At 48.3% G+C, this 107587-nt stretch overlaps 3 protein-coding genes and 1 long non-coding RNA gene across 4 annotated transcripts; 1 reads left to right on the forward strand and 3 right to left on the reverse strand.

The window, feature by feature from the left end:
* Positions 1-17030: 17030 nt before the first annotated feature.
* Positions 17031-38053, reverse strand: LOC132501638 (tyrosine-protein kinase ZAP-70). The gene is made up of 12 exons (XM_060117300.1): positions 37646-38053; positions 36785-36945; positions 23908-24046; positions 23727-23808; positions 23602-23648; positions 23313-23364; positions 22036-22228; positions 21313-21519; positions 19245-19437; positions 19013-19153; positions 18800-18912; positions 17031-17504 (listed from the first exon to the last, which is right to left on the reverse strand). Exons 1-12 carry the CDS (start codon positions 38045-38047, stop codon positions 17381-17383), a joined length of 1854 nt encoding a protein of 617 aa, XP_059973283.1. The 5' UTR covers positions 38048-38053; the 3' UTR covers positions 17031-17380.
* Positions 38054-50509: 12456 nt separating this feature from the next.
* Positions 50510-89108, reverse strand: LOC132501170 (uncharacterized). Its single transcript, XR_009534182.1, has 3 exons — positions 88977-89108; positions 70269-70346; positions 50510-50692 (listed from the first exon to the last, which is right to left on the reverse strand). It is a non-coding gene; the product is annotated as an uncharacterized LOC132501170 (long non-coding RNA).
* ACTR1B (actin related protein 1B) lies at positions 88096-96800 on the forward strand. Its single transcript, XM_060116604.1, has 11 exons — positions 88096-88268; positions 90130-90194; positions 91407-91482; positions 92540-92665; positions 93017-93141; positions 93384-93600; positions 93722-93814; positions 93911-94085; positions 95178-95239; positions 95493-95533; positions 95728-96800. The coding sequence occupies exons 1-11, from the start codon at positions 88221-88223 to the stop codon at positions 95828-95830; spliced, it is 1131 nt and encodes a 376-aa protein (XP_059972587.1). The 5' UTR covers positions 88096-88220; the 3' UTR covers positions 95831-96800.
* An 8514-nt stretch (positions 96801-105314) lies between these two features.
* On the reverse strand, positions 105315-107133 carry LOC132501725 (cytochrome c oxidase subunit 5B, mitochondrial). Its single transcript, XM_060117439.1, has 4 exons — positions 106991-107133; positions 106352-106425; positions 106084-106183; positions 105315-105513 (listed from the first exon to the last, which is right to left on the reverse strand). The coding sequence occupies exons 1-4, from the start codon at positions 107094-107096 to the stop codon at positions 105401-105403; spliced, it is 393 nt and encodes a 130-aa protein (XP_059973422.1). The 5' UTR covers positions 107097-107133; the 3' UTR covers positions 105315-105400.
* Between the last annotated feature and the right edge of the window lie 454 nt (positions 107134-107587).

The following is a 107587-nucleotide window of genomic DNA, read 5'->3' on the forward strand; positions in this document are numbered from 1 at the left end:
CCCCCTACCCCTGGAGGGCAGGAGGAAGGGGAGGCCTTTCTCTCTTTACATCCCAGGACACTCCCCTGCAGGTTTTCTAACTCCTTGACCTGGATTTACCTTCTCTTCTGGACAAACCACCCAAAGAACCTGAGGCACAGAGAGATTAAGAAACTTCCGCCAGTAACTTACTCATACTTTAAGGATAAGTTTTCCTTGTGGACATTAGTCAAATGGGGATGAAAATAATTCCAGGCAGAGGGAACAGTAGATGCAAAAGCCCAGAGGTGAGAGTCAGCATGAATATATTTGGGGAACCCTGGAAGAGGATGGAGGGTATTGGTCAGAGCTGCTAGTAGAAAAGACCCTTCAAGCGGTTCTGGAGGGAACGGATTGCAGGGGACGGGACTAGGGGCCTGTGAGACCAGGGAAGAGCCTGGGGTCCTGCTCCAGGCAGAAGATGGCCAAAGTGGGGCAGGAGGCCAGAGCCAGGTTGGAGCAGCTGAGCGGTCTTGACTTAGGGAACACCGCCACCAGGTGGTACCTATGGAGAACTACACCCTCCTTCATTGGTTCATTCAACAGTTATTTTTTGCAAGCACATAGCGTTCTCAATGTATTTGACCCCCAGAACGGATCACTTATAACACCTCCTCCCCATAAAATAACGTTATCTTTGGCAATAATCATAACATGAAACAAATAATAATGATGACCACAAAAGAAATGCAGACACCGAAAATGTATTTCCCTTCTGACATCATACTTTATGTAACAATGTAAATAATTATCCAGTAACTAACACGTGGATTTAATTAAACTGAAATATCTGCAAACAGCACAATTTCGGAAGCCACGAAATTGTACCATTGATGTAATTTTTCTTGGTTTGATCATTAGTTTTAAAACAATTAGTTAAAAAACAATTTTTGCCTTTTAATGGTGCTATTCAACGTCAGTAATACAGTTAGCTTATGAACTAATATGTGCATTTACCAACTCAAAATATATAGCATGGCTTGCAAACTTCACTGTTTTACATTTTAAACACAGAATCTTCCAGTGGCTGCAGAGAATGACAAAATGGAAGGAACTGAGTTTGTGTCTTAATCTTTACAATCGCTGTGCTCTGCTTGTCTGTTTCGAATCTAAATGCAGGAAGATATCGTCTGGCAGGGCTTGGAGACCCTCAAACAATTCCAAATCATTACAGCTTTAGTCTCCAAACAAACACAGAGCTGAGAGTCTTCTTGTGTCTGGAGTTGACTCTATAACTGGGGGCTCTCTGAACTACTTTCCAGGTAGAATACAAAGTTCATTAAAGAATACGCTAACATGAAACCTACACATGAACTATTAAAATCCGTAAGCGGTAAAATCAGAGCGAGGTCCATACCTAGGTTAATAACCCCAATGTCAATTTCCTGGTTTCGACAACGCACTCACATCACCAAGGTTCTGGGGTCTCCTCTCGGGCGTCACCAGCCTGGGCCTCAAGCCCCAGTCCCCACACCCCACCCCACAGTGCCACAGAACAGCCCCAGGCTTTCTAGAGCTCCACAAACAAAAAGAAAGAAAATCTACCTTCTCAGAAGCCGCAGAAAATCTCCTTGCCTCTCATTGGCGCTGAGTGCGTTGCATGGCCGCCCTGGAGCCCGCGGCTCTTCGGGGCCGGGCCCAGAGGAGGAGGCATTGCAGGGCATGGGGGTCAACTGCAGCCGAACACGGGGGAGCAAGTCCGGAAAAGAAATGCAGGGGCCTGGCTCCACTTCACCCGACCTGTGCTCCAACACCCCAGTTCTTCATGTGGGGACACTGACGCGGAACACGCTTGGAGCCGGGTCTTCTCCTGAGCGGGACTGAGCCGGCTCTCGGGGCATCAGGGGATAAGGATTCCCAGCTGAGACTGTCTGGTCCCAGGGAGGAAGGGGAGGCAGCTGAGAAGGGCCCGAATGATAGAATCTCCTGAAGAGACTGTAAAATGCACGGGCTGCGGCTGAAAACACGCCGCGAACACGGGCAGCACCTGTCTCACGCCGGCCGTGAGGCTCCAGGAGCTGAGTGGCCAGCAGGCACGCGGCCCCTAAGTCCCCACGCTCACCTGCTGCAGCCCCTCACGCTGGTAAAGATGTCCCCAGGGCACAAGGGCGGGAAAGCCAGGCACCAGGCCCACATGAGAAAAGCTGTATCAAATATTGGAACGCTCGTGTGCGTTGCACCATCAGGCACTTCTCGTGGACCCCTTCCGATGACCCAGCCCCTTTCCTGGTCCCCCCGCCCTCACCCCGGAAAGATGAGGGATCTCACACGAGAGAGAAGATGCGTTTATTCCAATGATTGGGGACTTGCCACCTGAGAACTCTGAGAGTCCGCCCTTCTGGGCCCAGAGGAAGGAGGTCCTTGCTGTAAGCAATGCTCCCTCAGCTCAGGGCCTCCCAGTAGATTCCAGCCCAGGACCACCTTGCCTGGGTCTCAGCCTCCACCCCAGCCAGAGGGGCCAGGTGACCAGGCAGGGAATACTTGACCAGTGTGCACCGGAGGCCTGAGCTGTCCCAGTTCTCACAGCCCAGCAGGTGGGGGAGAGAAACTGAGCTTGGCCCAGCCAGACCGGAGGTCCTGGGAGGGAGCTGAGGACACAGGAGGAAAAGCTGGGGCGTAGGGGCCGGCAGGCTGGAGCTCAGACACACACAGCCTCAGCCCCCTTTCCGCACACAGCAGGGTCCGCGGCCTTGCTTGCCAAGCCGTAGTAGTAGGTGCGAATGTGCAGCTCCATGGTCAGGAACTCTGAACGGTCCTCCCACCTGTGAGGGGTCGGGGAGATCTAGACTGCTGACCACACCCCCGGAACCCAACTTCAGCTGGTGGGTGGACATGCATGGGGCTCAGAAAGCAGTGGGGCTGGGGTGGGGGGCGGGTATCGGGTAATGGAGGGGTCTCCTGGGTGCGAGAGGACTGCAATTCCGGGGTTGCCGTATCGCCTAGTTGAAGAGCTGACATCCAGGATGGAGGGGAACCATATACTGAGTGCTGACTGGCCAAGACTTAGGGAAGGGTGCTCCCTGAGTGTAGGGGTGACAGCTGTTGACCACGGGGAGCTGGGATGTTGAACGCTGATGTACTGAGCATGTGTATTTGGCCAGGGTATTTGGGTGCTGGGTGCGGGCTCACAAGGATGCAAGTATGCTGCCCGCCAAGGAGAGGAACACTGTCGTGTGGGGGATGGGTGTAGCTAGTGGAGAGTCAGGGTATTAATGGGATGCGTGTGGAATATCCATGTACTGCATTGGGGTGTTAGATGCTAGCCTGTTTGGGTATTGGGGTGTTGGTGTATTGTTTCTTGATAGAGGTTGAGTTAATACATGGTGGAGAAGGGATGGGCTGATCATTTCTTATTCATTTATCATAAGTAGGGTGTGTATTTATTGGAGTGCTTGTGTGTTTGTGCGTCCGTGCGAAAGGTGTTGGCCAGTGGAATAATGGATGCTGGGGCAGGAAAGTTATCAAGTATTGGAATGCCCGTGCATTGCAGGATTAGTGTAGGGTAATAGCTTGTTTGGGTGCAGGTTGCCTGTTGTGTGATGGGAAGGGGAGATATTGATGGTGTTAGGAGTTGGCGTGTTCAAGCACCGGGCTTCGAGCAGACAGAGGTGGTGGGCATTGAGTATCTGGGTGCTTTGGTGTTGGCCTGAATGGGTAATTAGGTGTTGAATGTTGGCTGATGGGAAACAGGAATTATATAGTGGAGTATTATCGCATGTCCTGAGTATTGGTATCATAGTTTGGGTAACAGTACTGACTTGTCTGGCTGTTGCAGGATTATTTGAGTATTGGCTGGTGGGAGACTGAGGTTTTAGATGCTGGAGCAGTGGGTGTCCGCAGGTAGGGTGCTGGGGTGCTGGACCAGTGGAGCATTGTGGGGTCAGTCTGTTGGAGGGTTGAGCATAGATGCAGGGGGAATAAAGGTATGGAGGGTTGGAAAGACCATGAATTGGGTGAGTCTTTGGGTGGGATGCGTTAGTCTTTGCACACAAAAGAGGGAAATTTAAAACTGCAAAGGGATATAAAACAAGAAGAAAAAAATATGAATCAAAAGAGAGCAGGGAGACGGCCACATCATTTCCCCACCCACTTGGCCAGAGCACGGAGCTTTTCTTTCGCTCCTGAGATGATGCACATTTTCTGGTGGTATGAGGCCTCACAATACTCACAGGCATATCTGAAAGCATTGTCTGACCATGCCACTTACAAAAGAAATGTTAATTTGTCTTCATTTACACAATAAGACATAATCTTCCCAACCTGAAGTTTGAAAAGGTTTTAAAATTATAAAACCCATGCTAGGAAGGATGCAGCCATGGGAAGAAGAAGGGGTGGGGGGTGGTGGGGAAGGGGATAAGTTGCTTCCTGGAAGAGCAACCAGAAATACAAAAGGCCACTTGTGTCACAGGAGGGTCACTGCTGCAAGGATCTCATTATCGGTTTTGCTAAAAAGCTTTTGCATAGCAAAGGAAACCATTGACAAAAAGAAAAGACAACCCACTGAATGGAAGACAATATTTGCAAACTCTATGACCAATAAGGGATTAATATCCAACATATATAAATAGCTCAAACAACTCAACATCAAAAAAAGAACCTGATTTTAAAATGGGCAAAAGAGCTGAATAAATATTTTTCTAAAGAAGAAATACAGATGGCCAATGGGCACGTGAAAATCTGCTCAACATTGCTAATCATCAGGGAAATACAAATCGAAACCACAATGAGATATCACCTCACACCTGTCAGAATGGTATCATCAAAAGAACACAAATAACAAACACTGGTGAAGATGTGCAGAAACGAAACTCTCCAAACACATACACGGTTGATGAAATGTAAATTGGTGCCATCACTATGGAGAACAGTATGGAGGTTTCTCAGAAAACTAAAAATAGAACTACCATATGACCCAGCAATTCCACTCCTGGGCATATATCTGAAAAACAAAAACAAAAACACCATTTCAAAAAGATAATGTACCCCAATGTTCATAGCAGCATTATTTATAATTACCAAGATATGGAATGGAATCAACCTAAGTATCCATCAACAGATGAATGGATAAAGAAGATGGAATATATACATATACACACACAATGGAATCCCATTAAGTCACAGAAAAAAAGAATGAAATCTTGCCATTTGCAGCAACATGGATGGACCTGGCGGGCATTATGCTAAGTGAACTGTCAGGCAGAGAAAGACAAATAGTGTACAATGTCATTTATATGTGGAAATTAAAAAATACAACAAACTAGTGAATATAAGAAAAAAGAAGCAGACTCACAGATATAGAGAACAAGTTAGAGGTTACCAGTGGGGAGAGGGGAGAGGGGAGGGGCAGGATGGGGGTGGGAGTAAGAGGTACAAATACTATATATAAAATAAGCTATACAGACTCCCTCTTGCAAGAACACCAGAATCACAACTAACTGCTGAACAATCATCGGCAGGAAGACACTGGAACTCACCAAAAAAGATACCCCACATCCAAAGACATAGGAGAAGCCACAAGGAGATGGTAGGAGGGGCGCAATCACAGTAAAATCAAATCCCATAACTGCTGGGTGGGTGACTCACAGACTGGCGAACACTCATACCACAGAAGTCCTCCAACTGGAGTGAAGGTTCTGAGCCCCACGTCAGGCTTCCCAACCTGGGGGTCCAGCAACGGGAGGAGGAATTCCTAGAGAATCAGATTTTGAAGGCTAGCGGGATTTGATTGCAGGACTTCAACAGGACTGGGGGAAACAGAGACTCCACACTTGGAGGGCACACACAAAGTAGTGTGCACATCAGGACCCAGGGGGAAGGAGCAGTGACCCCATAGAAGACTCAAGCAGACCTACCTGCTAGTGTTGGAGTGTCTCCTGCAGAGGCGGGGGGTGGCTGTGGCTCACCAAGGGAGAAGGACAATGGCAGCGGAAGTTCTGGGAAGTATTCCTTGGCGTGAGCCCTCCCGGAGTCTGCCATGAGCCCCACCACACAGCCCGGGTAGGCTCCAGTGTTGGGATTCCTCAGGCCAAACAACCAACAGGGAGGGAACCCAGCCCCACCAATCAGCAGTCAAGCAGATTAAAGTTTTACTGAGCTCTGCCCACCAGAGCAACACCCAACTCTACCCACCACCAGTCCCTCCCATCAGGAAGCTTGCACAAGCCTCTTAGAGGCCTCATCCACCAGAGGGCAGACAGGAGAAGCAAGAAAAACTACAATTGTGCAGCCAGTGAAACAAAAACCACATTCACAGAAACATAGACAAGATGAAAAGGCAGAGGGCTATGTACCAGATGACGGAACAAGATAAAATCCTAGAAAAACAATTAAATGAAAGGGAGATAGGCAACTTTCCAGAAAAAGAATTCAGAATAAGGATAGTGAAGATGATCCAGGACTTCGGAAAACGAATGGACACAGAGATCGAGAAGATGGAAGAAATGTTTAACAAAGACCTAGAAGAATTAAAGAACAAGCAAACAGAGATGAACAATACAATAACTGAAAAGACAACTACACTAGAAGGAATCAATATCAGAATAACTGAGGCAGAAGAACGGAGAAGGGACCTGGAAGACAGAATGGTGGAATTCACTGCTGCGGAACAGAATAAAGAAAAAAGAATGAAAAGAAGTGAAGACAGCCTGAGACCTCTGGCACAACATTAAACGCAACAACATTCGCATTATAGGGGTCCCAGAAGGAGAAGAGAGGGAGAAAGGACCCGAAAAAATATTTGAAGAGATTATAGTTGAAAACCTCCCTAATATGGGAAAGGAAATAGCCACCCAAGTCCAGGAAGCACAGAGAGTCCCATGCAGGATTAACCTAAGGAGAAACAGGGTGAGACACATAGTACTCAAGTTGGCAAAAATTAAAGACAAAGAAAAATTATTGAAAGCAGCAAGGAAAAAATGACAAATAACATAAAAGGGAACTCCCATAAAGTTAACAGCTGATTTCTCAGCAGAAACTCTACAGGCCAGAAGGGAGTGGCATGATATACTGAAAGTGATGAAAGGGAAGAACCTACAACCATGATTACTCTACCCAGCAAGGATCTCATTCAGATACTACAAAGAAATCAAAAGCTTTACGAACAAGCAAAAGCTAAGAGAATTCAGCACCACCAAAACAGCTCTACAACAAAGGCTAAAGGAACTTCTCTAAGTGGGAAACACAAGAGAAGAAAAGGACCTACAAAAACAAACCCAAAACAATTAAGAAAATGGTCATAGGAACATACATATCGATAATTACCTTAAACGGGAATGGATTAAATGCTCCATGTAAAAGACACAGCCTTGCTGAATGGATACAGAAACAAGACCCAGTATATATGCTCTCTACAAGAGACCCACTTCAGACCTAGGGACACATACAGACTGAAAGTGAGGGGATGGAAAAAGATATTGCATGCACATGGAAATCAAAAGAAAGCTGGAGTAGCAATACTCATATCAGATAAAATAGACTTTAAAATAAAGAATGTTACAAGAGACAAGGAAGGACACTACATAATGATCAAGGAAGTAATCCAAGAAGAAGATAGAACAATTAAAAATATATATGCACCCAACATAGGAGCACCTCCATACATAAGGCAACTGCTAACAGCTATAAAAGAGGAAATTGACAGTAACACAATAATAGTGGGGGACTTCAACACCTCACTTATGCCAATGGACAAATGACCCAACATGAAAATAAATAAGGAAACAGCAGCTTTAAATGACACAACAGACCAGATAGATTTAACTGATATTTATAGGACATTCCATCTAAAAACAGCAGATTACGCTTTATTCTCAAGTGCACACAGAACATTCTCCAGGATAGATCACATCTTGGGTCACAAATCAAGCCTCAGTAAATTTAAGAAAATTGAAATCATATCAAGCAGCTTTTCTGACCACAACACTATGAGATTACAAATGAATTACAGGGAAAAATATGTAAAAAACACAAACACATGGAGGCTAAACAATACGTTACTAAATAACCAAGAGATCACTGAAGAAATCAAAGAGGAAATCAAAAAACACCTTAATACAAATGACAATGAAAACAAGCTATCCAAAACCTATGGGATACAACAAAAGCAGTTCTAAGAGCGAAGTTTATACCTGTACAAGCCTACCTCAAGAAACAAGAAAAATCTGAAGTAAACAATCTAACCATACACCTGAAGGAACTGGAGAAGGAAGAACAAACAAAACCCAAAGGTAGCAGAAGGAAAGAAATCATAAAGACCAGAGCAGAAATAAATGCAATAGAAACAAAGAAAACAATAGCAAAGATCAATAAAGCTAAAAGCTGGTTCTTTGAGAAGATAAACAAAATTGATAAACCATTAGCCAGATTCATCAAGAAAAAGAGGGAGAGGACTCAAACCAATAAAATTAGAAATGAAAAAGGAGAAGTTACAACAGACATCGCAGAAATACAAAGCATCCTAAGAGACGACTACAAGAAACTCTATGCCAATAAAATGGACAACCTGGAAGAAATGGACAAATTCTTAAAAAGGTGTAACCTTCCAAGACTGAAGAAGGAAGAAATAGAAAATATGAACACACCAATAACAAGTAATGAAATTCAAACTGTGATTAAAAATCTTCCAGCAAACAAAAGTCCAGGACCAGATGGCTTCACAGGTGAACTCTATCAAACATTTACAGAAGAGCTAACACCCATCCTTCTCAAACTCTTCCAAAAAATTGCAGAGGAAGGAACACTCTCAGGCTCATTCTATGAGGCCACCATCACTCTGATACCAAAACCAGACAAAGATACTACAAGAAAAGAAAATAACAGACCAATATCCCTGATGAATATAGAGGCAAAAATCCTCAACAAAATACTAGCAAACACAATCCAACAACACATTAAAAGGATCACACATAATGATCAAGTGGGATTTATACCAGGGATGCAAGAATTCTTCAATATACGCAAATCAATCAATGTGATATATGTCATATTAACAAACTGAATGTCATATTATGTCATATTAACAAACTGAAGAAGAAAAACCATATGATCATCTCAATAGATGCAGAAAAAGCTTTTGACAAAATTCAACACCATTTATGATAAAAACTCTCCAGAAAGTGGGCATAGAGGGAACTGACCTCAACATAATAAAGGCCGTATACAACAAACCCACAGCAAACATCATTCTCAATGGTGAAAAACTGAAAGCATTTCCACTAAGATCAGGAACAACACAAGGATGGCCACTCTCGCCACTCCCATTCAACATAATTCTGGAAAGCCTAACCACGGCAATCAGAAAAGAAAAAGAAATAAAAGGAATACAAATTGGAAAAGAAGAAGTAAAACTGTCACTGTTTGCAGATGGCATGATACTATATGTAGAAAATCCTAAAGATGCCACCAGAAATCTACTAGAGCTAATCAATGAATTTGGTAAAGTTGCAGGATACAAAATTAATGCACAGAAAACTCTTGCATTCCTACACACTAATGATGAAAAATATGAAAGAGAAATGAAGGAAACACTCCCATTTACCATGGCAACAAAAAGAATAAAATACCTAGAAATAAAACTACCTAGGGAGACAAAAGACCTGTATGCAGAAAACTCTAAGACACTGATGAAAGAAAGTAAAGATGATACCAATGGATGGAGAGATATACCATGTTCTTGGATTGGAAGAATCAATATTGTGAAAATGACTATAGTACCTAAAGCAATCTACAGATTCAATGCAACCCCTATCAAATTACCAATGGCATTTTTTATGGAACTAGAAAAAAAATCTTAATATATATATGGAGACACAAAAGACCCTGAATACCCAAAGCAGTCTTGAGGGAAAAAAACGGAGCTGGAGGAATCACACTCCCTGACTTCAGAAAATACTACAAAGCTACAGTAATCAAAACAATATGGTGCTGGCACAAAAACAGAAATATAGACCAATGGAACAGGATATAAAGCCCAGAGATAAACCCATGCACCTATGGTCAACTAATCTATGACAAAGGAGGCAAGTATATACAATGATGAAAAGACAGTCTCTTCAATAAGTGGTGCTGGGAAAACTGGACAGCTACATGTAAAAGAATGAAATCAGAACACTCCCTAACACCATACACAAAAATAAACTCAAAATGGATTAGAGACCTAAATGGAAAACCGGACACTATAAAACTCTTAGAGGAAAACATAGGAAGAACACTGTTTGACATAAATCACAGCAAGATTTTTTTGATCCACCTCCTAGAGTAATGGAAATTAAAACAAAAATAAACAAATGGGACCTAAGGAAAGTTCAAAGCTTTTGCACAGCAAAGGGAACCATAAACAAGACAAAAAGATAACCCTCAAAATGGGAGAAAATATTTGCAAACAAATGAATGGACAAAGGATTAATCTCCAAAATATACAAACAGCTCATGCAGCTCAATATTAAAAAACAAACAACCCAATCCAAAAACAGGCAGAAGACCAAAACAGACACTTCTCCAAAGAAGACATACAGATGGCCAAGAAGCACATGAAAAGCTGCTCAACATCGCTAATTATTAGAGAAATGCATATGAAAACTACAATGAGGTATCACCTCACACCAGTTAGAATGGGCATCATCAGAAAATCTACAAACAACAAATGCTGGAGAGGGTGTGGAGAAAAGGGAACCCTCTTGCACTGTTGGTGGGAATATAAAGTGATACAGCCACTATGGAGAACAGTATGGAGGTTCCTTAAAAAATTAAAAATAGAATTACCATATGACCCAGGAATCCCACTGCTGGGCTTATACCCAGAGAAAACCATAATTCAAAAAAGACACATGCACTCCAGTGTTCATTGCAGCACTAGTTACAATAGCCAGGTCACGGAAGCAACTAAATGCCCATTGACAGACGAAAGGATAAAGAAGATGTGGTACATATACACAATGGAATATTACTCAGCCATGAAAAGGAACGAAATTGGGTCATTTGTTGAGACGTGGATGAATGTAGAGACTGTCATACAGAGTGAAGTGAGTCAGAAAGCGGAAAACAAATATCGTATATTAACGCATATATGTGGAACCTAGAGAAATGATGAACCAGTTTGCAGGGCAGAAATAGAGACACAGATGTAGAGGACAAACATATGGACACCAAGGGGGGAAAGCAGCAGGGGGGTCGGGGGGGTGTGAAGAATTGAGAGATGGGAATTGATATGTATACACTGATGTGTATAAAATTGATGACTAACAAGAACCTGATGTATAAAAAAATAAATATAATTCAAAGAAAAACCTACAAGGATATATTGTACAACACAGGGAATATAGCCAATATTTTATAAATGGAGTATAACCTTTAAAAATTGTGAATCACTATATTGTACACCTGTAACTTGTATAATATTGTACATCAACTACACTTCAATTTTAAAGTAGAGGAAAAAGTTATAAAACCCATGCTAGGAAGACTGCAGCCATGGGAGGGTGGGGGAATAAGCTGCGTCCTTGTAGAGCAACCAGGAAATACAAAAGAAAAGGCAACTTTTCTCCCACAGGGTCACTGCTCCGGGGTTCCTGTGATCCCTTTGCTGGCCTCAGCAGCACCCCGCAAACACAGTGTTCCAGCCACTCAAAACCTCTTTTGGTTTCCAAAAGGATATTCTCTCCCCTCCGTGTGCTGCTGCTTGGGCCTGGAACACTCTTTCCTCACCTCTTCCATGGCCAAATCTCACTCATCCTACGGGGGACTCAGCTTAGATGTTACTTCTGAGAGGAAGACCACCAGATTGACCCCCTCTCAGCTAGGTCAGGAGCCACTTCTGGACCACCAGGGTCCCATGGCCTTCCACCATCACCACAGCAATTACTCGGGGTCTGTGTACCCATGACACACATCTCCAGATGAGGCACATGATAAATATTGGAGGAGTGAAATATGTGGAGAAAGACGTGAGTTCTGGGTGGCCTTGGGACCATGGAGAGAGCAGTGGAGGTCCAGATTGTGGTCAGCATTTGAAAGAACATTCTACGAATTCTAGTTCACGAACCAGCCTGGGCTGCCTTGGTAGGTAATGAGCTGCTCATCGCAGGAAGTTATGCAAGGAGATGTCAGAAACTGCTTCCCTCAGCCCCTGTGCTTCATACCCAGGGAGCCTAGACCAAAGCCAGTCCTCCTTCCAGGCCTTTGTCCAGCGCCCTCTGCCCCGAGATACTCCGAGTGCCTTGTGTTCCCTCCTCTTGTACAGAAGGCTGCCCAGGGGGAGATTGGGGGTGGGTGGGGCCACAGGGGCTGTTCCCACAGCTTTGGGTAGCCCAGTCCATTCCTCAGAAGCCCTCGGGGGCCGTGACTCTCACTATGAAAAGGCTCCTGGTACAGGAAAGCCTTAGAATGAGTCCCACCAGGGCTCAACCAATAGTACATGCACCAGGACAGCAGGCCTCACACAGGGGCCATGTGTGGAGCCTGGGCTAGTCTGTGCTCAGAGACTTGTGTGTGCCCAGACCCAGAGGTGCACACGTCACTTGGACTGAAGCCAAAACCCTGCACACTCTGGCCTCACCCCACCCGCCTGACCCTTGCTCACTCTGCCCAGCAGCACTGGCCTCCTTGTTGTGCCTCAGGGCCTTTGCACGAGCTCTTCCCGCCACCTGGAACACTCTCCCCACCAGGTATCAGCATGCCTGTTTTCTCTCCTGATGCCCACAACTCTTCTGTCCCTAGGGGGAAATCCCTGCACCTGCCGAAAGTCTGTGGCTCAGACGCCCCTGACCCCAGAAATCCAAGGCCTCTCCAAGCCCACTCAGACTGGGGCTTACAGTTCAAGGGAAGGAGCCTGATCAAGGGGCCTCTGACACAGCATCCAACCCTTTTGACCCATTTGAACCAACGATTCCAGCCCCAGGACCAGTCTTCTGGGGAGGGGGTCCCACCTCTTCCCCTGTGAGCAGGGCCCAGAGCCCCCAGAGACCTGCTACAACAGATACACACATACAGTAAGTGCTCAACACGTGTGTGTGTAAGTGAGAAGTGCAGATGGAGAGAGCGAGATGGAAACAGAGAGATGTGGACAGAGGACAAAAGACACAGGAAGAAGGAAAGAGGCCGGGAGCTGATCTCCACTAACCACACCCCCAAGACACGCCCCACACGACACCCAGACTCCTGCACACAACTGCCCGAGGCCTGTCAGCACTGACCACCTGCAACACATACTCACCACTAAGTCAGCAGCTGGAACTCCCCAGCAGGTGTCCCACACCTCGCCTGTCAACTGTGGGGAACAAGGCACCCCAGCAGTCAGACTCCCCAAGCCAAGGATAACCACTGACCCCCCAACAGCCCAGCTCAGGAACAACACATGGCACCAGGGCATGGAACACCCCACACAGGCCCAGCAGCCAGAGCCTTGTACCAGCGCAGCTACCCCAGATCTTTACAGCAACTGCTTACCCACGACAGTCAGACCCCCACGGCAAAGCCCGACTCCCCGGTAACAAGCCTCACCCACTTCTACTGACAAGACCAAGAACACCTACCCCTAGAGCCACACAGAGGCCAGACACTCCCTGGCGCCCGAAGCGCTGTCTTCCGAGTCCCCAAGCGCACCCCCTGCCCAGACAAAAATAATATAAGGACCAAAGATAACACAGCCTTTGCGGAGGTGCACGTGGCCTAGGATTGGCGCTCAATTAGCATCAAGAAGGCCATGGCTGGCGAACAACAGGCACAACCAGCAGCTGCAGCATGTAGGCAGCAGGGCCATGGGCCAGAGGACTGGCAGGTGGGAGTGGGGGGAGGGCGGTGACACCCACAGAAGAAACAAAGAAACAGGAAGGAGGTCAGAGTCTGGTGATGAGAAAGGGCAAGAGGGGAAGAGGTGGCCCACGGGGAGCAGGTGGCCATGAGGACCAGATGGCTGTGAGAGAGACCCTTCCAAACTGGAGCTCAGCACTGGGGTCTGATGCTCCACGGGGCAGCTGTGCTGGGCACCTGGCCCTGGCCTGTCCCCTGCCCCTTCCCGGGGCAGCAGCCTCCTTCTCCCTCTCGGGGCACTGGGGTCAGAAGAAGCAGAACCCAGGGAGCAGGAGAGGGGAGGGACCCTCAGGCCCAAGGATGGGGTCAAAAGGGGCAACAGAGACAACAGTGGATAGAGAGATAGGGGCAGAGACAAGGAGACACAGAGAGACATAGAAGGAGGCAGAGGGGAGAAGGCGCTTTCTTCTTAAGGGACTTAAGACTATCACAGAGAAATAGAGACGGAGCAGAGAGGGAGACCGAGGGGGGTTGACAGAGCCGGGAAGAGAGGCTGAAACGGGCGCGGGAAGTAATGCTGGACGCCACCCCAAGGACCCCCGCAGCCCCCTGAGCGCTAGTGGGCTCAGCCAGGCCCCCACCTGCACACAAGCCTTCCCTCCCGGCTGTGTCGCAGTGAGTCCCGTGAGACGCATGCGGCCTCCAAGCTCCTCAGTGTGGGAGAAAGTCACCAGCACTTCCATAAAGGTGACACCCAGGCCCCACCTGCAGCTCGCAGCTACCCGACCGGAACTGACCCCCTGATACACACACCTGGTGTCTTCCCAGGGACCAGAGGCTGGCTCAGGGGGTCAGCAGAGTGCAAACAGCCCCACCAGGGAGGGCGCGGAGAGCAGAAGTCCCTGTGGTCCAGCCACTGGGGACCCATCAAGGAGGCTTCGGGTGGCCAAAGCCACAGCCCCCTACCCCTGGAGGGCAGGAGGAAGGGGAGGCCTTTCTCTCTTTACATCCCAGGACACTCCCCTGCAGGTTTTCTAACTCCTTGACCTGGATTTACCTTCTCTTTCTGGACAAACCACCTAAAGAAACTGAGGCACAGAGAGATTAAGAAACTTCCGCCAGTAACTTACTCATACTTTAAGGATAAGTTTTCCTTGTGGACATTAGTCAAATGGGGATGAAAATAATTCCAGGCAGAGGGAACAGTAGATGCAAAAGCCCAGAGGTGAGAGTCAGCATGAATATATTTGGGGAACCCTGGAAGAGGATGGAGGGTATTGGTCAGAGCTGCTAGTAGAAAAGACCCTTCAAGCGGTTCTGGAGGGAACGGATTGCAGGGGACGGGACTAGGGGCCTGTGAGACCAGGGAAGAGCCTGGGGTCCTGCTCCAGGCAGAAGATGGCCAAAGTGGGGCAGGAGGCCAGAGCCAGGTTGGAGCAGCTGAGCGGTCTTGACTTAGGGAACACCGCCACCAGGTGGTACCTATGGAGAACTACACCCTCCTTCATTGGTTCATTCAACAGTTATTTTTTGCAAGCACATAGCGTTCTCAATGTATTTGACCCCCAGAACGGATCACTTATAACACCTCCTCCCCATAAAATAACGTTATCTTTGGCAATAATCATAACATGAAACAAATAATAATGATGACCACAAAAGAAATGCAGACACCGAAAATGTATTTCCCTTCTGACATAATACTTTATGTAACAATGTAAATAATTATCCAGTAACTAACACGTGGATTTAATTAAACTGAAATATCTGCAAACAGCACAATTTCGGAAGCCACGAAATTGTACCATTGATGTAATTTTTCTTGGTTTGATCATTAGTTTTAAAACAATTAGTTAAAAAACAATTTTTGCCTTTTAATGGTGCTATTCAACGTCAGTAATACAGTTAGCTTATGAACTAATATGTGCATTTACCAACTCAAAATATATCGCATAGCTTGCAAACTTCACTGTTTTACATTTTAAACACAGAATCTTCAACTGGCTGCAGAGAATGACAAAATGGAAGAAACTGAGTTTGTGTCTTAATCTTTACAATCGCTGTGCTCTGCTTGTCTGTTTCGAATCTAAATGCAGGAAGATATCGTCTGGCAGGGCTTGGAGACCCTCAAACAATTCCAAATCATTACAGCTTTAGTCTCCAAACAAACACAGAGCTGAGAGTCTTCTTGTGTCTGGAGTTGACTCTATAACTGGGGGCTCTCTGAACTACTTTCCAGGTAGAATACAAAGTTCATTAAAGAATACGCTAACATGAAACCTACACATGAACTATTAAAATCCGTAAGCGGTAAAATCAGAGCGAGGTCCATACCTAGGTTAATAACCCCAATGTCAATTTCCTGGTTTCGACAACGCACTCACATCACCAAGGTTCTGGGGTCTCCTCTCGGGCGTCACCAGCCTGGGCCTCAAGCCCCCGTCCCCACACCCCACCCCACAGTGCCACAGAACAGCCCCAGGCTTTCTAGAGCTCCACAAAGAAAAAGAAAGAAAATCTACCTTCTCAGAAGCCGCAGAAAATCTCCTTGCCTCTCCCTGGCGCTGAGTCGGATGCATGGCCGCCCTGGAGCCCGCGGCTCTTCGGGGCCGGGCCCAGAGGAGGAGGCATTGCAGGGCATGGGGGCCAACTGCAGCCGAGCACGGGGGAGCAAGTCCGGAAAAGAAATGCAGGGGCCTGGCTCCACTTCACCCGACCTGTGCTCCAACACCCCAGTTCTTCATGTGGGGACACTGACGCGGAACACGCTTGGAGCCGGGTCTTCTCCTGAGCGGGACTGAGCCGGCTCTCGGGGCATCAGGGGATAAGGATTCCCAGCTGAGACTGTCTGGGCCCAGGGAGGAAGGGGAGGCAGCTGAGAAGGGCCCGAATGATAGAATCTCCTGAAGAGACTGTAAAATGCACGGGCTGCGGCTGAAAACACGCCGCGAACACGGGCAGCACCTGTCTCACGCCGGCCGTGAGGCTCCAGGAGCTGAGTGGCCAGCAGGCACGCGGCCCCTAAGTCCCCACGCTCACCTGCTGCAGCCCCTCACGCTGGTAAAGATGTCCCCAGGGCACAAGGGCGGGAAAGCCAGGCACCAGGCCCACATGAGAAAAGCTGTATCAAATATTGGAACGCCCGTGTGCGTTGCACCATCAGGCACTTCTCGTGGACCCCTTCCGATGACCCAGCCCCTTTCCTGGTCCCCCCGCCCTCACCCCGGAAAGATGAGGGATCTCACACGAGAGAGAAGATGCGTTTATTCCAATGATTGGGGACTTGCCACCTGAGAACTCTGAGAGTCCGCCCTTCTGGGCCCAGAGGAAGAAGGTTCCTTGCTGTAAGCAACACCACCTCAGCTCAGGGCCTCCCAGTAGATTCCAGCCCAGGATCACCTTGCCTGGGTCTCGGCCTCCTACCCCAGCCAGAGGGGCCAGGTGACCGGGCAGGGAATACTGGACCAGTGTGGGCCGGAGGCCTGAGCTGTCCCCGTTCTCACAGCCCAGCTGGTGGTGGGGAGAGAAACTGAGCTGGGCTCAGCCAGAATGGAGGTCCTGGAAGGGAGCTGAGGACACAGGAAGAAAAGCTGGGGCGTAGGGGCCGGCAGGCTGGAGCTCAGACACACACAGCCTCGGCCCCCTTTCCGCACGCGGCAGCGTCCGTGGGCTTGCTTGCCAAGCTGTAGTAGTAGGTGCGCATGCGCTGCTCCACGGTCAGGAAGTCTGGACGGTCCTCCCACCTGTGAGGGGTCGGGGAGATCCAGACTGCTGACCACACCCCCAGAACCCAACTTCAGCTGGTGGGTGGACATGCATGGGGCTCAGAAAGCAGTGGGGCTGGGGGGGGCGGGTATCGGGTAATAGAGGGGTCTCCTGTGTGAGAGGACTACAATTCCGGGGTTGCCGTATCGCCTAGTTGAAGAGCTGACATCCAGGATGGAGGGGAACCATATACTGAGTGCTGACTGGCCAAGACTTAGGGAAGGGAGCTCCCTGAGTGTAGGGGTGACAGCTGTTGACCACAGGGAGCTGGGATGTTGAACGTTGATGTACTGAGCATGTGTATTTGGTCAGGGTATTTGGGTGCTGGGTGCGGACTCACACGGATGCAAGTATGCTGCCCGCGAAGGAGAGGAACACTGCTGTGTGGGGGATGGGTTCAGCTTGTGGAGAGTCAGGGTATTAATGGGATGCGTGTGGAATATTCATGTATTGCGTTGGGGTGTTAGATGCTAGCCTCTTTGGGTATTGGGGTGTTGGTGTATGGTTTCCTGATAGAGGTTGAGTTAATACATGGTGGAGAAGGGATGGGCTGATCATTTCTTATTCATTTATCATAAGTAGGGTGTGTATTTATTGGAGTGCTTGGGTGTTTGGGTGTCAGTGTGAAAGGTGTTGGCCAGTGGAATAATGGATGCTGGGGCAGGAAAGGTATCAAGTATTGGAATGCCCGTGCATTGCAGGATTAGTGTAGGGTAATAGCTTGTTTGGGTGCAGGTTGCCTGTTGTGTGATGGGAAGGGGAGGTATTGATGGTGTTAGGAGTTGGCGTGTTCAAGCACCGGGCTTCGAGCAGACAGAGGTGGGAGGGCATTGAGTATCTGGGTGCTTTGGTGTTGGCCTGAATGGGTAATTAGGTGTTGAATGTTGGCTGATGGGAAACAGGAATTATATAATGGAGTATTATCGCATGCCCTGAGTATTGGTATCATAGTTTGGGTAACAGTACTGACTTGTCTGAGTGTTGCAGGATCATTTGAGTATTGGCTTGTGGGAGACTGAGGTTTTAGATGCTGAAGCAGTGGGTGTCCACAGGTAGGGTGCTGGGGTGCTGGACCAGTGGAGCTTTGTAGGGTCAGTCTTTTGGAGAGTTGAGCATAGATGCAGGGGGAATAAAGGTACCGAGGGTTGGAAAGGCCATGAATTGGGTGAGTCTTTGGGTGGGATGAGTTAGTTGAACTACTGGGCACCAAGACCTCCTGCCCCAGGCCTGGGTGTCAGTTCAGCCCAGTACCCTCCTGCCCGCTGGCACTTACTTGTAGGTCCAGCAGTCGCTCATGAGTTTGTACATTTCGGGTGGACACTCTGGTGGGCACTCCATCCGCTTGCCCTGCTCGATGAAGGCCATGACCTCGGGGCCCTTCATCTTCTGCTCAAGCCAGAGCCAAGTACACATGTGAGTAACCAGGGCCCCCTCCCCCCGGCCCGTCTTCCCACCCAGCTGTCCGCCCGCCTCTGCCCACACCTGCCTTGTAGGGCTTCTGGCCATAGGAGAAGGCTTCCCACATGGTGACCCCGTAGCCCCAGACGTCACTGCGGCTGGAGAACTTGCGGAAGTTGATGCACTCAGGCGCGTACCACTTGAGCGGCCACTTCCCCGCCGAGCGAGCCTGGAGGGTGGGAGATGCTGCCGGGACAGGGCTCGGGGACCCTCCACACCACCGCCTCCTCCACCTGGGCACCCCAGGGCTGGGGGCTCACGGTGTAGTAGCTGTCGTCAGCACCCAGTGCCTTGGAGAGACCAAAGTCGCTGATCTTGGCGTAGTGCCGGTTGACCAGGAGGACGTTGCGGGCCGCCAGGTCACGGTGCACAAAGTTCTTCTCCTCCAGGTACTTCATCCCCATGGACACCTGGTGCAGCAGCTCCGCCACGTTGCTGACGGGGATCTCCTCCCTGGGGTGCAGGGGAAGGCAGGGACAGCTGGGAGGGGACAGCCCAAGTCCCCAAGGGGGCAAAGCCCACTTCTCTGACCCAGCTGAGCCTCTGTTCAACAGGTGCTTACTGGGCACCTGCTGTGTGCCAGGCATGGGAGGGGGGACACGGCGTGAGCAAAACAGGCACAAACCTCTGCCCTCATCCAGGCTCGAGGCCTTAAATTTCATCCATATACTGGGATTCCCAGACTTAACACATTTACCTGCATCCTCTGTGTGCCCTCAGGGGGTCTCACAGGCATCTCAAAGATAATAAATAAAGACAAAGCCACGTTCCTGACTGTACAAACACACGCACGCACGCAACACACACACACGCACACACACACGCTCCTCTCTCTCCATCTTTTCATTTACTCAGAAGCACTGGTCTTGCCCTCAGCTCCTCTTCCTCACACCCAGTATCCAATCTATCCGCAAACCCTGGCAGCCCTGACTTCAAAATCCCTCCAGGATCCCCCTACTTCTCTCCACGTCTGCTTCTGCCACCCTGACCCAGCCATCATCATGGCCAGCCTGGACCAGAACAGCCACCTCTGCCCTCACCCGGCACGGTCTGTCCTTCCCACACTGGAGTCAGGTCCTGCCCCTCCTCGGCTCACAGCGTCCAGGGCTCCTACCTCACTCAGGGTAAATGTCCAAGTCCTCCCCACGGCCCACAAGGCCCTGCACCATCTGCCCCATCACCTCCCTGCCCACGTCAGCTCCCCGCTCCCCTGCACTCACTCTGCTTCAGCCTCAGGGCCCTACTCACAGTTCCTCTACCACACCAGGCGCCTCAGGACCTTTGCACCGGCTCTGCCCTCTGTCTGGACCACTCTTCCCCCAGAGATGCACTTGGCTGCCTCACCTTCTCACTTCTCACCTCCTACCCTGACACTCCCAACCCCCCTTTCCATAGTACTTACCTTCCAACATACTCTATACTTTATGGTATTATAATGATTATTTAAAGCCTCTCTTTCCCAACCAAAATACAGGGCAGAGAACTTTGTCTCTTTGTTTGCTGATAATCCCAAGTGCTGGTAATGGTCCCTGTCACAGAGAAATTGCCCAGTAAACACCCATGGGATAACTGAGTACATGAGCTGGGACCCGTGAAGGCACGCACTCCAGCAAGAGCTTGGGTTCAAGGTCATGTGCCTCTGAGAGTGTAAAATATTGTGTCGTGAGGGTAAGGGTTTGAGGCACGAGGGAACACAAATGAAACCAATTTCTTTGGATTCGAAATGGGCCAATTTTTTCTCTATAGGGCCTGAGAGTAAATATTTCAGCCTTTGCAGGACACATATGGTCTCCGCCACATAGTCCTCTTTGTTTTTTTCATAGACCTTTAAAAATGCGAAACCAGGCTGTACAAAACAAGCCTGGCTGCAGTTTTCCAACCCTGCTTTACGTCAAAGACCATCAACCATCGGCAACTTCCCGTGCGTCATGAATTGACCGAGAGAACAGAGGGGTCAGTTGTGACAGAGGGTAACACTTACAAAGCTCCTATAAGCAACGCCAGGCACCGTTCTGAGCACTTTCTATTGATAGACATCAACTCACTTGACCCTCACAAGAGCCCCTGGACATAAATACTGTGCATCGCTGTGGTACAAATGAGGAAACTGAGGCACAGATGAATTAAGAAACCCACCTGGGGTCACACCAGTTAGTGGCAGAGCCGAAAGTCAAACCTGGGGTCAGATCTGTCATGGGCGTGAGTGTGGGCAGCAGCTGTAAGTGTGTCTATAAACGCGGGGAAATGAGTGTGGAACACACCCGTGGGTGGACAGGATCATTCCCCCCCGCCCCCAGCCCCAAACACCTGGCCGGCCCAGAGGCTCACTTCTTCCCAAGCAGGAACTTGTGCAGCGGCCCGCCGCCCGCCATCTCCATCACCAGCATGAGGGCCTCGGCCTGGCAGACGCCGATGAGCCGCACGATGTAGGGGTTGTCCAGCTGGTGCATGATCTGTGCCTCCTGCATCATCTCGTCCTTGTCCGCCTTCTCCGTGCTCTGTTTCAACACCTTGATGGCCACGTCGATCTGCTTCCTGCCGTGACGCACGGAGGGACACGCGTGAGCTGGCACGGGCCTGGCCTGGCCCCCTCACCCCCACCCGACCTGCCTCTCCTCTCCCTGGACTTGTGTAGCAGATGCTGTGGTTTGCCGCCCAGTCCTCCCTGTAGCTCACAGCTCACAGCCAAGACCCTCCCAGGAACTGCCCCTCGCTGAAAAGAACCGGCTCAAAGTGTCACCCTGCCCAGGGGCAGCCTGCAAGTGACCAGCCTGTATCCAATGACCAGCCGATGGAGTGGACAAGGGGGACTCTGTTGCATCTGCAGCTCAGCCCAACTTCTCCCTGCCCCAGACCTGCCCCTCTCACTCCCTCTCGGGTGCTGCCCTGGGCTCCCCCAGGTAACTCCGCCTAGCAGGCAATTTCCAGTCCCAGCGTCTGTTTCCCAGGCAACCTGAAGTCACATCCTGGCTCCAACCCCCAAGGCCTTGGGAGGCAGCGCCCCCTCTGCCCCTCCCACAGTGGTTCCCCAGCCAAGGCTGGGCAGCCTACTTGCGCATGCGGTAGACGCCCTGGCGAACGGAGCCAAAGTTGCCGCAGCCAAGTTCTATGTCAGCCATGAGGAGGTTCTCGCGCTTCAGGAAGAGCTTCTTGTTTTTGAGCTCCTCGGGGTCGCTGTAGGGGCTCTCGTAAACGCTGGTGTCCATGGGCATCGATCGCGGCTTCTCTGAGGACGCTAGGCATGCTGGGCACACACACAGGCATGTGCTCCCAAGTCAGGAGCGGGGAGAGGGATGGGGGCTGAGCAGGGCAGGGCAGCCTCAGTGCCCCCCAGGCACGTGTGCCGCAAGGCACATGGTACACCATCCAGAGCATGCATGGGCACACGGGCACACGTGTGTGTTCATGTGCATGTGTGCATTTGTGTGCGCTCCTGGTCCCATCTGTGGGTGAGCTGGGAAGCCATGTCCAAGAGGAGTCTAATGTGCACATGTAACCATGTGTGCACTGGCTAGAGTGTGCACACACATGTGCCCCTGTGTGTTCACACATAACACCCACATACACTCTCACCCATGTCTCGGTGTGTGATGGAGGTCCAAAGGTGTGTCTGCACAGGTAACCAATATAGTGCCAGCTGAAGCGTGCACACCTGTGGGTGTGCGTGCACTGACACGTATGCACCCGTGTCACGCCTGCCCAGGTCTACGTATGCACCACGCAGCCATGTGTACAAGGGCTCCAGATGAGCCTCTCTGTGCACAGGCAACCGTGTATGTTCTCTGCACACACGTGCACAGGCTTACATCCACACATGAAACACACGAGCATCTGCGACAGTGCGTTTTAGGGACCTGGGCTCTGGAGCCTGCCTCCTTGGGTTCAAACCCCAGCTCCACCACTGCCTAGCTGCGGGGCATGACAGTTCCCGGCCCTCCTTCCTCTTCTGTAAAATGAGAATAATTACCATGACCGCCTCATGTGGCTTGTCGGGAGGATTCAGCAAAGCTCATACACCCAGTGAGCTTGGAGCACGACTAGCAGATAGTAGGTGCTTAACAGATGTGTGTCTGTACCCGGGGTGGCCCAGGCACGGCCAGGTCTACTCCCCTGCATGTCAGCATGCCCCCGGGCACATGCTCACAGCGGGCATGATGCATGTGCCCACGTGGACACCTGCAGGCACAGTGCATGCACAGGGCAACCAGGCCCACCGCCACAGGTCAGGCCTGGCCCACGTCCCTCCCCTGACACACCCCAGGGCCCAGCCAGGACCCTGCTCTTGGTCTGACATGAACCCCTACATACCTCCATCTCTGCCGACTCACCTGGCTCGGGGGTGTATCCATCTGAGTTGAGCGTGTCGATCCGTCTCTGAGGCTAAAGGTTATGGGGGCAGCAAGGGTCAGCAGGGCCAGAGCTGGGGGCACCCAGCCCCTCTCATGAGACCCACATCCTCTGAGGACTCCCAGAGATGGTGCTGGGGGTACCCTCTTCTGGTCCACGGCAGCCCCACTCTCCCCCCATCTCCTGCCCAGAGCCCCACCCTGGGAACAGGACCCATTGCCCACCCAGCTCCATCCCCAAGGCCCCAAGTCTACAGTGCTGCTGACTTACCTGGGTGAACGTGGATGGGTGGGCGGGGAGTGTGGGAGCAGCGGCCTCTGGGGGAGCAGAAGGGACAGTGAGGGGGTGGGGGCTGGGGTCTCCCGCTCACCCCTGCCCCCTGCTGCCCCGCTCACCTGAGCTGGCGCTGTTGTTGGGACAGGCCTCCTTTAGGCAGTAGATGAGCCCGTCAGCCTTCAGCTTCAGGTACTCCACCAGCTGCAGGGAGGAGCGTCAGGGCCGGGGCTCCCCTCCTCCCCAGGAGCCTGAGCACCCCGCCGCAGCCTCTCCCCACAACAGGGTGTGTGGGCGGCCTACCTGCCAGAGCGTGTCAAACTTGGTCCCCTCGGGAATGCAGTACTTGCCCGCCTTGTCCTGGCTGATGAGGTAGTGGTACACAGTCTTGCCGTAGATCAGAGACAGCGCGTAGGTGCCCTGCTCCTTCCGGGGTCTCAGCCTGGCGGGGGAAGGAGGGGGTGTCACCCCTACAACCACATGGGCCCCCTCCCCCGTGGTGCCCTCCTACTTAGGCCCCAGTTCCCACACACACGCCCTATGGGCTCTGTACCCCAGAGCCTCATGGAGAAGTGGCAGGGGCTGCGGGAGCTGAAGTCAGGCCCCACTCAACCTCCAGACCTACTGGTAACAGGCCGTGCTTGGGGCTGGCGGAGGGGGCGCTGGGGTGAGCAGAGAGGAGAATGGCCATGTTCACAGTCGTCCAAGGGCAGGCATGTGGCCATCCACAGGGGAATACTGGGCCACCCACGGTGGACATTCAGCCCTGCATGGCCTGATACTCAGCCACCCACAGCTGCACACTTGGCCATTCAGGGGGGAACACCTGGCCGTACACTGGGGGATACCTGGTCCTCCATGGCTGAATACCAGGCCACCCATGGCTGGACACTTTGCCACAGGTGTGGGGCGGGGAGACACTTGGCGATTCATGGAGGGATATTTTTTCATCTATGGTGGGCACAGAGCCACTCACGGGGGACACACAGACTTAAGACCATTCTCTTGGGGAGACAAAGCTGTTTCTATACGTAGAGTAATAAAGGTAAGTACAAGTCCATGGCTAGATCACAGGGCACCTTCGTACGCATCAGAACAAGTCACCTTGCCATCACAAGAGACCCACCAGTTATCAAAACAGATGACCTTTAACAGAATGAAACCCTTGATTGTCCTCTTCTGGAAATTTGCCAAAACAAATAAATCTTCCATGTCTATCAATCAGAATTAAGCCCCTAAAAGATGGTGCCTTCATGCAGTAAGAACCTGTCCAACCACACACACACATGCACACACACACATACACACACACAGACACACACAGACCAATTTAGGGCCACCTGCACCCTCCCATCCCATTGTAAAACTAGTCAGCAACTCCCACAAAATAGTTTTGTCTTGAGTTCCCGGCACAAGTTTCTATTCCAGGGTTAAGTGTAGATTTTTAATGGAGGAGGGAGGGGCAGCTGTTTCTGGAGGTGGTCTCAGGCTCTGTGGACACTGTAGACAACAGACCAATAATCTAGGGGATTGAACTAAGTTACACAAGAGCTGGCTGGGAGCGCACAGCAGGAAATAGCCATGGGATGACCCACAGGTAGGCACCATCAGAGTGTAAACTCTCAGGGCTTGGGCCCTGCCCATGGATATTAATTCACTGGACAAATATTTACTAAGTGTTGACCATATGCCGGGCACTATTCTAAGGGCAGGAGTACAGTGGTGAACAAGACAGACATGAGCCCACCTTGCAGCCCTTCCTTAGGCCAAAGAGACACAGAAATGTCCCCTAAATCTCCATGGCAAAACATGAGTGAGGGATGGAGGGGTGGCTGTGAATATCCCATCCATTGTCAGACAGCAAGTTCCCCAAAGAACAATGCAGTGAAGGCTGACATAGTGACCAGGGCAGCCTACCTGGACACGTGGAGAGAGAGGAAACAGGGTGGGGAGCAACAGGGGAGCACCAAAGGCAAGGAAGAGAATCCCACAACAAACTAAGAAATGCAAATGTCCCACAGAAAGGAAGGAGCTTCCATAACTAGACTGGTGGGCTGGCCTGGAGGTGATTGTCTCTAACTACTAGTTCTCTTCTTTTGAGAAGTGAAAATACTTCGTAAGGTCAAAACCTTAAGTTTTGAACTGACAACAAAAACTCAGTGCCCAGAGGGCAGACAGCAGAAGCAAGAAGAACTACAATTCTGCAGCCTGTGGAAAGAAAACCACATTTACAGAAAGATAGGGAAAATGAAAAGGCAGAGGACTTTATACCAGATGAAGGAACAAGACAAAACACCAAAAACAACTAAATGAAGTGGAGATAGGCAACCTTTCAGAAAAAGAATTCAGAATAATGATAGTAAAGGTGATCCAGAACCTCAGAAAAAGAATGGAGGCAGGGCTTCCCTATTGGCGCAGTGGTTGAGAGTCCGCCTGCCAATGCAGGGGACATGGGTTCATGCCCCGGTCCTGGAGGATTCCACATGCCATGGAGCGGCTGGGCCCGTGAGCCATGGCCACTGAGCCAGCACGTCTGAAGGCTCTGCTCCACAATGGGAGAGGCCACGGCAGTGAGAGGCCCGTGTACCGCAAAAAAAAAAAAAAAAAAAAAGAATGGAGGCAAAGATCGAGAAGATGCAAGAAATGTTTAACAAAGACCTAGAAGAATTAAAGAACAAACAAACAGAGATGAACAATACAATAACTGAAAAGAAAACTATACTAGAAGGAATCAATAGCAGAATAACTGAGGCAGAAGAATGGATAAGTGACCTGGAAGGCAGAATGGTGGAATTCACTGCCATGGAACAGAATAAAGAAAAAAGAATAAAAAGAAATAAAGATAGCCTAAGAGACCTCTGAGACAACATTAAATGCAACAACATTTGCATTATAGGGGTCCCAGAAGGAGAAGAGAGAGAGAAAGGACCCGAGAAAATATTTGAAGAGATTATAGTCAAAAACTTTCCTAACATGGGAAACGAAATAGCCACCCAAGTCCAGGAAGTGCAGAGAGTCCCAGGCAGGATAAACCCAAGGAGAAACATAACGAGACAGATAGCAATCAAACTGACAAAAATTAAAGACAAAGAAAAATTATTGAAAGCAACAAGGGAAAAATAACAAATAACATACAAGGGAACTCCCATAAGGTTAACAGCTCATTTCTCAGCAGAAACTCTACAAGCCAGAAGAGGGTGGCACAATACATTTAAAGTGATGAAAGGCAAGAACCTACAACCAAGATTACTCTAACTGGCAAGGATCTCCTTCAGATTTGACGGAGAAATCAAAACCTTTACAGACAAGCAAAAACTAAGAGAATTGAGCACCACCAAACCAGCGCCACAACAAATGCTAAAGGAACTTCTCTAAGTGGGAAACACAAGAGAAGAAAAGGACCTACAAAAACAAACCCATAACAATTAAGAAAATGGTAACAGAAACATACATATCAATAATTACCTTATATGTGAATGGATTAAATGCTCCAACCAAAAGACACAGGCTCACTGAATGGATACAAAAAACAAGATCCATATATATGCTGTCTACAAGTGACCCACTTCAGACCCAGGAACACATACAGACTGAAAGTGAGGGGGTGGAAAAAGATATTCCATGCAAATGGAAATCAAAAGAAAGCTGGAGTACCAATACTCATATAGAAAAAATAACCCTTAAAATAAAGAATGTTATAAGAGACAAGGAAAGACACTACATAATGATCAAGGGATCAATCCAGGAAGAAGATATAACAATTATAAATATATATGCACCCAAATAGGAGCACCTCAATACATAAGGCAACTGTTAAGAGCTATGAAAGAGGAAATCGACAGTAACATAATAATAGTGGGGTATTTTAACACCTCACTTACATCAATGGACAGATCATCCAGACAGAAAATTAATAAGGAAACAAAAGCTTTAAATGACATAACAGACGAGATAGATTTAATTGATATTTATAGGACATTCCATCCAAAAACAGCAGATTACACTTTCTTCTCAAGTGCACACGGAACATTCTCCAGGATAGATCACATCTTGGGTCACAAACCAAGCCTCGGTAAATTTAAGAAAATTGAAATCACATCAAGCATCTTTTCTGACCACAACACGATGAGATTAGAAATCAATGACAGGGAAAAAAACGCAAAAAACACAAACACATAGAGGCGAAATAATACGTTACTAAATAACCAAGAGATAACTCAAGATATCAAAGAGGAAATTAAAAAATACCTAGACACAAATTACAATGAAAACACGATGATCCAAAACCTATGGGATGCAGCAAAAGCAATTCTAAGAGGGAAGTTTATTGCAATACAAGCCTATCTCAAGAAACAAGAACGATCTCAAATAAACAATCTAACCTTACACCTAAAGGAACTAGAGAAAGGAGAACAAACAAAACCCAAAGTTAGCAGAAGGAAAGAAATCATAAATATCAGAGCAGAAATAATGAAATAGAAACAAAGAAAACAATAGCAAAGATCAATAAAACTAAAAGATGGTTCTTTGAGAAGATAAACAAAATTGATAAACCTTTAGCCAGACTCATCAAGAAAAAGAGGGAGAGGACTCAAATCAATAAAATTAGAAATGAAAAAGGAGAAGTTACAACAGACACTGCAGAAATACAAAGCATCCTAAGAGACTACTACAAGCAATTCTATGCCAATAAAATGGACAACCTGGAAGAAATGGACAAATTCTTAGAAAGGTGTAAACTTCCAAAACTGAAGCAGGAAGAAATAGAAAATATGAACAGACCAATCAAGTAATGAAATTCAAACTGTGATTAAAAATCTTCCAATAAAAAAAAAATCCAAGACCAGATGACTTCACAGGTGAATTCTATCAAACCTTTAGAGAAGAGCTAACCCCCATCCTTCTCAAACTCTTCCAAAAAATTGCAGAGGAAGAAACACTCCCAAATTCATTCTATGAAGTCACCATCACCTTGATACCAAAACCAGACAAAGTACTACAAAAAAAGAAAATTAAAGACCAATATAACTGATGAATACAGATACAAAAACCCTGAACAAAATACTAGCAAACAGAATGCACCAACACTTTAAAAGAATCGTATACCATGATCAAGTGGGATTTATCCCAGGGATGCAAGGATTCTTCAATACATGCAAATCAATCAATGTGATACACCATATTAACAAATAGAAGAATAAAAACCATATGATCATCTCAATAGATGCAGAAAAAGCTTTTGACAAAATTCAACACCCATTTATGATAAAAACTCTCCAGAAAGTGGGCATAGAGGGAACATATCTCAACATAATGAAAGCCATATATGACAAACCCACAGCAAACATCATTCTCAAAGGTGAAAAACTGAAAGCATTTCTGCTAAGATCAGGAACAGGTCAAGGATGTCCACTCTCACCGCTATTATTCAATATAGTTTTGGAAGTCCTAGCCACAGTAATCAGAGAAGAAAAAGAAATAAAAGGAATACAAATTGGAAAAGAAGAAGTAAAACTGTCACTGTTTGCAGATGACATGATACTATACATAGAGAATCCTAAAGATGCCACCAGGAAACTACTAGAGCTAAACAATGAATTTGGTAAGGTTGCAGGATACAAAATTAATGCACAGAAATCTCTTGCATTCCTATACACTAACAACGAAAGATCAGAAAGAGAATTTAAGGAAACAATCCCATTCACCATTGCAACAAAAAGAATAAAATACCTAGGAATAAACCTACCTAAGGAGGTAAAAGACCTGTACTCAGAAAGCTATAAGACACTGATGAAAGAAATCAAAGATGACACAAACAGATGGCGAGATATACCATGTTCTTGGATTGGAAGAATCAATATTGTGAAAATGACTATACTACCCAAAGCAATCTACAGATTCAATGCAATCCCTATCAAATTACCAGTGGCATTTTTTACAGAACTAGAAGAAAAAATCTTAAAATCTGTATGGAGACACAAAAGACCCCGAATAGCCAAAGCAGTCTTGAGGGGAAAAAGCGGAGCTGGAGGAATCAGACTCCCTGACTTCTGACTATACTACAAAGCTACAGTAATCAAGACAATATGGTACTGGCACAAAACCGGAAATATACATCAATGGAACAGGATAGAAAGCCCAGAGATAAAGCCACGCACCTATGGTCAACTAATCTATGACAAAGGAGACAAGGATATACAATGGCAAAAAGGCTGTCTCTTCAATAAGTGGTGCTGGGAAAACTGGTCAGCTACATGGAAAAGAATGAAATTAGAACACCCCCTAACACCATACACAAAAATAAACTCAAAATTGATTGGAGACCTAAATGTAAGACTGGACACCATAAAACTCTTAGAGGAAAACATAGGAAGAACACTCTTTGACATAAATCACAGCAAGATTTTTTTTGATCCACCTCCTAGAGTAATAGAAATGAAAATGAAAATAAACAAATGGGACCTAATGAAACTTAAAAGCTTTTGCAAAGCAAAGGAAACTACAAACAAGACAAAAAGACAACCCTCAGAATGGGAGAAAATATTTTCAAATGAATCAATAGCAAAGGATTAATCTCCAAAATATATAAACAGCTCATGCGGCTCAATATTAAAAAAAACAAACAACCTAATCACAAAATGGTCAGAAGACCTAAATAGACAGTTCTCCAAAGAAGACATACAGATGGCCAAGAAGCACATGAAAAGCTGCTCAACATCACTAATTATTAGAGAAATGCAAATCAAAACTACAATAAGGTAACACCTCACACCAGTTAGAATGGGCATCATCAGAAAAGCTACTAACAACAAATGCTGGAGAGGGTGTGGAGAAAAGGGAACCCTCTTGCACTGTTGGTGGGAATGTAAATTGATACAGCCACTATGGAGAACAGTATGGAGTTTCCTTAAAAAACTAAAAATAGAATTACCATATGACCCAGCAATCCCACTCCTGGGCATATACCCAGAGAAAACCATAATTCAAAAAGACACATGCGGGCCTCCCTGGTGGCGCAAGTGGTTGGGAGTCCGCCTGCCGATGCAGGGGATACGGGTTCGCGCCCCGGTCTGGGAGGATCCCATATGCCGCGGGGCGGCTGGGCCCGTGAGCCATGGCCGCTGAGCCTGCGCGTCCGGAGCCTGCGCGTCCGGAGCCTGTGCTCCGCAACGGGGGAGGCCACAACAGTGAGAGGCCCGCATACCGCAAAAAAAAAAAAAAAAGACACATGCACCCCAATGCTCAATGCAGCACTATTTCTAACAGCCAAGTCATGGAAGCAACCTAAATGCCCATCGACAGACGAATGCATAAAGAAGATGTGGTACATATATACAGTGGAATATTACTCAGCCATAAAAAAGAACGAACTTGGGTCATTTATAGAGACGTGGATGGACCTAGAGACTGTCATACAGAGTGAAGTAAGTCAGAAAGAGAAAAACAAATATCATGTATTAACACATATATGTGGAACCTAGAAAAATCGTACAGATGAACCGGTTTGCAGGGCAGAAATAGAGACACAGATGTAGAGGACAAACGTATGGACACCAAGGGGGGAAAGTGGGGGTGGGGGTGGGGGTGGGATGAATTGGGAGATTGGGATTGACATGTATACACTAATATGTATAAAATAGATAACTAATAAGAAGCTGCTGTATAAAAAATAAATAAATAAAATTCAAAAATTCAAGAAAACAAAAAATAAAAAAACTCAATGCTCAGCCGCTCACCAGCAAACGTGTGTGGAATACTGAAAAAAAACAGCACAATATTAGACCTTTCTTCCCATCAATAAGTGGAATCTAGTTCTATATCTCCTGAATCAGGGATTGACCATGTGACTTGCTTTGGTCAATAAGACATTAGCAGGACTTCCCTGGTGGCGCAGTGGTTGAGAGTCGGCCTGCCGATGCAGGGGACACAGGTTCGTTCCCCAGTCCGGGAGGATTCCCACATGCCGTGGAGCGGCTGGGCCCGTGAGCCATGGCCGCTGAGCCTGCACATCCGGAGCCTGTGCTCTGCAACGGGAGAGGCCACAACAGTGAGAGGCCCGTGTACCACAAAAAAAAAAAAAAAAAAAAAAAAAAAGACATTAGCAAACAGGACACAAGGAGAGGCTGGAAAAGTGGTTGACACTGGGGCTTGCCTGCCCTTTCTTGCTTCTCCTAGCAGCCCTGCAACGACCACACTAGCCTGCTGGAGAAGCCCTATGAAGGAGAACCAAGGCATCCCAGGCTGCCATTTGCCAGACATGTGAGTGAGGCCATCCCAGACCATCAAGACCCAGTCAATCCTTCAGCTGACTGCGGCCACACGAGTGAGCTCAAAAGAAACCAGCTGAATAACCACCCAGCTGAACTAAGCCCAAATAGCCAAACCATTGAATCAAGGGTGAATAAATGAATGTTATTTTAAGATACAACAGTTTAGGGTGGTTTGTTACACAGCAAAGGCTAACTGATACACTGTCTTTGGAAAGAGACATGTGAGTTCACAAAAAAGCAGCCACCAACCCCACGTAGGCAAAGACTACTATACTGGTGTGGTCATCATATATATTTCAATGTCACAAATTCTACTTTATTTACCAAAAAACCACCAGGTGGTGGCAGTTCTTCATCCTTGGAGTTCAAGCCTGAACTTAAACTAGAGGTACAGGCTAAGAAATCAACTTGTATCTCCACTTTTTTTTTTTTTTTTTTTTGGCTATGCCATGAGACTTGTGGGATCTTAATTCCCCAACCAGGGATCAAACCTGTGCCCCCTGCAATGGAAGCATGCAGTCCTAACCACTGGACTGCCAGGGAATTCCCTCCACTTTAAAAATAATATATAGAACCTGATAACAGTGAAAAAAATAAGAGCTACCATTTATTAAGATACTGCTTCTAAATTCTCCACATATTTGTCATTTAATCTTCACAGCATTCTCCACAAGATACCTACCTTGTCCTATTATTATCCACATTTTGCAGAGGAGGAAGCTGAGGCTCAAGAACGCTACACCTCTTGCCTAAACTGCACAGTTGATTATGGGTAAAGCCAGGATGCAAATCCATTTCTGACTCTCCAGTTAATTGCTACATGGGACTGACACCCAGCCCAGCCACAGCAAGTTGCTTCTTCTCCGTGTGCCTCAGTTTCCTCACATGTAAAATGAAAAAACAGAACTAACCCAGACTTTAGGGCTCCAAAGATGAGGTTCAGGATCAACCATGATCTCATATAACTGTAGGCATAATCTTTGGGGTAAAAATGTTTTGGGGATTGTGAGAAGGGTTCAGCTTCACTAAAATTCCCAAAGGGGTCAGTGATCCATTAAGAAACAATTAACAATATGTTCTTGAAGGCCCTTTCCAGGGTTCAAGTGTCTTTTCAAGTTGAATCAACCAGTCCCACAGATGCTACAATTATGCAGAAAGGAAGCGAGCTTTGACAGCAAACAGCATTAGGTATAATTCCATCCATTCATCAGCAGCTCTGAGCAGTGGTCACTGGTAAGCATTCCAGGCCACGGTGGTGTGTCTTTCTATCACACCCGCACCCTTACCACAGAACTAGACAAGTCCTGGGCTTGTCCCAGGCATCATGATGCATCAGGGATGTTCCTTCACCCCTGCCCCATGAGAGGTTCTGCGCCTACAGCTTTGACCTTCAGCCCCTAACTACCCACAGACTGAGAAAGCAGTTATTGACAACAGGAACCACAAGAAAAATCTACTTCTGTCAGAAGCATGCCCTGCCTAATTTTCCAGGAGTCTGGTTCATGGTGGTGGCTTCTGGTCTCTTGACATTTTCCTGCATGAGCCACTGTCTCTCATATAATGTCACTGCTCCAACTGCTTCTGAACCCCAGCATCAGCCCCAGTCTCTACACTGTACCCAGATCCTAGCTCCCTCAGCCTCAGCCTTCTGTGGCCAATGCTGTTCCTACCCACCTCTGAGACTTCAAGCCACCTCGATATCCAAAGCACCTACAGCCGCTGGCCCTGCTTCTCCAGAGATTCCTCTTATCCCAACAGACTGGTTAACTCCAAGCCTGTTATAAACTCTGCTGTGTTAATGGAGAAAGTTTGCCAACTTTTCCTTTGGGCAGTGGAATTCTTTGTCAAGCAACATCTTCCATAGACACTTAAGATATGAAACACGTCAAAGCTGAGCTGGGGGGACTTCCCTGGTGGCGCAGTGATTAAGAATTCTCCTGCCAATGCAGGGGACATGGGTTCGAGCCCTGGTCCAGGAAGATCCCACATGCTGCAGAGCAACTAAGCCCATGCTCCACAACTACTGAGCCTGCGCTCTAGAGCCCGTACGCCACAACTACTGGAGCCCGTGTGCCACAACTACTGAAGCCCACGCACCTAGAGCCCATGCTCCACAACCAGAGAAGCCACCACAATGAGAAGCCCGTGCACCACAAGGAAGAGTAGCCCCTGCTCGCCACAACTAGAGAAGCCCACATGCAGCAATAAAGACCCAACACAGCCAAAAATTAATTAATTAATTAATTTAAAAAAAAAGCTGAGTTGGGATGGGGCTCAGAATCCCCCCCCCTGCTCCACCCTCTACTCACTTTTTCCACCCCCTCCCCCCAGAATCTTTTGATACTGTCGGGGGCCTTAGGGAATCTGGGAGAAAGTTTTAAACCATTGGAATGGTGGAATCATTATCTCTATGAGTATGTGTGTTTGTGTGAGGTAGGAAGGAGAGATGGGGGAAGGGAGGGGTGGGGAGGAAAGAAAAACCAAGACAAAAGAGAGGCAAAGACTGTGAGGTGATGAAAGGCTGAATTGGGGACATGAGATGAAACCAGAGAAGGGAACCTAGATTGTAAAAAGAAAGAAAAATGAAATTACATGTTACAAAGGAGAAAGCAGCTACAAGGAGAAAGAATTGGCTGCACCAACAGGAAAGTTGGAGGACACTCCTTCGTTGTGTCCAGCTTGGGGAGAGCCCCTGGACACTCAGGTACCTGGGGTAACTTGTGCAAGAGCAAGTGAGATGTGAACGTGGGGAGATGTGTGACCAATGGTCGAAAAGGTCTTGGTGAGCATCACGCTTGATGGGGGGAGCGTGCAGCATCCTGATGAAGCAGGTAACAAACATCTGGACAAGTACCAGCCATCACTAGGTTCTAGAAGGTGGAGCCCTCTAGAAGGACCAGATGCAGGCTCTGCCTTCAAGTTCCTAGTCCAAAAGGAAAGATGCCCCAAATGCCCACATTTGAGATGCGCATCACCCTCATTATGGCCTCCTTGTTCTAATCCTCTGATAGACTGTTTGTAAAACTGGCTGCCTCAATTCCTCTCCCTTGGGTAGTCCCTGCCCCACAGTGACTCTGGTCTGAGCCAAGTGGCTTGCTTTGGCCAAGAGGACATCAGTAACGTTACACAAGCAGAGGCTTGAAAAGTGCTTGTGTATTGTAACTTGCCTTCTCTGACTGTCCTTGGGAACCCTGCAACCACCACCATGTGAACAAGTCCAGGCTAGCCTGCTCGATGATGACAGCACTGCAGCCTACTCATCCCTATCGCCCAGGTGATGCTGAGCCAATAGCCAGAGCCATGGTTATCCCAATCTATTCAGTCCCGGCCCAGCTGACCTAAACCAGAAGGACTACTCAGCTGACTCACAGAATCATGAGAAGTAACAAACTGTTGTTTTGAGTCAGTAAGTCTTGGGACAGCTTGTTACACAGCAAAAGCTAACTGATACAAATGCAAAGTTGAGTTTCCCTCTTAGAGAAAACAGACCTATCTTAATTTGTTCATAAGCCGTCCTTGCAGCTGAGTATTATCTGTAACATGCAATTACAGCCTAAATTTACAGCCTAAATCTGTTAGGCAGGGTGAAAAAAAAATTATTTTATCAGCTGACAGTAGAGCCTTGTAGAGGGACCTGCATCTTGTGGGAGACCTGCAGGTAATCTGGTACACATGCTCAAACCTCACATGGGTGGGAGAAGTCAAGGGAAAGGGGTCAGTTCCTCCAAGTGGGATGGCCCCAGGAGAGGGAACAGCCCGGCAGGGAGGTGGGTGAGAGCAAGGATTCAGCCAGGCAGGATCTCAGGCCAAGAAGCAACCATGAGAAGGGAGACCCTTGAGAATTAACATCTCAAGGGGAGGATGCTAGACTTCCTGAGGTCACAGGAAAGAGACAGGCACCAAGTTTCTCCATATCTCAAGGCCTGAGTGGCCTCAGCTGACATCTGGATAACATCTGCTATACAACGAACCCATGTCCAGACCAGAAAGCAGCAGCCCCAGCAGGGGGCTTTAGACGGACCCTTTCATAATAACAAACTCACGAACAGCCACATGGTTCAGCTGTGGCTCATGCTCAGGCAGAGATACACACATTCACCCACTTAGAATAACACTTAGTGCATTTTTACTATATGCCAGGTACTATACTATTGCTTTACACATATTAATTCCTGCGATCCCATAAGAGACCCTTGGGTAGGTACTACCACCATCCACAGTGCAGTTAGAGGGAGTTGCTTCAACGCTCTCCCAGCGCTCCTACCTCACTCAGGGTCAAAGCCAAAGTCACCTCCCTGCCTTCTCCCCCTCCCACTCCAGTCCTCACTTACTAAGCTCCAAGCACACTGGCCTCCTTGCTGCTTCTGGAACGTGCCAAGAACCTCCTCCTGGTCTGTGTTCTTGCCAGGAACACCTTCTCCCAGAGAGCTCACAGCCCACTTCTCACCTCCTTCGGTTCTTTACGCAGAAGCCACCCGATCGGAGAGGCCTTTTCTGGCCACCTAAGCTCAACGTGGAGGCCTCCTCCCCAGCTCCACATACAGCACTTGCCACCGTCTGACATACTCTATGTTTTAGCGATTCATCTGTCCTCAACGCCCGGAACAGTGCATGTGGTAACTGTTCAACAAATATTTGGTGAATGCAGGAGAGGAAATCCAAGTAGGCAGCTCCGATACCTGCCCAGCGTTCCCAGCTGGTAAGTAGCAGACGCTGGATTCCAACCCAAGCCGCCCAACTCTGAAGTCCTCACCACTGCTGCCCCTTTCGCATATCACGTCCCTGCGCACATTCAGAAAACCACTACCCACTCACACTTGTGAGCGCAGCCACACCCCTCACCGCCCACCTGCACAGAGATCTGCCCCAGCCTCACCGCCCCACAGCCCCAGGTTCCAAGCCCCACATACAGGAACTTGCCGTCTGTCTGTGAGCCTGAGTAGAGTTTGCGCTCCGCCTCCTCGCGCGTCAGGCTGCTGTGGTACCAGGGCATCCGCTCGTGAGCCGTCGTGGCAATGAGCTTCTCCACCTGAGGGGCCTGGCTGATGATGGCCTGCTCCAGGGCCTCGCCCTAGGGAAGAACGGGAGAGTGGAGACTTGTGTCTCGCGGCCACAGGACACCTCTTCCGTCTCCTGGACCCTCCCAATTGCCTCTTCCACATGAGACACGCCACCCACCCAAGGGCACCTAGGGGGTGAGTCATTTAGGCTGTTAAGGAAAGCCACGCCCCCTCATCTCTATGGTCCCGCCCCGAGCCATCCAGGCCCCGCCCATCCAGGGCCACGGCCCAGGCCCCGCCTTCTAGCCGGCCCCAAGCTCATCTCCAGCTTGAAGATCTGACACACTGGTAATCGTGCCCCGTGGTGGACTGCATGTTGTCGAAGACCACAACCCACCGCCCCTGCCGGCCAACCTACCCCAGAGCACCGCCCCCACCATCCTCTCAGGCCCCTCTCCCAGCCCAAGCCTCGCCTCCTCTGGACTCAGCGTGACCTCCACCTAGCCATCTGCCTCGGACAAGCACCATAGCATCGCTCAGGCCCCTGCCTCCGAGGCATCCTCCCAGGCCCGCCCCCAGTCAGGCCCCAACCCTCCAGCATCTAAAACGGGCGCAGCACAGCATAATACAGGCTGGCGAAGACCACCACTCTCCCCCAGTTCCATTGCTCCCTCGGCCCCAAGAGCCCGCCCTTCCCGGCTCCGCCTTCCCAAGGCCCGCCCCTCCGGCCCCGCCCTCCCAAGACCCGCCCCTTCGGCCCCGCGCTCTCACCTCTAGTTTCCAAGTCTGGCGCACGTAGTCGCGCACCATGGCATCGCGTAGGCTGTCGAAGACCCCGGGCTGCGGCTCGAACCCCGACGGCCGGTTGCACGGCTTGCGCAGGTTGCAGGGCAGCCCGTCGGGGTCGCGCGAATAGAACTCGCAGAGCTCAGCGGGGCCGCAGTGCGCTTTTCCGCCCGCAATAGCGTAGGTGCCGTTGAGCTGGCGCTCGATGGGGAAGTGGTGGAAGCGCACGTCGTGCACGAGCGAGAGCACATAGCCGCCCAGAGAGCGCAGGCACTGGCGCAGCAGGAAGAGCCCGTCGGCCATGCCCGCCAGCTTCAGGTGCTCCTCGGCCTCGGCGCGCGAGATGCTGCCGTAGAAGAAGGGCAGGTGCGCCGCGGGGTCCGGCATCGCCGCCGCTGCCCTGAGCAGGGTGCGGGCCCCTGCGCCTCTTCAGACTCTGCGGGTTCAGAGCGGGATTGGGGGCACGTCAGGGCCTCGGTTTCCCTTCCTGAACCCGTCCATTGTACCCAGAGATAGTAGGAGAGAGCCCGCATTAAAGGGCATCCGTGCGGCACAGCTGAGTGTGCTGATCGTGCAGAGCCTGATGTGTGCCGGAGCCAACTTGGAAAGGAGGCTCAGCCTAGGGGACTCAGACTGGGGAGTCCCAAACCAGCCTTTGACTTCTCAGACCTAGTACGGAGCGCCCCACTCGCCACCACACAAAAGCACCTGTAACCAGTCATCCACCTCCCAAACACGTGTTGAATTCTTACTGTGTTTCAGGCTGGAGATATGGGTGAATAAGAGACATGGTCCCTGCCCTCCTGAAGATAACAGTCTGAGGGAGAGGGGATGCAATAAACAAGGATAGACAAAAATAATTACAGATTGAGGTCAGTGTTCTAAAGGAAATAAATAGAGTGAGATCAAGAGGGAAGAAGCCACTGTAGCTGGGATGGTCACATTCTTTGCGGAGGTAGCATTTGAGCTGAGATCCGAAGGAAAAGGAGGAGCCCACTTCTCAAAAAGCATGGAGGGGGGCTTCCCTGGTGGCGCAGTGGTTGAGGGTCCGTCTGCCGATGTGGGGGTCGCGGGTTCGTGCCCCGGTCCAGGAGGATCCCACGTGCCGCGGGGCGGCTGGGCCCGTGGGCCGTGGCCACTGGGCCTGCACGTCCGGGGCCTGTGCTCCGCAGCGGGAGGGGCCGCAGCGGTGAGGGGCCCGCGTACCACACACACAAAAAAAAAGCATGGAGAGGAGCACATCAGGCAGAAGGAACAGCAAGTGCCAGGGCCCGGAAGCTGGAACAACTTTGCTCATTAAAGGACCTTGACTCCATTAGCCTTCCCGACTCTTTCCTCTGACCCTTTCCCAGCAACCTTAGAAATTCCCCTTAGCCCTGCCCCCTCTGCCTCCATGAACGAGTGTCTAGAAAGCATAAACTAATCTGAATATCCATTAATAGGGGACTGGTTAAATACATTAGGATTTAACTCCAATGTGAACTGTGATACAGTCATTAAACAAAATGAGGTTTGGAAAGTATGACCCTATATGGGGGGGAAGATATCTAACCTGAAATTATCCACCTTCAACTTTCTAGGGTGATGGTGATGTCCAATATCTTGAGAAGTGTTGTGTTACACAGGTGTCTGAATTGCTCAAAATTCAGAGAATGTAAAAGTAAATTAATGTGAAAATGAAAAAAAAAATTCAGAGAATGTACCAACTTGAGTTGTTCATTTTATTGTATTTGGGCCCCTCAGTAAAAAAAAAAAGAACCATAAAATATTGAACCCTGGGGCTTCCCTGGTGGCGCAGTGGTTGAGAGTCTGCCTGCCGATGCAGGGGACGCAGGTTCGTGCCCCGGTCTGGGAGGATCCCACATGCCGCGGAGCGGCTGGGCCCGTGAGCCATGGCTGCTGAGCCTGAGCATCCGGAGCCTGTGCTCCGCAACGGGAGAGGCCACAATGGTGAGAGGCCCGTGTACCGCAAAAAAAAAAAAAAAAAAAAATATTGAACCCTGGTCAACGATCTGCGTGCAGAAATATCTAGGTGTGATGGGTAGTGATGACTGTAATTCACTTTGAAAGGCATCCAAAAAATAATGTTGATGGATGGCTGGATAAGCAGATTGATAAAGCTGAGTCTTGCTATTCGCAGTATTTCTATAAAGTATTGAATTAGGAAGTACTGAGCCATTGCTTCTAGAAGAAATCCAGTGTTAGGTTCCTTGAAGCCTCTGGTCACAATATTTTCATCAACCGATCAGTACATAACCTTGTTTTATGTACTTCTGTTTAAAGACAACTTAACATAATTATATTGTTGATTCATTAACATTGAGCTCTTGGCCAGCAGCTCTATAACTATGAGCTTAGCCAACACATACTTTTTCTGTGAGGCACAGCCCAGCCTTCTTGCACTTAGGAACACTAGACAGCACCTCAGCACTGTCCTTGGGGGCCATTTAAACTGAAATCACCGACGAAAAGCACAAAAACGTGGCACTAAATAGACTGTGAGAAAGAGACTTATTTACAGTATGAGCTGAATGGAGAAAGCAAAGCATCACCTTGCTCAGCCTCGCAGAACCAGCACGTCGGTTGACTCAAATTTCACACCACTCTGCACACGCCCTCCAATGACTGCAAAAGCGCAGCGAGCATTGGTTTGGGGGGTTACAAATAAATTTTAGCAAGTAGGCGAACTGGCAGATATGGAATCCAATAATAATGAGGATTAACTGTATGTGATAAAGCAAATATAGCAAAATGTCCATTGTAGAATCTAGGGGGTGGATAATTTGTACAACTAATTGTTCCCGTTTTCTGTATATTTGTAAGTTTTTAGATAATGTTGAAAAAAAATATTTCCCCTTAACAGTTTCTGGTCATTTCTCTACTGAGATGGGCCCACTTAAGGCCACCCAGGCATAGTTTTGCATTCAAGGAAGGGTCCTTGGGTACCCTTCTTACTTAAGCAATTGTAAGCAGGGGGTGCAAAGCAAGCTTTTGTGGATTGAGAAAGGCTGCCTTTCCCTGGGCGTTCAGGAACATGCAAGGATGGGCACTGGGGCCAAGAGGAAGATACTAGAGCAGGAATCAGGTGAGGTCTGAATCAGCGCAGCTGGAGGAGGGGCCGTAATCTGCGTTCTAACCAGATAGCGTCTGATGCTGGGGTTGGGAGAGCCAGGGCTGTGGGGGTCTTGGATGTCACGATAGTTACAGGCAGGTGATTAATCGGGGACCTGGAGATGCAGGTCACCATCCCAGAAGAGTGTTTTAAAAGAGTCAGAAGGGCTCCTAGGTATTCATCCTAGAGAAATGGAAACTTACGTTCACACAAACACCTGCACAGGAATGTTTATAGCAGCTCTATTCATGGCTGCCCAAATGTAGGAACAACTCAAATGTTTCCCAACAGATGAATAGATAAAGTGTGGTATATCCCCGCAGTGGGACACTACTCAGCCTGAAATGGAAGGAAATGCTGATACACACATTAATGACTCTCATAGGCGTCAGGTTAAGTGAAAGGGGCCAGACTCAGAAGTCTACAAACCATATGATTCCATTCAAAACTGTAGAACAGGGTGTGGAGAAGAGGGAACCTTCTTGCACTGTTGGTGGGAATGTAAATTGATACAGCCACTATGGAGAACAGTATGGAGGTTCCTTAAAAAAATGAAAAACAGAACTACCATATAACCCAGCAATCCCACTGCTGGGCATATACCCAGAGAAAACTATAATTCAAAAAGACACATGCACCCCAATGTTCACTGCAGCACTATTTACAATAGCCAGGTCATGGAAGCAACCTAAATGGCCATCGACAGACAAGTGGATAAAGAAGATGCAATGGAATATTACTCAGCCATAAAAAGGAACGAAATTGGGTCATTTGTAGAGATGTGGATTGTCCTAGAGACTGTCATACAGAGTGAAGTAAGTCAGAAAGAGAAAAGCAAATACCGTATATTAACACATATATGTGGAATCTAGAAAAATGGTACAGATGAACCAGTTTGCAGGGCAGAAATAGAGACACAGATGTAGAGAATGAACGTATGGACACCAAGGGGGGAAAGCGGGGGAGGGGGCAGTGGTGGTGGGATGAACCGGGAGATTGGGATTGACATGTATACACTAATATGTATAAAATAGATAATAAGAACCTGCTGTATACATAAATAAATAACTAACGTAAAAGGGATAAAAACAAAACGAAACAAAAAACTGCAGGGCCATGCAGTGGCTGCCGGAGGCGGCAGGCCCGGTGGGGAGCAGGGGTGACGGGATGTGGATACACTGCAAAGGGGTATGAGGGAATTCAGGGCAATAGCCTATACCCTGACTGAGATCGCAGTGTCTCAGCTGTATGCATGTGTCAAATCTCACAGAAGTTTTCACTAAAAGGGGTGAATTTTACTGTATGTAAATGATACCTTAATTTACTCCTGCCTCACTTCCTTGATTCCCTCTGTCTCATCCAGCCTCACAGGCTGCTCCCCTCACCTCCACCAGGTTGCCCTCCAGCTGCAGGGAGCACGATATCACCACCTGATGGGCACCAGGCAAGCACTTCATGCCCTCTTCCAGGCTGGGTCCCCTGCGTGATGGACACTGTGACCCACCCCCACACTCTTGGGTCCTTTGCCAACCCCCTGGCTTGCCGCCTTCCCCTCTGACGGTTCCTGCTCTCTCTCCTTCTCCAACCCCCGTCCACTACTTGGGCCATCCCGTCTGTGGCTACCCATGTTGCCACTCCCACTTGTCTCATCCAGATCTCTCCCCTGAGGTCGGTTTGTGCTGCCATCCCCTCCTTTGATCTCCACCTGCCGTGTCTATTAATAAAACCTGAGATCCAGATCTAACTCACAAGGTGACTGTGGTCGGCTGAACCCCACAGTCTGTTTCCCACATGAGCTGAAGCTCCGGGATCTGCAAGTTGCTTTTAGGCGATTCTTCCCCAAGGCCCCCCTTGCTCAAGAACCTGCTGTGGCTCCCTCCTGTCTACATTATTGAATCAAACTAAATTCCTCGGCCCTCCCTCTGCTCCAGCCAGGCTGCACTATCAGCCTTCCTTCAAATTCACTTCCATGCTTTAATCCATGCAGTGTGCTCCACCGGATATACCCTCCCCACTTCTCTCCGCTCCCCAAGTCCAGCCAGCCCTGCCTGGCAGACTCACGGCCCTGCTCCCCACAGGGTATCAGGACCTAAGACAAGGCAGCGAAGAGAGGGTTTGTCCAGGGACCACGGGGAGGGGTGGGGGTAGTGAAGCTGGTCTCTGGGGCAGGAAGCTGTGGCAGGAAACTGTCAACAACACGGTTTGAGAAGCTCCACCCTGTGGTGGCCACAGGTGCAGCCTGGGTAGCCGGAGGCAGATTAGTGCAGAAGCGGGAGTCGGGAGAGGCTGGCCCTTGAGACCCAGTCCAGGGCCAGAAGCCATGATTGGCCATCTCGGACCTGAGTCCAAGGTGTCCCAGAGGCAGAAGCCTTCCCCGTGCATTCTCAGCTTTATCCCCACTTCCCTGTCCCTTTGCCAATAACAACGACAACAGTAAGAGCAACAGCTTTCAGAGGAGCCTGGCCGGTCTGCAGCCTCCTGGAGGATCAGATGTTTCTGTCCTGAGCCATGTCCCTGCAGGATGCACGGCTTTCCTCAGAGACATGCCCACCATGAGACTTCCCCACCCCACTCCTGCCTGGGCTGACCCCCTCCACCCTCCCCTTGAGCTTGCGAGGTCCTCGTGAGTTCAGAGATACTCATTTGGCCTTCCCATGGTTTACAGCTCCACAAAGAGACCACGGGACCCCAGCCTCGTTCTCACAGCCCAGGCCCTGGGGAAAGGGGAGGAAAGTTTGATCCTTGGCTAGAGGGATCTGCCTGAAATTCCACCCTTCAAGCATCCTTTTTGGGGACAGGCAGGGTTAAATTATACTGTTCCAGACACAGAGGACGCCCCAAACATACTTTGAAGGAAAAAATGGGTCAAGAGATCAACTACATTTACAAAAGCTGTGGAAAGCATATTTGCATATTAAAGGCTCTGAGAAGACCTGCCACGAAAGGACAACGCTTTTTAGCTTTGTTTAAGCCCCACGCCTAAGTAGCAGGGCCTGGAAGTGCCGCTGTTCCACAGAACAGACTCAGCATCCAAAGCCCCAGTGAAATGTCTACCATGAGACACCAGAGGGAAGACTGAGGCAGTCAGGCTGCCAACAGAATGAGACGATCCAACTGGACTTGGCAGGTCTGGAGGCCCCAGGTGCCACCCACAGCCAGACATCGTGTCCCCACCCAAGGAATGGGGGTGCAGCCCCTCACTGCCCATGCCTCCTCTCGAGACCCCAAGTCCCCGCTAAAGCCACCCTTCCTGCTCCCCAGTCCGCAGGCCACCAACAGAGGCAGCGCAGACATTTGTCAGCTAACAAAATGCCATCTTGGTTACGTTCCAAGTCACAAAGACAGCAGTTAGCACTGTGCCATGGATGGCAACAGGCTCCTTATCTTGTTCCTGACACCAGGGCGTCAGATCTGATCATGGAATCATGGATCTACTGGGTAGTAGCAGTGTGGTCCTGGGCAGGGAGTCATGCTCGCCAGACCCACCTGGAACACAGCACCAGTGAAGGTACCCAGCGCTGCGGGGCTGCGGGGATTCCGTGAGATAAGGCTCACCAAGCGCTGAGCATGGGGCCTGGCCCGCCCTTGTCCTAGCCCATCCTTCTCTGCTCGCAGCCCTCCGGGACTCCCACGTCACTCAAGGTTAAAGCCCAGGTTCTTACAGCGGCCTTGCCCAGTCTGCCCCATCACCTCCTTGCCTTCAGTTACTCCCCACCAGCCACACGGGCCTCCTTATGTTACTTGTTCAGAGCACTGGAACAAATCAGGCCTGGTCCAACCTCAGGGCCTTTGCACTGGCTGTTCCCTGTGCCTGAACACACTTCCCCCAACACCCCTCACTTCATTCGGGTCTCTGTGTAAATGTCACCTCCTCCTCCAAGAGGCCTTCCCTGACCTCCCTCTCTAAAATCGCCTCCCCTTCTCTATCCCTGACCCAGCGTTACTGTTCTTTACCACTGAAACTGTGATGTACTGTCAACTTGTTGCCACAGGATATTTGTCCCCTGCTAGAATGTAAGCACGGTGAGAATGGATATGGTCTCGTTCCCCTGCCTATAGCAGCCAGGCACATCGTAGGTGCCCCATAAATGTCCGTGGTGGGCAGAGGCTACTGATACTGGGTACCTGGGAAGGTATGCAGCCCGCTGTGGTGGGTGGAGACCCCTCCGCAGGTCCTTGGAATTTGGCAGCCTGATGAGGGATGAGGGGCTGTGGGGGCCTCTGTAGGAGAGAAGAGTGAATGGAGGACCTAGCGGCTTCCTCCACTAACCAGTGGTGGGAGAGGAGAGGACCAATCGGACCAATCGGAGGAGATTTCGCACAGGCTGTTCCCTCTGCCTGGAACAGCGCACACACCCTTCTCCAGGCCACATGCATCAGGCCCCCCTCAGCTGTCCCTTCCACCCAGAGTGTTCCATGATTTCCCCCCTCCCTCCCCAGCTGAGTCAGGCACCTCCTCTGTTCTCCCAGGGCCCCGTCCTCCCGCATCACAGCCCTGGTGGCTGGTGACCACGTATGATCACTGGCTGTTTGCTCCACCGTCTCTGACCAGCATGAGCTCCCCAAGGCAGGGCCTATGCCTGGCTTGTTTTCACGATAGCCCCTGTTTCCTCCCGACAAATATTTGTCAAGCGGGCAACAATAACAATAGCCTCTGTACCGAAGACTTTACGACACCTCTTCCGAGCATTATCCATTTAATCTAATCCTCACTGCAACTCCATCAAGTGGGAACTGTTATCCCCATTCCTCAGCTAAAGAAACTGAGGCTCAGAGAGGTTAATGTCATGTTCAGAATCATGTAGCCTGTGAGTGGCAGTCAGGATTTGAACTCAGGTCTCTCTGACCAGCAGCCAGCACTAGCCACTCTAGTGCGTGGCCATTAGGAGAATGGAATCCACGGCTCTGACCTGGGTCCCCAAGGGCTCCCACGCCTGCCTGGTCCAGGTGTCGCTGCACTTTGAGCTGCCTTCAACTGTCAGGGCAAAGAGTGCTGGCCTGTTGGGGGTTGGAAGCAGGTCCTCAGGCCTCAAACAGACTCTATCTGTTGACCAACTGACTGAATAATGCCACGAGATCAGTCCCCACTGCCACCACTCCCCAGCGATTTCAATCTCTGCTGCTGGGGTTCTAAGGGTTGTGTAACCTCTGCAAGGAGCTATCCCTCTCTGGGTGCCTCTCTGTGTAAAAGGAGATGGGAAAAGACTTAGGGGACAGAAAACGTGGGATGAGTCAGGAGGACAGAGCCCGACAGTGGGGACCGCATGGTGCTATCCGTGCATTGTAGGGTGTTTAGCAGCATCCCTGGCCTCTGTCTTACTAGAGGCCAGTAACACCCTCTGAGTCACAAGCAAAAATGTCCCCAGATGGCACTGAATGTCCCCAGCAGGCATGGGGGAGGCAAAACTGGCTCCAGTTAAGAAGCACGTCCTTAACGCTATGCTTTGGGGTCCGGCGGGGAGCAGCCAGCATGGAGAGGTCTGGTTGCTGCAGCTCCCAGGAGAGTCTCCAGGCGCTATAAGGCCGCCCAGAGCTAGTGATCATAATTAGGACTTTAGCAATACGCTTATACAGCACCTATTGTGTGCCAGGCACTCTAGAGAAATTCACTCACCCAATCCTCGAGAAAAGGCTGTGTGTAGAGGTTTTGTGGATTTGGCACCTGAAGACACAGAGAAGGAGGAAATTGCCCAAGGTCACACGGCACACACAGTAGGTGGCAGAGCCAGGCCTCAAATCGGTCTCCTGGCTCCAGAGTGTACACGAAACACCATCCAGCTGGGCCGCCTGCCTGCCCAGCATCCCTGCCAGGGCTGTGTGGCGAGGCTGGAGGACAGGCGACAACAGGAAAAAGCAGCTCTGCACTGGCAGGGGAAGAGCCCTCGCAGGTGACACCCAAGGACCTTCCATCACAGGAGTCCTCGACCCTAATCTCTCAGCAAAGCTTTATTAAGCACCTACTGTGTGCTTGCTGCCCTGGCTAAGACAAGAGTAACAAAGCTCATCTTGAGCCGTTCACCACATGAACCCCTGTTCCTTCCTGCCAAGACCCTTTCCTGCTTGGGACACCTTTCCCAACCTCTCACCCAACAGTCAGGAGCCAAGCACCTACTAGTTGCCAACATTTGTATCTGCATTTAACAGATGGGCAAAGTGAGATTCAGAGAGGCCAAGCAACTTGCCAAGAACACACAGCGGTTGAGCAGGATTCGAGCTGTTTCCTTCTTCACATCTCTGTTTCCCCTTTAACCTGAGCTCCCCCTACAAATGGCTGGAGCCTGTCCTGGGTCCCCTCATGGGAATCATCCGGCATTTTGATGTTCAAGTTCATAGCCCTGTTGAGCCACCCTCATATTCACGGGCCTGGGGGACAGAGCCCATGTTTGCTTTCTCTGGAGTTTTCTCTGCTTCCTGGAGTCAAGGTTGCTGCACTGACGGGGCCCTGCAGGAGGCTAGGGACTGAGCAGGCACCTCTGTGGGCCCTGGATATAGGCGTCCACTACCACTCGGCGGGCCCTCTGGAGGGAGACCTCCTTCCTTCAGAGTGGCCACAGGTCGTGTCTGCTTCCTTTCCCAGCTGGATGTCACCCACCACGGTCCTACAGCCCTTCTGGTACCCGTGTCCTCCTGACTCTGTCATCCTTCACCAGACCCAGGCCACCCCTGGGTGCTGCTCCATCCGGGATGACTTACCTGGGGATGTGCTGACGGGTGTGGAGGCACAGGCCACCTGCAAGGTATCTGGTCCCAAAGCCGACAGACAGCTGGTTCTAGATGAAGAACTGGGGTCCGAGAAACTAACTTGGGCTTCTCTGCAGCCCGAGCCCCCAGCCTGAAGCCACCACCGGCTAACCACCCACTCACACACCCTGGCAAGGGGTAAGGAGATCATACCCCACCAGGGTCTCTCACTCGGGGTGGAGGGGGTGGGGAATCTGAGTCACCCTCTGCCGGCTGCCCCGGAAGCCCCTGCGGTGGCCGTGCTGGCAAGAAAGAGGCAGGAGGCCGGAGGCCAGCCACTCACCTGGACACCCCAGCGGAGCACAGCAGCCAAGCTGGGCAGGGACTGGCCCGGAAGGCCTGATGTGCTCTTGGAGGCGCCTTTCTCTGAAACTCAGCTTATTTCCTTGATGCGAAGACAGGAAAGGGGGCTGTGTTTGAAGTTTACGTCAAAGTCACAAAGTGCTGTGTTCAAGGAAAATCGCAGGCCATGTGCTCCAGGGAGGGCAGAGGGCACTTCCGGGGCCAAGCAGAGCCTGCCCAGCAGTGGGGGGGGGGGGGGAGGCGAGCTGCAGGTAGGGGTTATGCTAGAATGATGATCCCAACAGCATCCCCCAAACCTGGAGAGGGTAAGGGAGGGGAGCTGTGTGCTGGAATTGGGGGGGGGGCGGTAGTGGCCGTGGGAGGGGGATCCCCAGGACTCACTGGAAACTGGAATGCCCCCACTTGCCCTTCCCAAGGGGGCATGGACCCGGGGCCTGTCCCTGGCTGAATTGCTCATATGAGTGATTTATTTATTCCACAGACAGATTAAAGCCGGAGAGATGAGAAACCTCCTAAGCAGGTCCACACCGCAAAGGTCAGAGCACCTCCTGTGTGCCAGACATCAGGTCAACAACGACAGTCCTGACCCTGCCCTCAGATGGTTCACAGTCTAGACGAGGGGCCAGCTGGGTCACCAGGGAGACCAGGGCTGGGAAGGCAGAAGCCTGGACACTGTGTATACACAGAGGAGCCCGACGCAGCCTGGGGGTGTCAGGGACGGCTTCTAAGAAGGATCGGTCGTGTTGTCAAGACACAGAGATGTGTCCCCCAGCACGCACCCGATCCCAGCTCGGCCCCGTGCACTGCACCTGGCTGCAGCACACACTGCACCTGACCACCTCCTGCGCTGCTCACAGCCTCTTCTTCAGCCTCTTCCCCTCCTCACTCACCCACCCTCTGACCACTTGGCCACGTCTCACATCTGCTCCCTCAGCGGCCCACGGAGCTGTCGGGCTGCAAGGCCGGGCCTGTCCTGGCATCCACTCCGCCCCATCTACCCCCGGTGCCCTGAGGCTTTGGGGGCTCTCTCACCCATACTTCCTTGCCCTCTTGGACACGTGGGGACCTCTTCAGTGGCTCGTCACCCGTGGGGCCTTGGGGACCTACATGGGCTATCCTAGGCCCACTGTTGAGACCCCAAAAATCTTTCTTCTCTTGCACCTGCGCCCTGGGGGAAGTGGGTTCAGCTCCCCAACTGGCCTGGCGTTTCCTTCATGCTTTACCTCAGGGCTCCTTTCCTGGGGCCCTCTCCCCCAGCCTCTACTACCCCCCAGTTCCCTAAATCCCCCCTCCTACTCAGGAAATCTTTTTTCTAAGCTGCAGGCTGGGTACTTTCCCCCTACCTAGATTTCTCCCAAAACTGTTCTCGTTAGAAGACTTCCCTTTCCCCACAGACATCGTGAAATTCAGGATGCAGAATAAAATCTTTGTTTCCATACTGGATGCTCCTTTCCTGGGGTAATGAGAGAAGAATGCCCCAGCAAACCGAAGAGGAGAGAAATCACAGCATCAGAACCACATAATCTACAATTATAATAGCAGCACTTACTGAGCACTTACTACGTGCCACACAATGTTGTAAGCGGTTTACAGTTTAACCCATTGAATCCATTTTCCAGATAAGGTAAGTGAAGCCCAGAGAGATTAAACAACCGACTCCAAGTGGGCAGGCATGATGGGAGCAGGGCAGTCTGGCCCCATAGCCCAGGCCATGGTGGACATGGGAGGAGGAAAGCTTGATTGCAAAATAGCTCCCTGTGGGGCCGGCCTCCCAGAGAGCTGGAAGCTGAGCAGGCCGCCTGTGGGGTGCCCGAGCGGCAGCAGCATTTGGGGCTTGCTGTCTCTGGGGTCTTCAGGCCTGAGAAAGGGGCTCCCAGCCTCTGCAAGGCACTGGCTCAGCAACACTCTAACCCACTTCCACCTCAGAGACCACGTCCTCAGGGGCCCAGGCCAGCTGGGTGCTCAGACAGTTCTGAGATTGGCCTGCAGATAACGCCATGTGTTTTGCCAAAGTGGAGGGTGGTGGATGCGTCTTTTGAATGTGCAAACGAAAGACAGCGGATGGAACTGTGGTCTGGGAAAGTTGCGGTGCGTTTGCCCAGCGTGGGTCTGGGTAAATATTCACTCTAGACATGCAAAAAGCCTCGGAAGAATTTGATCACTCACACTCACACCCCCGGGCCCTTGCCCAGCTGGTCCCCGCCTGAACTCTCTTTCTCCACCTCTTCTCCTCCATTTGACTCTTCTTCCTCCTCCAGGTCTCTGATTAAATGCAGCTTCCTCCGGGAAGCCTTCCCCCTCCTCAGACTGGGTGGGGTGGGACTCTGTGCTGGTTTCACCTGCCCTTGAGCCGGCCAGATTTGGTTCCACAGCCAAAAAGACGCCAGGCCACTGCAGGGGTAACACCCGGCAGGTGGGCCCTGGGGTGGAGGTTTCAGGCTGCCAGAGAAGACTCACATCTCAGCACAGTGATGCCCCCAGGGCCCCTACTGAATTCCCTCCCACCTGGGTGTCTTCAACCATGCAGCACCTGCCTTTCCTCTGGGTGGTCAGACAACGTGACATTTATCTCCTTGCTGTTCTTGTCTGGTTCTTCCACTTAGAGCTAAGGGACCTTGAGCAAGTTACTTGACCTCTCTGTGCCTTAGTTTCCTCATTCAGGAAATGAGGATGACAATGGTACCCACCTCATGAGCATTAAAGCAGATGCTCCATTATCGCCATCATCATCATCATCACCACCACCATCATCTCTCCATTTCCCCGATTTCAATAGTGTGCTACTGACTGCACGTCCAAGGGCAGGAACAGGATTTCTTTGCGCCCTCCAGGGCTAGCTCTTGAGTACAGCATCCTTCCAAGAGCAATTTAGGATTCTAAGGGTAGAAAGTGACACCCCCCCCCACCACACAAAAAAGAAAATTAATCCAACCTGGCTTAAGTCAGAAGAGAGTCAATTTGCTATAGCAGCCATATGCTGTGCCCTCCTCTGAGGGTCACCAAATGGACTGCTCTTCTTAAACACCCAAACCGCCATGACAATGTCATCTCTTCAGATAGGCCTTGGGGGGCTCCCCATTTATTCAACACTGAGTACCTACTCTATGCCACACTCTGTTCTAGGCACTATGGAGCTGCTGTCAACAACACAGATGAAAATCCCTTCTCTTGTGGAGCTGACATTCTAGTGGGGGAGACAGAGAAGTAACAAAATAATCAAGTATTCTATAGAGTATATCAGGCGGCTCCAAGTCTGAGTGAAATAAATCAGGAAAGTGTAGAAGAGGTTCATAGGTGTGTGAATTTGAACAGAGGGGTCAGGGCAGGCCTCACTGAGGGGATAACCTGTGAGTCGAGACTTGAAGGAGGTACAGGAGGGAGCCATGGAGATATTGGGGGAACAGCATTTCAAGCAGAGGGGTCAGCAGGTACAAAGGCCCTGGGGCAAGACTGGACCTCTGTGAGGTGGGGATTGTTTTGTTCCTGGCTGCATCCCCAGCAACTAGAGTGGCGATTGGCACACAATGGAGTTTAACAAATATAGCATGATGGATGAAAAGCTCAGGTATGGGCTTCAGGAACAACTTACTCAAGGCTCAAATGATGGCCTCAGGGTTGTTACCTCCTCTATCTGTTGACTTTATTCTCAGATAACTTTTCTCCCCGGGGTCCAAGATAACAACACAGCTTCAAATCCCACTCGGGAGAAAACATCTATTTCTCAGTATTCCCAGCAAAAGCTCCATCACAGCTCATTGGCTGAGTGGATCACATGTCCATCCCTTACCAAGTCCCTGAAACCAGTGGATTGGATGTGAGAGTGGCCTAGGACCCAGTCACAAAGCCCATCCACACCACACTGAGACCGGGGAGAAGAACCCAAAGGGAAGTTGGAGGCTATGGCTGGAAGGATGCTGGACAGGTAAAAAGCCACAGTTGTGCAGAACAATCATAACAGCTAAGATTTATTTATTCACTTATATTGAGCACTCCTGTGTGTTGACCCCAGCTAATGTGCATTTAGTGCTCACAACAGCCACATGAAGCAGGTTAGCCCCGTTTTACAGATACAGAAACTGAGGCCAAGAGGAAACTGAAGCTTGAGATTTCACAGCTAGTCAGTGGCAGAGCCTGAGGTCTGCTGGCTCAAAGGGAGCCCAGAGCCTCCACAAGGCTCAGCCCTGAAATCTCCTGTGCTGTGTGGTGGCCACCCTTCACCACGCCAGGGCCAGGCTGGCTGGACCAACCACTGAGCTGGAGGTGGAAGCCCTGAGCAAACTGGGAACACAAAGGAAGCCACCTCTTTGATAGAGAAAGAGGGAGAGACCCACTCAGGGCAGGCTCCCAGTGGGCCCACGGGGCTGGGGAGGCCGCTGGTGGAGGCTAGAGGCACATGACCCCAACTTGTTTCTCAAATGGAAGCTGAGGTAGGGGTAGGAGGCCAGTGGGAGGGTGGGCTGCCTCTCAGGTCTGGGGTCCTGAGAGGTCTGGATGAGGATGGAATGAGGACAGGCGTACAACCTGTCAGGAACTCAAGGAAGAACCTGGTATTTATGGTGTGCCTGCTGTATACCCGAGCCCTGACAGCCACACCTCCTTCCAAGCTCAGGAGGACACCAGCAGCCTGCTGTCGGGAAGCTGATCCACGTACTCTCCTCGGCATCCCCAGCACCCAGCCCAGCACAGTGCCTGGCACACAGCAAGAGCTCAAAAAATGTTTGCTGAACGAACCACCCAACAGCCCCGCAAAGGAGGTAAATTCTTACCCCCATTGCCAAGATGAGGAAACTGAGGCTCAGACAAGTATTGGGGTCCAGCTGGGCCCAGCTTCCCTGGGGAGCATGCCTGGGAAATGCTGTAGCGGTGAAGTCTGAAGCAGATGGATCTCAGGTGGAAATGGCTGGCCAGGCACTCGGAGACCCATGGGGCAGCTGCTCCCCTAGGGTAACCAGGGCCCTGCTTTCACAGAACCTTTGCTCTTCCCCTCTCTAGCCTCAGTTTCCTTGTCTATGAAAGGGGAATGATCGTGCCCACCCCATGACTGAAGCGGGTAGATCAGATCACAGAGGCCAAGGGCAGGGCCATGCTATCTCCCAGCAGAGCTCTGGGAGGGCGTGTGAGTCGGGATGTATTTGCCCCCAGGGCACTGTGTCTGGGACAGGGAGGTGCCCACTAAACGCTTGCTTGAGTGGGGACCAGTGCTCAATAAATAACACTGCTGTTGGTGCTGCCGATGCTGACTAGGGAGAGCCCCTCCCCCACCCCTCTGCCACGTTCGCTGTCTCCCCGCTCTTCTTTCCCAGTCCCCTCCTTCTTTTTCTTTTTCTTTTTTTTTTTTTTTTTTTTTGCGGTATGGGGGCCTCTCACTGTTGTGGCCTCTCCCGTTGCGGAGCACAGGCTCCGGACGCGCAGGCTCAGCGGCCATGGCTCACGGGCCCAGCCACTCCGCGGCATGTGGGATCCTCCCAGACCGGGGCATGAACCCGTGTCCCCTGCATCGGCAGGCGGACTCTCAACCACTGCGCCACCAGGGAAGCCCCCCCTCCTTCTTTATTCCTTCCCCCTCCTTGCTCCCACCCCCTCCTCCATCCCAGTCTTCCCCCTCCATCACCCCATTTCTCTACTCTCCCTCCTACACCCCCTTATTGCTTTTTCCTCCCCCACCCACCCCCCTCTTTATTTTTCCCCCCTTCCCCACCCACCTGCTTTATTCCTCCTGAGCCCTCCTCTTTCCCAACACATCGTGTCAGCCCCCCCTTCCTCTCTCATCCCTGCCCTCCACCTTATTCCACCCCTTCCCCCTCCAGCACCTTATTCTCTCACCCCCTCCCACCCAATTCTTCTCCTCTCCACCCCCAACCCCACCCCCTGGGCGCTAGGCCTGGCTGGCAGGGGGTTTTGACAGAAGGCTCTCAGGAAGTGCCTTCCCCTCACCTCCTTCCATGGTCCCTCCCTCCCTGGTGGTGAGGGCTTCTGGGGGGCTGCTGAGTGATACTGCCCAGACCAGCATACGACGGGCCCAGGGCTCCCCATCAGCTGTCCCCAGGAAACTGCAAACCTGCCAGCCACAAACCACAGGGTCTGCCCCACCACTGTGCACTTCCCTTGATGCCCTAAACACAATCCCCCACTCTTCACCTCCCCAATCTCCAGCGCCCCTCCAGCCGAATCCTACGTGCCCTCAAGACTCAAGTGTCAGAGACAGTTCATATGGCCATGTATTTGTTTCCTAGGACTGCCACAATAAATTACCACCAACTGGGTGGTTTAAAACAACAAAAATTTACCATCACATTCTGGAGGCCACACGTCTGAAATCAAGGTGTTATCAGGGCCCCAGGAGGTCTGGAGGCTCTAGGGGAAAAATACTTTACCTCTTCCAGCTTCTGGGGGCTGTCAGCAATCCTTGGCTTCCTCAGCTGTGCCCACATGACTCCAATCTCTACCTCTGTCTTCTCTGCGTGTCTATTCCTCTTCTGTCTCTTATGACACTTGTCCTTGGATTTAGGACCCATCCAGGTGATCCAGATTACCTCATTTTAATATCCTTAATAACATCTGTAAAGACCCTTTTTCCAAAGAAGGTAACAGGGTCTAGGGATTTGGATGTGGACATATCTTTTTAGGGGCCACCATTCAAATGTACTCAGGCTATGTCCAAGCTAGAGCTATGTTAACTCAAAGGGAGATAGAGCAGCTATTAAAATTTCAGTTCAAAAGATATAGAGAACAAACTAATGTTTACCAATGGGAAGAGGGGGGAGGGGCAATATAGAGGTGTGGGTGTGGCACGTACAGTGGGCACTGAACTACATTGAATTCAGTCTTTCTTTTCTTTCTTTTTTTTTCCTGAAGAAACATCTTCCATCCCTAAAAGCAAAGGCGGAAATGATTTACTCTCTGTAAATTGGTTAATATATGTAAAGTGCTGGGCCTAGTGTCTGATCCACAGAGATGTAGTCATTATTACCCCGTGACAGGGCATTTTATGCAAGTCCTTTCAGGTTGACTCTGTTACTTGCCCTTTACAACTCTGCAATGTAGGCAAGGCAAACCTTAGGCTGCCCATCTTGTAGAAGAGGAAACTGAGGCCCACAGAGGGGAGATGAGTTGAGGTCTCCCAAGAGTGGCCCAAGGTTCATCCAGTTACATTACAATGCCTCTCTGTGGAGAGGAAGCCCAAGGCAGGGCTGGGATAAGACAGATTTCTGAAAGAGGTGTCACAAGTGGGATTTGGGGGTAGACTAGCTTTTTAGAAATGCTAGGCAAAACATTCTCTGACGTAAATCATACCAATGTTTTCTTAGGTCAGTCTCCAAAAGCAATAGAAATAAAAACAAAATAAACAAATAGGACCTAATCAAATTTACCAGCTTTTGCACAGCAAAGGAAGCCAAAAACACAATGAAAAGACAACCTACAGAATGGGAGAAAATATTTGCAAATGATGTGACCGACAAGGGCTTAATTTCCAAAATATATAAGCAGCTCATACAACTCAACAACAAAAAAAACAAACAACCCAATCAAAAAATAGGCAGAAGGGGCTTCCCTGGTGGCACAGTGGTTGAGAGTCCGCCTGCCGATGCTGGGGACGCAGGTTCGTGCCCCGGTCTGGGAAGATCCCACATGCCGCGAAGCGGCTGGGCCCGTGGGCCATGGCCGCTGAGCCTGCGCGTCCGGAGCCTGTGCTCCGCAACGGGAGAGGCCACAACAGTGAGAGGCCCGCATACCGGAAAAAAAAAAAAATAGACAGAAGACCTAAACAGACATTTCTCCAAAGAAGAAATACAGGTGGCCAATAGGCACATGAAAAGATGCTCAACATTGCTGATTATTAGAGAAATGCAAATCAAAACTATAATGAGGTACCACCTCACACCAGTCAGAATGGCCATCATGAAAAAGTCTACAAATAACAAATGCTGGAATGGGTATGGAGAACAGGGAACCCTCCTACACTGTTGGTGGGGATGTAAGTTGGTGTAGCCACTATGGAAAACAGCATGGAGGTTCCTCAGAAAACTAAAAATAGAATTACCATATGATCTAGTAATCCCACTCCTGAGCATATAACCAGACAAAACTACCATTCAAAATGATACATGTACCCCTATGTTCATAGCAGCACTATTCACAATAGCCAAGACATGGAAATAATCTAAATGTCCATAGACAGATGAATGGATAAAGAAGATGTGGTACATATATACAATGGAATACTGCTGAGCCATAAAAAAGAACAAAATAATGCCATTTGCTGCAACATGGATGGACCTAGAGATTATCATACTAAGTGAAGTAAGTCAGAAAGAGAAAGACAAATACCATATGATATCACTTATATGTGGAATCTAAAATATGACACAAATGAACATATCCATGAAACAGAAACAGACTTACCGACATAGAGAACAGTCTGGTGGTTGCCAAGGGGGAGGGGGTTGGGGGAGGGATGCAATGGGAGGCTGGGGTTAGCAGATGTAAGCTTTTATATATAGAATGGATAAACAACAAGGTTCTACTGTAGAGCACAGAGAACTATATTCAATATCCTATGATAAACCATACTGGAAAAGAATATTAAAATATATATATATGTATAACTGAATCACTTTGCTGTACAGCAGAAATTAACATAACATTGTAAATTAACTATACTTCAATGAAAAATATGGATCGAGAGTTTACACACATAACAGGGTCTCAGTAAGTGTAGCTTATTAAGGTGGAGGATGGGTCCCAGGCTGAAGCCGGGAAGGTGACCCAAGAGACTTGTTGAGACCCAGGAAAGGAGTGTGGAGGCCGGCAGCTAGCAGGAGGCCTGGGTCCTCTCCAGCAATGGGGAGTACGAGCCTGGGCGGGCGTCTTGGCCTGCAAGAGGTCTACCCCTGGGGAAACTGTAGATGTTTCCTATAACAAGAGCAAGAGCCCCCAACAACATCCCTGCGCCAGAGGACATTCTCCCTCAGGGAGGGGTGGACACCAGCCATGCCCTTACGTCCCGGCCACGCCTCTGGTCCCTGGACCATGCCCTCCCTGACGCACCCATCCTGGGTTCTCCATCTGCGCTCCAGTCCACCCGTTGTTGGCAGGTCCAGCACGGTGTGCCCTCGGCCCTCGCGAGGCCACCTCCTCCCTAGAGCCCCGTTCCCTCCCCAGCTAACACGCCCCACCCAGAACCCCTTCAAGTCAAGCCCTCGCTTGGGCCCTCAGGCCATGCCCCTCACGGGTGTCTTCGGCCAGGTCCCCCCACCCCTTGATTCGGACCCTTTGCTTAGGCCACACCCCTTCTTTGAATCTCTGACCTCAGATCTCGCTCTCATCCTCGCCCTTCCTAGTGTGGCTGAGACGCCCCTGCCAGCGTGCTCGTGACTGGGCTCCCCCACTGCCCCTTCTGCATCCCCTGACTGGCACCACAAGAGAGTGTGCATCCTCTTCAGGTCGAGGCGAGAAGGCATGAATCAGACCTGGAGCACGTGGACCTGAGGGGCCGCTGTGGCCACATGTGTGGTGGAACACATCCTCCCCCACCCTTAGGACCCTCCCTCCCAGGGGGCGGGGCAGCGTCCTTCTCTCTGGACCCTGCCTTCCAGGGTAGGGGCGAGAGTTGCCTGAGCTGCAATGGCTACTCTCTTGGGCCTGCAACACCAACATGAGTCCCCCCCTTCTCCCCTTTCTCCTCTGGACCCCAGCCCTCAGACCCTTGGCCCCTTTAGCCATGGGGACAGAGAGGCATAAACCGACTACCAAAGGGCCTCAGCCAGCTGCCTGCCATGTCCTCAGAAACCTGCGAGGGCCATGCCTGCTGATTCGAGTATCTTTGGTTGCCTCATGTATTTTGATATTGTCTGTATATTGGGGGTTCAATTCATATCTGTTCAATGAATGGCTGAAAAAACAAAGCACTGCTTTAATAAATGAATCCATTGTGTGTCAGGTCAGTCTTTGGGGAAATGTGCTAAGTCTCCTGTACTAGTCATTAATGCCATTACCATTATGAGCATTCTGTGGTCAAAATTTTCTTGATCCATTCAAAGTTGAGAGGAAAAGGTAAACATTTTGCAGGGTGCACCTCACAGCCAGAAATCCAACTGCCTCTCCATGGAGTCCGGATGGAGAATCGCCTCGCATCACAGCTTTGGGTGCTGGTTGGCTGGCCCTATCAACTGGCTTAGACACTGGAATGTAACTTCAACTGTTCCTGTTTTCCTGCATGTTTTCTGGTCTTCTTTTCTTGAGACTTTTGCCACCAAGTCTTTCCATTCATTATAAAAATATTGTAGGTCATGTTTGCTGGAGGAGATCTAAAACAAAACACACAGGAACTGTACTGCACAACTAAATGTGTAGCAATTCCTACCGGCTACTCCGTGGGAGGAAATAGAGGCTGATGTTTCTGAGGGGTGAGGACTCTATGTACTTCCCATCAGGAAGGCTTGTCATGTGTGAAATTCATTTTGCCTCGGGGCACCACAGAGTCTCTGGGAAAATCCTTTCCCGCCACATTCTCATAACAATGTAGGTTCTCCACAGCTTTGATTCATCTCTGTGGGATGGAGCCAGTCTTCACCACTTCACCCCGCCCCGCTGCACCACACAGCTTGCAGGATCTTAGTTCCCTGACCAGGGGTCGAACCCGGGCCGTGCGCAGTGAGAGTGCGGAGTCCTAACCACTGGACCGCCAGGGAATTCCCCTTCACCACTTCTTTTGATACCTCTGAGAGACACGGAAGGGAAATGGTGGATCCAATGGATAAGCCCCAGTCAGAACTGTGAAGCGGGTCAAACTTATTTCCAAGAGGTCTTTAAATCTTCTCTAACTTCTGCCATATTCAGGGTTCCCCTTTTGCTTCAGGGGACCCACTTCTCTCTCCCTGCTCTCCCAGAAAGCTGGGTGGGAGGCGATGGTGGCTGGCCAGAATGGGTTACCTGTCCCGGGAGCCTGGCATTTCCAAGGACACTTTTAGGGAAAGCAATACAACTCTTGTGGGGAAATTTAAATCTGCAGAGTTTGGCGGGGATGGGCTGGGGGGGTGGACACTTCACCTCTCATCACACACCATGGCCTCCTTTCTCTGTGGACAGGCTGAGGACCCAACACAGTGCTGGGCAGGACGTGAGGGGCCTTGGAGAGCTGCTTTTCCCCGTGATCAGGAATGTGGGTCCCAAGGGATACAGACCAAGGCACATAATTTCGAGGTGCAATTACTGCAAATGCATAATCTTGTAAACCCTTTGCTTTCTAGTGCCTGCTCCTGGTTAGAGCCACTGTGCTTGAGCCCTCTCACCAGGGGGAGAGTTGAAGTACTTAACAAGTGGTACAGACATACACTGACTATTGAAAATGGCCACTGCTGGAGCAGGGCCCTGGAGGCCCTCTCACCACACCCCTCCGCCCCTCCGCACTAGCCATGAACCCTTCACTTGCTGGGTCACGGGGAAGACTGGGAAGTCTGGGGAGGTCCTGGGAAGGGGCTGTTCACCAACCAACAGAGGCATCTTTCAATATTCTAACCATCGGCGCAGCTGTAGCAGTGTGAACGAGCTAAACATCGGCCTCCTCTCCTCTCCTCCACAGCCTCATCCCGCCCCACACACTTGGAGCTATATTTTGCCTTTCTTTTTGACATCCATATTCCTGTTTTCCAATCTTCCAGCCAGAGACTGTACCACCTCCTCTTTCAGCGGCCCTCAGTATGGGAAGAGGTATGGCCTCACCTACGGTGGCCTTCAGAGGCAAGGATGGCCCAAACCAGGAAACCCCGAACCCAGCTGCGCATCACAACCACAAGGCAGTGTCTGAAAACCAATGGCCTGGGTGATCTGCACGTCTAGGAAGCACGTCAGCTGATGCTGACGCACAACCAGGCTCAGAGGTCCCCACTGTCCTCCTCAATCCAGGGTCAGAGGAAATTCTGGGGCAACGTTGGTACAAAAACCTGTGAGTTCTTGGAAGGAAGGCGGGCGCTAAGAGCTACTCACAACGGCTGTTTCTTCCTGATGTACGTGACCAACGCCAGCAGCAGCAACACTGTGGCCGTGAGGATTCCTGCCACCGAGACAGCTGCGATGCTGATGTCCCTCTGCAGAAAGTGCAGAAGCTGTGCGCGTGGCATACTCCTGCTTGGAACATCTAAATGAGAAGACGCACGGCCGAGTAAACAGAGCGACGACCCTGTATGCCTTTGTAGGGACAACTGGTTGGTTCTGCTTGGAGCCAGAATGAAAACCTTAGCATCTTAGCTGCTGGTTCCACAAGTCCTCTTGGGGAATAAACTGGCTGTGTTTAGGAAAAGATATTCATAACCTTTGATGGTGGAGGTGAGACGCTGAGGGTATGAGCTGGCAAACAGCAAAGCAACCAGTTTGGAGGAGGTGAGGAGAGGAATAGAGGAGAGTGAAGATGGAGGGGGAGACGGGGCCACTACAGGAGGTGAAAAGTCCCGCTACAATGGCTTTTAAGAAAAATGGAATTACCCAACACAGCCATAAATAAATCTAAAAAAAGAAAAATGGAGTCAACAGCCATAAAAAAGAGTGAAATAATGCCATTTGCAGCAACACAGATGGACCTAGAGATTGTCATACTAAGTGAAGTAGGTCAGACAAAGACAAATATCATATGATATCGCTTATACATGGAATCTAAAAAAACGATGCAAATGAACTTATTTACAAAACAGAAACAGACTCACATAGAAAACACATTTATGGTTACCAAAGGGGAAATGGGGGAAGGGAAAAATCAGGAGTTTGGAATTAGCAGATACAAACTACCATATATAAAACAGATAAACAACAAGGTGCTACTGTATAGCACAGGGAACTATATTCAATATCCTGTAATAAACCATAATGAAAAAGAAGCTGAAAAAGAATGTATATGTATGTGTGTGTGTGTGTGTGTGTGTGTGTATGTATAGGTATATTCTGAATCACTTTACTGTATACCAGAAACTAACACAATATTGTAAATCAACTATACTTCAATAAAAAAAAAATGGAGTCAAGTATTCAGTCTGAAGCTTTCACAGGGCAGTGACACAAACCTCTTCTCTGCTGTCCCTCATCCCTCCTCCCGCCCCCCAGCTCCAGGTAATTCTGCCATATACATTATCTGCCTCGGGTGTGTAGGTTTGGGGGAATTTCAAGACATAAGGCAAACATGATGCCAAGATGATCCCAAGCTTTTTCAACCCTTTAGGGACTTGTAGAAACCTTGAGGGTAGATTTGGAATGCCACTACATGTGGGCTTGGGAATACTGTACAAGGCAATCTTAGCTAGATCTCAAAGGAAGGAGTCCTCAGCTGACACTGGGGACTCAGAGCTTCTGTTACCCTATTTGTAATGTGACCCAAAAAAGATAAAGGAATCAGGGAAATGGGGCACAGAGGTACAATGATAGGAATCAGATGTGGAGAGCTGCTGAGGGGAGCCTAGTGATGCAGGCGGGACATACTGGCCAAGGGCCTTCTTGGGTCATGGGGAGAAAACTGAGGCATGTCCAACTTCCTACCTTCATCGATGCTATGTCAAGAGGCAGCAGAATCAAGCAACTTTAAGGGCTCTGTTGGAATAATTCAGCATTTAATTTCTTAGAGTTAGGAAGTGACAACCAGGCATAATTCTGTTAGTGGGTAGCTACATGGAGGGAGTGTCCTGGACTTGGTACCAGCACGTTCCCATGATGGCAAGTTTTTACTCACTCTGAATGGGCCCAGCCTCAAGTAATCCAAGGATGAAGATCAAGGACTAGGTTAACCTTTGGCATTTAATCCCTCCTGTTTGATAGAAAAGCATCAGTGCTCAGTAATGTCAAGGCCTGTGATGATGCTGCCCATGTTATGGATGACCCTGGCTTGTAGAAACAACATCAAAGCAGCATCTTTGGGCTTCCCTGGTGGCGCAGTGGTTGAGAGTCCGCCTGCCGATGCAGGGGACGTGGATTCGTGCCCCGGTCCGGGAAGATCCCACATGCCGCGGAGCAACTAGGCCCGTGAGCCATGGTCGCTGAGTCTGCGCATCCGGAGCCTGTGCTCCACAACGGGAGAGGCCACAACAGTGAGAGGCCCGCGTACCGCAAAAAAAATAAATAAATAAAATAAAATAAAAATAAAAACACCCAGCAGCTGTGATTAGTTCTGTTTTCATGATGAAAGTAACTGCCTCTAGAGTCAAAGTGAGGAGTTAGGATTTTGGAGAAAGGTCCCAATGGACATCAGTGTTTTGTTTTCGTTTCTTTTTTTAACCTAACAAATTCCTGGGTAGACTGAGGCTGTGGTTCTCACCCTGGAGTGTGCTTCAGAATCACCAGGAGGCCTTGTTAAAACACAGACCGCTGGGCTCCACCGCAGAGTTTCTGATTCAGGAAGTCTAGGGTGTGGGGTCTGAGAATGTGCATTTCTCATTTTCCCTGAGTGATGCTTCCGCTGATAATCAGGGAGCACCCTTACACGGCTCAGCCAGAACCTTTCAAATAGTTGCTGAGCCTCTCCGACCCCAGTCTCAACTAGTATAAAATAGAAATAATAAGACCTACCTCACTGATAATATAATGTTCATGAAAACAATTCAGAAACCACAAAATACTATTAAAAAATGTTTCTTGAGGTATGTGGCCAAGATGGCAGAGTGGGAAGACCCTGAGCTCATCTCCTCCCAGGGTCACACCAAAGTCACGACTGTTTCCAGGACAACTGTCTATGAGAATGACCTGAAGACTAGTAGAAAAGACTTCCCACAACTAAAGCTATAAAGAAGGAACCACAGCGAGACAGGGTATAGCCAGTACCCACTCCCCAGGCAAGGTGACCCACACACAGGAGGATAATCACAACTGGTTCTCCCCAAGGAGCAAGGGGTCCAAACCCCACATCAGGATCCCCAGCCCCGGGCTCCTGCACTGGAAGGACGAGCCACCAGAATGCCTGGCTTTGAAGGCCAGCAGGGTTTGCCTACGGAAGACCTAAAGAGCTGTAGGAAACAGACTCTCTTCTTAAAGGACACATGCAAAATCTCACACACTCCGAGCCCCAGCACAGAGGCAATAATTTGAAAGGACACTGGTCATACCCACTTGCTGATCTTGGAGAGGCTCCCAGAGAGGAAGGAGGCAACTGGGAACACAGATGCTGGCAGCAGCCATTTTGGGGATCTTGTCCTACCACAACGACTCTGGGGCTGGCAAGCACCATTTTGGAGTCCTCCCTCTAGTCTGTTAGCGCTGGGGGCCTGCCTGCCCACCAACGGGCTGGCAACAGTCCCAGGACCCCCCCAGTCTGTGCAGCCAGCCACACCAGGCCCCAGCCCCCCAACACCAGCAGGCACCAGGCAGGGCCTGGCAGCCAACCAAGTCAGGGGCCAACTTCACCTACCAGCACATCCACAGCAGCCAGCCCTGCCACAACAAAAGAGCCCACCTGGGCACATAGCTCAAGTGACCAGAGAGGAGTGTGCTGCTGGGCCCCATGGGAAGTCTCATACACAAGGCCACATCTCTAAGATGGGGAAACATAACTGACCTACTTAATACTTAGAAATAAACAGAGAGAATTAGGTAGAACGCGGAGACAAATGAGTATGTTTCAAATGAAGGAATAAGACAAAACCCCCAAAGAAGAACTAACTGAAGTATAGATAAGCAACCTACCTCATAAAGAGTTCAAGGTAATGATCATAAAGATGCTCAACAAACTCAGGAGAAAAATGGAGGAATACAATGAGAAGTTTAAGAAAGAGTTTAAAAATATAAAGAAGAACCAAACAGAGCTGAAGAATGCAATAACTGAAATAAAAAATACGCTAGAAGGAATCAACAGTAAATTAGGTGACACACAGGAATGGATCCACAAACTGGAAGACAGAGGAGTGGAAATCACCCAAGCTGAACATAAAAAAGGAAAAAGAATTTTTTTAAATGAGGATAGTTTAAGAGACCTCTGGGACAACATCAAGCATACTAACATTCACATTGCAGAGGTCCCAGAAAGAGAAGAGTGAAATAAAGGGTCAGAGAACTTATTTGAAGAAATAATAGTTGAAACTTCGCTAACCTGGGAAAGGAAACAGACATCCAGATACAGAAAGCACAGAGTCCCAAACAAGATGAACCCAAAAAGGTCTACACCGAGACATAATTAAAATGGCAAAAATTAAAGATAAAGACTATACTCCAGGGACTTACCTGGTGGTCCAGTGGTTAAGAATCTGCCTCCCAATGCAGGGGATGTGGGTTTGATCCCTGGTCGGGGAACTAAGATCCCACATGCCATGGGGCAACTAAGCCCATGCGCCATAACTACTGAGCACATGGGCCACAACTAGAGAGCCTGTGCACCGCAACTACTGAGCCCATGCGCTCTGGAGCCTGCACGCTCTGGAGCCTGCACACTGCAACTAGAGAGAAGCCCACCTGGCGCAGTGAGGAGCCCACACGCCGCAATGGAAGATCCCGCATGCTGCAACTAAGACCCGATGCAGCCAAAAATAAAATTTAAATAAATATTTTTTTAAAAGACTCCAATAAAAATTTAAAGAAAAAGAAAAAGAAAAAAATAATAAAGATCAAGAGAGGATCCTAAAAGCAGCAAGGGAAAAGCAACTTGCTATGCACAAGGAAACTCCCATAAGACTATCAGCTGACATTTCAGCAGAAACTTTGCAGACCAGAGGGAGTGGGCATGATATGTTCAAAGTGGTGAAAGGAAAAAACCTACAACCATGAATACTCTACCCCGCAAAGCTATCATTCAGATTTGAGGGAGAGATAAAGAGTTTTACAGACACGCAAAAGCTAAAAGAGTTACCACTGAACCAGCTTTACAAGAAAATTTAAAAGGACATCTCTAAGTGGAAAAAAAAAGACCACAACTGGAAATATGAAAATTACAAAAGGAAAAAGCTCATTGGTAAAAGCAAATATACAGTAAGGTAGTGGACCAAAAGACAAAAGCAGTAAAATCATCTACCTCCACGATAAGTAGTTGAGGGATACACAAAACAAAAAGATATAAAATATGATGTTAACAACAGTAAATATGGTGGGGGTGCAGGAGTGGAAATGCAGGATTATTAGAATGCATTCGAACTTAAGAGACCATCAACTTAAAATAATCATATATAGGGAATTCCCTGGCGGTCCAGTGGTTAGGACTCAGCGTTTCCACTGCAGGGGGCACGGGTTTGATCCCTGGTCGGGGAACTAAGATCCTACAAGCCACACAGCATGGCCAAAAAAAATCATATATATATTACATAATATATGTTACAATAAATTTAAGAAGATTGAAATCATATCAAACATCTTTTCTGACCATAATGATAGGAAAAATCAACTACAAGAAAAAAACTGTCAAAAACATAAACATAAAAATTGCCAAAAATACACCCAACATGCACATAAACAACAAATAAGTCACTTTAGAAATTAAAGAGGAAATTAAAAAATACCCAGAGACAAATGAAAATGGAAACACAATGATCCAAAATCAATGGGATGCAGCAAAAGCAGTTCTAAGAGGGAAGTTTATAGCAACATTAGCCTACCTCAGTAAACAAGAAAAATCTCAAATAAACAATCTAAACTTACACCTAAAGGAATTAGAAGAAGAACAAAAAATACCCAAAGTTAGTAGAATAAAAGAAATAATAAAGATCAGAACAGAAATAAATGAAATAGAGACTTAAAAAGCAATAAAAAAAGATTAATGAAATTAAGAGCTCATTCTTTGAAAACATAAACAAAATCGATAAACCATTAGCCAGACTCATCAAGAGAAAAAGAGAGGGCCCAAATAAATAAAATCAGAAACGAATTAGAAGTTACACTTGACACCACAGAAACACAAAGGATTATAAGAGATTACTATGAATAATTATATGCCAATAAAATGGACAACCTAGAAGAAATGGATAAATTCCTAGAAACATATAATCTCCCAAGACTGAATCAGGAAGAAAAAGAAAATCTGAACAGAACAGTTACCAGTAATAAAATTGAATAAGTAATTAAAAAAAAAAACAACTCCCAACAAGCAAAAGTTCAGGACCAGATGGCTTCACAGGTGAATTTGACCAAATATTTAAAGAAGAGCTAATCCTATCCTCAAATTTTGCCAAAAAATTGCAGAGGAAGGAATGCTTCTGAACCCATCTATGATGCCAGTATCACCCTGATACGAAAACCAGATAGAGACACCACAAAAAAGGAAATTCAGTGATGAACATAGATGCGAAAATCCTCAACAAAATTAGCAAGCTGAATACAACAATATATTAAATGGATCATACACCATGATCGAGTGGGATTTGTTCCAGAGATACAACAATGGTTCAATATCTGCATAAATCAATCAATGTGATACAGCACATTAACAAATTGAAGAATAAATACCATATGATCCTCTCAATAGATGCAGAAATACCTTTTGACAAAATTCAACATCTCAACAAAGTGGGTGTAGAGGGAACATACCTCAACATAATAAAAGCCATATATGACAAGCCCACAGTTAACATAATACTCCATGGTGAAAAGCTGAAAGAGTTTCCTCAAAGATCAGGAACAAGACAAGGATGCCTACTCTGTCCATTTTTATTCAACACAGTATTGGAAGTCCTAGCCAGAGAAATCAGACAAGAAAAAGAAATAAGAGGAATTCAAATTGGAAAGGAAGAAGTAAAACTGTCACTGTTTGCAGATGACATGATACTATACATAGAAAATCCTACACACACACACACCCAAAACTATTAAAATTAATAAATGAATTCAATAAAGTTGCAGAATACAAAATTAATATACAGAAATCTGTTGCATTTTGTACAGTAACAAAGAACTATCAGAAAGTGAATTACAAAAACAACCCCATTTACAAATGCTTTAAAAAGAATAAAATACCTAGAAACAAATCTTACCAAGGAGGTAAAAGACTATACTTGGACAACTACAAGACTTTGATGAAAGAAACTGAAGACAACATAAACAAATGGAAAGATATACCATGCAGTCTACAGATTCACTGCAATCCCTATCAAAATACCAATGGCATTTTTCACAGAACTAGAACAAATAATTCTAAAATTTGTATGGAAAAAAAGAATGAAATATTGCCATTTGCAGCAAATGGATGGACCTAGAGATTATCATAATGAATGAAGTAAGCCAGACAGAGAAAGACAAATATTATATTATATCACTTCGATGTGGAATAGAAAAAACAATACAAATGAGCTTATTTACAAAACAGAAACAGACTCACAGACATAGAAAACAAACTTATGGTTACCAAAGGGGAAAAAGGTGGAGGAGGGATAAATTAGGAGTATGGGATTAATAGATACACACCACTATATGTAAAACAGATAAACAACAAGGATTTACTGTATAGTACATGGAACTATATTCAATACCTTGTAATAACCTATAATGTAAAAGAACCAAGAAAAAAAGTATATATATATATATAAAACTGTATCACTTTGCTGTACACCTGAAACTAATACAATATTGTAAATCAACTATACTTCAATCAATCAATCAATCAATGAAATGAGGAAAAAATAAAATAAAATTTGTATGAAAACACAAAAGACCCTGAACAGCCAAAACAATCTTGAGAAAGAAGAACAAAGCTGGAGTATCATGCTCCCTCATTTCAAACTATACTACAAAGCTACAGTACTGGCATAAAAACAGACACAAAGACAAATGGAACAGAACAGAGAACCCCTAAATAAACCTATGCACTTATGGTCAATCTATGACAAAGGAGGCAAAAATATACAATGGAGAAAAAACAGCCTCTTTTTTTAAATAAATTCATTTATTTTATTTATTTTTGGCTGCTTTGGGTCTTCATTGCTGTGCACAGGCTTTCTCTAGTTGTGGTGAGCGGGGGCTACTCTTCGTTGCGGTGCAGGGGTTTCTCCTTGCAGTGGCTTCTCTTGTTGTGGAACATGGGCTCTAAGAGCACGGGTTTCAGTAGTTGTGGCACGCAGGCTCAGTAGTTGTGGCTCGCGGGCTCTAGAGTGCAGGCTCAGTAGTTGTGGTGCATGGGCTTAGTTGCTCTGCGGCATGTGGGATCTTCCCAGACTGGGGCTCAAACCCGTGTCCCCTGCATTGGCAGGCGGATTCTTAACCACTGCGCCACCAGGGAAGCCCAAGACAGCCTCTTTAATAAATTGTGTTGGAAAAACTGGACAGTGACACATGCAAAAGAATCAAACTGGAGTACTTTCTCACTCCATGAACAAAAATAAACTCAAAACAGATTAAAGACTTAAATATAAGACCTAAAACCATAAAACTCCTAGAAGAAAAAATAGGCAGTTAGCTCTTTGACACCAGTCTCAGCTATATGCCTCCTCAGGCAAGGGAAACAAAAGCAAAAGCAAACAAATGAGACCTAATCAAACTAAAAAGCTTTTGCAGGGCTTTCCTGGTGGCGCAGTGGTTGAGAGTCCACCTGCCAATGCAGGGGACACGGGTTCGTGCCCAAGTCTGGGAAGATCCCGCATGCTGCGGAGTGGCTGGGCCCGTGAGCCATGGATGCTGAGCCTGTGTGTCCGGAGCCTGTGCTCTGCAGTGGGAGAGGCCACAGCAGTGGGAGGCCCACGTATTGCAAAAAAAAAAAAAAAGCTTTTGCACAGCAAAATGAAAAAGCCACTTACTGAATGGGAGAAGACATTTTCAAATAACATATCTGATAAGGGGTTAATATCCAAAATATACAAAGAACATATACACCTCAATATCAAACAAACAACCTGATTTTAAAATAAGCAGAAGACCTGGATAAACATTTTTTCCAAAGAGGACAGGCAGATGGCCAACAGACACAAGAAAGGATCCTCAACAGCACTAAACATCAGGGAAATGAAAATCAAAACCATGATATCACCTCACATCTGTCAGAATGGCTATTACCAAAAAGACAAGAGATAACAACTGTTGGCAGGGATATGGAGAAAAGGGAACACTTGAACACTGTTGGTGGAAATGTAAATTGGTGCAGCCACTATGGAAACAGTATGGAGGTTCCTCAAAAAATTTAAAATGGAACTATCATATGATACAGCAATTCCACTTCTGGATATTTTTCCAAATAAAACAGCAACACTAATTTGAAAAGATATATGCACCCCTATGTTCACCGCAGCATTATTTACAATAGCCAAGATATGGAAGCAACAGAAATGTCCATCAATAGAGGAATGGGACTTCCCTGATGGTCCAGTGATTAAGACCCTGTGCTTCCAATGCAGGAGGTGCAGGTTTGGTCCCTGGTCGGAGAACTAAGATCCCACATGCTGTGGGGTGCGGCCAAAATCAAAAACAAGAACAAAATAGAGGAATGGATAAAGAAGATGTCATATATATATTTTATACACACACACACACACACACACACACACAATGGAGTCTTACTCAGCCATAAAAAAGAATGAAGTCTTGCCATTTGTGATTACATGGATGGACCTAGAGAGTATTAGGCTAAGTGAAATAAGTCAGACAGAGAAAGACAAATACTGTATGATTTTACTTACATGTGGAATCTAAAAAATGAAGCAAATGAAGAAACATAACAAAACAGAAACAGACTCATAAATACAGAGAACAAATTGGTGGTTGCCTGAGGGGAGGAGGCGTGGGAGGATGAGTGAAATAGATGAGGGAGATTAAGAGGAACAAACTTCTAGTTATAAAATAAATATGTCACAAAATAAATATGTCACGGATATGTAATGTACTGCATAGGGAATATAGTCAATAATATTGTAATAATTTTGTATGGTGACAGATAGTAACTAAACTTACTAGGGTGATCATTTTGTAATGTATAAAAATATTGAACCACTATGTTGTACACCTGAAACTAATATAATATTTTAAGTCAATTATACTTCAATTTTAAAAAGAATGTTTCTTGAATTGCAAGGGCAATACAGAAGATTAAATACACTGAAATATTCATTTATGGGTAGAGGGACCACAGAATGGCTTAGTAGAAACAGACAGGGTTGAAAAACTGCAGCTAATTCTGCAGCTTTGGGGTGAGTTTGGTGAATCTGTCTAGGAAGTATGTGATAACAGCCTCACATTTCTGGAAAAAGAAATAAATTTATTTTTTATTCAACTTGTCTTAGAAAAAGAGAGAAAACTCTCAGCTTAAAATGGCTCATAATTACTTGACTTTGGAAGTGCCAGCTTGTCAAATCAGGGTCAAGGAATTAACAACCACAGACAGAAAACTCTGGATAACATAGAGTTAATCTACTAAGGGGTTGTGTTTGCCTTGCTCTTTCATAGAGTTTTTTTAAAAAAAGATAGACTTCCCACTTGAACGCAAATTTTTACATTCCTTGTCTCTGTAGCGCAAAAACAAAAACTAGAATCAGGAGTCACTGTATATACTTATCATCAATATGGTCATAAGTTCTCATTTACCTAAAGATCTTTGGAGAGTTTGGAAGATGTTTTTCACAGGTGGTGGGTTGTGATTTTGGTCCTTTGTTGGATTATTTTCTGTGGGGAAAAAAATAACACAATTACCAAGTTTTGCCAAATACAGTCAATCTCCAAACTTTATTTCAACTTTAGAAAGCCACTAACTATGAGAAAGTAGCAGTCTGTTACAAGAGCAAGTACAAGGAGCAAATCCCCCATGCATTTCCATGATGTGGACTCAATCTAAGCTGTCAACCAGTAACACCTTGGGCCTGGTAAAGTCATCTTAAATGAGCCCAGAACCAAGAACTTTTGGCTTTGTGCTCAAGGAGAAGTTGAAGTTTTACATCTTCATAATTTCTTTGGGTGTTGTTTGTTTGTTTTGCTCTCAGGAGACTCTAGCGTTGAGATGCGCCTTTGGTTATATGTTAACAGCACTTTATTGCTACACTGTTAACTGAGGGCTAGATTCCCTTCAGTGGAGCTATGATCATTATGACCTTGAACTCTCCGCAGGCCTGGGCACACTTTTTCCAAGACACTTCATTTCCAAAAAGGATAATTTCCTCACCCCTCTTCCTAGCCGGCCCTCTGCCTTCTAACCATTAATTCTGGTTTTTTGAAAGGTCACTATTGCTAAGGAAGAGGTACAGACAGGGTAGTCTGGGATTTCCTGGTCCCCACAGAGTAGCCTCAGAGCAGCTCCTGGTCTCTGAAGAGGGGCCTGGTCGGCCTCCTTTTCTTGTGGGGTGTCACCTTCACCACGGTATGCAGGGCCTCCTCAGGCCCCGTCTTTGTTCACCTACTCAAAACACCTTATCAAGCAGACCTACCTCTCTTTGAATCTCCCAAAGCTCCATGAAAGTATAACCTAAAGCACTTTTAACATACTTTCAATTTTAGCATGTTTATGTCCAATGATTATTAATGAGACTGACTCTCTTACTAGCTGTGAGCTCTTGGAAGACAAGAATGCCCCGTTTAGCTCTCCAGTTCCTGGCACAGTGCCTACCACAGGGAAGGAGAGCAACAGCTGGTCTTGAGTAAGGGAAGGAATCTTTTTTTTTTTTTGCCATACGCGGGCCTCTCACTGTTGTGGCCTCTCCCGTTGTGGAGCACAGGCTCCGGACGCGCAGGCTCAGTGGCCATCGCTCACAGGCCCAGCCACTCCGCAGCATGTGGGATCTTCCCGGACCGGGGCACGAACCCGTGTCCCCAGCATCGGCAGGCGGACTCTCAACCACTGTGCCACCAGGGAAGCCCAAGGGAAGGAATCTTAAAGAACCTTGACTGCAACCTCATGAAAGACTGAGCCAGAACCACCAGCTAGGCCTGTCTGGGTGGCCAAGATTGCAGTAGTTTGAAGGCTGAAAGGCACTGGAGGGTCTGCTTCCTAGCTGGCTCACAAGCTGTTGGCAGAAGGCCTCACCTCCTCATTGGCTGTAGGCAGGAGGGCTCAGTTCCCCATTACAGGGGCCTCCCCTTAGGACGGCTGGAGTGTCCTCACATGGCAGCTGACTTTCCTCTGAGTGAGCAATTAACCGAAGAGACAGCCAGCCGGAAACCATAAGGTCTTTTACGACCTAATCTATGAAGTGGTACATCATCACTTCTGCCATATTCTATTTATTAGAAGCAAATCACCAAGTCCAGCCCACAGTCAAGGGCACAAGGATGAAGCTCCATCTTTCAAAGAGAGGGGTATCAAAGAATTTGTGGAGATATTTTAAAACCACAGTAGGAATGAAATTCCAAGGAAGACAGTTGAACAAAAAGGAAACATTCACTTGTGTCCATGTGAACATGAGGATTTTAATCAGCTACCTCTGCTTTGGTGCAAGAATTGTGGATGGAGAGAAGTGATACCCTTACAGAGGCATCTACGCTCTGAAGGAAGCCTGGACCTGGGTATGCAACCTGTACCATTAAGCAGAGACCCCTGAAGGACTTCCAAGATATAAGTTTAGCCATATGAAATTGGAGATCTTTGACCATTTTTGACCTACAAAAACAGTAAGATCAAATGAGTCAACCTAACAGTATAGTCCCAAGGGAGGATTTCTAGTCTACATATTTCTTCTAATTTTGAGGCTCCTAGAAACCCAACATCATGGATTATCAAGATAAGTGTGATGATCAATTTGTAATGTGATCCTTTGTTAACAAAGAAAAAATGGAATTGGCCTCAAGCCACATTTAGATCGCTCACTGCATACCTTAAAGATCTGGGAAGACAGAGGAAAATAAATCCGTTTTGTGCTTAGGAAGTGGTCAAGCATCGAGTAAAGCTCCGAGAAGGGAGAAAAAGCCATAAGGCTGATGACCGAAGGACACTTTTCGAGAAGGTGATGTCATTTTTGGGAACATGCAAAAGTCCTAGAGAAATCTACCAACATGGCCAGTTGGGACATGCCACAAAGTCAGAGAGGGAATGGTACACTTTTTCCAGGGGACCAAGCTCAGTGGGGTACCAGGGACTCCAGGCCCCCTCCAGTGTCATAACCAGGGTGGGGAGGGGGACAGGAGTGCTCACTGTCAGCATCTGTATTTGACAGTTCTTTCATACAGCAACTACTTGAAAGGAAAATGCTACCCTCCCTGTTCTCCACTGGCAACGTTTCGAGCACATCAGCAGCACAGGTGGAGCCCACTCAGCAGAAGACAGAAGGAGGTCTTGCCCTGGGCGCACTGGGCATCTGGTCTAGTGAGAAAATCTAAGGACCAGTCATAAGCAACTGCAAATTATTGTTCAATGTGGTGTCTGTGAAACTCTTTCTGCCTAAAAGTTCTTTCAGGTGTCCTTAAAAGGGATACAAATTATGCAAGTGTAACTGGTGTGTCTTACAGGCATCCTGCATTCAAACAGCGGCACTGTCTCCTACTAGCTGCTTGACCTCCGGCAAGTTACTTAACTTCAGTATCTACATATGGAAAATGGGGGCATAATAATAATGGTGCTACACACATAGGACTGCTGTGGGCATTAAATAATGTAGTTGGTACTCAGTGCTCAGTGTACATTAATTTTATCATTATAACAGTGATCATTATTTTTTCAGAATGTACCATTCACTCCTTCATTCACACATTTATTCCTTTAGAAAATCTTATTCAGCTCCTACCTTTATCAGACCCTAACTCCTCAGCCCTGGGGAAAGACAGTCTAGTGAATGCAACAGTTATTTTTATGATTTGTCTTATGGTCATTTCAGCATATGTACCAGAAGGATGATTACCCATAAATTTAAAGGGGGAAATAGACAGTCCTAAATACAATAAGGCATTAAGTAGAATATAATGTATGCAAAGAAAAGATGGAGGTTATAAATTAATTCTGACGTTAAAAGAACAAACATTTTGTCCTGGTTCCTATGAAGGAAAATAGCAGTTCCTTATTTGAAAGCAATTAACAGAAGGAATTGCTTTACAAATCAAAAGACCAAGCTAGAGAGTAAGCTGTGTGTCCCCCAAGTAGATCATTAAATTACATTTAATGAACAATTGTATTTATTATTCAGGGTGTCCTAGCACTATAATGTGCACTCCTGGACAGGCCACAGCTAACATTTGCAGGGACTAGCGCAAGAGTACAAATGGAGACACACCCATCATATGTATCAATATTTAAAGGTTCTAGGGCTTCCCTGGTGGCGCAGTGGTTGAGAGGCCGCCTGCCTATGCAGGGGACGCGGGTTCGTGCCCCGGTCCGGGAAGATGCCACATGCTGAGGAGCGGCTGGGCCCGTGAGCCATGGCCGCTGAGCCTGCGCGTCCAGAGCCTGTGCTCCGCAACGGGAGAGGCCACAACAGTGAGAGGCCCGCATACCGCCAAAAAAAATAATAAAATAAAATAAAATAAAAGTTCTAAACTGTGACTTGGTCTGCATTCCCACACAAGGACTTGCAGCCCACTGCTTCCTTGGTGGCTAAAGGAACCCCACTTCCCAGGATACACTGAAGCAGGACAGAAGCTGGAACCAGGCCCAAGACTCCTGAATAGTGACTGGACACACCAAATCTCCCTATGATCAAGTGGGATTTATTCTAGGAATGCAAGGTTTGTTCAATATTAGGAAATCCATTAATATCATATACAATACTAGTAGACTTAAGGGAAAAATTAAATAATATGAATAGTTACAAAGATCCTGACAAAATTCAACACCCATACCTGTTTTTAAAAACACACAAGCAGGGGCTTCCCTGGTGGCGCAGTGGTTGAGAGTCCGCCTGCCGATGCAGGAGACATGGGTTCGTGCCCCGGTCTGGGAGGATCCCGCATGCTGCGGAGCGGCTGGGCCCACGAGCCATGGCCGCTGGGTCTGCGCGTCTGGAGCCTGTGCTCCTCAACGGGAGAGGCCGCGGCGGTGAGAGGCCTGCGTACCGCCAAAAAAAAAAAAAAAAAAAAAAAAAACACAAGCAGGGTTTCCCTGGTGGCGCAGTGGTTAAGAATCTGCCTGCCAATGCAGGGGACACCGGTTTGAGCCCTGGTCCAGGAAGATCCCACATGCCACGGAGCAGCTAAGCCCGTGCACCACAACTACTGAGCCTGCGCTCTAGAGCCTGCGAGCCACAACTACTGAGCCCATGTGCCACAACTACTGAGCCCATGTGCCACAACTACTGAAGCCCGCGCACCTAGAGCCTGTGCTCTGCAACAAGAGAAGCTACCGCAATGAGAAGCCCGTGCACCACAACAAAGAGTAGCCCCCGCTCACCACAACTAGAGAAAGCCCACGCACAGCAACAAACACCCAACGCAGCCAAAAATAAATTAATTAAATAAATTATTTTTTTAATGCAAGCAAAGAGAAATTGACAGATACATTCTCAAAATGTGAATATATGTACTCATATGTATATATGTATGTATGTATGCATTTATGTGTGTGTATATGTATGTACCTTAGTCATCTTAGTTCTATAACCAGCATCTAAATCAGGAAACACTAAAGGCACTTCCTCTAAGAGCAGGAACAAGGCAGGATGCCTGCTGCATCTCCACCAGTACTCAAGATTGTCCTAGAGGTATTAGCATAGACGATTAGACATGATAAAGAAATCAGAAGCACAATAATTGGTAAAGTAAAACTATTTCTATTTTCAGATGATATAATGGCATAACCTAGAATTGCATGAGGTGGTTGAATGTAAAATTAATATACAGAAGTCAATTGCCTTTCTATACCAAAACACTAATTAGGTAGAGGATATAATGGTAGGGAAACCCCCCTTTACAATGACACAGAAGATTAAATTACTTAGGAATAAACCTAAGATATGTGCAAAATCTACATGAGGAAAACTTAAACACACTGAAAGAGCTCAAAGTAAACTTAAAGAAATTGGAAAGACCTCCCCTTTTCTAGGATAGGTTTGACTTACTATCCATTTCCCCAAAGTGAAATTGCATTATAAATTGAAAGCAGTGCCAATAAAAACACCAACAGGCTTCTAATCAAGTTAGACAAGTTAATACTAAAGTTCATGGGGAAAACAAACATGCAAAAATAACCAGGAAAACACTGAAAAAACAAAAACTGCCAAAAGGGGACTAGTCCTGCAAGACATGAAAGCATACTGTCTCAGCCTCTGTAATTAAAACAGTGTAGTACTGTCATGTTCAGAGACCAATAGACCAGTGTTTAGGCTAGAAAGCCCAGAAGTAGACCCAGTACTTATGGGAATTTAGTATATGATAAAGGGGGCTTCCCGGGTCACTGGAGCAAAGATGGACTTTTTAATAAATGGTGTTGGGACAAATGGGTAGCTATTTCACAGAAAAATGGGATGACGTGGACTGTGTTGATGAAGCCATTCTAGCCCATGTGTGGTCCTCAGCACAAAAGCATCCTCTCACTTCTCCCAGCGGAGACCCAGGCACCAAAAAGATGCCCAACTATATTTAATTTATGATTATCATGCAATTTACAGAAGGAAATGTGTAGTGTAAATTCAGGGATACTAGAAGTATTCATTTTAAAGAGACTTCTGTGGTAAATTGATCTCCGAAAACCATCTCAGCCAGTGGCTCCAAACACCAGGGGCTGGTATCTGGCCGACTCTATCCAAGTCACTCAGAGAATATGCAAAGATGTGCAGAACCTGGACTCCGCTTCTAGAGATTCTTGGTGGGTTCCGAGAATAAGGATTTTTAATAAGCTGTTTCCATTCCACATCCTCTTCCCCGTGGCTGATGCACAGTTGGGCTTGGGAACCACTGACCTAGTTCCTATTCCTGCACCCAGGAAAGACCACATATTCGCCAACTCAGACAGTGACATATTTGGCCTTTCTGTTTTGTTTTGTTTTTTGGCCATACCGCACGGCTTTCAGGATCTTAGTTCCCCTACCAGGGATCAAACTCGTGCCCCCTGCAGTGGAAGCACTGAGTCCTAACCACTGGACAGCCAGGGAATTCCCTATTTTTCTTTTTAAATTTTTACATCTGTCTAGGGAAGAAATGATGCATGGGATTCTAGTGCCTTATCCTGAGGAAGTAGTTCCTCTTCAGAAGCCCATTTGCTTCCATCATAATCGGATCTGAGATGAGCCTTTGCTTTGATGGAGAGAGTGCCTCTGGGGTACCACTTCCAGAAAGTGCTCACTAGCCCCGTCCCCCAGGGGTTGGGGAGAGACTTCACTGTTCAGTTTGGGAGACGGATTCAGGTGCCTCTTACTGGCTCCTTTCTCCTTGCCTCTGTCTCTCTGTCTCTATCCCTCTGCAGAGAGCAAACGTTTTGATCTGCTCCTCTATGCTGTGAATTTTACAAAAGCAAACTCTCACGGAGGGGGTTTGGAGAAGGCAAGGGTATCCTAAACCTTACCAGTGACTGGAGCACTCTTCCTAATTGCAGGTGAAGCACCCACGTTAGCCAGCCAAGTATTCCTGGAGAGAATGGTCTGAGCTCCATCTGCTGGACCCTCAGCTCAGTCTCACATTTGGTTCTGAACTCAGGCAAGAGGAAGAAGAGGTATCACTTATTGACCCCTAGCTCCAATTTTATCTATTTGCATTTACTATTATTGGAAATTCTGTCCATGCTGCCAAGGAAAAATTCGGATTCAGAATTCCCATTAACATTGGCTCCTGTGATGATAAAACACATGAAAACAAATTGAAAATTTTTTATCAGTACACCCTTACAAGCCCCTTGGGCCCATATTTTCAGTGTTTTTAAAATTCTTTTTCATTATGGTTTATCCCAGGATATTGAGTAGAGTTCCCTGTGCTCTACAGTAGGACCTTGTTGTTTATCCATCCTATATATACTAGTTTGCATCTGCTAATCCCAAACTCCCAATCCAGTGTTGAAATGCTAAAATAGAATTCAACTTGTACTTGGAAATGTGTGTTTGAAAGTTTATATGTTATTGTAGAGAGAAGCACCAGCTGATTGCTGATTGCAGAGGCTGGAGCCCAGGCAGATGCTGTGGGAAAGGAACCTCAGGAATTGGAATTCACATCTGTATGCAATAGTCCAACAAGTTCTCACTCCTCTGCTACCCAGGCACTAAGGTGCACTGCTGGCAATTTCTGATTCCCATTTCTATCCTTATGACCTGTGATCGAATACCTGCCTTAATTCTCAAAGTGTTACTTAAAACATAATAATGATATGAAGCTGCTTTAAAGGGAAGAGTGTGTTCATCACTTTTGTTATTTCTACGGCTGGGCCTAGGGCAAGTGATTTTTTTTGTCCTTGGTCGTATCCGTGGAATGAGGTACTAAAGACTGCACCAGCTCTCACCCAGGGCTGAGATTAGCCTCAAAGCAGGTCACGCACGTGGAAGTATAAAGCGTGTTGGGCGGAAAGTTATTACACCACTCAGGGCTCCCGGTGTAAGGAACAGTAAACACCATTTGCAATTCCAGTCCCTGTCCTCTGAATAGCCTCCAGAGAGTAAGAACCTGTCGGACACATGAAGTTAAGGGACTTCCCTAAAATAGAAGGATAGTTACACTTTCATCTTGGAGGTTATAGAGAGGATTTCAGACAACTCTTTCCTTCATATCTCTATTTGTCTTTGCTGCACAAGTAGCTGTTTTAAAGAACGGTAAAATGATAGCTTAGTACCTACAATACAGTACATAGGCCTATAGAAAAATGTGCACTGAAAGAGTTTTAAACACATATACTTGCTTTCTTTTGTGTCTCTCTTTGTAATTGATTTGCCTGCTGTTCTTCTTGTTTCTTCTAGAATTTCATCTCAAGTGAAGTAAATAAAGGCATATTAATACCAGCAGTGGAGATCTGATGTTTTTCCCTGTAAAGCAGTCTATAAATACAGTGAATAAATGATACAAACTCAATGAATATGTGAAATTACACTCTAAAATTCCTTCTCTTGGGAAGGGAAATTCTAATAACATAAATCATTTCTGAAAATTTTTGATTCCACTAGATGTCCGGGGCAGTAAACATTGCCCACTAAAGATATGTAGCTAGAAACTTTGTCCCAAATCTCATGATATGTAGTGTCATCATTTTCCTTCTTATTCGTGCTGTCATTCTGACCCATCTCTGAGACTTTCCCCAGGATGGCCCATAAATATGGGTGAAGGCCGGAGGGTAAAAATAAAGCAAAACAGAGTTTTAGTCAGAAAGCTCTTTGTTTATAAACTGTTCCTAATTTTTCATGTTACATTTTTTGAACTATATTAATTTCTCCTTCCCTTTTAAAGTTTTCAGTCTTCTACTGTTCCCTGGGGACAGTAGTTTTGTTTGTGCTTCTAGGTTTACTTTGAAAAGCAACAGAAAGTCATCATCACAAATTCCATTCATTTTGTGTATATTCTGAGTCCTTTTTCAAAGGTTGTTGGTATTTGGTGGGTGGTCTACTCACCTGATGGAATAAATGCTGAACAATAAGGACACAAAAAGCTTAACCATTACCTCACTCATTCAAGATGATGAGTTCTCACATCCCCTTCCTTGATGAATGCATTGACCTACAAGTTCCTGAACTGCTGCTCAGAGAGAACTTGGCAAGTTTATCAGTGGCCCACCAATGCCAAGGCCAACACTGGCCCGGCACTGGGTGGGTCAGTAGGCCTAGGGGGGTGATGGGATCCTTCTAAACCCTGCACCAGCCACGCAACTTCAGATGCAGCCACTCCCCTTCCACACATGTGGGGCTGGATTCAGAGACACAGGGCACCTACCAAGAAGAGAAAGGTGTTCTCATTCCTAGATGGGAATTCCTGAAAGCGTGGATAGTGGGACTGCAAGAGCTATCTGCATCCATTCATTCATTCAGCTATGGTCACTGACCACCAATCAATCAGCCAGACAGTACCGATTTATTGAAGCCTCTTTTTTTTTTTTGCGGTACGCGGGTCTCTCACTGCTGTGGCCCCTCCCGTTGCGGAGCATAGGCTCCGGATGCGCAGGCTCAGCGGCCATGGCTCACGGGCCCAGCCGCTCCGCAGCATGTGGGATCTTCCCAGACCAGGGCACAAACCCCTGTCCCCTGCATTGTCAGGCGGACTCTCAACCACTGCACCACCAGGGAAGCCCTCCAGTACACATTTGAACACTGCATGATCTTGGGCAGTGAAGTTCTGTGGGATTTGGTTTTCTCATCTGAAACTGGAGGGAAAGATGCCGACCACAGGAGGGCTATGAGGAGGGGGGACAGAATTCGCTGATGTGACATGGAGACTGAAAGTGCTCTCCCCTCATCCTGTCTCAGTGCTACTATCTATGATGAATGACAGTAAACAGCGCTGGTTCCAAGCAAGGTCATGTTCAGCCCTCAGCTGGGGAAGGAACAGAGACAGACGGACACACGGCTCAGGGGCTTTTCAACAAAAACTCTCCTCTCCACAGGCAATGAGGCCAATGAGCAGTGACTGACCATTCTGGAAATGTGATGCTTTCTTGTTTGGGAAGAAAGGAAACAATACTGCATACTCTGCACTAATCCCCACTGTGGGTCTGTATTTGGGAGGGGCTCGGGGACCTGAGGTCATCCCGACATGACTGGTTTGATAAGCACAAGGAATTCCTGATGTTGTCATTGAGGAATGAGATGGAAAAAAATGAAGGTGCAAACACAGGTGAACCGGCTTCGCAATCTCCCCTAGGACGGCATGGATGGATGTTAAGACTTCTGCTGACCTGCATGTGGTTACATCAAGGATATGGATTAATTGTGCTAAAAGATGGTAGTGACCTGTGGAGATTTTGAGTTATTATCAGGCTTTTCTTTTTGGAGGTCATGATGTCTGTGACACATTTTCCTAATTCAAGGTCAAGGCCAGGCCTTTTCTCTGGCCCCTGGGGAGTGGGCAAACCCATCAGGGAGGAGAAACTTGTCCCTTAAAGAAGGTGTTTCAGGCCACAGCACCCACCTATTCTGAGTTCCACAGAGTATTCATTGTCTCCAAGGATCTGAACTTTTAACTCAAAACCAAGACAACACTAGTTTCCTCAGTCTGCATAGACATTGAGTAATCTGTGCACATGGCAGGTTTCAATTCTACAGGAAAATCGCTAATTAGGTGGTTAATGGTGCATGGATATGATGGCTTTTTTGGTAAATGCAAGAAACAAGTTCTCTCTTGCTGAGATGTTAGTGAATCATTAAGAATCAATACAGTGGAAGTGTATGTAAGCCCATGCAGTAAAATACTTGTTCACGAAAATCCTTTGGTTTTTAAAGTGCCCTGACAAGAGGAGTTACTGTCTCCCCTTTTCTTGATGTCACCCCTGACTGACTGCAAATGTACCTACTGTCCTTCATGACACATGACACTGTTTTGTGATATTGGTCTGCTTAATTTTGGGAAAATAGTACTGTAGCTTTTCTCCACAGACCCAATTTCTTTACATTGAGAGAATGTTCCAGAATGTGGTCAACCAGTTAGTTTAGTAAATAGCAAAAGCGTTTCCAAATGCAGTAAGATCCTAAAAAGTAGAGCATGGAAATCTAATGTTCACTTTGAAAAAGTTATGTTCATAAGATGTGCATAACAGCGTTATTCAGATAGCCAAACGGTGGAAACAACCCAAATGCCCATCAACTGATAAATGGATTGACAAAATGTGGTAAATCCACACAATGGAATATCATTCAGCCATAAAAAGGAATGAATTCCTGAGGCATGCTACAACGTGGATGAACCCTGTTAGACGTGTTAAATGAAAGAAACCTGTCACAAAAGACCATAGAGTGTGTGATTCCATATATGAAACATCCAGAATAGACAAATCCATAGAACAGACAGTAGGTTAGTGGTTGCCAGGGGCTGTGGGAAAAGGTGGATGGGGAGTGACAGGAAGTGAGTGTGACATTACTTTTGGGGGTGATGAAAATGTTCTAAAATTAGATAGTGGTGGCTCACAACGCTGTGAATGTACACTTTTAAAGGGTGTATTTTATGTTATGTGACTAATATATCAAACTGTTATTTAAAATATAGTGTGTGGGGCTTCCCTAGTGGCACAGTGGTTGAGAGTCTGCCTGCCAATGCAGGGGACGCGGGTTCGTGCCCCGGTCCGTGAAGATCCCACATGCCGCGGAGCGGCTGGGCCCGTGAGCCATGGCCGCTGAGCCTGCGCGTCCGGAGCCTGTGCTCCGCAGCAGGAGAGGCCACAACAGTGAGAGGCCCACGTACCACAAAAAAAAAAAAATATATATATATATATATATATATATATATATATATATATATATATATATATAGTGTGTGTATATGAGAGAGTAGATTAAACATGATTGGCCTGATTAACACACAGAGGTTCATTATACTAGTCTCTCTCTTTTTGTATATGTTTGAAAATTTTTATAATGAAAAGTGAAAATGTGCATGTGTGCTACCCAACCATGGAGCTCTGGATTTTGAGAAAGGTGTAAAGTTGGGGAAAACGTTAAACTTCTTCCTTCTCCTGAGCAAGGAATCCCTAGAGTAATCTGGGGAGGTAAAGCAGGAGTTCCTGTGAACACAGGAGTTCTTTGGGGGTCTGCTACCAACGAGATTTCAAACAATGCTGACGGATAATAAAACCAAAGCAATGGCAGTTAAGCTAGCTTCAAACTCAAGATGCACAAGCACCTGTCTTTTGATCCCCGCTGCCCACGCCTCTACTTTCCCCCCATCTCAGCAACAAATCAATCCTTCTACTTGTTCAGGCCAAAATCCAGACTACATAACAGACTCCTGTCTTTCTCTCTCACCACACATCCAGTCCACAAGCAAATCCTCTCAGGTCAACTTTCACACACATCCCAAAACCTGGCTAAGCTTGCCCACCTCTACTGCCCCAACAGAAAACAACCAGCACCATCCTTATTTCACTGCTGCTGAAATAAGAGGCCACTGTTGAATGGCAATGAGTCCCCTTACCAAAATCTTCACCACCTCCTCTCCCACTTACCCCTCTTTTCCCTTCTATCTGCTCACATCACCAGAGGAAGAGAATATGGGATGCTTTGCAACCTGAGTATACCATAGGGCTCTTATGTAATCTACCAAGTGCCTTTAAGTGATCATCAGACTTTCTCTACTGTGATTCTCTTATTTCTAGGCAGATTTGTTGAGGTATGGCAGGAAAACATTGTAAAAAGTTAATAAACAGAAATCTCAATTAAATAACGTTGAGAGACCAGAAGGGGGAGCTCCTACTCCCAGAGCCCAACAGGAAGAAGAAACACTCCTCTTCATTCCTGGCAAGGGCTCAGCCAATGAAAAGCCATGGACTCTTTGTTTACTATAGCCTCCCCCAACTTCCTTTTCCCCTCTATAAAAGAGTTCTCCCTCCCTTGCTATGTGGGGACTTGCACATAGACACAATGGTTGCAGATCCCAAATTGCAATTCTCTGCAGACCCCAAATAAACCTTTTTTTTTTTCCTGGAAAAATAACTGACAGTCTACTTGTTTTAGGTCAACAATATCTATATTTACACAGTCATCCAAGTATGGAGGGGGAATCAATAAACTTTTTCTGAAAAGAGCCAGATAGAAAATACTTTAGGCTTTGCAGGCTAGGTATGTCTCTGTCACATATTTTTCTTTGTTTGTTGTTGTTTTTACAACCTTTAAAAAATATAAAAAACACTGAAAAAAATCAGTGAAACCAATAGTTCTTTGAGAAAATCAATAAAATATATAAACATCTAGCCAGACTGGTCAGGATAAAAAGACTGAGGACACATATTAACAATATCAGGAATGAGAACACAGACATTACTAGAGATAGTAGAGGTTAAAAGGAAAATAAGTGTATATTATTAACAACTTTTTTCCATAGGTTCAACAAATTAGATAAAATGGACAGATTCCTTGACACAAACTAACAGAGTTTACTAAAGAAGAAATAAATAACCCGAATAGCTCTATAAAAAATAAATTGCTTTTCTTTTAAAAAGAAATCAGCTCCATATTAAAGGAATTGAATTTTTGGACAAAAACCTTCCCACAGAGAAAACTCAAAGCCCAGATGGCTTCACTTGTTAACTCTATCAATAAGGAAGAAACATCATCAATTCTACACAAACTCTTCTGAAAAACTGAAATTGAGAGAGTACTTTCCAATTCATTCTATGAGACCAGCATTATCCTGATAACAAGCCAGACAAAGATATTACAGGAAAAGAAAAGTATAGGCCAGTATCTTTCATAAACATAGACGTAAGAATTCTTAACAAACTTTTAGCAAATTGAATCCAACAATATTTTTAAAGGATAATATATCATAACTAAATGACATTTATTCCAGGAATGTAAAACTGATTGAACATTCAAAAATAAATCAGTGTAATTCATCATGTTAATACAAAAATCATATGCTCATCACAACAAATGATCAGAAAAAGCATTTGACAAAATCAAACATCGATTCAGGATAAAACTCCCATTAACTAGAAAACAAAGGGAATTTTCTCAATTTGATAAAGAGTAGTTATACTCTTTATTGGGGGCTTACCTGCTGGCGCAGTGGTTAAGAATCTGCCTGCCACTGCAAGGGACACAGGTTCGAGTCCTGGCCCAGGAAGATCCCACATGCCATGGAGCAACTAAGCCCATGCACCACAACTACTGAGCCTGAGCTCTAGAGCCAGCAAGTCACAACTACTGAGCCCACGTGCCACAACTACTGAAGCCCGCACGCCTAGAGCCCGTGCTCCACAACAAGAGAAGTCATGAGAATGAGAAGCCCGCGCACCGCAATAAAGAATAACCCCTGCTCACCTCAACTAGAGAAAGCCCGTGCACAGCAATGAAGACCCAACACAACCAAAAATAAATAAATAAATAAATTTGTTTTTTTATTATTTATTTATTTATTGTTTTGCTGTACGCGGGCCTCTCACTGATGTGGCCTCTCCCGTTCTGGAGCACAGGCTCCGGACGCGCAGGCTCAGCGGCCATGACTCACGGGCCCAGCCACTCCGCGGCATGTGGGATCTTCCCAGACCAGGGCATGAAACCGTGTCCCCTACATCAGCAGGGGGACTCTCAACCACTGCGCCACCAGGGAAGCCCTAAATTTATTATTTTTTTAAAGTAATATATCGGGACATCCCTGGTGGTCCAATGGTTAGGACTCTGCACTTCCACTGCAGTGGGCATGGGTTCCATCCCTGGTTGAGGAACAAAGATCCCACAAGCTGCCCAGCGCAGCCAAAAAAAAAAAGAGAGATATCATAAAGACAGACATATAGACCAATGGAATAGAATAGACAGCCCAGAAATAAGGCCCCACATATATGGTCAAGTGATTTTTGTCAAGGATGTTGAAACCTTTCAGCAGGGAAAGGTAAATCCTTTCAACAAATTGTGCTGGGAAACTGGACATCCACATGCAAAAGAATGAAATTGGACTCTTATCCAACCTCATACACAAAAATTAACTCAAATGGGTCAAAGACTTAAATATAAGAGCTAAAACTACAAAACTCTTAAAATAAAACATAGGGCAAAGCTTCAGGACATTGAATTTGGCAATGATATCTCAGATACGACATCAAAGGCACAGGGAAATTAGATTTCATGAAAATTTTTAACTTGTGTATCAAAAGACATTATTAACAGAGTAAAAAGGCAACCCATAGAAAATATTTGCAAACCACATATTTGATAAGGGATTAATATCCAAAATATAGAGAACTCCTAAAACACACCAAAAAACCCAATTCAAAAATGGGTAAAGGGGACTTCCCTGGTGGCGCAGTGGTTAAGAATCCGCCTGCCAATGCAGGGGACACGGGTTCGAGCCCTGGTCCGGGAAGATCCCACATGCCATGGAGCAACTAAGCCCGTGCACCACAAGTACTGAGCCTGCGCTCTAGAGCCCGCGAAGCCACAACTACTGAGCCTGCGAGCCACAACTACTGAAGCCCGTGTGCCTAAAGCCCGTGCTCCTCAACAAGAGAAACCACGGCAATGAGAAGCCTGCGCACCACAATAAAGAGCAGACTCTGCTCACTGCAACTAGAGAAAGCCCACGCGCAGCAACGAAGACCCAACACAGCCAAAAATTTTTTTAAAAGGGGGTAAAGGACTTGAATAGACATTTACCCAAAGAAGATATACAAACAGCCAACAAGCAAATGAAAAGATACACAACATCATGAATCATTAGAGAAATGCAAATCAAACCTATGATGAGCTACCACCTCATACCAATGAGGATGGCTACAATCCAAAACAAAAACAAAAACAAAAACTAACCAGTGTGGTGAGACTGTGGAGAAACTGGAACCCTTGTGCACTGTTGTTGGGAATGAAAAATGATGCATCCACTATGGAAAACAGTATGGCTGTTCTTCAAACAATCAAAAATAGAATTATAATATGATCCAGCAATCCCATATCTGATTATATATCCCAGAGAACTGAAAGCAGAGTCTCAAAGAGGTATTTATACACCAATGTTCACAGCAGTGTTATTTACAATAGCTAAAATGTGGAAGCAACCCAAGAATTTATCAGTAGATGAATGGATAAGCAAAATGTGGTATATACATACAATGGGGTATAATTCAGCTGTAAAAAGGAAGGAAATTCTGTCACATGGGGAATGGGAAGTTTAATGAGTATAGAGTTTCAGTTTTATAAGGTGAAAAAACTTCTGGAGATGGATGGTGGTAATGGTTGCACAACATTATGAATGTATTTAATACCATTGAACTGTACACTTAAAAATGGGTTAAGAAAAAGAATCTAAAAAAGAGTGGATATACATATGACCCAGCAATCCCAATACTGGGCATATACCCGGAGAAAACCATAATTCAAAAAGACACATGCACCCCAATGTTCATAGCAGCACTATTTACAATAGCCAGGACATGGAAACAACGTAAGTGTCCGTCAACAGAGGAATGGATAAAGAAGATGTGGTACATATATAGAATGGAATATTATTCAGCCATTAAAAGGAACAAAATTGGGTCATTTGTAGAGATGTGGATGGACCTAGAGAGTGTCATACAGAGTGAAGTAAGTCAGAAAGAAAAACAAATATCGTATATTAACACATATATGTGGAATCTAGAAAAAATGGTATAGATGATCTTATTTGCAAAGCAGAGAGACAGAACAAGTTAAAAACAACAAAATTTAGAAGTTTACATTGTAAAAAGAATTTGCCCTTCATTTCCCCACATTTACGGTGGCCCCTTTCCCAAATTAAAGAGTCTTGAAGGTGCCTCATACACTGTTCAGAGCCATTCACACAGAACATTCTGGACACTGTGACTGGCTTTCTTTGCTTTGACTTAGCCATATGTCCTGATGTATTTCATATCAGATTATATAGAACTCCTTCATTATCTTAAACAATTGCACGTTGACCCATTTTATGAATGCATAGACACCAAATACAAATGAACACCTACCTATGATTCTATTTGCATAAAATTCCAAAATAGTCAAAACTAACCTGTGGTGACTGGTAGAATGCAGGATAGTGGTCACCTCGGAGGAGGAATAGGGCAGTGAACGAGAGGGGTGGGAGGCTTCCAGGGAGCTGGTCATACTCTGATTCTTAAACTCAGTGATGGTTATACGGGCGTGTCCACATGTTAATAATTCATTGAAATGTACACTTATGATTTCTGCACTCTTCTGTACGATGTCGTGCTTCAATTTTACCGAATTTAATCTCATAGTCTAGTGGGAAAGTTATACAGAGCGGCAAATAACTATGGCTCAGTTTGGTCAATGAATTGACCCCAACGCGGCTGGAGGCTACCGCAAGCTAATCCCAGCTGCTGCCAGCTGGATAACCTTGGGCAAGTTACACACGCGTGAGCCTCCTCGGTTCCCAAATCTGTAAAATGGGAATAATAATACCTGATACAGTTATTGCAAGGGTGTAATATAGTAATCTATGTAAAGTGGGTAGGAGTGCTCCGCAAGCACATAGCAGGTGTCCCATTCACTCCAGCTACCGTTACCACGAAACTGTAATTTTTACAAGGAAAAGGATCTTCCTCAGTGTTCAATAAAGAAATGCTTTGGGTGAAATATCCACCGCCGGTCTCCTCGGGGACGGCGAGCTCACGAAGAAGCGGGTCGGAGGTGCTGGAGCTAGGGAAAGCAGTCTCCCTGGACAGGCGAACTCGCAGCCCACCGTTCTCTGACCGCGTCCTCCTTAAGCGCGGGGCAATGACGTCATCCCCCGCGCGGTGCAGCCTACCTTGGAAGCTCCCCAGAGGTTCCTCCGGGCCGTCTCCATTGGCTGGCCAGGACCGGCGGCCCCGCCCCTTTGCCCGCCGCGGGACCAGGGGGCCCGCCGTCAATCTGCCCAGATGGGAGCGGTGATTGGCCGCGGGGCCCGCCCCCCAGAAAACTCTGCCGGGCTCGCGTAGGCTGCGCACTCGGGGGTGGGAGGGGTGCGGTACCGCGTCAGGAGACGCTGCCGTCCGGGTCAGCGCGCCAGGCCGCTGTTGGTCACTCCTGCAGCCCGCCTGCTGGGCAGGGCCGGCCCGGCCCGGCCATGGAATCCTACGACATCATCGCCAACCAGCCCGTGGTCATCGACAACGTGAGGCTCGGCAGCTGGGGGGAGGGCGCACGCGGCAGTGCACGCGGGGACCCCCGACAGACTCGGCTGGTCCCTCTAGCTCACTGCCCGCCCGCCACCCCTGCCGGCCGTCCCCGCCTGGCCCTATAGTTGGGGCCACGGGGCCAGCCCCCCGCTGGCGCGGCGGAACCCCAGCCCGAGCCCTCCCTGAGCCGGGCGGGGAGGTCCGGAGAAGAAGGGGGTCCCATCGTTCTGGCGGCCCTTGGTCAGCATCCGGAGAGGTGGGGTGACAGTGTCGGGCGGCCCGGCCGAGGCACCCCGGACCTTTCTCAGTTGAGAGTGGGGTTACTGGGCAGGTTTCGACCCCAGCCCCTTTACCTCTTCTCAGGCTGTGGCTCTGGCTGCCCTCTTGCACACTGCTGGCCCCATCTTCTGGAGAGGCTTGGCCTGGGGACCTCTACAACAGCTCTTTCCAAGTGCTGCACCCCCAGGCAGCACTACCAGAGTGGGCAGGCCCTACTGCGCCCTTTTCCTGGGACTGGGGAAAATGCAAGTTAAGCTGTGCCCACCCCATAGCCGCCACCACCTGGCTGGCCACTTGGCTACTTTGACCCTCTCTTTAAGTGCTCCCCGAGCCAAGCAGAAGTTCCACAGCCGGCAGGGCAGTGGAGAGAATTCAGGACTACTCTTCCCAGGACCCATAGAAGTTTGGGAACATTGTTTGCAAACCTCAGAGGAAAGTTGCCTGGCTTCATTGTGGTTTGTCCTTCAGCACTGGGGCTCAGCATGTTTTCTGGTCCACGGGAAGAAAATGAAGGGCGGGAATCTGTGGATCTGCCCCGAGCTGGGTATCTGCCTCTGGTGTGTGGGCCTTGGAGTTTTTGATAATGACTCACTTCTCTTTCTGGGATCTGTCTCCCTGTAATCCCTGAACGGCTGTCTTTTTTGGAGTACCCATGTAAGTGCCCTGAGTCACAGCAGGGGCTAGAGCTGGGCTTGGAGGATGCTCTCCATCAGGCTACAGGAAAGATCAGGCCAGTTCCTTGCTGGGCGGGCTAATCCACAAGTTAATGAGCTTAGAGGGCAACCTGTTTGGTCCCTCTGGGCTTCCAGCCCCTCCTCTGTAACTTGGGGATGTTTATTTCTGCTCTGCAGACCCCAAGGGTTGTGATGGAGATCTATGGGAAGAGGGGTTGAGAGGCTCATTCCTGCAGTGAGTGGGAGGTTTCTAGATGCCACGTTCCCTTTAAGATATTCTAAGTCCAGCTTCCTTGCTGGAGCAGTGGCAAGACCAAGCTGTCCTCCTGTAGTCTCCGGAGAAGCCACTTGAGGAGAGGTGCCAGTTGTCCCAGTGAACCCAGGGATCTTCCCCAGCGGGTCCTGTATGTGGCCCGTGGTTGCTGAGGGGAGGGGGCCAGGGAGTGTTGAAAAAAGCTTATGGGTTGCTTCTAGCTGGGTTTTGGGAGTAGCTTGTGCTGCTATGGAGTCCTCCTGCCTGGAGCTGACCTTGGAGTGTGCAGATGAGGATGTACTTCGTGTTTTCTCTATCTCCACACTAGTGACATTTTGGCCTGGATAATTCTTGGTTATGTGGGGCTGTCCTGTGCCTTTTAAGATGTATAACAGCATCCCTGGCCTCTACCTAGAAGCCAGTGGCAGCCCCCGCTCCCCAGTCTCCAAACATTGTCAAATTTGGGGGAGGGGATGCAAAATCGCTCCCGGTTTTGAACCACTGGTATACCTGTAAACGGCCTTGCCCTCTTGGCAGGATCTCAGGCTGCCACCCCGGGCTGCCATGGTGGAGCAGCAGCCCTCTCCATGGCAGGGCACTGCCTTCATCTGGAGGTGAATGTTGGGAGCTAAACATTGTTTTTCTTTGCAGGGTTCGGGGGTGATCAAGGCTGGCTTTGCAGGAGACCAGATTCCCAAATACTGTTTCCCAAACTAGTAAGTGTTGCTCAGGCGGCATCCCTAACCCTTCGGTTTGCTTCCGCAGAGAACGGGGTCCTGTGTCACAGCTCTCTTTGAGGCCAACTCTTGTCCCCACCTGTAGGGAAAACTCCAGATTTGTGAAGCTGTTGCTCTTAAGGGCGCTGGAAGGAGAAGACATGTGCTCTGGGCTTCCCCCTCCTCTCTGGAGGCTGATTTTGGTCCCTCCTTTAGCCAGGAAGGAGGAGAAGCCATCAGCACTCCCCTCGGGACAGGGTGTGGTAGCAGCAGCAAGAATAAAAGAGAGACATCTCCAGGGGAGAGACCTAGACTCAGAGGAAACAGCGGGCGGTGAATGCCACCCTTCCTCCCGGGAAATGCTTTCTTCAGGGCCCATTTATTTTCACACTCTAGAAAATAGTTTGTTCAGTCAAGGAGGGCCTTTGCCTGAATGGTACCAGTGGTGGCAGAGGTAAGGGGGAGGTGAAACCTGGAGAAAGCCTGGAGTGCTCCAGCCACTAGCCCATCGGGAAGTTTTCCCTCTGCCGTGTCTCGTCTCAAATCCTGGAGGTTTTAGGGTTTAGTGGCCCAAGCCGGGATGGGGGAGTCCTAAGGCCCCTGAAGTGGCTGGCTGTATCAAGACAGAGCCAGCCTAGAGCATCCAGTGGGGCCTCAGCTTTCCTTTCTGAACTCTACATTGAACGTAATTAAAGGTTCCTCTTGATGTGCAGGGAACTTGGGTCCGATTTTGGAATGGTAGCCCATCCACTCTGCCAAGAACTGCGTGTCTGTTCTGGAAGCCCTGGCAGCGGGAAGGGGCAGGACCGACGGCGTGAGAGAGGGGTGTATGAGGGAGCCACAGCCCCGTTTCCTGGGGCCACCCCCACCTTGGCCTGCCCTCCTGAAATCAAGAGCGTGGGCTGAGTCATCGTGGCTACAGAAGCTGACCCTCTGCCAGGGCTGACATGACAGAGCTCTCGGCCGTCTCTGGGAGGGCTGGTGGGAAATGGAAGTAACACCTCGCCTTCTGACCCTGAGTCTTCTGTCCTGCCAAGACCTGCTCTGTAGTCCCGTGGCCCGTAGGCCTAGGTTCTGACCTTTGCCCCGTGGCCACCTCCTGATGCTTTGAGTACAGTTACCCTCTTGACCATTGGAGTTGGACTTTGGTCTTCCTGGACTGGGCTCAGCTGTGCCCCCTGCCCACCTCCCTGACCTCTCCTGTCTTCGCAGTGTCGGGCGCCCCAAACACATGCGGGTGATGGCTGGAGCCCTGGAAGGGGACCTCTTCATTGGACCAAAAGCAGAGGTAATACCTATGGAGCCTGCCTTTTTCTGGGTTTGGGGTCCTCATTGTCCCAGGAGCCTTGACTGGTGATCAGAGCTGTACCGCCAGAGAGGGCCCTGGGAGTCTGTTCTCTGAGGCCATCTGCTGGGTGCCCTCCTGGCTCCAGGATCCAGGCTGCAGCTCAGCGGTCCTGCACCATGGTCCCTTTGCTCTGTGCGATGGGGCCATGGTTCCCGTATAGAGCAGCAGAATTAGACCTCTTCAAGCCCTGTCTTTTCGAAACTACAAAGGAAAGAACTGGTTAAAAAGTGACTTAAAAGTCTGAATCACTGGGACTTGATGACCTAAGTGAGAGGGCCAGCTCTTGTGCTCCAGCCGGGGAGACACCTAGAGGCTGCACGGCCAGATGAGGCCCTTGGGAGGAGGAGTGAATGGGGGTGAGGGTGGCAGGGATAACAGGCAAGTGCAGTTTAGGCACCTGGGGTGTCTACGGTGCGGGGTGCCGAGGGCTCGGGGTGCAGATAACGGGGCTCTCCCGAGGTGGGGTCAGGAGGAGCCGCGGCTGTGGGTGAGAGGCCGAGTGGTGCTGGGCAGGAAGGGGCACGTTCGGGGGGAAGTTGAAGGGCAGGTCCGTGCGAGAGGCGTGAGCACTGGCTGAAGAGCCGGGAGGAGAGGTAGCTCACGGCATCCAGCTGTGCCCGGGAGGCGCAGTGGCAGCACGTGACCACAGGAGGGGACCAAGTAGGATCGGCCTGCGTGGAGGCTCCTGGCGCTGAAGTGGTGGGGATGGAGGTCAGGCTGTGCTGGCAGTGAGTGTAGAGGACAAAGGGCTGTGGAGGGAGCGGGGGGACTGCAGGGTGGGAGGGAGCACACTGCCACCCTCTCTGGTCCTGGCCCTGGAGACTGGCTGGGCTCTGAGAGCCTGAGAAGCAGTTGGACAGATGAACCTGTGCTGGGTTCAGGACCTGTCACGGGGCATGGGGACGCCCGGCGAGCGGATGGAGGGGCAGCTCCAGGCGCGCGGGGAGCAGTTGCTGGGTGAATGTCTGGTGCCACAGCTGGCCTCCCCCCTCCGCAGGAGCACCGGGGGCTGCTGGCCATCCGCTACCCCATGGAGCACGGCGTGGTGCGGGACTGGAACGACATGGAGCGCATCTGGCAGTACATCTACTCCAAGGACCAGCTGCAGACCTTCTCCGAGGAGGTGGGGCAGGGGCCCCTCCCGCCGGGGGGCCCGGTTCTCCCTGCGGTGTCCTCTCCCTGCCCGCGGCGTCCCAGCCAGGCTTCCACGTTTCCTCTGGCTTTGTCAGAGCTTGCCGCCTCTGTGTTGCGTGGGCCTGGGTCCACACAGTCGGTGGCTGCCGAGCAGGATTTTCCAGGGAGGGCTGGATCTTTGGAAGAGTAAAACTACTGGCAGATGATGGGCCTGTGCCGTCGGGAGGGATGGCAGGCCGCAGCTTCATGTGCTCACAGGGGCGGGTGGCTCTCTGGAAGGATCGTTGCAGCGCCAGCACGCTGTCTTTGCACCTGCCGGCAACTCTGCCGTCTCTTGCAGCATCCTGTTCTTCTCACGGAAGCTCCGCTCAACCCATGTAAGAACCGGGAGAAGGCGGCAGAGGTGTTCTTCGAGACCTTCAACGTGCCAGCCCTGTTCATCTCCATGCAGGCCGTGCTTAGCCTGTGAGTGCTCCCTAAGCCCTGCGTCCCCTCCATCTCCGTCCTCCCTGGGGGCAGCCTCCTGCTCGGGATGACCAGGCGTCTGACTTCCCTGTAGAAACAGCCCCCTGATGACCGTCCCTTTAGGGAGTCCCACGGGTCCCTTTTTCAGACCAGATGATGCACATGTCCCGGGGTCCCTTCCAGGGGTGAGGAGGTCCCCATGCCTCAGTGGCTGAGGTGAAGGGATGCTGACCTGGTGACAGGTATGCAACAGGACGCACGACGGGAGTCGTTCTGGACTCAGGGGATGGGGTCACTCACGCCGTCCCCATCTACGAGGGCTTTGCCATGCCACACTCCATCATGCGGGTGGACATTGCCGGCCGCGACGTCTCCCGCTACCTCCGGCTGCAGCTGCGCAAGGAGGGGGTTGACTTTCACACCTCGGCTGAGTTTGAGGTTGTCCGGACCATCAAAGAGGTGATGCAGGGCAGAAGGTGGGGAACGGGGCGGGGGGTGGTCGGACCCGGCGTAAGGTTGAGCCCTGGGTGCGGGTGTCCCGGTTGCCGCCTCCTGAGGGCTGTGTCCCCACCCACTGCAGCGGGCCTGCTACCTGTCCATCAGCCCGCAGAAGGATGAGGCTCTGGAGACAGAGAAGGTGCAGTACACCTTGCCAGACGGCAGCACCCTCGACGTAAGTTGCCAGGCCGGCCCCGGGCGGGGGTGGGAGTGATGCCAGGACCTGGAGGAGGAGGAGGAGGCCTGTCTGCCTCAATCTTGTTTTCCCAAGGTGGGGCCAGCGCGGTTCCGGGCCCCCGAGCTGCTGTTCCAGCCAGACCTGATAGGGGATGAGAGTGAGGGGCTCCACGAGGTGCTGGCCTTCGCCATCCACAAGTCTGACATGGACCTTCGCCGGACGCTGTTCGCCAACATCGTGCTCTCCGGTGGCTCCACACTTTTCAAAGGTACCACAGTTGGGAGGTGGTAGTATGACTTGGAGGCCAAGGGCAGCTGGACCCTCAGGCTGCAGCCCACTTCCTAGAAGCCTGGGAGATGGCCCATTTTCTGTTGTTTTTTTGGGTGCTCAGTTTTTGTTTTTGTTTTTGTTTTTTTTAAGAGAAAGATTTAAAATTTAATTTTGTTTACTTTGTAAAAAGGTGATAAGTTTAACGAGGTCTAAAATGTATTAGGTGAAGTCCGCCTTCTCCCATTGTCCTGGTCACCCAGTTCCCTCACCACAGGAGTTGTTAGTTTCTCAGGTAACACCTGTGCGTGAATAAGCACTCCCTTTTTACACAGACCTTAGCATACTCTGAAGCTCCACGCCATGTATTTTTGACTTTGCACCACATCCAGAAGATCTTTCCTAGAGTGTAAGTTCTCTTATCTGGCCGTATGGGATGGATGTGCCATTTAACCATTAACCTGCAGATGGCCTTGGGGATGGTGAAATTTTTTCTGATCACAAAGATGCTCCAATGGTTGACCTCATACACTGTTACTTCACGTGATGAGAACATACCTAAAAGAAAAATCCTAGGACTAGAATTGCTGAGTAAGAGGGTGCGTATGGGCATTTGTTACCTGGTAGATATCACCAGAGTTTCCCTCCTGAGAGGCTGTGCCACTTTCGCCCCCATCAGTTATGGACGAGAGTCCCCCGGCGCCGTCCCGACACTGTGTGTGACGTTTGCCCATCTGCTGGGTAGAAGTGGCAGGCGTGTTCTCCTGACTCGTCGTTCGCCTTTGACTTTGCTTCTGGCGGTTTTGGCTCCAGAGCAGCGGGGGAGGGAGAGTGCAGGGGTCAGGCAGAGCTGAGTGACTTGGGGTTCTATCTCATGCTGCCTTCCTGAGCAAGGAAGCTGGGCCCACCCGTAGGCATGCTGCTGGATCTTTTATGCCTTTGGGGTGGCTTGCCCTTACCCTTCATCCTGGCAAGAATGACTAGAACAAGCGTGGCAGCAGCTGGGGCTGGGGCACCAGAGGTTGGATGCGGGGGAGCTAGTGGTAAAGGGTCGGATGTGGACCCCCCAGTTGAGCCAGCCTTGTGTTCACAGGCTTTGGCGACCGATTACTAAGTGAAGTAAAGAAGCTTGCCCCCAAAGACGTCAAAATCAAGGTGAGGTTATGGGGAGTCCCCATGGGGCATGGGGGTGCTGGGCAACCTTGACCCGGGGAGGAAAGAGCAAGAACCACCCTCAGGTGCCCTCTGCCTTCCAGGCCCAGCCCAGCCCTGCTGCTCCCCCTGCTGCCAGCTGAGGCACTAGCTGCCTGGCCTCGGGCACTGGGAGAAAGGCCCCCCCCTGCCCGAGGCTGGGACAGGGGCTTCTGTGCGGGGATGGGGCAGTCACGATGCCGCTTGCTCCCTCTAGATCTCGGCCCCTCAGGAACGGCTGTACTCCACGTGGATCGGGTGAGGCAGGGCTCCCGGGGAGGGCTCTGGGAGGAGACCACTGTGCCCGGGACACTTCTCCCCGGGTTGGCCCAGGCCAGGTGGAGGTGGGTGGGTCTCCCTCCCGGGTAAGGGAAGTGGAGCTCTGGGCGCCCAGGGAGGGCGGTTGGCTCAGCCCTCAGGTGCACAGGACTGCTCTCCCTCCCTCCTCACAGTGGCTCCATCCTGGCCTCGCTGGACACTTTTAAGAAGATGTGGGTATCCAAAAAGGAATATGAAGAGGATGGCTCCCGGGCTATTCATCGTAAAACCTTCTAGTGCCCGAGGAGGAAGGTGTAGCGTTGGGAAGACGGGAGGAAAGGGGAGCCAGAGTCCTTAACCTTTTCTGGTCCGGTTCACATACTAGGCCTCAGGGCCCCCTGCATGCCCTGAACCCCGGCAAGTGGTGCAACAATGCTTCCCTGCAGCCCTCCACACACACACACACACGCACACACAGTAACAGTAGCTGCATGGATGGGAGGCTTGAGCTGGAAGATAGGAATTGCGGGGCCCAGCTTTGGGCGGTTCTGGGTGTCCCCCTTGGCAGAACCAATTAGGCCCATGGCTCTCTGCTGCCCCGAGCTCCAAGGCCAGACACCCAAATACCCCCATTTTCTCCGACAGGGCCAGAGTGCCTGGATGCCTGTGTAACTAGCCTTGGGGAGTGGGGTGGAGGAGGAGGCAGCCAGCAGCTCCCCGCCGGTGTGTCACTGCTTCTCACGCCACCTCCTCTTCCTGACCCGACGGAGTAGCCCGGAGGGCCACACCTAGGCATCCCTGACGCTTTCACACTCTGTTCTCCCATCTTTCTGGATGGGTGCCTTGGTGTAGACTGAGTTCGTGTCAGTCTTCCGTCCCCCATAAGGGGTCTGGACCGGGGTCCGACCCCTTGGAGCCAGAGCAGAGGATGCACTGGGTTTGGGCGGCCGCAGCGTGTTGCGTTCTCTCCTTCAGAGCACTTCATTGACTTGCTGCTTCCTGTCCTTTACACCAGTACCTGGGACAGGAAGGGGGAACGGTCTTCATTTGTTGAAGGGAAGCCACTTAATCACAAGTCAGACCTAGTGGGGGTGAGGAGGGCACACTTCCTCCTCCCACCTCTCCCACAAAAGAGGTCTTCATTTACCTTGTGGCCAGGACCCCCATCTCCCTCTCCCACAAACGTACAATAATTTAACACAGTCGCCTGAAAACAGTTTTTTTGTAAATCATCATAGTAATAATTCTGGGCACGGCCCAGTGTGTGGCTCTGTTTTCTTGTGGTTCTTGGCGCTGTTGTTTGCTCCTCCATCCCTGAGGACCAAAGCAGCACGGCACCGGCTCGAGCTCAGAAGCCTGAGATCTCAGTGGTTGGCGGGGCAACGTGGCACGCGAGGCCCCAGGAGGCTGGGCTCTCAACCTGGTGGCGGAGTTCCCCAGCCTCTTCACACGCTTGCTGCAGTCTGCCAGGAGAAGCAGAGAACAGGCTGCCTTCCTCCCCGTTATTCTTGGATGGGGCCTGGTGGCAGGCGGGGCTGGGGCTTGGTGCAGCCACGCCCTCACCTGTTCTGTTAGAGCACCTCTGCTGCCCGGCTCAGATGTAGCTGAGGCCAATAGACCAACCCTGATCCAGGATCCAAGTTCAGCCAAGTCAGGAAGGGGGGTGATCGGAGAGATGTAGAAGGCTGTATCGATGAGCTGGGCTCTGAGAGAATAAGCTGAGCAGCAAGGAGAGGCAGGGCAGTGGAGGGAGAGGGAGCAGTGAGAAGTGAGTTCAGAGCGTCTACCCTCTCCTTCCTCATCAAGTACTGACGTCAAGAACACCTACAGGGCTTCCCTGGTGGCGCAGGGAAGAGAGAGTCCGCCTGCCGATGCAGGGGACGCGGGTTCGTGCCCCGGTCTGGGAAGATCCCACATGCCGCAGAGCGGCTGGGCCCATGAGCTATGGCCGCTGAGCCTGCGCGTCCGGAGCCTGAGCTCCGCAATGGGAGAGGCCACAACAGTGAGAGGCCCATGTACCGCAAAAAAAAAAAAAAACAGTATGTCCAGGAGGTGCCTTGTGTAAACAAGGCCAGTGGTAAACAAGACATATCTTTGCCCCTAAAAACATACAGATCAGGGGAGAAAGATAAACGGCATTTCAGTACAGAGCTGGGGGGCCAAGAGGAGGGGCATCTAAGCCAGCAGGTGGGGCAGGTGGACTTGCACAGGTGCAGGAGGGGTTAGCCAGGTAAAGGGGGGGTGTTCCTGGGAGAGGTAAGAGTTCAAGGACATGCCTGGGACCGGTGGGGCTAGAAAAAAAGGACATGGACCCAAGTGAGGCCAAGGCGCAGGGCAGCGTGAGTGGTCTCTGGCTATAGTGTGAGGTAAACCAGAGGGGTAAGTTGGGGCCAGCATGTAGGGGGCCCTGAGAGGGTTTTTAGCTGTGTCCTGAGTGATGGGCAGTCAGTCAGGGGCGTGTGGTTATCACAGCTGTGTGTTGAAGGCCATGGACTTGGTGGAGCTGAGGGAGGGCCCAGGACTCAAGAGATCAGGCAGGAGGGGAGAGGTCACTGAGTCAGGCCTGTCTTCAGAGAACATTTTGTGAGGCTTTGTGGTCACAGCGTGCCTGTCCCCAAGGGGGAAACAGAATTAACAGAGAAACCTTTGTTTGGGGTTCTGTTTATGGTACCACTTTTCTCCCAACCACACAGGCTTAGAGCCTTGTCACTTTGCGTTCTCCCTCCTCTTACCTTCCCCACATTCTGTCAGTTGCCAGGTTCTGTTGGTTCTGTAGTGCCTTTCCCACCTGGTTTCTTTTTCACGGTAGCCACCGCCCACCACCCTAGCTCATGACCACAGCTCCATCCTCCCCACCCAATCCATTTGCCCTTGGATCTAAAGCCCAGATAGCCTTGGTTCTGGCACTTCCTAATCCAAAATGTCAGGCAGTTCTCCACTGCTTGGTGAAATAAAACTGAATTGATGCGAAATTGCTGGTGAAATTACCCTCATGAGCTATGCATTGTTGCGTTTAATTCTGGTCCTTTGGAGTCTTGTTCCTTCCCTGTGTTAGGCTTAGGCATCGTCATGCCCTGATTTGCCTGCCAGCCTCTACTCATCGTCTTCTCTCTGCTGGGAATGACTTTCCCTAATGTCTGTCAAAATCCCATCCTTTAAGGCCGAGCAACACTCTCCCTACTCCCTCTCCTGCAGGGATGGTGTGGTTACAGAGCTCTAGCCCTGCTGGGTTTCTCACTGTTTGAGAAAAGCTACAGATGAGAAGGTGATAAGGCTAGAATGAACCCTGTGGTGTTGGATGGGGATTGGAGGTAGTATGAATTCATGGCTTTTATTATACATACAGAAAGATACTGAAGTAAATGGGTTAGAATATATGTGTGTGTATTTCTTAGCCCTGTCTGCTCAGAGGGCCTAGAGACAATGACACCCCAGTGGCAATAAGCACATTGGTTACCTGGGGCAGAGAAAGTATAAAATGAGCCTAGCCTAGAATATCTTGCGGTACTGTAAAGGAGGAAAGTGCTCAAAAAAGAAGAGGGCCTGTCTAAAGGACTCGGGAAACGACTTGCAGGAGCACCCAGTGGTCAAATTTGTATTATACTGGATTATAAGTCATAGAATAAAATAGTCATGAGTCCAGTCTGAGATCAATCATGGGGCAGAAGGGACAGTTCTTACTTGTAGAATTCAAATTAATGAATGTAGAAGGAATAACAGAAAAAGAAAATCACTGTTAGGCAAACATCACAGTTATCAATGCTGCAGGCAAAAATGGATGCAAAAACTAGTAAGCAAAAAATAAGGACATTTGCGCTGTCTCAAAGTATCTCCCCATGAGGTACTTACTAATTAAAAAAGGAAAAATAGTAACCTTACAGTGGAGAAACCCAGTAGATATCATCTTAACCAAATGATCAAAGTTTACATCCCCGGTAATAAGTGACTATCTTGACGTGAGGCATTAAGACACGGCAATGTTACCTGTGTATTCTTGGATAACCTCCACCTAACCAGGAGCAAACAGCAGGCAAACACAAACTGAGGGCATTCTATAAATCAGTGGACCAGCTATCTTGTTCAAAAGGGACAGATTATAAAGACAAAGACTGAGGAACTGTCACAGGTTTGAGGAGACCAAGGAGGTATGACAATGAAATGCAACATGAGATTCTGATCAGAAAAGGATCTTACTGAAAAAGCCGGCAAAATCAGTTAATAGTACTGTATCAATGTGAATTTCCTGGTTTCAGTCACTGTACTATGTGTTAATGTCATAGGTTAATGTTAGCAGAAACTGGTGAAAGGTAAACAGGAACTCTGTACTATTTTTGCAACTTTTCTATAGGTCTAAAATTATTTCAAAATAAAAACTTAGAGGGGAAAAGCTCAGGCTTGAGCTAAATGGTCTGGATTCACAATCCTGCCACCACAACTAACTAGCTGTGTAATCTGGAGCTGTTCCTAGGTTTCCGCATCTCTAATATGGCGGTGATAATAATAGCACCTACCTCACGGCTTTAACAGCCTGCAACGTTTTGTGCCAGAGAATAAAAGAAGTGCTACAAGAATGATAGGGACATGTCAAAAGGCCACAGGAGCCTGCTTGAAGAAGCTTCCACTGGTCAAATTTGGAATAAATTAAACATCAAAAAATAATGACAGTTATGAATTATAATTCACTGAATACAATGTGAAAGCATAAGTCTATACTGATATAAATTAATTGAAAGTTCAATGAGGAACAGGGTATTGATATCTCAAAGTATTGCCCTGTAAGATACTTAATAATAATTAAGGGGTGGTGGGGACTTCCCTGGTGGCGCAGTGGTTAAGAATCCACCTGCCAATGCAGGGGACACGGGCTCGAGCCCTGGTCCAGGAAGATCCCACATGCCGCGAAGCAACTAAGCCCGTGTGCCATAGCTACTGAGCCCTCACACCTAGAGCCCGTGCTCCCAACAAGAGAAGCCACCGCAATGAGAAGCCCACGCACCGCAACAAAGAGTAGCCCCCACTCACCGCAACTAGAGAAAGCCCGTGCGCAGCAACAAAGACCCAACACAGACATAAATAAATAAATAAATATTTAAAAAAAAATTAAGGGGTGGGAATTCTCTGGTGGTCCAGTAGTTAGGACTCTGCGCTTTCACTGCTGAGGGCGAAGGTTCAATCCCTGGTCAGGGAACTAAGATCCCGCAAGTCGCATGGCACGGCCAAAAAACTAAAATTAAATCTAAAATTAAATTTAAAATAATAATAATAATTAAGGGGCAACTATACAGTGAAGAAACCTGCCAGACATTAATCAAGTGACCAAAGTGAACACCTCATCAGCAATTGGACAAATCGACGTCATGTGCCCACTGAGAAGCGTCCAGCATCACCTCTGTTACTCCTGCCCAAGATGCATAACCTGAATCCAATCACGAGGAAACATCAGACAAACCTAAGTTCTTGGTGTAATTTTCAAAGGTGTCAATGTCACAGGAATCAAGGAAAGGCTGAAGAACTGTTCCAGAATGGAGAAGGCTAAAGGGACCTAACAACTAAAGGTAACAGGAAATGGATTCTTTGCTATAAAGGATGTTATTGGAACATTTAGCAAAACTTGAATAGGGTCTGAGGATTAAATGGTAGAAATGTACAAGTTGTAATTTCCTGATTTTGATAGTCACATTGCAGGTATAGGAGAGAATGTCTTTGTAGGAAATGCACACTAACCTGTGATGGGGCATCAGATAGCAACTTGCTCAAGTGGTTCCAGAAAAAAAGATCTTAGTACTTTCAGGTTGTTTAATAAATACCATTAGAGAGATACCTGTATTCTTGCCTAGTGAGGAGAGACAGGATCCAATTTCTAAGCTGCTAAATGGCTAGATGGAGCCCATTTCTACCCACAAGCAAAGGTCTGGTGCTCCTAGTGAAGGGTGTTACATTTCCTCTTTGCCCCTAGGGCTCCCAGTTACCAACAGGCAAGAAAAAGAGCTCTTCATGCTTTTGTGCTTTTGTGGCGAGCCTGAGGTAGAGGTTCTCTGCCTTGGCGGCATGTTGAAAGCACCTGGGGAACTTTAAATAATGCCTGGGTCTCACCCCCAGAGACTCTGCTTCAGTGGTCTGGGTGTGAGCCGGGTACGGGGAACAAAAATATACCCAGGTGATTCTAATGTGCAGCGAAATTTGAGACCCACTAACCCAGGAGACAGGACTTGAATTTACTGATCTATTGATGCCATTAAAGCGTTACAGTTCTACAGACGTCTGACATGGGTCTCACTGCACTGAAATCAGTGTGGCAGCAGAGCTGTGTTTCTTTCTGGAGACTGGGGGAGAATCATTTCCTTGCTTTTCCCAGTGTCTAGAGGTTAATTGCATTCCTTGGCCTGTGATCCCCTTTTTCCATCTTTAAACCAGTAACGTTGCATCTCTCTGACCATTCTTCCAGTCACGTCCCCCTCTCATTCTTCTGCCGCCCTTGTGATTATTGGGCCCACCTGGATAATCCAGGTTACTCTCCCTAGTTTAAGGTCAGCTGATTAGCAACCTTAATTCTGTCTGCAATCTTAACCTTTTACCGTTCGACCTAACATATTCACAGGTTCTGGGGTTAGGACACGGACATCTTTGGGGGACCATTATTCTGCCACCACAGTCTGGAAATATATGGAGATTTTTCTTTCTTAGGGGAAAACTGGTTAAAATTTTTAAAAGAGAAAAGCAAGGGGGTATCTAAGGCAATCTACAGATTCAATGCAATCCCTATCAAAATACCAGTGGCATTTTTCACAGAACTAGAAGAAATAATTCCAGAGTTTGTATGGAACCACAAAAGACCCTGATAGCCAAAGCAATCTTGAGAAAGAAGAACAAAGATGGAGGTATCATGCTCCCTGTTTTTAATCTATACTTCAAAGCTACAGCAATCAATACAGTATGGCACTGGCACAAAAACAGACACATAGGTCAATGAAACAGATTTGTATCAAAAAAACAAAAAGTCTGCCTACTGAATGGGAGAAGATATCTACAAATAATATATCCAATAAGGGTTAATATCCAAAATAGATGAAGAACTCATACAACTCAACATCAAAAAAACAAACAACTTAATTAAAAAATGGACAGAGGACCTGAATAGGTATTTCCCCAAACACGTATAGATGGCCAACAGACTCATGAAAAGATGCTCAACATCACTAATCATCAGAGAAGTGCAAATCAAAACCACAATGAGATAACATCTCACACCTATCAGAATGGCTATCAGCAAAAAGGTAACAAATAACTAATTTGGCAAGGATGTGGAGAAAAGGAAACCCTTGTGCACTATTGGTGAGAATGTATATTGGTGCAGCCACTACGGAAAACAGTATGGAATTTTCTCATAAAATCAAAATTAGAACTGCCATATGATCCAGCAATTTCACTTCTGGGTATTTACCCAAAGAAAAAAACTAATTCAAAAAGATTTGTGCATACCAATGTTCATTTCAGCATTATTTATAATAGCTAAGATATAGAAGCAACCTAAGTGTCCAGCAATAGATGAATATATACATATATGCAATGGAATATTACTCCACCATAAAAAAGAATGAAGTATTGCCATTTGTGACAACATGGATGGACCTGGAGGGTATTATGCTCAGTGAAATAAGTCAAACAGAGAAAGACAAAAACTGTATGATCTCACTTACATGTGGAATCTAAAAAACAAAATGAAAATAGACTCACAGATACAGAGAACAGGGGAGGGGGCTAGGAGCAAAATAGGTGAAGGGAATCAAGAGGTACAAACCTCCAGTTGTAAAATAAATACGCCATGGGAATGTAATATATAGCATAAAGAATACGGTCAATAATAGTTTAATAACTTTGTATGGGGACAGATGGTTACTAGACTTATCATGGTGATCATTTCATAATGTAGTACAACTGAAACATAATATTGTAATATATTTCCATTTTAAAAGTTAAAAAATAATAAAGATGCAAGGTGGGCTTGGAGATGAGGGAGGAAGCAGACAGAATAAATAATGATGTGAGGAGTCAAAAGTCCACTCTAAGCAGAGTTTTGACTGGAAAGGGAGACGGTGAAAAAGGAAAGAGGATGCAGGAAGTGGGCCAGACAAGAGGGCTTGAGGGTAGCACTAAACCAGTCTTCCTGACTGGGAAACTCTTGTTTATAACAGCATTTAAGGTGGGAGTGGTAGGTGGCTATTTAGGTGTCCCCTTCCCAGAGAATGGCCCTGCATGGCAGATAAATGCTTGGACATTTCCTGGAAATGAGATGACAGCCAGGAAAGGAAGCAGTAGCTTTATACCTTTAAGAGGAGGTAAGGCAAGATGAAGGAAAAAGGGCTTCCCTGGTGGCACAGTGGTTGAAAATCCGCCTGCCAATGCAGGAGACATGGGTTCGAGCCCTGGTCCAGGAAGATCCCACATGCTGCGGAGCAACTAAGTCCGTGCACCACTACTGAGCCTGCGCTCTAGAGACCGTGAGCCACAACTACTGAGCCTGCGCGCCTAGAGCCCGTGTTCCACAAAAGAAGTCACCGTAGTGAGAAGCCCGCGCACCGCAACAGAGAGTAGCCCCCGCTCACCACAACTAGAGAAAGCCCATGCACAGTAACTAAGACCCGATGCAGCCAAAAGTAAACAAATTTAAATTTTAAAAAAGATGAAGGAAAGGGCTTTTCTCTCCCATCAATTCAACTTACAGATCTAGTTTGGATCAATTTTGTGGCAGTAGTGACCAAAGCCACCTCTATGGCAAATCCCAGAACAAAATATGTACTATTTCCATTTTACAGATAAAACAGCTTTTGAGAAATTAATTGTCCAAGGTGTCACAGGTATAAAGGGACTGAATCGGGCTTTTGTTTCTCTCAACTTTTTTTTTTTTTTGGTTTATTATTATGATAAAGTTCAAACATACACAAAAGTAGAAAAACAACCCCTCTTGTACCTGGCTACAATGGATCAGTCATACCCCGAACTAGTCTCTTCCTTCTTGTTTTAAAGCTTATCTCAGACATATTTCACCCCTAAGTACCTCAGTATATATTGCTAAAGCATAAAAAAAAAAACTAATTCCTTTAACATGTCTAAAATTTAATAAGTCCCTAAATACCAAATATCTGAATTTTTTCTCTACAGTTGATTTTTTCAAATCAAGATCCAAACAAGGTCCACGCACTGCTCTTGGTTGGTATCTTCCTCACGTTTCACTTGATAAGTACTCATACCTGTTTTTTTTCTCCTTGCAACTTATTTGAAGAAACTGGCTGCTGGTTTCTGGAATTGTCCCATATTCTAGATTTTGCTGATGGCATCCCCATGAACTATGCTTTGAACCTGGGTCCTTTAAGACTTCAAAGCCAAAACTCTCCCCACAAGGCCACTCTGTATTTACAATAATGTGAGGACCTACTATCTGCCAGGCTCTTTTTATATATGTTATTCCTGCTCTTTTTATATATATTATTCCTAACACCTCACAAGGTTTTTTTTTTTTTTTTTTTTTAAGATGTAACCCACCCTCAGAGAGCAGGCCCCCAGTGACAAAGCTAGATGATGGAGCCAGTATTACAAGTCCAGTCAGCCTGACTCCACAGCCCATTTTCCCCATGCCAGGTGGTAGCTACCACTGCATTGGGGAACCGGCAGTCTCGGTGTACAAAAGCAAATGGATGGCAAGCTAGTATTAACAGATAGCTATTCCTGACATAATCATCCATTCCTTCCCAAAAAACACAGGAAAGAAATAAGACCAGCCAACTATGGGAGGAGGAGCCAATGTAATGGCTAGTCTTTATTGGAAAGAAGAAACTTTACATCACATTTTGAGTGAGTTAGTGCAGGGGCTCAGTGTGCCAGCTGGTGGGGCACCAGCTTGTAATGGGTTCCACAGCTAGGGCATCGCTGGGCCTCGCCTTTATGCAGCCAGAACCAGATGACAGCACTGTTGTCTTCTTCACCTGAAAGAAAAAGGTGGCTGAAGGCCATCCAGCCTAGAAGAGGGGACTTTTTCAACGTTAACCTCTTTTCCTCAGACACCTCTGAGACACAGAGTTATGGCTGACACCTTAAGAGAGCAGTTCAAGCTCTCCCCATTTTTCAGATGAAGAAACTGAGGCCAAGTTTACCTGTGAGTAAGCTGATCTCTTATCAGAGTCACCATAGGTTCTCACAGTTCCCTGCCTATGTAGAACCCCAAAGCTGGGTGCATCCTGGTATGTACCCCTAGTGCCTAACATGGTGTGTGGCAAAGAGAAAGTACAATAAATATTTTCTAGATGAATACTCCTTCATGCTGACTCTCCAATGAGCCAGTGTTATTGATGTTCCAGGCCTCTTTACGGTTAAGGATGACCTACTCGGGCAGAGAGGCCTGAGGGCCAAGACCCTTAGAACAACTTATTTCCACACACATCTTCTTTATAAACCTAGACTCACACACAACAACAGAGGTGCAGCAGCTGATAGACATCCTGTGTATTAAACAAATATTAAACAAATGGATAAGAAAATAGTGGTGAGGTACTTACAGATGCAGCCCACTATCCGCTTATCGGTGATGGAGGGGACTAAATTAGGGTCTTCCTTGGTACCTGAGGCTGCCTTTGGGGCGAGCATATTGTACGGGTCCTGAAAAACAAATGAAGGGTCCATTATGCCAAATGACCCCTACCCTCTAGGGGCCAGCAGTACTGTTCCCACAAGCCAGGTTTCCTGGATGAAAGGCTCCCAGAGAGGAGGCCGCTCTGACGCCATCCACGGCCATGAGCTCCCGAGAAGGCACAAGGTTCTCCTCACCAGTCCCTTGCGGGCAGCCAGCATGACCTCCCTCTCCAGCCCAGTGGCCTGTTCATCATCAGTAGGAACACCACCTAAAGGAAAATACGTGAATTATGATGTCGCCTGAAATGATCAAGAAGGAAAATGCACATATGGACATCTCTGCATACTTCTAGTGGGTCCACAAGCTCCTAGAGGCTACCCATACCCACTGTCCCCTAAGGACCAAAGTCACGATACCCAAAAGTGGTACACGGGGTGATCCTTTCTTCCTTCGACCATGGAAGCCCATTTTTCGGCATTTTTTCTAAAACCAGGTCAACCAGAGTCCTAGTGGAGCGCATCGGCCTTGAGGCGGGCGCGGGCCTGAAGGTCGGCTTAGCCCCTCCACGTCCCGGATGCAACCCCTGCCCACCAAGGTCACCCGGCGTCTACGTTTAGGATTTTTTCGCAGAGGGGTCAGTATGGTGGTCAGTAGCAGCGGCGGCCGAGAACAACGGGGAGACGCCCGCGGAGTCTTGAGGTTCCCGGGTCCGTAGGGGCGGTCACTGGGGCCCGGAGAAGCTGAACGGCCTCAACCCCCCGCTCCTTGCTGCCTTAACACCACCCCGGGAGGGTAACGGCGCGGGTCCCCGGCGCTCCCGGCAGGCCAAGTACCTCCAGACGCCATAGAGCGCACCACGGAGACTCCACTGGGACCGCGGGCCCTCAGGGCCTGCGCGGCCAGCGCCCCAGCTCCGCGCAGTAACCTTGAAGCCATCATGCCAGCTACAAACACCAGCACTTCCGGGAGCAGGCTCCGGAGACAGAAGGGACTTCCGGGGGAGGGCTTCTTTCCCCTCCGTGTCCATCTTCCGCTTCCTTCCGGCCTGGAGCCCGCCCCACTCACCTGACTCGGCCGGGGGGCGGGGCCTCGGAAAAGGCTGCGCATGCGTAGCACTGCTTCATTGCGTCCGCCGTGCAGCCGGGCAGGCGTGGAGGTGGTCAGGGTCTCAATTGTAGGCTTCTGGCGGCCCTGCCGTTTACTAACGCTGGAATTGGGTGCAACTCTTTTTGCGTCTGTGGGCCTCAGGGTCCTCGTCCGTGAAACGGGTCAACCACACTGGAGTTCCTGTGCTTCTTGCATGATAGTGATGCTCAGGCAGCGTGGAGGCAGCTGATGGAAGACGTGAAGCCAGTGCCTGTCAGGATACTTGCTGCACGCCAAACTGTCCAGATTTACGAGTGGACTCCCAAAGGCCACTGTGTTAGTTG

Source organism: Mesoplodon densirostris, chromosome 14 (genome assembly GCF_025265405.1).
Source record: "Mesoplodon densirostris isolate mMesDen1 chromosome 14, mMesDen1 primary haplotype, whole genome shotgun sequence".
Lineage (NCBI taxonomy): Eukaryota > Metazoa > Chordata > Mammalia > Artiodactyla > Ziphiidae > Mesoplodon > Mesoplodon densirostris.

Bases quoted from the DNA above. Each gene is read 5' to 3' on its own strand.
- LOC132501725 (XM_060117439.1), bottom strand. From the start codon at position 107,096: ATGATGGCTTCAAGGTTACTGCGCGGAGCTGGGGCGCTGGCCGCGCAG. The intron at 106,184-106,351 runs GTGAGGAGAACC...TTTGTTTTTCAG, and splicing joins TGGCTGCCCGCAAGGGACTG to GACCCGTACAATATGCTCGC. The intron at 105,514-106,083 runs GTAAGTACCTCA...TTTTTCTTTCAG, and splicing joins GCGGATAGTGGGCTGCATCT to GTGAAGAAGACAACAGTGCT.
- ACTR1B (XM_060116604.1), top strand. From the start codon at position 88,221: ATGGAATCCTACGACATCATCGCCAACCAGCCCGTGGTCATCGACAAC. The intron at 94,086-95,177 runs GTACCACAGTTG...TTGTGTTCACAG, and splicing joins TGGCTCCACACTTTTCAAAG to GCTTTGGCGACCGATTACTA. The intron at 95,240-95,492 runs GTGAGGTTATGG...TGCTCCCTCTAG, and splicing joins CCAAAGACGTCAAAATCAAG to ATCTCGGCCCCTCAGGAACG.
- LOC132501638 (XM_060117300.1), bottom strand. From the start codon at position 38,047: ATGCCGGACCCCGCGGCGCACCTGCCCTTCTTCTACGGCAGCATCTCG. The intron at 23,649-23,726 runs GTGAGCGGGGCA...CTGCTCCCCCAG, and splicing joins CAACAACAGCGCCAGCTCAG to AGGCCGCTGCTCCCACACTC. The intron at 22,229-23,312 runs GTGAGTCGGCAG...GTGTGTGCCCAG, and splicing joins TGGATACACCCCCGAGCCAG to CATGCCTAGCGTCCTCAGAG.